Raw genomic sequence first — 144179 nt, forward strand, 5'->3', positions numbered from 1 at the left:
CTGCACTCCAGCCTGGACTCTGTCTCAAGAAAAAACAAACAAACATACATTAGCCAAACATAGTGGTGCACACCTATTATCCCAGGTACTCGAGAGGCTGAGGCGAGAGGATTGCTTGAACCTGGGAGATAGAGATTGCAGTGAGCCAAGATCACGCCACTACACTCCAGCCTGGGCTACAGGACGAGACTCAGTCTCAAAAAAAAATTTTTTTTTTTTCCTAGGCTTTTGGGGGAATGAGTGGTGTTTGGTTACATGAATAAGTTCTTTAGTGGTGATTTCTGAGATTTTGGTGCACCCATCACCCCGGTTCTATAAGTGTTAACAAATACATAGTTACAGAACCACCACCACAATTAAGATATGGGATACGTCTGTCAGCTCCAAAGACTACATACCTTTGTCCCCATCTGAAGTCAACTTCCCCAACCTCTGGTAACCACTGATCTATTTTTTCTCCCTATAGCTTTGCCTTTTCCAAAATGTCATGTAAATGGAATCATACAAAATGTAGCCTTTGAGTGTTTCTTCTTTCAGTCATAATGCACTGAGATTCATTGATGTTGTTGTCTCGCATCCCCCACCTCTTTTTTCTCCCCAGTAATACTCCATTGTATGGATGTACCATAGGGTGTTTATCTACTGACCAGTTGAAGAACATTTGGATTGTTTCCCATTTTTTGTGGTTATGAATAATGTCACTATAAACATTTGGGTACAGGTTTTTGTGTAAACCTATCTTTTCATCCTCTTGGGTAAATACCTAGGAGTAGGATTATTAGGTCTTATTGATATCTGTGGGTTAGGGGAGGTCCCCAAATGCCAGTGGGGCCTCAGTCCCAGACAGTGTACAGGCTCTTGACATCTTCCCAAGAAGGAATTCAAGGATTAGTTAGGGAATAATAAAAGTGAAACCATCACTGCAAGATTATTACTGAGACAGTGAAAGGGATCTGACCCGACCAACTCCATCTTGCCTCAGATCTCCAAGCTACCCTAGTTCATTCCTGGGCGTTGGCCAAACTAGCTTTGGGAGGAACTTAGTTTATAGTTTATAGTTTATAGTTTGAAGCAAATATGGTAACAGCCCTTTCCCAAAACAAATCCCCTTCTTGCCTGGGGAGTAGACTGCCTTTGTAGGCCTAACAAATTAGTCGAAAGATTATAAATTATGGTTTACGAGTCATGCAGCTGGAGGATACAAGATTCTGACCCTCCCTAGATTGCTCCTGGGGATAAAAATCACTATTATAGTCTAGACGTGGTGGCTCACACCTGTAATCCTAGCACTTTGGGAGACCGAGGCAGGCCAATCACTGGAAGTTTGGAGTTGGAGACCAGCCTGACCAACATAGAAAAACCCTGTCTCCACTACAAATACAAAAAAATAGCTGGGTGTGGTGGCGCATGCCTCTAATTCCAGCTACTCAGGAGGCTGAAGCAGGAGAATTGCTTGAATCTGGGAAGCAGAGGTTGCTGTGAGCCAGGATCACAACACTGCATTCCAGCCTGGGCAACAAGAGCAAAACTCCATCATTAATAAATAAATAAATAAATAAAACCTAAGGCCAGCGCTTGAGATATTTTGAAGACCCTGTCCTTGATGGATCAGCTTCAGCTGGCACCACCCAGATGGATAAACTGCCTCATCTGATCTTGTGGCCCCCATCCAGGAACTGACTCAGTGCAAGAAGACAGGTTGGACTCCCTATGATTTCGTCTCTGACCTGACCAATCAGCACTCAAGGCTCACTGGCTTCCCCCACCCACTAATTTGTCCTTAAAAACCCTGATCCCTTATTCCACCTGATTTTGGTAAGGAAAAAAAAACAAAAACAAAAACTCTGATCCCTGAATGCTTAGGGAGACTGATTTGAATAATAAAACTCTGGCCTCCCACACTGCTGGCTCTGCGTTAATTACTCTTTCTCTATTGCAATTCCCCTCTTGATAAATTGGTTCTGTTTAGGCAGCGAGCAAGATGAACCCATTGAGCGGTTACAAAAATGTGGAGGTTTATTGCAAAGAGAAAATTACACATACAAGAAAGGGGAGTGTGAACATACTCGGGAGTCACACAGCCCAATGTGAGGTTTTTATCTTTCTTTAACCAAGGAATGAAATATTCATGAAGAATCCTGGAAAAAACTGGAGATTTCCCAGAACTGTGGTGCCATCCAGTTTTTAACCAAATATGGGACTGTCATGGCACTGGTGGGTGTGTGACTTAGTAAGTTAATAAGCATATAATTAGGTCCTAGGTGAAACCTAGATCAAATCCAGGGCCATGTTGTGTCCTGTTGGTCTTAGCAAGTTTGGCCCACACCCTGGTTTTTAGAGTCTTATTAACCTCTACGTTATGCAGCTATTTTAACAGTTTTTTTCCTTGTTACTTATGTGAAACTGCTGCCTGGAATTTTTTGTAATTTTTCTGCAACCATCCTGTATTATTCTTGTCTCATTTTCCACCCTCAGAGATTATTACTTTTTATTTTTCAGGATTGATGAAGGAGGAAGTCAATCTTATGTATTTGAATGGGACATTGGCCCTGCCTATCAAGGGTATGGAAATCTCTGGCTGCTTGGTCTGAGGGTTCCAAGGGTGGATCATCAGGAGAGTCTGAATATGAGGCAGGCACTGGCTGCAATCTTTATATGACCATTATTTTGGCAACTGCTACAACCTAGAAGACACAGACTTTACAAGGAGGTTAAACAAGCAAAGACCAAAGATTAGTAGTAATAAGATAGTTATTAAAGGTCCTAGGAAAGGTAGGAACTATGTCACACTTGGTAGGTATCCTTTGATGAAGTCCCAGATGGGTTGAGTAGTGGAGCTATTGAAATTATGTAGCCAGGTAGGCTGTTGGTAAATATTTTGAACTTGTAGTTTAATCCTGAGTTGTTAATGTAAGAACAATAGGTGTGGTTTATTATTCTGCAAATCCCCCCTTGTTTTAGCTAGAAGGTAAAACCTCCTCTTTTTTTTTTTTTTTTTTTTGCTTAACCTATTTCTTTAGTGCTAGATTAGCAGATACTGAAATTATCTTCTCAGACTGCACAAAATATGAAACGCTTCACGAATTTGCGTGTCATCCTTGCGCAGGGGCCATGCTAATCTTCTCTGTATCGTTCCAATTTCAGTATATGTGCTGCTGAAGCGAGCACAAAACCTCTTCTTTTTTTGATCATTTAAGGCCATGCTCTGGCCCTCCTTAGGGCCTTATATAACTGCTTAGCAATGAGCCCAAATCCTGGGATCCAAATTCTGTAAAATCCTGCCATACTCAGGAAAGTTCTGAGTTTTTTTGTTTGTTAAAGTTCTGTTTTTTAAGATAGTCTCTTTTTGTCTGATGGACAAGGTTCAGTTTCCTGGGCTTAGGATGTATTCCAGATATTTTACTTTAAGTTTAGAAATCTGGGTCTTGAAGCTGGGTGCAGTGGCCCATGCCTGTAATCCTAGCACTTTGGGAGGCTGAGGCGGGAGAATCACCTGAGGTCAGGAGTTTGAGACTGGCCTGGTCAACATGGTGAAACCCTGTCTGTACTAAAAATACAAAAATTAGCTTGGTGAGGTGGTATATGCCTCTAGTCCCAGCTACTCTGGATGCTAAGGCAGGAGAATCGCTTGAACTAGGGCAAGGGAGGTTTCAGTGGGCTGAGATCACACCACTGCACTCCAGCCTGGGTGACAGAGCCACACTCTGTTTCAAAAAAACAAAACAAAACAAAACAAAAAAACAGAAGAGGCTGGGCGTGGTGGCTAATGCCTGTAATCCCAACACTTTGGGAGGCCAAGGCAGGTGGATCACCTGAGACCAGCCTGCCCAACATGGTGAAACCCTGTCTCTACTAAAAATACAAAATTAGCCAGGCATGGTGGCACATGCCTGTAATCCCAGCTATTCAGGAGGCTGAGGCAGGAGAATTGCTTGAGCCCGGGAGGCGGAGATCTCAGTAAGCTGAGATCACGCCATTGCACTCCAGCCTGGGCAACAAGAGTGAGACTCCATCTCAAAAAAAAGAAAAGAAATCTGGGCCTTGGATGGAAAGACCCTCTTTTTTACAGGAAGTTTAGGACGCGAATGGCATTTTTATTTGAGTCCTCTTCAGTGGGACTCAAATAAAATGTCATCTACACATTGGAGTATAGCTCCCCCACCCCATTTTTTTCCCCCCAAGATGGAGTCTTGCTCTGTTGCCCAGAGCTGGAGTGCAATGAGTAGCTGGGATTATAGGCATGCCACCACACCCAGCTTATTTTTGTATTTTTAGCAAAGACAGAGTTTCAACATGTTGGCCAGGCTGGTCTTAAACTCCTGACCTTTTGATCCACTCGCCTCAGCCTCCCAAAGTACTGGAATTATAGGCGTGAGCCACCACACCAGCCAACAGAAAGCATTTTTAAGATCTAATTTCAGTCTAAGTATGGTGGCCTGAGGTTATCCTAGCACTTTGGGAGGCCAAGGTGTGGTGGGCGGGGATTATCTGAGGTTAGGAGTTCGAGACTAGCCTGGCCAACATGGTGAAACACCATCTCTACTAAAAATACAAAAAATTAGCCTGACTTGATGGCAGGTGCCTGAAATTCAAGCTACTTGGGAGGCTGAGGAAGGAAAATTGCTTGAGCTGGGGAGGCAGAGGTTACAGTGAGCCAAGACTGTGCCACTGCATTACAGCCTGGGCTATAGAGTGAGACTCCATCTAAAAAAAATGAAAAGAAAATGAAAAATTTCCCAGTATGCTTGTGCCTTTAGAGATTCTTTGATTAAGTATATTTTGAATGTTTAACAAACAATATAAAAGCTAGAACGAGTTAGCTTGGTTTGAATCTCAGTTCTGTGGTTTACTACCTATGGGGGCTCAAGCTAGTTAATTTATCTGTTTTCTCAATCATAAAAGGGTGACAAGCTTATAAAATCTAAGCCGGTCATGGTGGTTTACTCCTGTAATTCTAGCACTTTGAGAGGCCGAGGAGGGTGCATTACCTGAGGTCAGGAATTCGAGACTAGCTTGGCCAACATGGTGAAACACCATCTCTACTAAAAATACAAAATTAGCCAGGAGTGGTGGTGCAAGCCTGTAATCCCAGCTATATTACCCGGGAGGCTGAGGCAGAAGAATTGCTCGGACCCGAGAGGCGGAGGTTGCAGTGAGCTGAGATGGTGCCATTGCATTCCAGCCTGGGTCAGAAGAGCAAAACTCCCTCTAAGAAGAAAAAAAACAGTATAATAATATCACCCATTATATAGGACTCTTGTGAGGATTATTTTTTAAAATCATTTATTATTATTATCATTATTATTTATTTTTTTGAGAAAGAATCTCACTCTGTCGCCCAGGCTGGAGTGGGCGGTGGTACCATTTCAGCTCACTGCAACCTCTGGCTCCTGGGTTCAAGTAATTCTTGTACCTCAGCCTCCCAAGTAGCTGGGACAACAGGCGTGTGCCACCACGTCCAGCTAATTTTTATATTTTTAGTAGAGATGGGGTTTCACCACGCTGGCCAGGTTGGTCTCAAACTCCTGACCTCAAGTGATCCACCTGCCTGGTCCTCCCAGATTGCTAAGATTACAGCTGTGAGGCAACACACCTGGCCTACTGTGGCTAATTTTATTTTCCAAGCATTGCACCATGTTTTTAGTTCCACATGTTCTTCCAGAACACTCTCCTTAAATCTGGGTAGGTCTTGTGATACATTAAATTAATAGAATGCAGGGAAGTAAACCTGTGTAATTTCTAAGGCTAGAATAGAAAAGACCACACAGCTTCTACCTAATGCTTGATATCTCACTGCCCACCCCTCACCACCCACCCCCACACTCTCCTTGGGAGTCCTGAGCTGACATATAGGAAATCCAGTTAATCTGAAGTAGCTGCGATAGACCACATAGAGGTAGAGATGCTAGGAAGACTACAACTGTTCTAGCCCTCAGGTGTTTGAGTGTCCTCAGCTGTTTGAGGTATCAGAGATGTGAGTGAGAAAGGCTTCAGATGATTCCAGCTTCCAGCCCTTGAGCTACTCTAGCTAAGGCCTAGTGGGGTTGGGCTTTGGGCTGTGCCAGCTGACACAACAGGGTGATGAAAAGCTGCCCCTGCTGAAGCCTGCCCAAATAGCAGCAAAATAGTGTTGTAGTTTTAAGCCACTAGGTTGGGGGTTGTTATATAACCACAGATGAGTGGGACAATTACAGACTAGCTATTTTATGGATTGTGCCTCCATTTGAGTTTGTCTAATGTTTATACATGATTAAATTCAGGTTATGCATTTTAAGCAAGACACTACTAAAATAATACTGTGCACATCTCACTGTATCCATCAAGTGACACATGATGTTGATTTATTCTTGATGTTAACTTTGATCACTTGGGTAAAGACATGTCTTCATGTTTCCCCATTGTAAAGTGACGCTTTTTCCTTGCATAATTGATAATTATTTTGTGGGGAGATACTTTGAGACAATGTAAATAAAACCTGTTCCCTCATCCATCTTTCCCCCACTAATTTTAGTATCCATTGATGCTTACTGCCTAAATTTATTGTTTTTATGATGGTTCCAAAATGATTTTCTAATTTAACCATTCCTTCTATGTTTATTAGTCAACATTCCATTATAAGGAAGAACTTTCTCTTCTCTCCATTTAATCATTCATTTGTTTATATTGGCAAAGACTGATATATTCCTAATCGATTCAGTGGATATAATGTTTAGTATCATTGTTTATTTTGACATATTGTTTTTGATTTGGACAGTAAAAGCTCTTTCAGGCTGACTTCTTTGTCCTTCTGACATGTCCCCATGATTCCCTGAACACTTCCTTACTTCTGGTGCAAAAAGTTATTCCTAGTCATCTTCTCTCTTCCTTGGTCCCCAAATCAGCCATTTCTCTAAGAAGCCCTGGTTTCTCTTGCTGGAGCATGGTATTTAGAAGCCAGGATTTGAGTGCTGGGTTTGCTCATTGCCATTGGGGTGATACCGTTGTCAGGGTCTTTCTGTGGACAGACACAAGTGAACACACAAAAGCAGTAAAGGTGGCGAGTATTAATGAAGAAGAAAGGGTTATGGGATCACAAGAGGAGGAGACATGTAATGCAAGACTTCAGAGTTGTGGGAAGGGAATCAGAAATATTCCACATTATGTGCAAAAGGCCCACGTCAAGAGAGAACATGTCATGTTTATGGAATTGAATCAGTTTAATATGGCTAGAGGGTAGAGTGATGGGGGCAGTGGTAAGAGGCAGGCTGCAAGGTAAACAGGAGCTAGCCAAACCTCCAAGTGCCTAATAAGAAATGTTAGAAGTTTGGAGTTTATCCTGAGAGCAGTTGTGGGGGCCATAAAATGATCACATTTGTATTTTTTTTAGAGGTGGAGTCTCGCTCTGTTGCCCAATCTCCGCCTCCTGGGTTCAAGTGATTCTGCTGCCTCAGCCTCCTGAGTAGCTGGGACTATGGGTGCCTGCCACCACACCTAGTAAATTTTTGTATTTTTAGTAGAGATGGGATTTCACCATGTTGCCCAGGCTGGTCTCAAACTCCTGAGCTCAAGTGATCCACCCACCTTGGCCTCCCAAAGTGCTGGGAGCACACTGCGCCCAGCAACATTTGTATTTTAAAATGGTTGTCGTCAATTAAAAAAAAAAAAGTTGCTGGGCTCAATGGCTCATGCCTGTAATCCCAACACTTTGGGAGGCTGAGGCGGGTGGATCACCTGAGGTCAGAAGTTTGAGACCAGCCAGGCTGACATGGCAAAACCCTGTCTCCACTAAAAACACAAAAAAATTAGCCAGACATAGTGGTGTGCACCTATAACCCCAGCTACTCAGGAGGCTGAGGCAGGAGAATTGCTTGAACCCAGGAGGTGGAGGTTGCGGTGAGCCGAGATTGCGCAACTGCACTCCAGCCTGGGTAACAGAGTGAGATTCTGTCTCAATTAAAAAAATAAATAAATAAAAAATAAAAACAAAAACAAAATCTCACATACCACCATACAATGATTTTGCAAAACTGCATACCTCCTTCCACATTTTAACAACTAATATTTTTCATAAGTCTAAAAGTTAATTTTTTTGTTAATGAGAGGTTGAAAATATTAAACATTTTGAAAGATGAAATAAGATCACAAAACCCTGTCTCCACTAAGAATACAAAAAAATTAGCCGGACATAGTGGTGCCTGTAATAAATATTTTATGATATGATACATACCAAATCTGAAAAGTTGTATGAAATTTCTATCTGGGGGTTTTATCAAATGTATTGAAAAATATATTGGTCCTAGAAATCATACAATTGCATTTAAAGGACTCAACATCACTGTTCTATGCTGCCTAAGTTTTTCTGAATTCAGGGCAACCTTATCCCTTAACAAAAATATTTATATGACAGGTAAAGAAGGAAGACCTTGTAGGTTTAAGCTGCCTCAATGTATCATTAAAATAGGCTTCCATTTGGTGAACATGGGTCTACAGAAAAAAAAAAAAAAAAAAAAAAGGGGTTTCCAGACCTCTGCTTCTGTCAAAGAGGAGGTAACCGGTACTGGATTTCCCCTCCTGCCTGAAACAAACAAAAAAACTCAGACAAAATATGTGAAACAGGGCCGGGCATGGTGGCTCATGCCTATAATCCCAGCACTTTGGGAGGCTGAGGCGGGCAGATCACTTGAGGTCAGGAGTTCGAGACCAGCCTGGCCAACATGGTGAAACCCCGTCTCTACTAATAATACAAAAAATTAGCTGGGTGTGGTGGCACACGCCTGTAGTCACAGCTGCTCGGGAGGCTGAGGCAGGAGAATTGCTTGAGCCTGGGAGATGGAGGTTGCAGTGAGCCAAGATTGTACCATTGCACTTGAGCCTGGGTGACAAGAGTGAAACTCCGTCTCAAAAAAAAAAAAAAAAAAATCAATGTAATTTAACACATTCAAGACTGAAAAAAGAAAAACTATATAGTCATTTGAATAGCCACAGTAAAAGTATTTGACAGCATCCATACTTGACCAAAACTCTCAGCAAAATAGCAACAGAAAGAAACTTGCTCAATTTGATAAAGGGCGTCTATGAAAACCTACAGGTCATTGGTGAAAGACTGAATGTTTTCTGCCCAATAAGTGCCAATGAGTAGCTGGGTGTGGTTGCAGGTGCCTGTAATCCCAGCTACTCAGGAGGCTGAGGCAGGAGAATTGCTTGTACCTGGGAGGTGGAGGTTGCAGCGAGCTGAGATTGTGTCACTGCGCTCCAGCCTGGGCAACATGAGCGAAACGCTGCCAAAAGAAAAAAAAAAGTAACCGTCAATGAGAAGTTTGGGAGATAAGTTTTGTTTTGAACTTGCTGAGTTTGGGGCCCAACATGACATTGATAATCGGACTGGGGATGAACATAGTTATCTGGGTCTAGAGCTCAGAATAGAGTTGTCAAAACATAGAGCATATTAAGGGTATTTTGAAAACGTCTGTATTTTATTTATTTTGAGATGGAGTTTCACTCTTGTTGCCCAGGCTGGAGTGCAGTAGCACAATCTTGGCTCACTGTAACCTCTACCTCCCAGGTTCAAGCAATTCTGCTGCCTCAGACTCCCGAGAAGCTGGGATTACAGGTGTCTACCACCATGCCTGGCTAATTTTTTGTATTTTTAGTAGACGCGGGGTTTCACCATGTTGGCCAAGCTGGTCTTGAACTTCTGAACTCAGGTGATCCACCCGCCTCTGCCTCCCAAAGTGCTGGGATTATAGGTGTGAGCCACCACCCCTGGCCAACAAATCTATATTTTCAAACAACTGCCCCAGGGAAGAGTAAAATGAGAAAAGGATTAGGAATAGAAATACTGAAGAAATCCAACACTATAACTCCTGAAGGACAGATATAGGACAAGGAGCAAGCAAAGGAAACAAGAGCAAGCAAGAGGAATCACAGAGATGAAAAGACAACTTTGTGGTGCATTTTAAGGAAAATCCAGTTTCAGCAAAGAGGGATGGGTCAATAGAGTCAGAAGTTAAAGAACTTAAGAATATCAGGTTCCTATATTGTGTGCATGCCAACATTCTTAGCCATAAGCACAGGTGACCACTAGAAGTTATTTATTTATTTTGAGATGGTGTGACTCTTGTTACCGAGGCTGGCATGCAATGGCGGGACCTCAGCTCATTGCAACCTCTGCCTCTTGGGTTCAAGTGATTCTCCTGCCTTAGCCTCCCTTGTAGCTGGAATTATGGGTGCAGGCTGCCACACCAGGCTAATTTTTGTATTTTTAGCAGAGATGGAGTTTCATGGTGTTGGCCAGGCTGGCCTGGAACTCTGACCTCAGGTGATCCACCTGCCTCGGCCTCCACAAGTGCTGGGATTACAGGTGTGAGCCACCATGCCTGACCTATATTTAAAAATATGCAATATATTTAACTAAGCATTGTTTAAGATAGATGGGATTTAGCCAATCCTTAATGCCAGTACATCACACCACATTCCATTCCATTGGGATGGATGTTTATGTAAGTTAAGGCTGCTCTCCTATTGGTTACTACACTCTTCGTTAGATTGTGCATACAGACCTACCTAGAGAAGCCAGTATCCATGGCTTTGAAAATTTCAAATATTCCATTTTCAGTTCAAAAAAAGGTAAGAGAAATACTTGAGTCTCAGGTCCACTAGGACCTTGGGTCTTTCGTTTTTGTAAATATTTTACTAATAAACTGTCTACTCCTTCCCAGTTTGGGGAGCCCTTCCCTTCTATACTGAGAGCTCTGCACATTATCTTACTAAGCCTCAATTTCCTCATTTGTAAAAAGCATAAGAATATCAATCCTACCTTACTGCCTTCACGGGATTGGTTAAAGTTAGTTTCTAAAGTGTTTTCTCACTGGCTCCTTAATACCTTAACTAGAGTCTGACACAAGAATGACCAAAGCAAATGTTGGCTGTATTATAATAATATTTGTGGAAAGGCTTTGTTAGCTGGAAGCCATCTCAAGTATTATTCTTTATACCCCAATCCCGATTTAGGCCTCTAGGTAACCAAATTCAAGGTAACACCTCATCTTGATGGTTGCCAAGGGTTAGGTGGAGGGATTGCAGCCCCTTTCCCACAAACAATCCCAATAAAAACATTGCTGTGCCAACAGAGCTTCATGACCAGTTTCCTGGCCCAGCTGCTCACCAGATGACCACTCCCAAACTCCCTTCTCTTTGGAAATACTGCACCTGCTGTAGAACTTTTTGTGGGGAGCTGTATAACTTTTTTTTTCTTGAGACGGAGTTTCGCTTGTTACCCAGGCTGGAGTGCAAAGGCGCGATCTCGGCTCACCGCAACCTCCGCCTCCTGGGTTCAGGCAATTTTCCTGCCTCAGGCTCCTGAGTAGCTGGGATTACAGGCACGCGCCACCATGCCCAGCTAATTTTTTGTATTTTTAGTAGAGACGGGGTTTCACCATGTTGACCAGGATGGTCTCGATCTCTTGACCTCGTGATCCACCCGCCTCGGCCTCCCAAAGTGCTGGGATTACAGGCGTGAGCCACCGCGCCCGGCCGAGCTGTATAACTTTTAAAGTTCCTAAGTGATCAGGTCCTACAATGACGTCCTTGAGATGTGGCCAAGAAACCTTCCAAAGCAGCCTTGGCCTCCCTCACGTCCGACATCCTAAGGCCACGCTACCGGCTAAGAGTTCCGCCAGGGGCCCAGCTCTCAGGAGGTCTCCTCCGTGCCGCCAGCCTCCCGCAGCCGTCCCAGGAAGCAGGCAAATCGGCTAGCGGCTTCGGCTTCGGTTTTTCTCCGAGCCGGCGCCACAGGCCCCTCCTCCCGGGGCGGGCTCCTCGGTGCGAAGGCGGGAGGGGCGGAGCCGATGGGCGCCGCGGTCTCCTCCTCCCGAGGGCCGGCGGGACGGAGGCGGGCGCCGGCCTCCGTGGTTCCTTCTCCACGGGCAGGCCTCCGTGGCGGGGGCTGGGCCTGGTGCCGCGAGCCCCTCCTCCCAAGGGCGGGCCGCGGGAGACCCGGCCGGCTTTGCCGGCGGGGGCGTGCCTGGGGGGGCGGGGCCAGCCACCGCCAGCCCCTCCTCTCGAGGGCCGGCCGGTTTGGCGGCGGCTGCGGAGAGTATCCGAGGCTCGGCTGCCAAGCTCAACGGGCTCTGGCTCCTCCCAGTGGCCGGCTGGGGCGGAAGCAAGAGGCGGGGGCAGCGTGCGCGCTGCTGGTCTCCTCTCCCGCGGCGCTGGGGCTCGCGCTCCGCGGCTCCTGCTCCTTTCGGCGCTTCTGTGGCGACTGGCTCCTCTCCGCGGCCGGTTGTTCCTTCACCAGGCGTCCCTCTCAGCCTCGGCCCGCGGCGCCGACCCTTCCGGGACCCTCCCGCCCCGTCTCGTACTGTCGCCGCCACCGCCGCGGCCCCGGCCCTAGCCCCGATGGCTCTGTGCAACGGAGACTCCAAGGTCAGCGTGGGGGTCCCTGCCGCACCGCTTCCCTGCAGAGGCGAGGCTCCCGGGCCGGGGAGCCACCTAGCGGGGCTCTTCCCCACCCCCTCCCCCCAGCCCGTCCGCGCAGCCCTGCGGCCCGGGCAGCCACGCGTCGGAGAGTCCCTGGTCGGGGCCTGTGGCATTTTTTTCTCCTCGGGAGCGGCGGTGCTTTGTTGATTCTGTCGGCGAGTCGAGGTCCGGGCGTCGGGGAGGGCATCGGCTCCCCGCGGCCACGCCGCTGGCCCCTGCCTCCCCCGCGCAGCTGTGGGGCGCAGAGCCCGCGAGCGCGGCCCGAGGGTGGGGGTAGGGAGGCGAGCGGGTTTGTGTGTCTGCGGGTCGGGTGGGGGCTTCCTCGGCTCCCACCCCGTCCCTTTGGGAGGTTAGGGGCCTGTTGTGGCTATCCCGGGGCCCGCTGAAGGCAGGGCAGGTTCGGGGCCTCCTGTGCGGCGTTCTAGCTGGGCGAGCCTGTGGTCTTCCCGCCACCCCGTTTCCCGCCTGCCCTCGGCGAGGCCCGCTCCATTCCCCCCGCCGGCCTTGGGCTCCGCGGCGGTTAGGCCGGTTTTAGACTAGCCCCGCGGGGCTGCACCGTCTTCCCCCTCCCCCCACGCCCCTGCAGGCCCGCGTGAGGGCTGGTGGCCCTGGGGTCGCGCACTCGGTTCCCCCTCCCCCATCCTCGGAGGTCCAGGTCCCGACCCCGTCCAGCTCGCTCCCTGTCTAGCTTGCTGGTTTGCGGGATAACTCGCTTCCCCGCCTTTGGGGTCCCCCCCCACCCCCGGAACTCGAGCCGTGCCTCTTCGCCCGAGGGCTGGGCAGTTGGGAGTTCCCGGGTGATGGAAAAGTTGCCACCTTGACGTACCCAGCGGGGAGAGCGCGTTTGACCGCTTCTGCTCATTTCCTCGCCTGCAACTCACTTTTTTCTTAGACCCTTCGTCTTTTCTTTCCTCCCGCTTCTGAATTGGGCACCCTCGCTTTCACTTCTGTATTAAAATTTTCATTGGCCTGGAGTTCTTTCCGACCTTCGCTAAGTCAGTTTTGCCAGCGGGAAACTGCGCAGTTTTGAATTGCGGTTTACTTCAGCAAGGTATACCTCCTCCTATACGCTGTTTAGGGCCTAGCTTTAGGAAAAAACTTAAATAAATTTCGTTCAGGTGGGTGGGAATGTATACTTCGAGTGGGATTTGGTGCTCGACGTCAGGGAGTAGTGACTTAGTCAAGCAGAATTTTAACATTCTTTTTAAAAGGAGATGCTCAAGGGTCACATCTTAGAAGTCCTCTTGAATGGCTGCTTAGCACCCAGTAATTATTCAAAAAGTATTTGTTGAACAAATGAGTCAAGATTATAAGGTAGCTGATTTTAACTCTTAAACCAAGGCACCAGTGTTGCTTAGGTCTGGGAGCTCTTTCTGAGGTTTATGAAACTAATGAAGACACACAAACCTGTTTCTGACCTCAGGAGCAAATGTAAACCTCATTGTCCAGCTCTTTCCTATATACTAGTTGACTTGCAGAGCATTTTTCTGTCTGGTTTTGAGCTTTACAACTCATTGGAAAGATTCATCTTTATGCCAATAGAGGAAATAACTGGTGTTAGAAGGACTCAAATCTGATTTATTGGTTTTGAAAAATACGTAGTGCATTTGAGAGGAGTATTTTCACAAAACTAAGTGGCAGAGGAAAGTGTAAGATCTGTTTCCAGAGTATATAAGAGGATTTTTTTTCCCTAACTGATCAATTTTTTGTTTTGCTAGACTTGGAATTACAAAGATAATCTTATTAGTTTGGTGAATTAATTTTATTTCAAGGTTCTTTGTGTTTTATAACATAAACATTTAAAAAACTATGTTAACAATTAGTTGTAGACTGAATTGAAGCATTTTTAAGAGGAACATCTGAGAATTAACATACTTCATCAAGTCTATGATTATTGTTATGTACTTCTGAAGAAAAAGAATCCTGACAAACGATGACATGCCATTGATATAAACATTTTAAGTAAAGAGATATTACATATGTGGAAATACCTTATATCACCTACTTTATTTTGCATATTTCTAAGAGGCCCACCTGGAAATGAGTAGGAGTCTTATTTTCCATAGCTTACAACTGAACCACTTTTCCCTTGGGAGGAAAGTATAAGTGCTATATATAGGATTACTTTGTACATTGATTGGTCCTTTACTGTGTGTATCCTAGTTCATAAATTAAAAGTTGGACAAGAGCTGGTTTTGATTCCTCTTTCTGGTACATTTCAGTTACCAGTATTTTCTAAAATGGCATTTTTGCATGATAGAAACTAGAGAGGGACCTAAAAGCCATAAAAGCATTTGGGTTATTTTAATTACTTTTTATACACAGTATTTTAATTTTTAATTTATATATTTTTTTGAGACAGGGTCTTGCTCTGTCACCCAAACTGGAGTTCAGCTCACTGCTGCCTTGACCTCTTTAGCCTCCTGAGTAGCTGGGACTACAGGCATGGGTCACCCCACCCTGCTAATTTTTATTTTTTGTAGAGACAGGTCTTGCTATGTTGCTCAGGCTGATCTGGACCTCCTGGGCTCAAGCTATCTTCCCTCTTCATTGTCCCAAAGTGCTAGGATTATAGAAGTGAGCCACTGTGCCTATCCAGCATTTTGTTTCTTTATTTAAATTTTTATTTCCTTATGTTATTGGGGAACAGGTGTCATTTGGTTATATGAGTAAGCTCTTTGTGGTGATTTGTGAGATTTTGGTGTACCCACCACCTGAGCAGTATACACAGCACCCAATTTGTAGTCTTTTATTCCTTACCCTCTTCCCACTCTTTCCCCGAGTTCCCAAAGTCGATTGTGTTATTCTTATGCCTTTGTATCCTCAAAGAGTTGGTGATCAGCTTTTCTTTAAAAACTTTTTACTACGGCAAGGGTGTATTTGACATAGTAACTTTTTTTTCTTTGAGATAGAATCTCGATCTGTCACCAGCCTGGAGTGCAGTGGTGAGATCTTGGCTTACTGCAACCTCTGCCTCCCAGGTTCAAGCAGTTCTCCTGCCTCAGCCTCCCAAGTAGCTGGGACGACAGGCATCTACCACCATGCCCAGCTAATTTTTGTATATTTGATAGAGACGGGGTTTCACCATGTTGGTCAGGGTGGTCTCAATTTCTTGACCTTGTGATCTGCCTGCCTCAGCCTCCCAAAGTGTTGGGATTACAGGCATGAGCCACTGTGCCCAGCTGACATAGTAACTTTTTTGAGTTTTATTAAGCCAGCATTATCAGAGTAGTGCTTTGGGTGACTTGTCAAGTTTCCTACTCTTTTCCTCCATCTAAGGGGGAGACTCTTGGTTGAAGTAAAGGTGGTACCTGTCCTATCACCTTCATTGAGAGGTTGTTACTAGGTTATATGATACTTGGATGAAAGATGTTTTATAAACACTCCCTTAGTGATTGCATGTGATACAAAATCTTTAACGACATTTAATAATTTTTTTTTTTTTTTTTTTTTTGAGACAGAGTCTTGTTCTGTTGCCCAGGCCAGAGTGCAATGGCGAGATCTCAGCTCACTGCAACCTCTGTCTCCCAGGTTCAAGTGATTCTCTTACCTCAGCCTCCCGAGTAGCTGGGATTACAGGCGTGTGCCACCATGCCCGGGTAATTTTTTGTATTTTTAGTAGAGGCAGGGTTTCACCATGTTGGCCAGGCTGGTCTCTCTAACTCCTGACCTCAGGTGAGTAGCCCACCTCGGCCTTCCAAACTGTTGGGATTACAGGCATGAGCCATCGCACCCAGCCACTTCATAGTGTTAATTTTGAGTTTGGAATTTCCAAATTTAAGATTTTGAATGGAATGGGAATATAACCTGGGATTTTTATTTGGGATGCATTGAGAATCAAACAACTATATATCACCTTTTGTCACAACTTAGTACTTTTTATTTATTTATTTATTTTTTAATAGAGACAGGGTTTTACCATGTTGGTCAGGCTGGTCTCGAACCCCTGACCTGTTGATCCGTTCGCCTTGGCCTCCCAAAGTGCTGGGATTACAGGTGTGAGCCACTGTGCCCAGCCGGTAAATTTTTTTCCTAGATAAAAGTTAGATTTTTTTTTTTCTTCAGATTTTATTCATTTAGGATACTCATTTAGAGTGGAAAAGCTGCTGCAGACAAAAGGAATTGTTTTTAGTGTAGTATGTTCTCAGACTTGAAAGTTTTGAAATTCCTCCAGGAATCTCAGATGACATTGCCTTTAGCGTGGCCAACTTGTCACTTAAGGAAAATAATTCACTCTTTTAAGAATTTTTACAAAAATTATAGACTTGTCCTATACTTGTACAATGTATTTGATACTTTTTTAAGGTTAATGAATTACATTCCAAAGAATGTTTAAAGAATTATTTGCTGCCCAGAATAATTACTGTTGTGGTACAATCTTAAAGTTTCTTTTTTTCTTTGTTTTTTTGAGACAGAGTCTGGCTCTGTTGCCCAGGCTAGAGTACAGTGGCATGATCTCAGCTCATTGCAACCTCCACCTCCCTGGTTCAAGTGATCCTACTTCCTCAGCCACCTGAGTAGCTGGGATTACAGCTGTGTGCCATGATGCCTGGCTAATTTTGTATTTTTAGTAGAGACAGAGCTTCACCATGTTGACCAGGCTGGTTTCGAATTCCTGACCGCAAGTGAGTAGCCCACCTTGACCTCCCAAAGTGCTGGGATTACAGGCATGAGCCCCTGCACCTGGCCTTAAACTATTTTTTTTTTTTTTAAGACAGAGTCTTGCTCTGTCACCTAGACTGGAGTGCAGTGCATGATCTCCCCTCATTGCAACCTGTGCCTCCCAAGCTCAAGCAATTCTTCTGACTCAGCCTCCCGAGTCGCTGGGGCTAAAGGCGTGTGCAACCATGCCTGGCTAACTTTTGTATTTTTAGTAGAGATGGGGTTTTTGCCATGTTGCTGAGGCTGGTCTTGAACTCCTGAGCTCAGGTGATCCACCTGCCTCAGCCTCCCAAAGTGCTAGGATTACAGGTGTGAGCCACCGTGCCCAGCTCTGGCCTTAAACTTTGCTTTTATGCCTCTTTCTAACCTAAACTATGTTTAGATGCTTAAAATGAATGAAGGTGTCAGGGTTAATGCATAATTCTGAAGCACTTTGTGTATCAACAGAAAAGTAATTGTTTCATAGAATTTTAAATCTTTGAATGGCATATGCAATTCTGGGTTGTGTAGAATATTGTGTTTTTCATGCTAATTGTGGAACAGAGCTGCTTCCGTATTTGCTCAAGAATGATAGCAGTTGAAAAAATCTCTTTGCTGTAGTAAAAACATAACTGTTAATTGGTTTTCTTGTTTGTGGACCCTTGCTATGGCTTCAGGTTCATGGTTTTGGGGACCTAGGAGATTATGTAGTTAAGTCTATACACTCATTAAGATTGTTATAATGTGAAAGGGAATAAGATCTCTAAACTGGGGCACATGAACATAAAAGAAAGTGTGGAAAATTTAAATTTATAATAATTGCTGCAAAATGAAATATTACATACAAAAAGTTGTAGATTTACACAATACAATAAGTAAGTAAGTGGCAAAACTCCTGTAGCAAGAGTGTTCAGATTATTATCTACTGTACATTATACACAGGGACACATAACATCTTTCCTGCATGTGTTACACAAATACCTCATATTTCCCACTGACTCATCTTATAATGGCCTTGAGGCTTCTGTGCATCTTGCAAGGTGAGGAATGGCTGTAACACAATTGGGAGGTACACTGAGTAGTCAACAGGAACAGCAACTTCAGATACTTCTCCTATCATCACCCAAGACTGGATAGAGTTAGCTACCCTTAATTACCTGTGTCCAAGTGTACTTGAGTTTATCAGAGAAGAGTCAGGAAAGAGATGTGATATCACTATTTGGCATTCAGACTGAATGAGAAGTTAAAGGGGGCACCTTTAACTTGCAACCCACACAACACTAGACAAAGCCATATAGCTCACGGTGGTATTAAATATAAGGTGAAAGATTAACAAGCCCATCCTATTTTACTTTAATGCAGTTATTCATAGTATGTTGTTAAAAATAAAAATTTGAGACAAATGTTAAGCTGGATGGGATACTGGGACAACAGATGTACATCAGAAGAGTCCTGGGCAGACTGGACCATATGGTCACTCCAGTTATAGAGCACATATTGTTCTGAGTTTGGTTCTGATTTATCCCAGTGCTGTGTATTAAAATTTGGCTAAAATTCAAGTCTCATGTGTATACATTAACATTATTTTTCTGAGTTAATTATATAATAAGAGTATTTATTATTCTAAACTTTTTGAAAATTGAGTGTCATAAATTACTTGTTTTTTAAAAGTGGTGAACCAACAACGTTGAACCTGATGAAAGGTAAAGAATCTCTAGTCTGTTATAACATTTGCAAGGGATGTTTCTCAAACCTTTAAGTTGCCTGGATGTGTTAAGTTTTCTGTTTAGTTACTTCCCTTTGCACTGGAAAAACAGTAAATTTATCTCAAAACTCACAGCGGTCCATGTAAATTTAATTTACTTCTACTTCATTTGCAATTTGGAAAACGAGTCTCAGTAATTCTCCTGAGTCCTATTATGAATGTAAATTTAGGACTCCAGATTTCTAAAATTCTGCTTTGGACAAATTTTAGATCAACAATCTCTGATTAATTTGGGAAATTTTAGATGACCGAAAGTACCTGTAGATACATCATTATTTTTATGTTATTGGTAGTAGTAGAACTTTATTATACTCTTATTATTTGGCAAACAAGTTGAAAGAAATTTTAGTCAACATTCATGCTTGTCCACAGTCTAGATTCTACCACTTTTCTTAAAAAAATATATTATTTTTATAACAGCTTTATTGAGATATAATTCACATACCATGTACTTTGTTTATTTAAAGTGTCCAACCCCATGATTCTTAGTGTATTCATAGATTTGTACAGCCATCACTCCCCATTTGTATAGTCAGTTTTGAAACATTCTCAGGCAGGGTGCAGTGACTCACGCCTGTAATCCTAGCACTTTGGGAGGCTGAGGAGGATCACCTGAGGTCAGGAGTTCGAGACCAGGCTGATCAACATGGAGAAACCCCGTCTTTACTAAAAATACAAAATTAGCTGGGCACAGTGGCGCATGCCTGTAATCCCAGTTACTCAGGAGGCTGAGGCAGGAGAATCGCTTGAACCTGGGAGGCAGAGGTTTCAGCGAGCTGAGATCCCACCATTGCACTCCAGCCTGGGCAACAAGAGTGAAACTCAGTCTCAAAAACAAAATTCTCATCCCCCCTCCAAAAAAGTCCTGTACCCTTTAGCAAGGGTCCCCATTTTCCTGCAGCCATCCCTCCCTCCCAATCCTAGTCAACCACAAATTTGTTTTCTGTCTGTAGATTTGCCAATTGTCTTAGTCTGTTGGGGCCGCTGAAACAAAATACCAGAAACTGAGTGGCTTATGAACAACAGAAATTTCTCACAATTCTGAAGGCTGAGAAGTTCAAAATCAAGGCACCTGCAGTTTCAGTGCCTGGTGAGGGCCCACTTTCTGGTTCATAGAAGTGCTTGCTGCTGTGTCCTCACTTTGGGGCCTCTTTTTTTTTTTTTTTGAAATGGAGTTGTGCTGTCACCCAGGCTGGAGTACAGTGGCGCCATCTCGGCTCACTGCAACCTCCGCCTCCTGGATTCAAGCGATTCTCCTGCTTCAGCCTCCCAAATAGCTGGGATTACAGGCAAGCGCCTCCATGCTCAGCTAATTTTTGTATTTTTAATAGGGATGGGGTTTCGCCATGTTGACTAAGCTGGTCATGATCTCCCAACCTCAGGTGATCCACCCATCTTGGCCTCCCAAAGTGTTAGAATTACAGGTGTGAGTCACCATGCCCAGCCCTTGGGGTCTCTTTTATAAGCGCACTAATCCCATCCATGTGGGCTCTGCCCTCATGCTCTAACCACCTCCCAAAGACCTCATCTCCTAGTATAATATCACATTGGTGATTAGGTTTCAACATATGAATTTTAGGGGGACACAAACATTCAGACCATAGTACCTATTTTGGACATTTTGTGACTAGAATCTTTAAATATATGGTCTTTTGTGCCATCTTTCACTTAGCATAATGTTTTTGAGGTTCATCTGGTAGCATAAATGAGTACTTTATTCCTTTTTATTACCAGCTAATATTCCATTGTATGTATACCACCTTATATTATCCACTCATTGGTTGATGAACATTGGGTTGTTTTCACTCTGGATATTATGGATAATGCTTCCATGGACATTTCTGTGTAAGTTTTTATCCAGACATAAGTTTTCATTCTCTTGAGTATATTCCTAGGACTGGAATTTCTGGGTCATATAGTGGCTCTGTTTAACCTTTTGGTGAACTGTCAGACTGTTTTCCAAAGCAGCTGCCACATTTTATATTTCTGTCTGCTGTGTAGCAGTATCTGTCAGGTTTTTCCAGAGAAACAGTAGGCTATAGATAGAAGTAGATATAGGTATTTATATATAGAGAGAGATATATGAGAGGAAATTAGGCTGGGCTCGGTGGCTTACGCCTATAATCCCAGCACTTTGGGAGGCTGAGTCGGGTGGATCACCATCGAGACCAGCCTAACCAACATGGCAAAACCCTGTCTTTACTAAAAATGCAAAATTAGCTGGGCATGGTGGCACATGCCTGTAATCCCAGCTGGGTGTGGTGGCACATTCAGGAGATCGAGGAGATGGCACATGCCTGTAATCAGGACATCTCGGTCAGGAGGTTGGGACCAGCCTAACCAACATGGCGAAACCCCGTCTCTACTAAAAATACAAAATTAGCTGGGCATGGTGGCACATGTCTGTAATCTCCCAAGGCAGGAGAATTGCTTGAACCCGGGAGGCAGAGGTTGCGATGAGCACCATTGCACTTTAGTCTGGGTAACAGAGTGAGACTCTGTCTAAAAAAAAAAAAAAAAAAAAATTACTGAAATGGAATACCAGTAAGTAGGGAGAAAAGAAAATTAAAAGAAAATAAAAAAGAGAGGAAATTTGTTAGGGGAATCGGCTCATGAGATTTGGTATCATGGCTTAGTATAAGTTCGAAGGCCTGAGAACCAAGGGAGTTCATGTTGTAACTCTCAGTTTGAGTCTGAAGGCCTGAAAACCTTGGTGGGAGAGGGTTGCGAGGGTTGTGGGGTGATGGGGGAGTGGCTGCTTGCTGGTACAAGTCCTGGAATCTGAAAGCTATAGCCTGAAGTTCTTATATACAAGGTCAGAGGTGTCCTAGCTCCAAAAGGGAGAGAATTCGACTTACCTGTGCCTCGATTTTGTTCTGTCCTGGCCTCAGCCTGTTGGATAGTGCCTGTCCACATTGGATGAGGGTGGATCTTCCTTTCTCAGTCTACTGATTCAAATGCCAATCTCTCCTGGAAACACCTCAGAGACATACCCATAATCCTTTACCAGCTATCTGGTATTATTAATCTAGTCCAGTTTATACCTGAAATTAGCCATCACAAGGAACTTCCAATTTTTCCATATCCTTTTCTCTACTTGTACCTCCCTCCGTCCCCCCGCCCGAAACAGAGTTTCGCTCTGTCACCCAGGTTAGAGTGCAGTGGTGTGATCTCGGCTTACTGCAACCTCCACCTCCCAGGTTCAAGTGATTCTCCCACCTCAGCCTCCCAAGTAGCTGCGATTACAGGCATACGTCACCACACCTGGCTACTTTTTGTACTTTCAGTAGAGTCAGGGTTTTGCCACGTGGTCAGGCTAGTCTTGAACTCCTGACCTCGGGTGATCTGCCTGTGACCTCGGGTGATCTGCCTGTGTTGGCCTGCCAAAGTGCTGGGATTATAGGCATGAGCTACCACGTCTGACCCACTTATCTTTTTGATTATAGCCATCAGACTAGGTGTGAAGTGGGATCTCATTCTGGCTTTGATTTGCATTTCCCTGACTGACGACGTGCATTTTTTCATGTGCTTATTGGCCATTTATGTATCTTCTTAGGAGAAATGTCTGTTCAGGTCTTTTGCCCATTTTTAAATTGAGTTGTCTTTTTTATTGAGTTTTAAGAGTTTTCTTAAGTTAGAGATAAGTGTCTTATCAATATGATTTGTGATTATTTTCTGCCATTCTGTGGATTATCATTTTCTACTTTCTTAATGGTGTTCTTTGAAGCACCACAGCCTTTAGTTTTGAGGCTTATCTATTTCTTCTTTTGTCACTTGTTTTTAGTGTCATCTGAAAAACTGTTGCCTAATTCAATACATACCACAAAGATTTGTGTAATTACCTATGTTTCTTATAAGAGTTTTATAGTTTTTGCTCTTATTTATGTCTTCGTTTCATTTTGAGATAATTTTTGTATCTTTTCTAAGGTGGATTTAATCTGAATTGTGGTTTTTTTAACAGACTGGCTCTTAGATTTGGGTAGTTGTTGGCCTTCTTATTGACATGATGGCAGAGCTTATCCATCAGTGCCCCTGAAGGCTGAGGGTAACAGTTGCTCATTGTGATAGTATCTTTCAGTTTGTGGAGAGAGGTGATTAAAAATAACTCACTAATAGATGTTTTGTTTTTGCTTGTTTTTATTGTGGTAAAATGTACATGCGGTGAAGTGTATAGATCTTTAAGTATGTAGTTTGAGGGTTTTTTCTTTCTTTTTTAAAATAAATTTTCCATTCACCTAATACACTTAAGTTTTTTTTTTTTTTCCTGAGACGGAGTTTCTCTCTCGTTGCCTAGACTAGAGTGCAATGGCATGATCTCGGCTCACCACAACCTCTGCCTCCAAGGTTCAAGCAATTCTCCTCAGCCTCCTGAGTAGCTGGGATTACAGGCATGCACCACCACACCCGGCTATTTTTATATTTTTAGTAGAGATGGGATTTCTCCATGTTGGTCAGGCTGGTCTTGAACTCCCACCTTCAGGTGATCTGCCCGCCTTGGCCTCCCAAAGTGCTGGATTACAGGTGTGAACCACCAGGCTCTGCTGCTTTAAGCAGTCTTTGTGTTTCCACTTGCCTCTTGTGCTTCTGCCACCATGAGAACATCATGAGTGTACTAGTCTCAGGAAAAGGACAAGATCAAGTGGAGCTGAGCAATGTCAGCTGACCTCCTAACTCATGAGCAAAAAATAAATGCTTATGTTTGTATGCCACTTACATTTTGTGATTGTTAATCAGCATTGTGTGGCAACAGCTAACTAAAATGCCACAGTAAAATTTTGAAAATTAGTATCATCATATGCCTTTCCGAAGATGTTGCTACCATCAACTGAGGTAACACTTAAAAAACTATTATCAGGCCAGGGATGATGGCTCATGCCTGTAATCCCAGCACTTTGGGAGGCTGAGAAGAATCACCTGAGGTGAATCACCTGAGGTCGGGAGTTCAAGACCAGCCTGACCAACATGGAGAAACCCCATTTCTGCCAAAAATACAAAATTAGCTGGGCATGTGGTGCGTGCCTGTAATCCCAGCTGTTCGGGAGGCTGAGACAGGAGAATTGCTTGAATCCAATAGGTGAAGATTGTGGTGAGCCGAGATTGTGCCATTGCACTCCAACCTGGGCAATGAGCAAAAAAACTCCATCTAAAAAAAAAACAAAAACAAAAACTAATATCAAAGCATCCATAGCAGATTCTGAATCAATAACATACTTTGTCAAAACATCACATTGTACCCCATAAATATACACAATAAATAAATATTAATAACATATTTTGATTCTGCCTTCCCTGGCGATATATAACAGAAATGCATAAGAATGTAAGTCCAAGTTGTATAAAATGGCTATATTATGGTCATCTCTCTGTGACTTTGTCTTTATGATAAACATTACACTGATTCTTTAGCTTTAGCTCACTTGAGCTCAGGAGTTTAGCCTGGGCAACATGATAAGACCCTGTTTCTACTAAAAATACAGAAAATTAGCCAGGCATGGTAGTGCACACCTGGGTGGTCCCCATCACCTGGGAAACCGAGGTGGGAGGATTGCTTGAGGCTGGGAAGCAGAGATTGCAGTGAGCTGATGGCACATCACTGCACTCTAACCTGGATGACTGAGACCCTGTCTCAAAAAAAAAAAAGACTGCTTAAGACTTGACATACTATGACTTCTGCCCATATTATATTGGCCAAAACAAGTCTTGTGCTTGAGCCCAGTGACAAAGGTGAGGAAGTATATTCTATCTATAATAGGACAAGCTGCAGACTTAAGTGATAAAATCATGGATACAGGGAATGGTGAAGAATTAGGGCCAATGATGCAGTCTGTTAAATATGGAAAATGGAAAACATATGTATGCATAAGTACAGTGAAGAGTATAATGATCCCTCATGTCCCTATCCAGTTCAGCAGTGATAAGTCTTTCATTTATGTTTATGTAGTGCATCACAGTAAGAGAGTTACATACGTCTGGTGGTCTATTTTTGTATGTTAAGCTGCACTGGTTGATTCAGATGTTCCATCATTATCAGGTTTCTCATTAATTTTTCACCTAATGATTTTAATAGCCACCATTCAGTGCTTCTCAAACATCTGCAGTGAAGACCATTTGAAAAAAACAACTTCCAGTTCACTGAGGACTGCTACTTTTGTAAAATACAATTTCTAGACAAATGAAAATTTAAAATGTAATATATTTTAAAAGCCTCAATTTTTATTATAGATGCAACAGAAATAATATTACTTTGTCAACTTGTTATGCACATTTATGGATGCTTATATAAAACTTATGTACTCTTTTTTGTTTTTGTCATGAACTGATAACAGTTTGCTTAAAAAGTTCCTTCACTAACTATGTGGTTACTCTGGTAGAGTTCATACTGGAAAGTCGGAATACATGCTTGATTAATTCTCATTATTAGTATTATTTTACCAAGTTTGTAAATAGTTTTTTCAGGTTTTATTCATTATTTCCAATGGTGTAATTCATCCACACTGTATAAAAGAAAGGGTCGCATGTAGTAAAGAGACTGGGTTTATGAAATATACTACTATGTACTAAATACTTGTGAAATTGTGACACTATATTACTTGAAGTTGAATTTTTTTTCTTTTTCTTTTTTTGAGATGGAGTCTCACTCTGTCACCCAGGCTGGAGTGCAGTGGCACTTTCTCAACTCACTGCAACGTCTGCCTCTTGGGTTCAAGCCATTCTCATGCCTCAGGCTCCTGAGTAGCTGGGGCTATAGGCACATACCACCATGCCTGGCTAATTTTTGTGTTTTTAGTAGAGATGGGATTTCACCATGTTGCCCAGGCTGGTCTCGAACTCCTGAGTTCGAGTAATCCACCCGCCTCAACCTTCCAAAGTGCTGGGATTACAGCCATGACTCACTGCACCTGGCCTAATTTATTTCTTAAGGAAAAAAATGCATAAATGTCTTAAAAATATTTTAGGAATAGTAATCATATGATAATCAAAATCAAGACTGTTTACAAATTCAATATATTTAGAAAAATGTAATCCTTTATCTTTTATCTCTTCATAAAAAGTGTCTTGTATTTTAAGGTCATCTTTAGTACACTGATAGTATGGAAAGATGAACTGAAGGTAACAAGTCAGAGTTTGGGTATACATCTGTATTGTTTTCATTTCTTTGCTTCTTTGCAAAATACTTTGGTTCTTCATGCAAACAGGCTACACATATGCACACTCTTGAAATCACTTTCAAAAGTAATTTTTGTTAAAATAGTAGACATCAGTCACAACAGAAATGCAGAGTGAGTCAGGATAACTAAAGGTGAATGTAAGAAAAAACCTGAGGTGTTGGCTGGGCATAGTGGCTCATGCCTGTAGTCCCAGCATTTTGGAAGGTCAAGGTGGGTAGATCACTTGAGGTTGGGAGTTTGAGACCAGCCTGACCAACATGGAGAAACCCTGTCTACTGAAAATACAGAATTAGCCGGGTGTGGTTGTGCATGCCTGTAATCCCAGCTACTCGGGAGGCTGAGGCGGCAGAATTGCTTGAACCCGGGAGGCAGAGGTTGTGGTGAGCCGAGATCGTACCATTGCACTCCAGCCTGGGCAACAGCAAAACTCCGTCTCAAAAATAAAAAAAAGAAAAAACCCAAGGAGTTTTAATAGAACAGAACTAATCAGACTGAATATAGTTCAGAACTTTTCCTTCCAATATTTTAATAGTTTGACAACAGTTTTTACTGAATGTTTGCCCTTTTTAAAAATTGTGGCAACATAGCAACTTTAGGAAACAAGCAGGTTGATTCGGGCTGGATTGATACTGATTAAAGCCTACCCAAAGATAACCTTGTTCCTCAGTTGGCTGCTGCTTGTTATTCAATAGGAAAACTAGCTATAATAAAAATTTTAGGGATTTAAATATCATGAGGCAGGCTGGATGTGGTAGCTAGCACCTGTAATCTCAGCACTTTAGAAGGCCAAGGTGGGTGGATCAACTGTAGTCAGGAGTTCGAGACCATCCTGGCCAACATGGTGAAACCCTGTCTCTACTAAAAATACAAAAGTTAGCTGGGCATGGTGGTGGACGCCTGTAATCCCAGCTACTCAGGAGGCTGAGGCAGGAGAATCTCTTCAACCTGGGAGGTGGAGGTTGCAGTGAGCTGAGACTGTGCCACGGCACTCCAGCCTGGGAAACAGGGTGAGACTTTGCCTCAGAAAAAAACAAAAAAAAGCCACGAGGGAAAGAACAGTATACTTTCATTTTAGTCAGCAGTGCCAGGTTTTCTTAGTTATTTGAGAACTAACTGGTCACATACACATAGTTTATTGTGTCAACAAAATAATACTGCCTCAACTTTGTGGAAAGACAAGTCTTAGGATAATTGAAACTTAAGGAGAAAATAGGTGTTGATTTCAAAGGTTAAAAAATCAGATTAGAAATTGTGGCCCTGGACCAACTTTCAATTTCTCCTCAAATTAGAGGAAAAAGATAATAGAGAATTGTTCTATTTTCTTACCCCTAGTGTTCACAATGTATAGATTACATACAATAAAACTGTATTCAGTTTATCTGAGACGATGGAATTCATCAGCCCAATTTCATGGCTAGGGTATGTGTATGGGGGTCTGGCTGTCTTTAAGTGGGTGCTAGAACTGGTATCTTAAGTTAAAGTGAAATTGCTTTTTAATTCATTGATTTAGATAGTACTTTCAGCTGTTCATTATATTCTGGGATGGTGCTCACATGAACTTGGAAGGAGTTATTGACCCCTTCTAGATAGGGTAGAAAAGAGTTTGGATTACTTTGAAAAACTAAGAGATGTGTTTGGTTAGCAAAAGAAGAAGTTGCAGTCAGAGGTACAAATTGGTTCAGTTAAGGAGGAAAAGTAAATGAATTGGAAACAACATGGAGATTGCTGGTGGGTCCTCCCAACATAACATGTAGAAACTAAATACTAGTCTTTAATGAATATCTACTACCTTGAAATCTCATTAGGGAAAAGAGTTTTCTCAGTGTATGAAGTTATTAACCAAGAGCAGTAAAAAGCTGAGACAAAATTTTTGTCAGTAGAGACTTGCATTTCCCAAACCTATCAAACATTGAAAACTTAAACATAGTAATTTATTGAAGGCGTTCCCATAGACTCCTATGTGTCGTGTACTCAGATTAAAGGAGATAGTGAAAATGAACTCAGATGAATTAAGTGACTGAAATTTTTGTTTATGTTGTTTAATATCTACAAGTGTGTACACATTTGTGATAAGACAAATAGAACAAAAGTCAGCGATCATAATTTAGGCAAAATGAAATTGTTGGTGATTGGTAAGCATTGCTTATATGACCAAATGTAGATCAAGTATTGTGAATTATTGCACCAGGATATGTCTTGTGACTTTTCTCAGGTATAAACACAGTTTTCTAAAGGCATTTATACATTTTTTTACATAAAATGAACAACTGTGTCACTGTCAGGTTTACCTAGAATTTTCTATCAGAAGTATTTCAGATTTTGGATTTTGGAGTATTTGAATTATACTTACTTTTTGAGTGCCACTAATCCAAAAATCCAAAATGCACCAGTGAGCATTTCCTTTGAGTATCATGTCAGTGCTCAGAATGTTTCAGATTTTTGGATTAAGGATGTTTAACCTGTATATAGAAAGAGACTTATTTAGACAAACTTTAAAGACTCATGTACTACTTACACATAGTTTTTTTTGGTTTTGTTTTTTGTTTTAAGACAGAGTCTCCCTTGCGGCCCAGGCTGGAGTGCAGTGGCACGATCTTGGCTCATTGCAGCCTCTGCCTCTGGGTTCAAGTGATTCTAGTGCCTCATCCTTTGGAATAGCTGGGATTATAGACGTGTGCTACCAAGCCTGGCTAATTTTTCTATTTTTAGTAGAGATGGGGTTTTGCCACATTGCTCAGGCTGGTCTCAAACTCCTGGCCTCAAGTGATCCTCCTGCCTCAGCCTCCCAAAGTGCTGGGATTAACAGGTGTGAGCCATGGTACTCAGCCTTCAGTTGGTTTTTAAATGTTTTGCTGACTAAAATATTAAGAGATTGCACTTGTCCCTTCATAACAGTAGGAATAGTAAGTCACTACAACTTCTCTAGGATTCTTACTCAACTCTTTACAGAATGCATAGAGAAATGACATACTTGGTGAGTTATATAAAAATCTTAGCATGTCTATTTCTGAGGACATTTAGCTGGGCTCACCTCTGTTTCTTCCCTTGAAGCCCTGGGATGTCTTTCTGTTCTATGGAAAGTTCCCTGAGACACTCTGGGAATCCCTTTCCCTTAAGGAAAAGCTTTTCTGAAACTATGTAACTCAATATGAATGACAATTAACAATGACAGTGATAGCTGTGTCATTGGACTAGTGGAATTTTAAAACATACATTGTAATTTCAAAGATGCATGGCTTCCTTCACTTGGCAAGTTTGAGATGATTCTTTCATGTTTGGGGGATTTTTTAGCCAGAGAGGATAGCATACCACTCTGGAAGGATAAAGAATTTTAAAAGAGCAGTTTCAGGCTGCGTGCAGTGGCTCACGCCTATAATCCCAGCACTTTGGGAGGCCAAGGCGGGTGGATCATGAGGTCAAGAGATCGAGACCATCCTGGTCAACAAGGTGAAACCCCGTCTCTACTGAAAAATACAAAAATTAGCTGGGCATGGTGGCATAGTCCCAGCTACTCGGGAGGCTGAGGCAGGAGAATTGCTCGAACCCAGGAGGCGGAGGTTGCAGTGAGCCAAGATCGCGCCATTGCACTCCAGCCTGGGTAACGAGCGAAACTCCGTCTCAAAAAAATAATAATAATAAAAATAAATAAATAAATAAATAAATAAATAAATAAATAAAATAGCAGTTTCGGCTAAACATTAGCCAGGGTCTTATCTTGGAAAATATTTTGAGCTTTATTGAACATTATTCTAAGGGAAGTCACTATAAGGTTTTGAGTAGAGGGAAGATTTGAATCTGATGGTTTTTTTTTTTTTTTTTAAAGCACACTGGCATGTTAACCAAACTCAGTATCACCTGTAATGGAACAAGATGACATTATGTCCTTGCCATTGTATCACATCAAGAGAAGGCATGGTAACATTACCAATGTAAATTTCTTGTCCAGAATCTGATCATGACACAACAAAAAGATCCAGTGTGGGACATTCTTCAGAAAGCTGGTTTGAGCTTTTAAAAAAATCAATGCCATAAAAGACTATAGAAAGGTGAGGAAGTGAATAGTTAAAGGAGACAGTATATGACAGTGTACGTGCTGTGTGTGTGGTCCTTGATAGTTTATGGAATTTTTTTTAAAACCATAAACACATTGTTTGTGACAATTTGGGAAATTTATGCGTAGGTAATTATCAGTGTTAACTTTCTTGGATGTGATAATGATATTGTAGTTATGTAGGAGAATGTCCCGGTTTGTAGGAGATGCATGCTGAAAAGTTTTTGGGGGAGTGAAAGGTACATGGTTTATTTTTCAGTAGTTCAGGCAGAAAAAGTTTGTGTAGATGGAAATAAAACAAATATAGCAAAATGTTACCGATCATTGATATGGAGAGTGGTGTTTATGGTACCAAACTTTCAATTTTTCTTTAGGTTAAAAATTTTAAAAATAAAAGAGGATAGAGTAGAAAAAGTACATAGTAAGACAACAGAACTACAGTCTTACTTTTTAATTTAACGCTTTAGTTTAGGTTCCAACTCTAGTGTTATATGTGAGATGATGGCCTCTTATGAAAAAACTCAGTAAAGTTGATCAACATTCCTTTTTTTTAATTAAAATTTCTTTTTAGAGATAGGGTCTTGCTACACTGCCCAGGCTAGTCTTCAATTCCTGGGCTCAAGTAATCCCCCCAACTTAGCCTAAAAAATTATGTGTGCTTGTAATTTAAAATACCCAAAGTTTTTTTTTTTTTTTTTTTTAAATCCAGTAATTTTGTTGGAGTATGTCTTAGGGTTGGTCATTCTGAGTTCATAGTCTAATTTTGATTCATGTTTTCTCTTGCCTTATGTAATTTTTAAAATATCATTTAGCTCCTATAGAAATAGTACATTCTAGTTTTGATCTGAGGATGTGTTTTTGGCTTACTCTCATAGAGACATCATTCTGTTCTTTATTCCCTCCTTTATTTTTTGTTTTTATTTTTTTGAGACAAGGTCTCACTCTACCCAGGCTGGAGTGCAGTGGCGTGATTATGTCCCCTGTGGCCTCAACCTCCTGGACTGCTCTCACCTCTGCCTCCTGAGTAGCTAGGACCATAGGCAAGTGCCAGCATGCCAGGTTTTTTTTTTTTTTTTTTTTTTTTTCCCCTCCGAGACAAAGTTTTGTTCTTGTTGCCCAGGCTGGAGTGCAATAGTGTGATCTCAGCTCACTGCAACCTTTGCCTCCCAGGTTCAAGCAATTCTTCTGCCTCAGCCTCCCATGTAGCTGGAATCACAGGCGTGCACTACCACACCCAACTGATTTTGTGTTTTTAGTAGAGATGGGGTTTCACCATGATGGCCAGGCTGGTCTCGAACTTCTGACCTCAGGTGATCCACCCACCTTGGCCTCCCAAAGTGCTGAGATCACAGGCGTGAGCCACCGTGCCCAGCTTACTTTTTGTTGTTTTTATAGAGACAGGGTTTCTCTTCTCTGTGTTGCTAAGACTGGTCTGGTCTGGTCTGGAACTCCTCCACCTCCGCCTTGCTCCCAAAGTGCTGGGATTACAGGCTTTGGTTACAGGGGCCTGGCCTCCCTTCTTTGTGCTTTTAGTAACTTTGTATGGTATTTAACTTCTATACTTTGTTTCCTTTTTATGTGAATTTAGTTTTCCTCAACTTTTAGAAGGAAGCTAGTTAAGATAAAGTTTGTAACTTTATACAACTCCCTTTTCTGTTAAAAAATTATGGCAGCTTTTTTCTAAGGATTCCTGACTCTGGCCTTGTGTCCCATGTTAATCTGTTTTTTCTCCCTTTTTTCTGTCCTTTTAATTTTGATTCCTCTCCCAGCAGTGGCTCTTCGTAGCAGGCTTTGTCCTGGAAAGGATCTCTGGCTGGTTAGTGTCAAGGGTTCATGGGGGTTAAACTCCTCTGACCCCTTTATGTCTTACCTTGGTTGGTTCCCGGCCACTTGTGTACTATTGGCGTGGGCAAACCTCCTCCTAGTGTGCTGTGGTTCTGTAATTGGCTGCTGTACCTTCTGGGTAGTACTTCTTCAGTGTTGGAAATTCTCCTGTTTTTAGGTCCTTTAATGAGGCTGGTTTGCTTCTCACATAGGTGCTATAGCAGTAGGGCTTGTGGCTGTGGTATTTTGTCCCCACCAACTTGTATTTTGGGGTTCTTGGAATAGCTTGTCATTTACCACAACTTATGTGGTAAATGTCTTTGCTATCTAGTTGTTAAGTGTTATGTAGGATCCAAGAAAATCCCAAAACATTTCTAGCTCCACTTTTCCAGCATCTGCTAGATATTCTTGCCCTATTTTTTTTTTTTTTTTTTTTAATAGAGACGGGTCTCGCTATGTTGCCCAGGCTGGAGTGCAGTGGCTATTCAGAGGTGTGATCCCACTACTGATTAGCACGGGAGTTTTGACCTGCTCCGTTTCCGACCTGGGCCATTTCACCCCTCCTTAGGCAACTTGGTGGTCCCCTGCTCCCGGGAGGTTACCATATTGATGCCGAACTTAGGCGGACACCCGATCGGCATAGCGCACTACAGCCCAGAACTCCTAGGCTCAAGCGATCCTCCCACCTCAGCCTTGCGAGTAGCTGGGACTACAGGCACGCGCCACCGTGCCAGGCTTCTTGCCCTGTTCTTAAAGAGTTTGCTATACATGGTTTAGTTTTTTCCTTAATATTTTTTTCTTGATATTTAAAATATATCTTTATGAATATTACTTACTTTATTATGATGCAGTCAGAGCAGTTGAGGGATATTTACCTTAAGTCTTTAGGCATTTGTCTTTTTAAGAACTTTATGTAAATAGATATGGTAGATTTTTCTGTCTTGTGATGCTGGATTTTGTCTCTGCATTGATGTCACTAAGTTTCTTATTTCTCATTAGGGTGGTTTTTCTAATGTCTTGAAGTCTAATTATCAAACTTTACAACTGTGTGTGAAGTGGGAGTAAATAAATTGCAGGTTTTGAGGGAGAGGAACTTTGCTTTTACTAGTGGGAGCCTTTTTACTTTCTCGTCAAAGCTGTGACAATTGCTGCATAGGCAAGTTCATAGCCAACGTAGAGGGAAATATGGGGCAAGAATTCAGTTTCTTCAGTAACCTCTTGTGTCACAGAATTGAACATTTATTGCTAAGAAAATAGGAAACTTCTTTTAAAATATATTTTTTGAGTATAGATTAGTTTATTTGTAGAAATACAGGCAGTCCTTGCTATGCAGGATAAGTAAAACAACAAAATAATCATGCAAGCTGAAACTGCACAAAGCAGTTTTAATAGTGGAAAAATTACAATTGTTTTGTGATCTTTAAAATTTTTTTGTTAAAACACTGAAAACTCCTGTCAATTAGAAAAGTATAGGGAAATAAAATAGTAAATTTTACTATTTTAGTAAATTTTACTATAGCTGTTTACTATAGTATAACTTACAACACTAGGAACATTGAGAATTAAAGTATTTCATTTCTTTGTAAAAAGCTTATCAATAGTAGTTTAAACAGTACCTCTCTGTGTCTTTTCTATGACTTGGTGACTTTCAACATTTTATCCTTTGCACTTTTAATGTCATGAAATATCTCCTAGAGTTTCTTTAATGTGAAGTATTTTCCTGGAGTCACTTCCTCTGGGACATTGCCATTCTTTCTATCATAACCAGTTTCTTCACTGGTGTTGATAAGTTCCTCTGGCTGTGTATCCAGAGGCTCACAAACCCTGTCAGCCTTGCCACAGTCAGCATTTTCTTCTATAACTTCGTATATGTTGGATTCAAATTTCACTTCTAACATTATCACTTTTCATTTCTTTGCTGCACTTCACCAGCCCCCTGTTTGGATTATTCATATTTGTGAAAAGTTTTTTGAGGTTTATCACTGTAAGAGAGGCAACACATTGCAGTCTTGGCTGTTTGCTGTCCAGTGACCAGTCACCAACAGACAATGAAATTTTTCCTTTATGTAATTACTCCCAGTAATGTATGATAACTGAAATTTGAACCAGGTTATGGGGGACTGGTAATTAACTAAACCTTGGTATAAACCATGGTAATTGAAATTTGTGCATATTAGAACCATGCAAGGCAAGAACTCTGCCTGTAATGTAAAAAAAAGTACTTAGATTTGGTAAAAATGGTAAAGATAATAATGAGAGTCTGAGAAATTTATGCAGTAATGTGATGTTCAAAAAATATTTTTTAAGAAGTTAAGATTAAGGAATTATAAAGAAAATCCATAAAGGGGTGTGTATTTATACGTTAATCCTAGGCATAAAGGTCTGAAAGGACAAGGTTTTAGTTCTGTGATCTTACTTTTCTACATTATTGAATATTCATATGACTAAAAGGACCTGAGTAATTTCTTTTGATACCTGATTGGATCCCTCTCACAAATCCTACCCTGTAGATGACTGACTTGCTTGTTCCTTTTTTGCAGCAGAGGGAGTAGTGGTGTAGGTGAGGCCTGCATTTATTCTTTGCAGATAAATGGAGAAAGGAGGAAGGGTGGAAAAGGTTACACAAGTGACTAAAGGGCTGACTTAAGGTTTTTATGTGCAAATTTTATAACTAGAGGGAGCAAACCTCTCCAAATATGTTTATTGTAAACTTTTAGGACATACTGAAGCGTATAAAGAAATAAAAATATAAAATCACTTATAGTTCCATTACTTAGATGAAACTGTTTCATCACTCTTAATATTTTGGTGTATATCCAGCCATACTCTTCCTTTTTTATACATGCACATAGACTTTTGCACTTTTATACAAACCATATTGAAGTGGCATCATACTGTATATGCTTCCTGTGAGTGGATTTCCAGGGTACACACAAATTTCTAAAGTGTTTCCTTGTGTAAAATTTAAAATATACATAAAACAAAAAGCAAACAAAAAAACCCAGGATAGAGGCCAGACTAGTACAATAAACTTAATGTGCCTATCACCCAACTTCAGTGATTTCAGTACATGGGCAATCTTATTTCATCCATACCCACCTACTTTTGCATTATTTTGAAGCCTCTTCCAGGTAGGTATTTCCGTTAACAACTTGACATTTTGCCGAGTTAACCTTCCATTTATACCTGACAGAGATCAGATTTAAAAAGCCATTTATTTATTTATTTATTTTTGAGGTGGAGTTTTGCTCTTGTTGCCCAGGCTGCAGTGCAATGGTGTGATCTTGGCTCACTGCAACCTCTGCCTCCCGGATTCAATCGATATCTCTTGCCTCAGCCTCCTGAGTAGCTGGAATTACAGGCAACCACCACCATGCCCAGCTAATTTTTTGTATTTTTAGTAGAGAAGGGGTTTCACCATGTTGACCAAGCTGGTCTTGAACTCCTGACCTCAGGTGATCCACCTGCCTCAGCCTCCCAAAGTGCTGGGATTACAGGTGTGAGCCACTATGCCCGGCCTAAAAAGCCTTTTAAAAATCTTAGTATTACAAGTTAGGTGCATAATATCATTTTCCTCTGGTAATACGAAAAATCCTAACACAGTGAATTTAGCCATGCTTATTCTCTAGCATCAAACTTTTAGTTTCCTCATCAGTATATATTCCTCAGAAAAAATGTTGTGATTATTGATAGGGGACCAAATAACTTATTTTCCAAACTGGGACACTTTGATATTGAAAGGCTGTACTGTTACTATAATGCCAGTATAATGGACATAAACCAGGACTGTGTTTTGGCACAGCTGTATTGTATGCTCATCCTATTATTAAATTATGTATATAAGGTATATATACACATGATCACTATGTCACATGGTCAATAAGTGGTAGCATTTTTTTAAGTGTTTAATATATGCCCATTCATGGATATGTATTAAAATCTTTCCTTTAAAGGGGGTATTTTGAATTGGTAACTCAGAATGTCCTAAGTTATCATTCCTATGTTTTTTTTTTTTTTTTGGAGCTGACAGTAATCATTTTTTTTTAATACTATAGCTTTAATTTTTATAATTAAGACTTTGTATTGATACTTGCAGCTCGAGAATGCTGGAGGAGACCTTAAGGATGGCCACCACCACTATGAAGGAGCTGTTGTCATTCTGGATGCTGGTGCTCAGTACGGGAAAGTCATTGACCGAAGAGTGAGGGAACTATTCGTACAGTCTGAAATTTTCCCCTTGGAAACACCAGCATTTGCCATAAAAGAACAAGGATTCCGGTAGACTTTTCACTAATCTTTTTATGAGGAGATTGAGCTTAGATTGTGGAATATATATTATTAATTTGCTTGAGCACTGAATTTTTCTACGAAAATGAGATCTGGAATGGTTTTATGAGAAATTTCCTATGGCTCTGATTAGGGGAGAAAAAGGAAAAATTTAAGCCTTCAGTTTAAAAAGATTAATTTTAATTGCAGTTTAAAGAGCTTATTATCATTTGCCTATTTTATGTTTTATAGGATTTGTGGGTCAGAGTTAGATGTAGCTATTGTGGCTATTCATTTACCCAAAAGCATTTAATCAAAGTAGGAAGATGGCTAGAATACTCCAAAGAGAAGAAATCTGTGTACAATAAGTGTTTTTGCTTCTTATTCCAACAGACTAGTTTCTAAAGTATGGAAAAAATTTCTTTAATATAAGGGCTAATTTTGATAGCTTGTACCCTTAGAGCTATTCAAAATAACAGCCAACTTACAGTTTCTCTCTTTAACAATTATTTTTGGTTAATGTCATGTTTTCTTTCTTTTTTTTTTTTTTTGAGACAGAGTTTCACTCTTGTTACCCAGGCTGGAGTGCAATGGCACGATCTCGGCTCACTGCAACCTCCGCCTCCTGGGTTCAGGCAATTCTCCTGCCTCAGCCTCCTGAGTAGCTGGGATTACAGGCACGCGCCACCATGCCCAGCTGATTTTTTGTATTTTTAGTAGAGACAGGGTTTCACCATGTTGACCAGGATGGTCTCGATCTCTTGACCTCGTGATCCACCCGCCTCAGCCTCCCAAAGTGCTGGGATTACAGGCGTGAGCCACCGCGCCCGGCCCTCATGTTTTCTTTTCTCTTTTTTTATTTGAGACAGAGTCTCACCTTGTTACCCAGGCTGGAGTGTAGTGGCATGATTTCAACCACTGCAACCTCCACCTCCCAGGTTTAGGCGATTCTCCTGGCTCAGCCTCCTGAGTAGCTGGGACTACAGGCATACACCACCAATCTTGGCTAATTTTTATGTTTTTAGTAGACACAGGGTTTCACCATGTTGGCCAGGCTGGTCTCAAATTCCTGACCTCAGGTGAACTGCCTGCCTGGGTCTCCCAAAGTGATAGGATTACTGGTGTGAGCTACCGCGCCCAGCCAATTTCATGCTTTTTAATGTTTGTTGCTTTTTAAGTTAAGACTTATGTAGAAGCAAGCAACTGCAGTTTATGTCCTTAGTTGTCTCTTAAACTTTAATATTAGATGTACTATGATTCTCCCAAAATTTAAATTTTTTTCTTAAAAAATTGTCTTTCCAGTGTCAAATTGGTTAAAAGAACTTTTAAATACTTCACAGACATGTGTGCATTTTTCCTGTGATGTCTTGGTTCTGAAGTAGAGTGAATTAGAAATCAGAAAAGGCAGGTTTAAATTTAACTCTGTTCTAAGGCTACAGATAAAAAATAAGTCTCTCTTTTAAACTGTGGAATTTTAGAGCAATAAGGGGACCCTTGAGTTTATCTAATTCAGCTGACTTTATTTACCAGCAAGAACTAATTTTGTTTTTATTTTTTGAGACGGAGTGTCGCTCTGTTGCTAGGCTGGAGTGCAGTGACGTGATCTGGGCTCACTGCAACCTCTGCCTCCTGGATTCAAGTAATTCTGCTTCAGCCTCCAGAGTAGCTGGGATTACAGGTGTCCACTACCACGCCCAGCTAATTTTTAGTAGAGATGAAGTTTCACTGTGTTGGCCAGGATGGTTTCGATTTTCTGACCTCCTGATCTCCACCCCCTCAGCTTCTCAAAGTGCTGGGATTACAGGTGTGAGCTATCGCACCTGGCTGAGAACTAATTTTTTAGAGGGATCAAAAAAACTGAGAAATCTGAATGACTTTCTGTCATACCAAAGCTCCATCATTCCTCTCACCCAAAACAAACAAAAAATCCCCAGCAATCTGACACCAACTAAATAGATACTAGAATAGGTTAGCTGAATACTTGGCAAGATAAATCTAATGGTGTTTCATGTCACTTGATCTTAAACAGTGTCTAGGTTCAGCTTGCACCTAGAACTTCTCTTATGTAGCAGGGGAATAGGAACTATACCACTGTGACTTTTATTACTATAATCCTTACTGTAGAATTATCTGTTTGACTGCCCCTTTTATATTACATTTTGCGACATGAGAGACATCTTAACGCACCTACTTTTATTTTCATTTTTATTATTTTTTTTCTTGAGATGGAGTCTCACTCTGTCACCCAGGCTGGATTGCAGTGGCGTGATCTCAGCTCACTGCAACCTCTGCCTCCCAGGTTCGAGTGATTTTCCTGCCTCAGCCTCCTGAGTAGCTGGAATTAACAGGCGCGCCCCACTATGCCTGGCTAAGTTTTGTATTTTTAATAGAGACGGGGTTTCACCATGTTAGCCAGGCTGGTCTCAAACTCCTGACCTCAGGTAATCTGCCTGCCTCAGCCTCCCAAAGTGCTGGGATTACAGGAGTTAGCCACCCCATGCAGCCCACGCATTTTTAGAAGCTTGGTCTGTCTGATACATAAAATTGATATTTGTAAGGAATTCTGGCTTATTCGGCCTTGTAATTGCAAGTTAGTTTCAAAATAGCAGAGTAGAAATGGAAGGCTTAATGAGTGATTAGCTCTTAAAGATTTGTTGAGATAAGACTTTTCATATTTTCATAATTGGTTTAAGTACCGCTTGAATTTTATACTTAACTAAGTCCATGACTTTTTTTTTTTTTTTAAATAGCACTAAGAGTCTTATGTCCTTGAGTTCTGGGTACTGGGCAGACCCATTGTGGTTATTCTTTATAAAACTAAGTATAATAGATTCTAGAGATCTTGATTATTAAGTATGTTCTATAGAATTTTAGCTTCTGTATTTTTAAGGAGTTAGGTTATTGATCTACCTTTAGGGGTAACCCTACTCCTCTTTAGAATTGTTATGTTAAAAATCTGGTATTTATCATCTGAGTAGGTTGTCTTCCATCTCTCTTTTATAGGACATATGCTAGCAAATGTTTACCACATCTCAGGTTGTCCATACAAAGTTCAAAAAGTGCTTTTGAGCTCACTGAAATTGCTATTTTTTTTAACAAAAATACCTAGCTTGCTGAGTATTTTTTTTCTTCTCAACTTTTTTTTTTTCTTTTTTCTTTACACTCTAAAGGGAAGTACTTTGTTGTTTTTTATTTTTAACAATTTTTTGTAGACATGGGGTTTTGCCATATTGCCCAGGCTGGTCTCAAGCTCCTGGGCTCAAGCTATCCACCTGCTTCTGTCTCCCAAAGTGCTATAATTGCAGATGTGAGCCTCCATGCCCAGCCTTGCGGAGGTTTTTTTTTTTTTTTTTTTTTATACATTTGACTTTAGTTGTATTATTATTCTGGATATAAGTCTAATATACTGTATATATTTTTATATGACAGGCAACCACTAATTAAAAAGTGTGTTGTAATCCAAAGTTGTAAGTAAATTTTGATTAGATATTACAATGCCTTTTTCTTTGAAATACAGATAAATCAGATTTATCTGCAAACTCAAAATGAGTTAGAAAGTACCTTAAATTGAATAAAGGGCCAAAGTATACCTTTATTGTATGCATAGGCATGTGTGGCAAACTGGAAAGCATGTGCAGCTTCAAGGTGCAAGCCTATTTATGATTCCAGTTGGTTGCAGTTATGCAGGAGTGAAGGCCCAATGTTTCCAGTTTTCTTTTTCCTAAAGAAAATCCAGAAAACCAAATTTTTGTGAAATTCCTGATATTAAAATGTTTTAAATTTTTTGAGTGAATACTGGTGACCAGTTTAGGCGTATTAGTAGCCAGGAGAGGAACATAGCCGTCAGTTTGCAGTTTTCCCTTATAATGCTAGTTTGACTCCCAAGTTAACCCACACTCTGCAAATTGTAAGGTAGCTAAATTATACTACTGGCCTAATTTCTGAGAGCAGGGCATATTATTATGCAGAATTGTTATTAGCTCCCTTCCCTGGGCTTGGGGAAAATTGTTGGGGATGCTGGATGCTATCAACAGGTAAAGTTAGGTAATTTATACTTTTTATTTTGCCATCTTTTGTTGTATTTTTCTCTGAGCCACCCAGAGCCTTCATAATACCTTCAGTTGTTCTTCTGTGATCTGCTTTACTCCTAGGCTCTGAGAAGACCTGTATTTTCAACATCCCTATAATTCTTATGTACTTGTTTATTGATGAGAAAACAAGTAAAACAAATTCATACTAACTTTCACATATAGAAACATTGGTATTATCTATTTGTAAGTTTGTGTTTATTAACAAGTAAATGCTGAATTGCTAGACTTCTAAACATTGCAGTAAAGTACAGTAAAAATAATTAAACCACATAGGATGATAATTAGCTATGATAGAATTGGAATTTGCTGCATTCTACGAAAAAAACAATATTTCTGGATCTGTGTTGTTTCCCTCAGTGGTACAAAGGAGAGAGGGCATAGACCTTGGATAAAAATTAACAGAGATTCTTTACTGATTGTTCCTTAAATCACAGTGCTATTATCATTTCCGGAGGACCTAATTCTGTATATGCTGAAGATGCTCCCTGGTTTGATCCAGCAATATTCACTATTGGCAAACCCGTTCTTGGAATTTGCTATGGCATGCAGGTATGTCAGCAAATTTGATTTGAAAGCTTACTTATATTTTATTCTGTTTGTGACTCATACTGTATTAGTATTTTTTCTTTTTAGGATGTTTAGGATACTTAGTTGGATGAGATAACTTGTGTATATTACAACTGTGTGAATTGCCACACTAGCATGGCAGAACTGGCTTGATAGGGAATCTATTTTCAGAATAGTAAGTACACTACTTCCTGTAACAGAACACTATCCATTAAAAAAATCCTTGAATGTGCAAATATACATAATTTTTTCAGAGATCGTACACATAGCTCTTGTGTGTCTTTATCTAACTCTCCAATTGTTGACATTTTTGGACCATTTGAAAGTTGCAGACGTGATGCCCTATTGCTTGTTATTTCCTAAGTATTAGGACACTCTTTCTGCATAACCACAGTTATCCAGAACAGAAAAGTTAACATTGACTCATTGTTAGAATCAAATCTACAGACTCCTTCACATTTCAGTTTGTCTGATTAACATCCCTTATAGGCCACAGATCAATCAGAACTGTGTGTTGTATTTAGTTGTTGTTTCTTTAGACTCTTTCAGTCTGGAACAGTTCCTCAGTGTTTCCTTCTCTTTCATGACCTTGAGAGTATTTATAAAAAGTATGTTAGTTATTTTGTAGAATATTTCCCAACTTTGGTTTCTGTGATGTTTCCTCATTGTTGGATTCAGGTTATGAACTTTTGGCAGGAGTGTCACAGAAGTGGTGCTGTGCTTCTCAGAACATCTTATCAGGAGGCACATGGTGTGGATGTGTGGCATGACAGGTGATGTTAACTTGGATTATTTGGTTAAGATGATGTCTGTCAGTTGACTCCACTGTAACAGAAACGAGGTGGGCAGATCATGAGGTCTGGAGTTCAAGACCAGCCTGGCCAACATAGTGAAACCCCGTCTCTACTAAAAATACAAAAAATAAGCTGGGCGTGGTGGTGCTTGTAATCTCAGCTACTTGGGAGGCTGAGGCAGAATTGTTGCTTGAACCCGAGATGGGGAGGTTGCAGTGAGTGGAGATCTTGCCACTGCACTCCAGCCTGGGTGACAGTGCGAGACTCCGTCTCAAAAAAAAAAGTATATGTACCTCTGTTTCATATCAAAAGTAAGAATAGGCCAGGTACGGGGGCTCATGCCTGTATTCCTAGCACTTTGGGAGGCCAAGGCATGCGGATCACCTGAGGTCAGGAGTTTGAAATCAGCCTGGCCAACATGGTGAAACCCCATCTGTATTAAAAATACAAAAATTAGTGGGATGTGGTGGCAGATGCCTGTAATCTCAGCTACTTGAGAGGTTGAGGCAGGAGAATTGCTTGAACCTGGGAGGTGGAGGTTGCAGTGAGCTGAGATCGTGTCATTGTAGTCCAGCCTGAGCAACAAGAGTGAAATTTTGTCTCAAAAAAAAAAGTAAGAATAAGTAGGGACTTACTGAGATCTTGAGATAAGATACTCTTCTATGACTCAATGTTTAGAAATCGATTTTGGCTACTTTGATACCTTTTTTGCTTTTTTCTGTTTTTTACTTTTTGTTTATTTTTTTAATTAAGTTTTTAGAGCGGTTTTAGCTTCACAGCAAAATTAAGAAGAAGGTACAGAGATATCTCAGATACCTCCAACTCCTACACGTGCATAGCTTCTCTTATTACCAACATCTCACACCACAGTGATGCATCATGTAATCTACAACAACACATCATTATTCCCAAAGTCCCTAGTTTACAGTAGGGTTCATTCTTGATTTTTGTGCATTCTATTGTTTTGTACAAATGTATAATGACATATATCTACCATCATAGTATTATACATAATGTTTTCATTGCCCAATCCTTTGTGCTTTACCTATTCATCCCCTAAATCCTGGCAATCACTGATATCTCTTTATGGTCTTTATAGTTTTGCCTTTTTCCGAATGTTGTATAGTTGGAATCCCACAGTATGTAGCCTTTCCAGATTGGCTTCTTTCACTTAATAATGTGTATTAAAGTTCTTCCATGTCTTTTCAGGCTGGGTAGCTCATTTCTTTTTAGCACTGAATAATATTCCATTGTATGGGTGTATCACAGTTCCTTCACTCAATAACAGTTTACTCATCTACTAACTTCTTGGTTACTTCCAAGTTTTGGCAATTATGAATAAAGCTGCTGTGAACATCCATGCACAAGTTTTTGTGTGGACTTAAGTTTTCAACATTTTCAGTAAATTCTGAAGAGAGCAATTACTGAATCATATGTTAGGAGTATGTTTAGTTTTTTTATTTTCCCCCACCCCCTCCCCTTTTTTTTTGTAAGAAACTGCCAGACTCTGTTCCAAAGTGGGTGTACAATTTTGCATTTTATAGTAAAAGCCTCTTTTTTCCCTTTCAGTGTTCTTTGAAAAGTGTTTAATTATGAATATGACTTGGAAAAAAGAAAGATTTTTCCATCTAGTCTTAGAGGAACCTGCATCCTGATTGAGTTGAATATTGGAAGTTGGCTGGCTTTTTTTTTTGTCCCAGGATGTAATATAGTTATATAATTTATTGGATTTTCTTTGTCAGAGTAGTCAATCATATAGCACAACTTATAATTAAATTAAAGGGTTGTTAGTGTATTGAGAGGCATTGTAACATTTTCTAAGGAAGAGTCTCACAAGGTATATTTTTAAGGCCTACTTAAAGTGAAATAAGCCTGAAAAATGCTTCCTTAATTTAAGAGATAGTGGCTTAGTATTTCCCCATTATGTCAGTTTCTCATATAATTATAAGGCCAAGTTGTTCTGTCATTCACTAGGGTATCTTATAACCAAAGTCAGGCCTGCTGATGTTAAATGCATAAAAATTTTTGCCTTTATTATCATCTGAACTTTTGTAGTAAGATAATGGAATATGACGATCTTGGTTATTTGGGCAGAAATTATCCTTTCATAAAATAATGATCTAAGTGATGCCATCTAGCTAATACGTTGTTTGTAAAGGACTGCCACTTAGTGACTATGTTGGGTAATTTTAGGACCTAAGTGTGTACCTTTGCCCCCCATGACATTCTGAAATTTGAGCTATTCAAGTGTCTTATATACCATCTTTTCCTATTAACTGGACTCTCCTGACAGAGTCTTTCTAATTGCTTCCTGGTGATTCTTTGCTTTAGAAGAAACATGTCTATACTGCTCCCTTTGTATATCTCTTACTGATTTACTCCTCGCCCCCAGCATATAAAATAGAATATTGTGGAGCTTTTGAAAGTTTCTTTATATGTTCCATTCACATTCTTCTCTTCCTATTGCACGTGACCAACTTTACTGAATTTTGTTATTCATTCCCTTTTTAAAAATAGCTTTATACATATGTTTATATTCCTAAATAATATATTAATTTTGTCTATTGAACTATATATAAGTAAAGTCATACTACTTGTATTATTTTCAACTTTGTTATTTATTTTACTATTGAATTTGTTTGAATATAGCATGTTACTTTTGCATTCCGGTGTTTATAATGTTGGTTTTCTAGCTTTTTTCTATTATAGACAATATTGCCATTAATATTTTTGTTACTTGTTTTCTGTTGTTATACATACACAAAATTTTCTATATCCCTGCCAACGCTTGACTTAATCAGATTTTCTTTTTTTTTTTATATTTTCATATCTAGAAAGGTATTAAATGAGGGTCACATTGTAGTGTTAAAGTTAATTTTCCTTGTTATTGTAAGATTCAGCTGTTTATTTGCCATTTGTGTCTGCTTTACTGTAGACACTTGTTCATTTTTATATTGAATTGTCTTTGTTACTGTGTTGTGGGAGCCTTTATATATCCTGGATTCTAAACTTTTACCAACTGTATATATTGCAGATACCTTCTGGATTATGGCTCGTCTCTTCACTCTTTATGGTTTCACTTGGCTTCTTTATATACTCCCGCAAGATTTTTTCAAATTATTTTTAATGGGCAGAATTTCCTACCCTTTCTCCCTTCCCAGTCTAAAATTTATAAAACCTTGACATATAAGAAAGATAAGTGGAGCTAATCTGATTGGGTAGTAGACCTGGAGTACTATATGGGTTTCTTTGAGGCAGTTAGAACCTTGGGGTTTATCTGGAATCCGTACTGGCCCCATTGCTAGGGCCCTTGGGCTGTGAAGAGACCTGAAGACATGGAGGAGAGAACATAGTCTGTTTTGATAATCACGCTAGTTTAAATGGACTGGAGTAGAAACTGAAGGTGAAAAAATTAGACAAGGGCCAGGTAATGATGTCTTGTATTTAATATAAGGAACTTGGACTTTATCCTGTAGACTAGGCCTCAGTAAACTATGGCCTATAGTCTAAATCTGGCCCACTCTCTGTTTTTTCATGACCTGCAAGCAAAGAATGATTTTTACATTGTTAAATGATTGGGAAATTGAAAAATATGTATATTTTATGATGTGTGAAAATTCAAATCTGTGTCCATAAATAAGGTTTTATTGGAACAATCACACTCATTTCTTTATAAGTATTGTCTATGGATGCTTTTGAGCTACAGTGGCAAGAACTGAATAGTTGCTACAGACACAGTATGGCCTGGAAAGGCTAATATTTATTCTCTGGCCCTTTACAGAGAGTTTATCAACCCTTGCTGTAAATGCTAGAGGGCTAATGAAGAATTTAATCATAGACTAACACAATCATCTTTATATTGTAGTAGCTAACATTGGTAGATCTCTAGAATATTGCTGGAAGATGGGCAAGACTAGAGTTAAGGGAGCTGATTAGACTGTAGCAGTGTTCTTAAATTGCATGTTCATGTGCTACCGAAAAAAAGTTTTCTTCTGAGTCTTTGCTTTGATAAATACTGTATTAAACAAATACTAGCAGATGTCTTTACTGCTGGACTGAACTCAAACCTTTATTGTAGGACAGTTTATTGTGAATGCCTAAAAGGAGAATGTAGAGGGCACCATTTGCTAATGGTTTTGAAGAATATGCTACTCTTGAATTATGAGAATCAGCATTTATTTAAGTCATCTGTCTTATTACCTGTCAGGGGCTGGCTCAACCTGCATCATGCATTGTTAAGGCAGATATCTTCTGATACCTGTTGTGGAACAGATGCACTAAGATGAGTAGGAGTGTTTATATCACTGCAGATTTAATGTTTGCAGAAATCTTGTTTATATTTATCTGATGTGGGAAGTTTGGGACATGTAAATGATAAATAAGAAAAGACGATTGATTAACAGAGGAGGTGCCGAATTGAAGAGACCTTTTGAAATCAGAGTGTATCTGACTTGAACAGATGAGCTTAATTGAAAGGCCAGATTTTCTTGCTTATCCCATCTCTACAGCGTAGTCTTCGGCAGGCTTTCAGACTATTCCTTTGGAGCCAAAGATTAAATAGCTTGCAGGAATTTATATCTATCTAACTCTTGTTCTGGTACAAGGTTCTTGTCTGCTGTAACTTTTTCTAAACTCAAAATATCTTTTGAAATGCTTTTAAATCAAACTCAGATGTAAGTAATTAAGAAATCTCTATTTTTAAGCAGATGAATTAAAGTACACTTAGTGGAAACTCTACCAGTGTTTAACAGAAATTAACCCTAGGTCAAATTTCGAATCCAATTTTGTTTTATAACAATGCCTGTTAATAACTGTATAATTAATTATATAAAACAATACCAAATAATCTACATTTATTAAACTCCTTTTATTTTGGGGATGCAGATATATCAGGTATCCTGAAAACAAAGAATATAAATTATTAAATCAGTATAACAAAATGGGTATTTATCTTTTGATTTCTATTAACATTAATTTTTTTCTTTGAACAGATGATGAATAAGGTATTTGGAGGTACTGTCCACAAAAAAAGTGTTAGAGAAGATGGAGTCTTCAACATTAGTGTGGATAATACATGTTCATTATTCAGGTATTATATTTTTAGATGAATAAGAACAATAGTAATTAATTTGGAGTTGATAGTGTTATTTTTCACAATTGGAGATTCCATAGTTCATAAACAAAATTAAGGCTGTAGTAGTGACCACAAGTGTAATTGTCATATTTGCCTTCCCGTTGAGTGTCAAGACAACATGGGATGGTGATGATGTTAATAGAGAATAAGGAAGACATTTAAGAAATTTGAAAATGCCTGTGCAGTCATGGAACCCTATTTGGAATTGTATATATTGTGATACCAACATTTGTGCTTTCCCTTTTAACTTTTTGATCTGTTTTTAAAGATTTTTTTTTTTTTTGAGACTGAGTCTTTCTCTGTTGCCCAGGCTGGAGTGCAGTGGCACGATCTTGGCTCACTGCAACCTCTGCCTCCTGAGTTCAAGTGATTCTCCTGTCTCAGCCTCCCAAGTAGCTAGGGTTACAAGCACTGTCACCACGCTCTTTGTATTTTTAGTAGAGATGGGGTTTCACTATGTTGGCCAGGATGGTCTCGATCTCTTGACCTTGTGATCCGCCCGCCTCGGCCTCCCTAATTGCTGGGATTACAGGTGTGAGCCACCATTCCCGGCCTTCAAAATAATTTTTTAAACTGAAGTACTCATTGTCAAAATGAGTTTGAAATCCAGTGCTTGTTCAGCTTAATGGAGAGGTGTTGACACTTAAATTCATCCTTATTTCATGTGACTAATCTTGACAACAATTTCAGGAATCTTAATTGTGATATACTAGAAGCTTTAAACATGAGGTTAAGATTTGATATTTTTTTTTTCTGTCTTTCTAGTTTTCTAAAATTCTGGGACTCTATCACAACCTATGCTATTCCTAAACAACAATGATGACAACAACAAACCCCAAAATATCTTTTTGGCATTAATGTACTTCATCTTCTTGCTTTATTTTTGATTTACATTTTTATTCCTTAGTATTATTTATTTTTAAATTTTATTTTATTTTTGAGACAGAGTCTCACTCTGTTATGCTCAGGCTGGAGTGCAGTGGCACAATCTCGGCTCACTGTAACCTCTGCCTCTTGGGTTCAATTAATTTTTCCCTCCTCAGTCTTCTGAGTAGCTGGGATTACAGGCAAAATTTTTTGTAGTTTTAGTGGAGGTGAGGTTTCACCATATTGGCCAGGCTGGTCTCGAACTCCCAACCTCAGGGGATCTGCCTGCCTTGGTCTCCCAAAGTGCTGGGATTATAGGTGTGAGCCACTGCTCCTGGCCATTCCTTAATATTATTTAATATTGTAAACAGTATCTTTTTATGTTGATTTGTTTGAATCAGGGTCCAGAGAAAGTCTAAACATTACATTTGATTAATGTTACTTAACTCTCTTAAGTACACTTTCTTAGCTAAGTATCGTTAATTTGTTTGGCACTAGAAGTCCACATTGGTACTGGATTGTAATTGTTTCTGGCACTTTCCAGATAACAGAATTGGGCAGTACCTATTTTGTTAGAATTAGAAAACAAAATTATTAGTGTATACTTATTTCCAGTTAAAATGAAAGATAATAGGATTTTTACCTAACTTCTTTGGTTTTGTATTTCCTAACTCTTAAGCTGAAAATGTTGATTGCTAATTATATGTTTTAACCTACAATATGCCTATATCTATACTGTACTTACAGTTGCAGGATAACAGTTTCAGTACTAGTCCTATTACTACTTACATAAGACTACCAAATGAAGTATAGTCTTTGAAATATCTCTGTTCTTAACATAAATCTCAACAGATATATAATTTGGAATTATTGTTTTATAATCTCTGGAAGTTATTTCTTATGTGTCTGTTTATAATACCAACTTCATATATTTATTTGTTCTAGTTTCTTTCCAGTTTTTATGGATTGCCTTTTTAAAGGTTTAATGTTTTTTTATTGTCTTTATTTGTAATGGACGTAATATTTGAATTCTAGCAGTGTTCCATTGTCACATTCTTTCTTCTATTTTTTTAAAATCATGTGTGGCAAGCTTGTATTTCTAAAACAAAAGAACCCATGAATCATGTTTTTAATTAAGATATTTGTGTGTTTTATTTTTTGTGCATTTAGGGGCCTTCAGAAGGAAGAAATTGTTTTGCTCACACATGGAGATAGTGTAGACAAAGTAGCTGATGGATTCAAGGTTGTGGCACGTTCTGGAAACATAGTAGCAGGTGAAAATTCTAAAAATCTTGGAGAGTTCATTTAAAAAACTTTATCTGAAGAGTAAGCATATGTTGCTGTATGAGAATTCTTTGATTTTCCTTTTTTTCTGATTTTTCTTCTCTTTTTTTAAAAGATAATATGAATGTAGGATTAACTGTTATGAAGGGAATTCAATAATAGGATTATCCAGAAGTCTCTCACTTACTGGTTTATTCATTTGGTTTGAAATACTTTAAAAAATGTTCGTTCAATATAAGCTTTTCAAACATAAAACACTATACTTTTTATTAAACACATGCTCTGAATGAAGAGACCCCCCTAAACAGGCTTTGTGTGAGCAGCATGGCTGTTTATTCACCTGGGTATGGGCGGGCTGAGTCCGAAAAGAGAGTCAGTGGAGGGCAGTGGAATAGGAGTTGGTTTTGTAGGTTTGGGGTAGGCAGTGGAAAGATACAGAAGTTACAGTTCAGGGCAGTTTTTGCAAGCTGGGAGAAGGGTCAGAGGATCTGGAATCATGAGGTTGACCAAGGTCGATTACAAAGTCCAGTATCAGTTGAGGTGGGAATATGGAATAATAGAAGAATGTCTCAAAGTTAATTAGGCACTGCAGGGGTTGGTCATTTCTTCTCCTTTTGTAGTTTTCTAGTTACTTCACACTTTCTAGTTCCAGGAACTCATCTGAAGTGCATGTGCAGGTCACAGAGGTTATCATGCGGTCCATGGCACTGTCAGTCAGCCTAAAAGACCTTACACTTTATAACTCAGGAAACATTTGGGGACTCTGTCTTCCTACTATGCTATATTCAGAGTTGCTTGTCTTTTATTCCTTTCTTAGAAATACATAGCCATAGCACCCCAATAAGTACACAGCGCAAATTTCCCTGAACCAGGGCTGGCATACGGTCACCTGTGGGTCAGATCTAGTCTCTTGCCTTTTTTTTTAATGTCCAGGAGCTAAGAATGATTTTTACATTATTAAAGGGTTATAACAAAATACAAGGACTGTGTATGTTCTACAGAGCCTAAACTATTTACTCTCTAGTCCTTTGCAGAAAGTTTGCTGACCCATGCTGTTAACCATTTTGTTGTCTACTTTTTTGAGGAAAGGGAATTGACTTTCTGATGGTTTGGGGTTTTGACTTACTTACCTGAATAATGTAAATAATCACTAATAGTCCTGGAAGTCAGTAAAAGAAAAAGGTGGGTTTATCAGTAAAGTTCTCTTTGAGATGCCACACCTAAATAATAAGTTGAAAAAAAAGATTTGTCATGGATAAGCTGAATTTAGTAATCTGCCTGTAGTTTCTTAACAGACATTAGAACATAATGTATGCTATTACATTAGCATAGGGATGCTCAAGAATGGTTTTTATACTAAAATGTTTTTACTTCATAAAAAAAGATCAACAGTGGTAGATGGGCTTGTGTATTTTATTTATCCAACAAACATTTGAGTACCCGTTATGTGTCATGCACAGTTCTAGGTGCCAAGAATGTAGTAATGAACAAAATAGGCCAGGTGCGGTAGCTCTTACCTATAATTCCAGCACTTTGGGAGGCTGAAGAAGGTGGATAGCTTTAGTCCAGGAGTTTGAAACTAGCCTGGGCAACATAGTGAGACCTCATCTTTTCATTAAAAAAAAAAAAAAAAAAAGCCAGGTGTGGTGGTGCACAGTTGCAGTCCTAGCTACTCAGGAGGCTGAGATGGGAGAATCATTTGAGCCCAAGAGATCATGGCTGCAGTGAGCTGTGGTTGTACCACTACATTCCATCCTGGGCAACAAAGCAAGACCCTCTCTTCTTTTAGAACAAAACACAAAACCAGTATAGCAAAAAATCCTGTTTAACATTGGGGAAAGGGGAAAGTAAATAATAAAGAAATATAGACTATGTCAGAGTCAGATGGTTTACATTGAAAAAAGAAGAGGATGATTGGCTTGTTACAATTTTATAGGCTATTCAGGGAAGGCACTCCTATAAGATGACATTGGACCTGAAGAAAATAAGTGCTAACCTTTCTGGATATTTGGGGAAAGAGGAAATAGCAGTATAGAGATCCTGGGCAGTGACCGTATTTGAGGAGCAGCCCGGAATCCACATGATTGGAGCTGAATAAGCATGGTGGGGAGAGTGATAGAAGGTGAAGTTAGAGAGGTAGTTGGATGCCAGAACACAGGACTTTTGGGCCACTGCAATACTTTGGCTTTACTCATAGTGAGATGGGGTTTTAAATGAAGGAGAGATGTGATCTAATTTCAGGACTAGGCTGTGATGAGGAGAAAAGATGCAAGGTGAAAGAGAAGCAAGAAGATGAGCTAGGAGTTATCAGGAGAGAGACGGTGTTGTCAGAATCAGAATAGTAGTGATAGACGCAGGAGGAAGATAAAGGGGAAGGTCCCTAGAGAATTTCCTACCAGCCTGCCTACTGGGAGAACAGGGTAGAACCACAGGAAGTTCTTACCCTTTGCAGGAGAGCCTGGCATTTGCTGTTCCTGTGTGGTGACTTGGGATTCAATCTGTGAGATGGGGGCCTATTAACTGGAAGCCTTCTCGCTATGCTGAGAGTTTTTTTCCCTTTTGCCCAATAAATTCCATTTCCCCTCACCCTTCAAAGTGTCTGCGTGCCTAACTTTTCTTGGTCATGTGACAATAACCCGGTTTTTTTCTACAATAGTAGAAGAGGAAGTTGTTAGGACCAGGGTGGCAGAGGTGGAAGTTGTCAGGACTAGGGTGGTAGAGGTTGATGTTGTTAGGAGTGATTGTATTCCACTGTGTTTTGAAGGGAGGGACAAAGGATTTGCTGTTAGATTGAATATGGGGTGGGGGAAAAAAGTGGAATCAGGTTTTAACTCCCAAGTTAAAATTCAAGATGCTTTATTAAACATCAAAACAAAGGTGCTGAGTAGGCAGTTGTATATATGAGCCTGGACTTTAGAGAAGAAAACTGGGCTGAGATATAAATTTGAGGGTTTATTAGCATACAGACAGAATTTTAAGGTCATGAACGTATGAGATCACTCAGAATGTATAGAAAAGAGATTTAAGGGCTGAGTATTGAGCAACTTCCATGTGCAGAGATAGGCAAGATGAAGAGGAACCAGCAAAGGAGATTCAGAAGGAACAGACAGTAAAATAAGTGAACCAAGAGAATGGTATCCTGAGAGCCAAATAAAGAAAGTGTGAAGTACTGTGGTACAGTAAAATGAGTATGAGTTTGGGATCCTGTCAGGCCTGATTTAGTTACTTAATTAGCTGAGAGTTCATGCAAGTTTCTTGATATCTCAGAGCCATAAAATAGGGGTAACACATGTACTTGTAAACCATCTAGCCTAACATCTATTGCCTCATAGGTAATAGTTGCCAGAAACACATGAGTCAAGTAGGTGAAGTTATATTTGTGCTTAATAGTAGTCAAGAAAGAAACCGTATATTCTCACAAGTCTGATATATGAGATTCTTTTAATATAAGAACTTGGTAGCCGTACAGTGCATTTGAAAGCCATGCACAACTGAGAACCAAAGTTGAATTATCATTGCGCTAGATAGACAAGACAATGGAAGTAACTTGGGTGGAGAAGTGAGAATACTGTGAAATAATCTCTGTGTGGGACTTAATGTACTGTCTTATAGCTCATTAATTGCTGTATCAAGAAAGACCCTTATAAAGAAAGGTTATAGCAATGAAGTTTTTGTTTTTATTATGTATTTCCTTTTCCTTTGGCTAAAAATCCACAGAGACATATCAATTTTAACATTTATAGAGGAAGAAGGCTGGGTGCATTGGCTCATGCCCATAATCCCAGCACTTTGGGAGGCCAAGGCAGGAGGATTACTTGAGCCCAGTAGTTTAGTAGACAGCAGGATAAAACCCCATTTCTGCAAAATATTTAAAAATTGACTGAGTGTGGTGGCATGCACCTGTTGTTCCAGCTACTCAGGAGGCTGAGGTGGAAGGATCACTTGAGCCCAGGACAATGAGACTACAGTGTGCTATGATTACATTACTGCACTCCAGCCTGGGCAACAGAGCAATGAATACCCTGTCTCAAAAATAATAATAATAATAAATAAAATTGGCTATGAGCAGTGGGCTCATGCCTGTAATCCCAGCAATTTGGGAGACTGAGGCAGATGGATCACTTGAAGCCAGGAGTTCAAGACCACCTGGCCAACATAGTGCAACCCCATCTCTACTAAAAAATATAAAAAATTAGCTGGGCGTGGTGGCACACGCCTGTAATACCAGCCACATGGGAGCCTGAGGCATGAGAATTGCTTGAACCCGGGAGGCAGAGGTTGCAGTGAACCGAAATCATGCTACTATATTCCAGCCTGGGTGACAGAGCGAGACTCTGTCTCAAAAATAAAGAAATAAAATAAAAAATAAGAATTAGACCTTAGAGGAAGAGATTATGAGAAATTAATTGTGGGTATTGCTTGAGTCTTTTCAGCATGAAAAAAGTTTTAATTTGTGACTGTTTTCTCTATAAAGGCATAGCAAATGAATCTAAAAAATTATATGGAGCACAGTTCCACCCTGAAGTTGGCCTTACAGAAAATGGAAAAGTAATACTGAAGAATTTCCTTTACGATATAGCTGGGTGCAGTGGAACCTACACTGTGCAGAACAGAGAACTTGAGTGCATTCGAGAGATCAAAGAGAGAGTAGGCACGTCAAAAGTTTTGGTAAGCAATTTATCATCTAAAAGTCTATAAATTTATATCAGTAATGTTGGAATCCAGGAACTAGAGTCCTCAACACAGCCCTTAAAAGTTCTACAGTTTTAGAGTGCTTTTTCAGTTACTATGCATACCTTTGATATAAACAATGCTTCTAGGTAATGATTTACACTGATAATGTTTATCTTATTTTTGCTTGTTCTGCTCAGTTTGATTTTTCATTTTACCCCCTAGGTTTTACTCAGTGGTGGAGTAGACTCAACAGTTTGTACAGCTTTGCTAAATCGTGCTTTGAACCAAGATCAAGTCATTGCTGTACACATTGATAATGGCTTTATGAGAAAACGAGAAAGCCAATCTGTTGAAGAGGCCCTCAAAAAGCTTGGAATTCAGGTCAAAGGTATTGAAGAACTCCAGAAAAGTTAAACATGTCAGGACTTGTTTAATCAAAACTAGTCTCATTGTTTAAATGAGCACAATTACAGTTTTCTCAGTATGCTCAAGGTTGAAAATGTTTATTTTTTACAATTACCTCTGGTTTAAGAGGGGTTTCAGTATAAATTTTTAAACTATTGATTCTGCTAATTTTATACATAGATAAATTAACATTTTCCAGCTACTATTCAGTTCTTCTAGTTATATACTTTAAAAATTATCTTTTCCTGGCCGTGCATGGTGGCTTATGCCAGTAATCCCAGCACTTTGGGAGATTGAAGCAGGTGGATCACCTGAGGTCAGGAGTTTGAGACCAGCCTGGCCAACATGATGAAACCCTATCTCTGCTAAAAATACAAAAAATTAGCTGGGTATGGTGGCGCATGCCTGTGATTCCCAGCTACTCGGGAGGCTGAGGCAGAAGAATTGCTTGAACCTGGGAGGTAGAGGTTGCAGTGAGGCGAGATCACACCACTGCACTCCAGCCTGGGCAACAAGAGCGAAACCCCGTCCCCCAAAAAAAAAAAAAACAACTTTTCCCACCCTCTTTCATGATATTTAGGCATGAGCCTATCCAAGCCCTCCTCAGATATGGGTATATAGATTATTTCGCAAATAGAAAAGATTATAGTAGGGGAGGTGAAGATTCTATAGTTACTTTTTTTGGAAAATTTCTTTTTTTTTTTAAATTAAGTTTTTTTTTTTTTTTTATAGAAGCAGGGTTTCACCATTTTGGTCAGGCTGGTCTCAAACTCCTGACCTCATGATCCACCCACCTCAGCTGCCCAAAGTGCTGGGATTACAGGCGTAAGCCACCACGTCTGACCTAGTAAATTTCTTAGTCCTTAATAACATTTACATTTGTAGATAACTTTTATACTTTTTTAAAAGAAGATGCAGTTGTTAGTTTTAATGAAATGAGGTCAGTAGTTTAATTTTATAAACCATTGTACATATTGAATTAATTGGAACGGATACCAAAAGGCTGAATATAATGAAGACTTGTAGGTAAGCATGATGTGAACATGAGTCTATTTCTTTGAAACTTTTCTAAAATAACAGTAAAAGCATAAAACAGTGTAATGCCATAAGGATGAGGGATAGAGGAGATAATAACAGACAGATGATTTCAACACAATGTTGGAAGGTGGATAGCAGATGGGTAGAGGTGGATTTTCTTGGTTTAAGCTTCATGGGTTACTAGAGAGGTCTCTCCCAACATCCTGGGATAGTCCCCAATGGTATCTTCACATGGTCATATGTTTTTGTGAAATTTGCAAGTAAGATATTTTGATGATTTGTAGTTTATTTTCTTTCAACTCTAACTTGTTCTCTGTTAGTTGGTGCTGGAATGGCTGTGGGCATTTTGAGATCAGGCTAAGACAAAGATGAGCCGGGGATGTGCTTAGTATGGGTTTAGTGGTATATATGTGATTTGCAATCATTTCTGCATATAGTTAAGTACTTTTTAGCCATCCCAGTATAACTTATAATTTTTAGTATATGTTATTCTGTTTCTTGAAGAAGTCCTTCAAATTGTAAAACTTGAATATGTTCCCTGGTAACTGATGTAGCAGAACGGAGGAATTCACAACCTTGGGGTAGGATGGGAAGGAAGCCAACAAAAAGCAAGCTGATTTGTGCTGCAGACTTCGGGGGAGGCTTAGGAATTTGAAGCATTGGTTTTTTGGAGGGGCATTGGTCTCTGGGTTAACCTAAAACAGGGATTGGTTAAAAATCTGAGAAGCAGATCATTTTCCTTAGCACAGGAGCAAACTGCTGCTGTTCTTCCCAATCAGAACACTGTGGGTGTACTCTCTCTCTAGAGGGGCTACACAAGAGAGGTTCTGGATTTGAGCATACTAATACCAGGCATAGTTGAGGGCGGAGGTAAGATTCTATGTTAAGAACAGGATCAAGTAAAATTCTGTTTGCTGAATAGTGATTCCCTCTTCCTACCACGTCCTCTGTTCAACTGCCAGAATGCTAATAGGCAGGAGAAAGAATATGTCTTCTCTGGGTAGTTGACCAGGTTCAGGAAAGACCTACAAATTCACTGGCCTTTCTACAATGAAATAGCCAGTTGCCTGTTCATCTTACGGTGAAGGCCATCAGTAGCTTAGATTTATTAGCAAATAGAGATCTTAGTCAGTTTTTAGTTTCCTGTCCTTAAATTTAAAAAAACAGCCAAGGATTTTTAAACATATGTTCATAAATACCAGTTTTACAAGACACTAGTTAGTGTGTGATTCTAACGACTTTGATTTTCTGTTTAGGAACCAGTGCTTTTGACTCCCTTGGGGCTAGGCTTCTTGCTGTGGTTTCTGCTTGTTGCTCTGGTGAAGCACTGAACAGAGAGAAAACAACCAGCATTATTTATTTATTTATTTATTTATTTATTGAGACAGAGTTGTGCTCTGTTGCCCAGGCTGGAATGCAGTGGTGCCTTCTCGGCTCATTGCAACTTCTGCCTCCTAGGTTCAAGCAATTCTCCTGCTTCAACCTCCTGAGTAGCTGGAATTACAGACATGTGCCACCAGTCCCAGCTAATTTTTGTGTTTTTAGTAGAAATGGGGTTTTGCCATTTTGGCCAGCCTAGTCTCGAACTCCTGACCTCAAGTGATCCACGCACCTTGGCCTTCCAAAGTGCTGGGATTAAAGGAGTGAGCCGCCATGCTTGGCTCCAGTCAGCATAATTTATGATGTCGTGGCCCTAAATCTAAATGCCAGGAGATTCTCGTAGAAACAAAATTTAATGAGTATCTGTATCTGAACTCTGTTACTCAGGATTTATTGATCTTGAATATTGATAGTTTATTAAAATTTGTAGGCAAATTTAGGGGAGATCAAAGGAATCGTATAGCTTTTCTTTCTGTAGTTTGACTTGTTATTTTTGATTTCAAAAAGTTCTATCAATTTAAAACGCAATCTCCCCTTTCCTCCAGTGATAAATGCTGCTCATTCTTTCTACAATGGAACAACAACCCTACCAATATCAGATGAAGATAGAACCCCACGAAAAAGAATTAGCAAAACGTTAAATATGACCACAAGTCCTGAAGAGAAAAGAAAAATCATTGGGGATACTTTTGTTAAGGTACCTTTGTTTTTAATATCCTCAACATGTGTTGTTTTTGATGTGAGTCTTACTATTTGTTTTTCTTTGTCATTAGATCAAATAACCAAATTTGCTAGTTTTGGTTTTTTTCATATGTGGCTGAGAGTTTTACTGTATATTGTCATTATATTGACCAGTAGAAACTGTTTTATGTTTTAATACACATGTATGCTTACCTTGCCAGGCTGTTATTCTAACTCTTTAAGAATAGATGTCTTCATCTGATCATAGACTTCAATTCATGGGTTCTTTCAGTGGCTAATTTCAAGCTCTTGAATAGAATGTTCATATACTTTTTTTTTTTGGAGGCGGAGTTTCACTTCTGTCACCCAGCTGGAGTACAATGGAGCGATCTTGGCTTACTGCAGCTTTCATCTCCCAGGTTCAAGCAATTCTGCCTCAGCCTTCCGAGTAGCTGGGATTACAGGCACGCACCGACATTGCCCAGCTGATTTTTGTATTTTTTGAGACGGAGTCTCGCTCTGTTGCCCAGGCTGCAGTACAGTGGCACGATCTTGGCCCACTGCAACCTTTGGCTCCCAGGTTCAAGCGATTCTCCATCCTCAGCCTCCTGAGTAGCTGAAATTACAGGTGTGTGCCCCCATGCCTGGCTAATTTTTGTATTTTTAGAAGAGACTGGGTTTTACCATGTTGTTCAGGCTGATCTCTAACTACTGACCTTGTGATCTGCCTGCCTCAGCCTCCCAAAGTGCTGGGATTAGCACCGTGCCAGCTGCTAATTTTATATTTTTAGTAGATGGGTTTCACCATGTTGGTCAGGCTGTTCTCAAATTCCTGGCCTCAAGTGATCTCAAATTCCTGGCCTCAAGTGATCTCAAAATCTCACCCGCCTTGGCCTCCCAAAGTGCTGGGATTACAGGTGTGAGCCACTACACCCAGCCTCACATACCTTTTTGAATCATGTTAAACGATATATTCATAAAGGAGTTTATTTTGGGAGTTGGTGGATTTTATTTTCTGGTCAGTATTTCTAAAGTGCTCTAAGAAATTTAGCTGAAAGTATAAAATTTTGCTTTAAAAAATTTAATCTCTTACAAGGCTGTTTTATTCCTGTTGATTATAGATTGCCAATGAAGTAATAGGAGAAATGAACTTGAAACCAGAGGAGATTTTTCTTGCCCAAGGTACTTTACGGCCTGATCTAATTGAAAGTGCATCCCTTGTTGCAAGTGGCAAAGCTGAACTTATCAAAACCCATCACAATGACACAGAGCTCATCAGAAAGTTGAGAGAAGAGGTAAAAGTTTCTAACTTTTTTTATAAAGTAGATACATTTCTTCCCTCCTCCTTCTTCCTAATAGTCACAGAGTTGTGCAACTATCACCGCACCTAATTTTAGAACATTTTTATTACCCTAAAAAAAAACCTCATACCCATTAGCGGTCACTCCTTATTCTACTTGTTGTCATTGTCATCCTGCTTCCACTCCCCAGCTCCTCCTTTCCTCCTCTCTTGCCAGCCCTAGGCAATCACCAACCATGAATTTATTTTCTGTCTCTATAGATTTGCTTATTTTGGACATTTTATATAAATGAAATCATATAATATGTGATCTGTAATGACTGACTTCTTTTACTTACCTTAATCTTTTCAAAGTTCATCCATGTTGCTGCATGTATCAGAACTTTATTCCTTTTTATTGCCAGATAATATTCCATTGTATGGGTATACTACGTTTTATTTATCCTTTGATCAGTTGATGGGAATTTGGGTTATTTCCACTCTGGCTGTTATAAGTAGTGCTGCTATGAATATTGGTTATAAGTTTTTGTGGATGTGTGTTTTTATTTTTTTGGTATATACCTGGGAGTAGAATTGCTAGATCTTTAGGTTTAACATTTTGATAAATTGCCAAACTGTTATTTAAAATGATGATACGATTTTACATTCTCGCTAGCAATGTATGAGATTCCAGTTTTTCCACAACCTCACCAAGACTTGTTATCTCTTTTCTTATTGTAAAAAACACATAATGTAGAATTTACCATCTTAAACCTTTTTTTTTTTTTTTGAAACAAAGTCTTACTCTGTTGCCCAGGCTGGAATGTAGTCATATGATCTCAGCTCACTGCAACCTCTGCCTCCTGGGTTCAAGCAATTCTCCTGCCTCAGCCTCCCAAGGAGCTGGGATTACAGGCATGTGCCACCAGGCTTGATCAATTTTGTATTTTTAGTAGAGTTGATATTTCATCATGTTTACCAGGCTGATCTCAAACTCCTGACCTCAGGTGATCTGCCTGCCTTGGCCTCCCAGAGTGCTGGGATTACAGGTGTGAGCCACTGCACCTGGCCTTAACTGTTTTTAAGTGTACAGTTCAGTAGTGTTAGGTGTATTCACATTATTGTAAAACAGATCTTTAGAACTTTTCATCTTGCAAAACAAACTCTATTAAAAAACGTTAAAAAATAACTCTCCCTTTTAAGCATCTGGAGGTGTAAAGAAAAAAAACAACTCTCCCTTTTCCCCAACCCTCACCCTCTGATAACCACCATTCTGCTTTCTGTTTCTATGTTTCACTACTTTAAATACCTCATATAGGTGGAATCATACAGTATTGCCTTTTTGTGGCTTGCTTATTTAATTTTGCAAGGGGAGATGGCTCATGCCTATAATCCCAGCACTTTGGGAGGCTGAGGTGGGTGGATCACTTGAGGTCAGGAGTTTGAGACCAGCCTGGTCAACATGGTGAAACCTTGTCTCTACTAAGAATACAAAAATTAGCTGGGTGTGGTGGCAGGCATCTGTAATCCTTGCTACTTGGGAAGCTGAAGCAGGAGAATTGCTTGAACCCTCGGGGCGGAGGTTGCAATGAGCCGAGACTGCGCCATTGCACTCCAGCCTGGGCAACAAGAGTGAAACTACAACTCAAAAAAAAAAAAAAAGACTGAATAATGTACTACTATATGTATATACCACATTTCGCTTATCCATTTTTGTTTATCTTTTGGATATATGCCCAGAAGTGGAATTGCTGGATCATATGGTAGTTCTCTTTTTAATTTTTTGAGGAACCTGTTGTCCATAGCAATTGCACCATTTTACAGTCCAACCAAAAGTACATAAGGACTCCAATTTTTCCAGTGCTTACAATTTGTTATTTTCTATTTTTTGATGGGTGTGTTATCTGACTTTTAAAAATTTTAGTCACTGGGCACAGTGGCTCATGCCTATAATCCCAGCACTTTGGGAGGCTGAGGCAGGTGGATCACTTGAGGTCAGGAGTTCGAGACAAGCCTGACCAACATGGAGAAACCCCGTCTACTAAAAATGCAAATTAGCCGGGCATGGTAGTGCATGCCTGTAATCTCAGCCACTCGGGAAGCTGAGGCAGGAGAATTGCTTGAACCCAAGTGATTGCGGAGAGGCAGAGATTGCAGTGAGCTGAGATTACACCTGGACAACAAGAGCGAAACTCCATCTCAAAACAAATTTTTTTTTAGTCATTCTGCCAAGCATGGTGGCTCATGCCTGTAATCCCAGCACTTTGAGAGGCCAAGGCAGGTGGCTTTCTTGAAGCCAGGAGTTCAAGACCAGTCTGATCAACATGTTGAAACCCTGTCTCTACTAAAAAACAAAAAAATTAGTCAGGTGTGGTTGTGCATGCTAGTAGCCCCAGCTACTCTGGAGGCTGGGGCAGGAGAATTCCTTGAACCTGGGAAGTAGAGTTGCAGTAGCTGAGATTGCAACACTGCACGCCCACCTGAGCAACAGAGCAAGACTCTGTCTGGAAAAAAAAAAGTGAATAAAAATTTGAGTCATCCTAGTGGATATGAAGTAATGTGTCTCGTTGTTGTGATTTGCATTTCCCTAATAGCTGACGATGTTGTACATCTTTTCATGTGCTTGATTATTGGCCATATGTGTATCGTGGAGAAATGTCTATTTATATCCTTTGCTCATTTTTTAAAAAACCTTTTATTTATTATTATTAATTAATTATTTATTTTGAGACAGTTTCGCTCTTGTTGCCCAGGCTGTAGTGCAATGGTGTGGTCTTGGCTCACTGCAACCTCCACCTCCCAGGTTGAAGTGATTCTCCTGCCTCAGCCTCCTCAATAGCTGGGAATACAGGCATGCACCACCACACCCAGCTAATTTTGTATTTTTAGTAGAGACGAGGTTTCTCTGTGTTGGTCAGACTGGTCTCAAACTCCTGACCTCTGGTGATCTGCCCGCCACAGCCTCCCAAAGTGCTGGGATTACAGGCGTGAGCCACCGTGCCTGGCCTAAAAATTTTTATTTTAAATTCAAGGGTATATGTGTAGGTTTGTTAGATAGGTAAACTTGTATCATGAGGATTTGTTACACAGATTATTTCATCACCCAAGTATTAAGCCTAGTACCCATTAGCTTTGCTTATTTTTCAATTGAGTTATTTATCTTTTTATTGAGTTGTAAATGTTCTTTATATATTCTGGTTACAAGTCTTTTATCAGATATATGATTTACAAATGCTTTCTCTAGTTCTGTTAGTTGTCTTTTCATTTTCTCAATGATAACATTTGGAGGATTTTAATTTTGAAACACTAATATATTTTCTAATTGTATTCTAATGAAAACTGGATCAGAGATGATAGGTTGGTTTACCCTGATTTATTTATATTTAAAAAATATATGTTTAAAATGTGCTTTGAAGAGAAATAAGGATACCACTAAAATATTCATCTAATTCCTTATAGGCACATAGGAGCAAATACTTTAAAAGATACATTTTTTAATAAGAATCTGTTAGTCTAAGAAAAATGGTAACAGGAAAACCCAATAATTGATTGCCCTTTGTTTTCCGTATCATCTTGGTTACTAATGTTGGCTTCTTTCTTCTCGGTAGGGAAGAGTAATAGAACCTCTGAAAGATTTTCATAAAGATGAAGTGAGAATTTTGGGCAGAGAACTTGGACTTCCAGAAGAGTTAGTTTCCAGGCATCCATTTCCAGGTAAAAATTAGAATTGAATTTTGTTTGATTTATCTTTAGACCTTCATGTTGAAGAAAAATTAGTTCATACAATTCTGAAATAATCTGTCATCTCAGGGAATATGTAACATGAGAGAAAGGAAGGGATGGTTAGGGAACAAACAAAACCTTTTGCGTATCAACTGTATTTACTTCATTTTATTAAATACTCATTTTCCATTCTATTTGTATTTAAGTATTACATGATCCCTGAATCTAGAATACGATGTTGCCATAAGATGAGAAAACCAAGACATAAGATATTTTAATAACAGTGTCACACAATCCTAGTAGTAGAGCTAGGATTTGTTATATTCTTTGTACCATACCATGGTGCATTCCATGGAAGATGTGAGGATTTAACCTTGTTTCTTTAAAATCCTTGTCCTATGTTTGACTTATTTGAATGGATAAACCACTTTCTGTGCAGAGAATTCTTGGCACAGTGCTCTATGTAACTAATTCCTGAACAAATAGTACTCCATTTGCTGTCATATAGAAAAAAATTAGAGGTGATAGTTGTAAAGTTAGGATGGCAAGTCTTAACCTGTTTTTGTTACTGGTTCTTGAGAGCTTGGGCAAGTCTGCACCTCATCAGGTTCTAGCTCATTGTAATAATGATGAGGTGATGATTCGGGAGAATGACGTAATTGAATTGAAAAACATAGTAATAGCCAACATTTCTTAAGTACTTTCTATGTGCTAGGCACTTTGCTAAATACTTTTATTATCTTATTTGATCCTCACAATGGAAACTAGTATCCTGTTTTTACAGCTGAAGAAACCTAGGGACAGAGACTAATTTGCTAAAACTTAGGAAGATTCAGAGTAATGGAGCCACTGTTATATCCCCAATAATTTTTACCTCAGAGTTTATACTCTTGGTTTTTTTTGTTTTTTTTTTTTTAAGACAGAGTCTTGCTCTGTCACCAGGCTGGAGCGCAGTGGTGCATTCTTGGCTCACTATAACCTCCGCCTCCAGGGTTCAAGCAGTTTTCTTGCCTCAGCCTCCCGAGTAGCTGGGACTACAGGTGTGTACCACCACACCCAGCTAATTTTTTGTATTTTTAGTCGAGATGGGGTTTCACCATGTTGGCCAGGATGGTCTCAATCTCTTGACCTTGTGATCTGCCCACCTCAGCCTCCCAAAGTGCTGAGATTAGAGGTGTGAGCCACCACATTCGGCTAGAGTTTATACTCTTAATGATCATATTGGCTCCATAAACAGTTTTACAAATGTATAATCTATGTGGTGATTAGTACTTGTTATCAAATCTAGTAGTCAGATTGATTAATTTGAGATCTTTAGTCCCTAACCTGCGTGCTGGCAAAGAATAGTCTGTGGGCCAGTGTGGTGGCTCATGCCTGTAATCCCATCACTTTGGGAGGCCAAGGTGGGTGGATTACTTGAGGCCAGGAGTTCGAGACCAGCCTGGCCAACATGGTGAAACCCCGAGTCTACTAAAAATACAAAAATTAGCCAGGTGTCGTGGCAGATGCCTGTAATTCCGGCTACTCGGGAGGCTGAGGCAGGAGAATGGCTTGAGGTGGGGTTGCAGTGAGCCAAGATTGTGCCATTGCCCTCCAACCTGGACAACAAAGCATGACTTTGTCTGGAAAAAAAAGAAAAAAGGAAGAGTGGTCTGTGAATGTAATAGAGGGAAGCCAAGTGTTCTGTGCCCTTGGTCGTTATTTCATCTAGACTCAGTTGTTGTTTTAAAAACCTATTTTATATGTTGAGTTTTCTATTATATAAGATTTCATTGGCAAAAATGGTTTTGCTGTTTTAAAAATTATCTTAAATATGCTGTTCATTCTAAAGGTAAAGAATGAGGCAAGGGAATTAATGGACATAGCTGAGTTTTTGCCTGTAACTAGACATCTCAAGTGATGCCTTTTCTGTTGTAGTAAAGTAGCAGAATCCAGTTTTTCATAGATCTATGCATACCTTATGTTTTTGCCAACTTCCGTGTATTTGGTAAAAAAGAGTTTGGGTGTGATGGCTCACGCCTGTAATCCCAACATTTTGGGAGGCTGATGCAGGTGGATCACTTGAGGTCAGGAGTTCTAGACCAGCCTGTCCAACGTGGTGAAACCCTATCTCTACTAAAAATACAAAAAAATAGCTGGGCATGGTGGTGCATGCCTGTACTAGCTACTACTGGTGGCTGCTAAGGGTGGCTAAGGCAGGAGAATCTTTTGAATCTGGGAGCTGGAGGTTGCAGTGAGCTGAGATGGCACCACTGCCCTCCAGCCTGGGTGACAGAATGAGACTCTTATCAAAATAAAATAAATTAGAAATAACAGTTTACATTTTTTGGTATTTGATTATGTATATATTTGATTTTATATATCTATATATAAACAGTATAATACCGTTCCTAAAATTGGATTGATAGTTGAAGCTGGGTGATGAGAAAGATGGTTAATTATACTGTCCTCTAATGTATATGTTAGAAAATTCCCTTAAAAATTTTTGAACAGATTGGCACATGTTATGAACTAAAAGTATTTACTGGATAATTCTGTGATACCTAATACATGAATTGTAAAAATAGGATAGGCCAAGTGCAGTGGCTCATGCCTGTAATTCCAGCATTTCCAGAAGCTGAGGTAGGGGATCTCTCAAATCCAGGAGTTCAAGACCAGCCTGAGCGCATAGTGAGACCCACATCTTGATTGAAAAAATTAGCTAGGCACGATGGCGTGTGCTTGTAATCCCAGCTACTTAGGTGGCTGAGGTAGGAGGACTGCTTGAGCCTAGGAGTTTGAGGCTGCACTGAGAAATAATTGCACCACTGCACTCCAGCTTTGGTGACAGAGCAAGACTCCATCTCTTTTAAAAAAGGGAGATACGAATGATTGATATGGAGAGAATTAAATGTATTGTCTTATTTCAGCCTTACAATGGAAACTATGATAGTATACTATTTTATAGATGAAGAAACTTAGGAAAAGAGACTAATATGCCAAAAAGTTATGCAGACTAAAAAGTGTGCATAACTCAAATGTTGCAGCATTCTAAATGTTACAACATTTTTAGAATGTTGAAGCATTCTAAAAAATGCTGAGTTGAATGGGAAACTAATAGCTACATTTGGAATTAAATACTTATGGCAGATAGATTTTAATTTTGGAAAGTTTTTATATTTTGAAAATAGTGACAGTTTTATGTTAGATTTTTATATTAGAAACATAACATTAAATACTATTGTTACTCTTATCTTTAGGTCCTGGCCTGGCAATCAGAGTAATATGTGCTGAAGAACCTTATATTTGTAAAGACTTTCCTGAAACCAACAATATTTTGAAAATAGTAGCTGATTTTTCTGCAAGTGTTAAAAAGGTAATAATTTGACACAGCTAAACATTACAAGAAATTGAATGGATTCATAATTATACACCAGCATTTATAATGAATTTTTTTAGGGTTTTATAATTTGAAAATTCAGAGTAATATAATCTTTGAAATGACTGTGGAGAAATTGTTCCACAGATATTCTTATATGCACGTTTTTCTTTTTTTTTTTTAATTTTACTTTAGGTTCTGGGGTACATGTGCGGGTCATGCAGGGTTGTTGCATAGGTGCATATTATAGCCGGCATTTCTCTCCATGTTATCCCTCTCCACCCTCCCAACCCCTGCTGTCCCTCCTCTAGCCACCCCCTCAACTGCCCCCAGTGTGTGATGCTCCTCTCCCTGAGTCCACGTGTTCTCATTGTTCAACACCCGCCTACGAGTGAGAACATGCAATGTTTGGTTTTCTGTTCTTCAGTTTGCTGAGAATGATGGTTTCCAGATTCATCCAAGTCCCTACAAAGGACACAAACTCATCGTTTTTTATGGCTGTATGCACATTTTTCCTTCCAGCCGTATAAGACTAGATATCCTGAGTCTCTAAAAATGCCAGATAAAGTATTTTAAACCACTCTTTTATGTGTATTGCAAGAAAGTAAGGGAAATGGTTTGAGTCAGGAATTTATTGGGAGTATCATTTCAAGAAGCCAACACTGTCTGCTTCTCTGAGGACAGCTGCTCATCCTGTGTGGTCTAGGATTTGGGTTTCAACAGTTTCATTCATGTACAGATAGATGTCTGAGTGTGAGACTGAGTCCAAGAAGGGCCAGAGATTGGATCAGATATTGTCACACTGTGCAGCACTTTGGCTCCAAATTGAAGATGAATGGAAAAGTTCTCCAGTCTGCTTAATTCTGCAGATTTGGGGTTTTAATTTATGTAATGTGTATGGTCTGAAAACTGGCAATGTAAGAATTTTCAAGTGGACCTGGGTTGGTAGTGCTTACAGGAGTTGGGCAAGGAGCAGTACAGATTCTCTTTAGAATATCTTCACCTAGGTCCCAAAGGCTTCTCATAGATAGGTTTTCAATAAATATGAGATTATAATAAAAAATATAAATCACATATAGAAGTAAGGCACCATGAAAGAGAAGGTAAAAAACTGTCAGAACAAGACGCTCAAAGACTTTACTGGAATTAACAAGCAATATGTAAAGTAAATAGAAATAGGCTATCAATAATAAGAATAATGTATAAGTGACTACTGAAAATAACTGGGCAGATTTGAAAAGAATCTAAGTTCAAGAATGAAAATAATATCTGAAAAACAGCTTAAAGAGAGAATTAGCAAAGTCAAAGAAAGTTGTTTAGAGATTATACAGAAATTAGGACAAATCATTATAAAGAAAATATGGGTAGAGGATGTTTAGATAGAAGGATAAGGTAAGTGCTAACATATATCCAGAAGCAAATAATAGACAAAAATATATTAATTCCTCTACACTGGTAAAAGACATGATGGCTCAGATTCAGGAAACATAACACATCCCAAGTAGAATAAAGGGAAAGAATTTGACACCTAGTAGGCATGTCTTAGAGAAATTAAGGACTGCCAAAGACAGAGCAGCTGCAGAGAACAGATCTGTAATTTCCTACCCAGGAAATTATACTGAAAGCAATAGTAAAGGCAAGATTTTGAACAACTAAACTGTCTTTTAAAAATAAGGGCAAAATAAACTTGTTTTGAGATTAAACAATTTACTGCCAACAATTCCTTACTTAAGAAACTAAAGGCAATGATTTTCAACTCTGGCTGTATATTAGAATCATCTGGGGAAGCTTTTGAAGTATGCTATTCTTTATGTGTAGCCCTAGAATTTAATTGGTCTGAGCTGGGACCTGAAGAGCCCAAGTAATTTGTGCAGTTAGGGTTGAGAACCATTGTTGTAACGAACTGACTTCAGGAGAAGCAGCAGGATACCAGGAGAAAGGTGTGAGAGATACAAGAAGGAATGCCAAACAAAGAAGATGGTAAATGAGTAAAACTGCAACAAACATGGACTGTATAAAATGATAAAAATAATTATAAAATTGAGAGATGAGGTAAAAATGATCTCAAGTTGTTCTTGTTAATTAGAAAATATGTGACAATGTTTAGCTGAAGTTACATGTAAGCCACAAAGGGATTGATTTGAGCTAAAGAATTCAAAGATGCTTGTATTATTTGCCAGAAGGACAGAAGATTATCTATTAAGTATCCTTGTTAACACTAAAGGGGAACTACTGTAAGAATAGAAATAGAGGATTTAACTTCAAAAACGATAAAGAGGAAATAAATGAGATGAGAGAAATCACCAGTTCAAAAGACAGCAAGAAAGGAGTAAGAGTAAAATATGGGATAGATAATTACAGAATAAAATTGTAGAATGCAATTCAACTATGTTATTAACCCATAATTAATTAAAAGGACTAACATAGACTGTCAAACTAGATTGAAAACTAAAATCTGTTTAGTATAGTAGATATGAAAAATATAGTTTATTCACACTGGAATAGGAGGAGTCAAAGTTAAAGAATGGAGAAACATATTCCAGGTAAATAAAGAAATGACTAGAGCTATATTAATTTCAGACAAAACTGACTTTATGGCAAAAAGCATTAGAGATAATATTTGACTCAGATGAGGTGTATCACTTGCTGGTGACGGTACTAAAGCCTTGATGTATGTAAATATAGTGTGTATTTCTTATCCTAAGACTTCATAGTCCTAGCCCTCAGGAGTGAATTTCTAGCATACAAATACAATCTACCACTAAAAACCAGTAATTGTAGATACATAAAATAGTAGTAATAATAAAAGAGTGAATACCTTATTTCTTAAAACTGAAAAAATGCCTTTTTGGTTTTTTTCTCAGCCACATACCCTATTACAGAGAGTCAAAGCCTGCACAACAGAAGAGGATCAGGAGAAGCTGATGCAAATTACAAGTCTGCATTCACTGAATGCCTTCTTGCTGCCAATTAAAACTGTAGGTGTGCAGGTGAGTTGTGTGAATTCATTCACCAGTGATACATTCTTTCTACTAATACTGAAATAAGGATTACTTAGGAAAATGACATATGTAAATATATATACCAAGTTTAGAGAAAGAAGAGGTAATATTTTATAGAATGTTTAGGGAGTGAATATTTACAGGAACTAAATAGGCTGAGATTTTATAATTTTGGAACCTATGAACTCTAACCAAAGTCAAATATTGAAAGCAACCATTTCCTGTAGGGTTGGCATGCTTACTTCTGCCTTGTAGGACAGGGATTGTGAGGTCATTTATCCTTCTAGATGTGAAATATACTGTGGTTTTAGAAATCTTTAACTGCAGGAAGGCCTCCAGATGAATATGTTACACCATTTAGGTGTTGTTCTCAGCTTATGTATTCCCTACACTAGGGAACATGTTCTACTGAGTTTTTTGTATTTATTCTGCCTTTCTAGATGTAAAAGAATGTGAGAATAATATAGTTGTCAGTTATAAAATGCTACTTGAAAAATGATTATGTTAATTTCTCCTCTTTTTCTGGAGACAGGGTTTTGCCCTGTCGCCCAGGCTAGAGTGCAGTGATGTGATCATGGCTTACTGTAGCCTTGAATTGCTGGGCTGAAGCAACCCTCCCACCTCAGCCTCCCAAGTAGCTGGGACTACAAGCATGCACCACCATGCCTGTCTAATTTTTAAATTTTTTGTAGAGATAGGGTCTCCTTGTGTTGCTCAGGCTGGCTTCAAAATTCTGGCCTCAAGTAATCCTTACTTTGGCCTCTCAAAGTGTTAGGATTGGAAGTGTGAGCCACTGTGCCCAGCGTTCTCCTTTATATGATCCTCAAATGAATTTTTGGTGAATAAAAGTGTGGGAGGGTAGGGAAGAGGAAGGTTTATTTTCTTTTATTTCAAGTTTGTGGTTAAATGGAAACTAGAAGTGTCAGTAGTTCAACTCAAAAATGGTATAAGTGCCAGTTACAGGGTTAACGTGTTAATAATGTCCTGTAGTAAAATTATGTGTAGAAAAAAAATTCTACTCTTTTAGAGATTATTCATTGAAAACCTAATATTTTTTTCTAAATATATGAATCTGTCAGTTTAAATTCTGCCTTGCTTTGAATTCATGCCGTTCTGCCTGTAAATAAAACAAGGTAAAAATTGATTGTTATTTTTAAAGCAAACTAAAGTATTTTAGTTCATGAAAGTGATAGAGCCAGCTATTTGGGTTAAGAAATTCTTGCCTTCATTTTAAAGGCCAAATCTTGTAAGCCGCTTAATGTTGTTTTAGAGTCACTATTGAAATAACCTTACTTGGAGTTATTGATATTTTTTCAGTGGTTTATGGATTATCTCATTTATACACAAATTTATTTTGAAATCTGCAATGATGCTTATAGGCACTATTACCCTACTATATAAAAATACAGTTGTGGACAGGTTATTTAATTATTAAAAGTGTTCTCAGTTTTAAGTAGATTTGTTACAGAGAACTTCCACCTCTGTATGCTAACTCTTACTACACAGGGAGTTGAGTTGAAATGGTTCCCCACTCTTTTTTTAGAGAAGTGTTATAAAAAATAGATATTTGAGATAATATGATTTGTTGAATGAGTGAACATTCAACAAGTTTCTTGAAATTGAAACTTATTCAGGCTCTACTACTTTTCCCACCAAAATAAAATTTTCTTTTGTTATTAGATAACTAACTTTAGTCTCTTACCCTTTGAAGCTTAGACTCTTGCAAGCTCAGATAAAAAAGATGGTTCATGGTTAGCATAACAATGCATTTTATTTTCTAAATACCAAAGTAAACCTCATTTGTAAAAAATCAAAATACATTAAAAAAATTCTTTGTATTTTTACTCTCCAGTTAAGTTTCATACGTGTCTTTCTGGAAACATTTTTAAAAGAAAATAAAAGAGGATTTTGGGTACACATTGTCAACTTTTTTTCTTTTAACCGAACATCATGAACTTATCTTTCTATGCCTTTCCAAGTAGATTGTTCTTAACTGTTCCCTCATATTCTCTGCATACCATAATTTATTCTTCTAACCAATGGGCATTTAAACTGTTCTCAGTTTTTATTATTACAGGCATTCTGTCTGTTATCCATCTGTTTATGTAGGATCATTTTCCATGTTAAAGAGCATGTGCATTTACACTTTTATAGATGCTATCACATTAGCATTCACATATGTAGAATTTTCACATTCTCAGTACCTGCCATTCTGGGCATTAGGTACTTCTCTAATCTGTTGCTTTTTAAAATTGCTTTTCATAAAAAAACAAATTACTTGGATTAGACAGGACACAGGAAAAGAGAATACATTATAATCAGCTTTATTTACTTATTTTAAAATTAACTTTTAAGCTGATACTGAAACACATTTTGGTAAGTAAGTGTGAATTGTTTTTGTCTCCCACTTAAGAATTCTTTATCTACTCAAAAATCATGGGCAGATCTTGTCTGCCAAATTACAGTTTTAAAAATAATTTTATAATTTTTTTTTTGAGATGGGGTCTTACTCAGTTGCCCAGGCTAGAGTGCAGTGACATAGTGGCATGATCACTGCTCAGTGTAGCCGCAACCTCCTTGGCCTCAGGTCATCCTCCCACTTCAGCTTCCTGAGTATCGGGGACTACAGGTGCATGCCACCATACTGCTCAGCTAATTTTTTTTTTTTTTTTAAAGAGATAGGTTATTGCCATGTTGTCCAGGCTGGTCTCGAATTCCTGGGCTCAACTATAACCCGCCCACCCTTGCCTCCCAAAGTGTTAGGATTATAGGTGTGGGCCTCTGTTCCTTGCCTTCTCTGCCAAATTAAATATGCTGGTTATCCACAGGTGTGCAGGTAATGGGAATGTTGAATAAATTCTTTTTTTTTTTTGAGACAGAGTCTCACTCTGTCACCCAGGTTGGAGTGCAGTAACTCAGTCTCTGCTCACTGCAACCTCTGTCTCCTGGGATCAAGCAATTCTCCTTCCTCAGCCTCCCGAGTAGCTGGGACTAAGGTGCATGCCACCATGCCTAGCTAATTTTTTTTTTTTGTATTTTTAGTAGAGATGGCGTTTCATCATGTTGGCCAGGCTGGTCTCAAACTCTTGACCTCAGGTGATCCGCCCAACTTAGCCTCCCAAAGTGCTGGGATTATGCCACCTTGCTCAGCAAAAATTCTTGATAGTACCTGATACTTTATTTATGTCTTAACTGATTCAGGTAGGATTTAATACGGGATTTTAATTTGGAATTTATTTATACCATTAGAGAAGCATCTAGTATATACTTTCATTCAAATAATACCATTCAAATAATATGTTCTTATTCAAAAAACAAACAAAAATTACTATTAATAGTGTCACCGGCTGGGCATGGAGGCTCACGCCTGTAATCCCAGCACTTTGGGAGGCCAAGGCAGGCAGATCACCTAAGGTCAGGAGTTTGAGACCAGCCTGGCCAAAATGGAGAAACCCTGTCTCTACTAAAAATACAAAATTAGCTGAGCGTGGTGGCGCATGCCTGTAATCTCAGCTACTTGGGAATCTGAGGCAGGAGAATCACTGAAACCTGGGAGGCAGAGGTTGCGGTGAGCCGAGATTGTGCCATTGCACCCCAGCCTGGGCAACAAGAGCAAACTCTGTCTCAAAAAAAAAAAATTAGTGTCACCGTGTATAAGATATTTTTCAATGCTTCCTTTCCTTTCCTTTCCTTTTCCTTTTCTTTTCCCTTGCCCCTTTCCCTTTCCTTTGCTTCTTTTTTTTTTTTTTAAAAAAAACAGCTTTCTCAAATTGAACCAATGCATCTTTTTATTATGAAAAATTATTGATTATATTTTTGTTTCCAGGGTGACTGTCGTTCCTACAGTTACGTGTGTGGAATCTCCAGTAAAGATGAACCTGACTGGGAATCTCTTATTTTTCTGGCTAGGCTTATACCTCGCATGTGTCACAACGTTAACAGGTGTGTTCCACAGGAGCCAGTGCAGGGGCATGTGTAATGGAAGGATGCATTTCTTAAGGGCTTTCCATTAATGAAAGACCAAAAGGCTCAAGTGTAGATATAGGCAGGTGATGTAGATAAGAGTAAATGGCTGTGTTTGTAATTCAAATATGCGCATAGGTCACAGTTAAGTAGATATTTAATATTATCTTGTGTTCTGATGCTTCATCACCATGTAATCATCTGTGAAAAAATTACTATTTTTTTTGAGATGGAGTCTCACTCTGTTGCCAGGCTGGAGGGCAGTGGACATCTTGGCTCACCGCAACCTGTGCCTCCTGGATTCAGGTGATTCTCCTGCCTCAGCCTCCCAAGAAGCTGGGACTACAGGTGCATGCCACCACATCCAACTAAGTTTTGTATTTTTAGTAGAGATGGAGTTTCATCATGTTGGCCAGGATGGTCTCATCTCTTGACCTCGTGATCTGCCCACCTTGGCCTCCCAAAGTGCTGGGATTACAGGCATGAGACACCATGCCCAGCCTAAAAAAATTTAAAGGAGAAAGATTTTTATTTTTAGTGTAAAATACTAAAGGCAGCTGTAAAACATATCTTCTAAATTAGTGGCTTATATTAGCTATTGGTTTTGTGATAATATGTTTTATTCCAGAAGGATTGAAAAAAGTATGTCCAGGTTACAGAATTACAAATAGAGTGCATAACACACACACACACACACACACACACACACACACACACACACACACACACACCCACCCCTACAAAACAAACAACCCCCCAAAACAAAAATGAAGACTTGGTTAATTTAGTAGTAACCCTAAGGAAAAATCAAAGAAAAGAAATAGGCATGTGCCAAATAGCATTAAAATAGTTACATTTAAATATATAATTTACATTTTAGATTAATTTTTCTTTAATTTACATGTCAGTGTCCTACACTGGCTATATCAACAGCTGATTTATAATCTATTTCTAATAATTGCTTCATACCTATATAGTTCAAAAATTCACTTACTTTGTACTAGATTGCTAATTAAATGTTCTTATTTCACAGTTATTCACACTCTTCACTTTTCTTCATGGGTGTTAGGCAGTTAACCATCAAAAAGAATTACTTGAGGTTTCATTTTACTCAAATTGCTGCAGAAATTAGAAGTTTACCTTTTAATGTTAACCTAGCAGAGTCTATATAGTTAGAGAATAAGGAGTTATAGGAAAGCCACATTTTTACTGATGGAAACATGCTCATTCAAAGGCTTACTCAAATGAACTGAAGACCCCCACTTATAGAAGCATATTTAATATGCTGAAAAATAGAGTTATTAATATCTTCAATAATGGGGGCCAGGCATGGTGGCTCATGTTGTATTCCTACCACTTTGGGAGGCCAAGGCAAATGGATCACTTGAGCCCAGGAGTTTGAGACCAGCCTGGGCAACATGGTGAAACTCCATCTCTGCAAAAAATGCAAAAATTAGCTGGGCATGGTGATATGTGCCCGTAGTCCCAGTTACTTGGGAGGGTGAGGTGGGAGGATCGAGTGAGTCTGGGAGGTGGAGGTTGCAGTGAGCCAATATCGTGCTACTGCATTCCAGCCTGGGCAACAGAGTGAGACCCTTTCTCAAAAAAAAAAAAAAAAATTCAATAATGATAAATTTGTAATTGCCTGTTTTGAGTGGAGATAATTGTCTTGGTTAGAACAGTGGCTCATAATTTGTCTTCTGAAGAATGCTATATAAATTTCGCATATCACACAGAAAATTTCCCTAAATTTAACTCCACTGCTTTTACTATATAATTAGTATATTTCTTCATTCACAGCATTCTTACAGTTTTATCTCCTTTTTCTTTTGCCAAAGGGCACACATCCTTGTTTAAACTTTATTTGTATATTCTAGTTTCTCTCTGTTTTCCCTATTTGTCTCTTCTGCCATCCTCCTTCCTCCCTTCCCAAAAAAGAAAAAAATAAAAAGCCTTATGACCAGCCAACAAAAAACTAGATTTGAAAATAGGAACCCAGCAAGCTCTTAAAAGAATTTTGGTGAACTTTATATTTCTTTGCCAGTTCCAAAAATGGAAGAAAAATATTGCCGGTTTTTTCCGCTAATTTGGATGAGGCAATCTTTGTACAGGGAGGGACTGTTCCAGTTTTACTGTCATATGCAGTGTGGGTGAATACCTGTCCCAGTAAATTCTAGTGATTACTCTTGTTTGTAAGAAATGAGAAGGTGAAAAGAGCAAGTTCATGGCATTCTCTTAACTTTGTCCTCTAAGTATCTTTTATGAGCTGTAGGAACTATATTGTTTAGAAAAAGTATAGCTTACTGTCTGTGCATGGGAAAAAAACTTTGCTTCTGTTGTAGTGTTTGGAAGGAGACAATAAAGTAATTGGTGGTATTGGTGGTTTTGTGCTAATACGGTTTTCTTTTGTGTGTTTTACCTAAGTATACATTAAGAAAAAAGGGAAAAAAAATCGAAACTTTATCATGATAGTTGCCAGGGAGATTTATTTTCTTTGCTAAAAACAGGACTAATGAAAAGCAATAACCATCTACTGACTGGAGTTAGAGTAGGGAGAATTAGCTAAGTGGCACTCATATCTCTACCCTGATTCCCTTTTGTTTTCTGGGTGAAGATTGTGAAACAGATCCCTTCAAACCAAAACATAACACTTCAAGTTGTTAAAATTGTCTGATTCTAATTTTCTTAAGTTATGTTCTAAACTGTACTCTCGTTAACATGACGATATTTGCATTGTATCTTAATGTCTTTCAGACATTTATATAAAACAGTAATGAATCATTTTTTTTTTTGGAAGAAAGTAGGATACGAAATCCTATTTCAATGGCCTTTTTAATGAAGTGCAAATGCGAATCTCTCTAGGATAATTGTTTCTCAAGTAGAGAAAAGAAGATGGATAATCAACTAATTTTGGGAAATTCACTGTAGTTTCCTCTTGGAGATTTCCAGTGTATCTTAGTATAGTATATTACTAGTTTCTGAAGTCTTGGCATAATGACACTCATTTTTAAATTTTAACTGTGTATTTGTTTCCTAGGACTACCCATAACAAATTACCACAAACTGGAAGGCTTACAACAACAGACATTTATTCTCTAACAGTTTAGGAGGCCAGAAGTCTGAATTCAGTGTTGGCAGGGTCATATTCTCTCTGAAGACTCAAGGGAAGGATCCTTCCTTGCTTCTTTCTACTATCTGGTGGCTGCTGACAATCCTTGGCTTGTGGCAGCATAATCCAGTCTGTCTTTGTGTTCACATGACCCTCATTCCTCTGTGTGTGTCTATGTATCCAAGTTTCTTGGTACTTGGAAGGTTACCAGTCATTGGATTAGAGCCCATCTAATCCAGTGTTATTTTATCTTACTTGATTACATCTGCAAAGGCCCTTTTTCTCCCCAGAGATTCTGGGTGGACATGAAATTTTGGGAACACTCTTCAACCCAGTACATTAAGTGAAAAGAGAGTCATAATAATCACTTATATCTTTGCATATTCTGAGAATATTCCAGAGAACACACTTTGAGGAAAGCACATAGAACACAGACATTCCTATAATCTTACGTCCTGTACTATCCATTTGGGGATTTGAAGTGGGCAGGAGAAGGACCTCAAACTAAGTGGGAAATGGAAAGAATGTTACTGTTCTATGTGTCTTGCTTCTCACACTAAAATGTAATTTCTACATTTAAAATGTAATTGCACTATAATTTTACCTCTTCCTTTCTAGAGTTGTTTATATATTTGGCCCACCAGTTAAAGAACCTCCTACAGATGTTACTCCCACTTTCTTGACAACAGGTGTGCTCAGTACTTTACGCCAAGCTGATTTTGAGGCCCATAACATTCTCAGGGAGTCTGGTAAGTTGCTCATGTTTTCGATCACTACCTTCTGAAACTAGTTTTTGGAAGCTTGACATTAAGAGTAGGAGGATGTGGCTTTTGCTTTTTAGATGCTTGCTTATTTATCTATCTATTTATTTATTTATTTATTTAGAGACAGAGTTTTGCTCTTGTTGCCCTGGCTAGAGTGCAATGGCACAATCTTGGCTCACCACAACCTCCGCCTCTGGGTTTCAAGCGATTCTCCTACCTCAGCCTCCTGAGTAGCTGGGATTATAGGCATGCACCACCATGCCTGGCTAATTTTTGTATTTTTAGTAAAGATGGGGTTTCTCCATGTTGGTTAGGCTGGTCTGGAACTCCCGATCTCCTCTGCCTTGGCCTCTTAAAGTGCTGGGATTACAGGAGTGAGACATCTTGTCCAGCCTTTGTTTTTATTATTTAAATCTCTGAATATTCTATGATGTTGTTTCTTTTTTATTTGAGATGGAGTCTGTCTCGCTCTATCACCCAGGCTGGAGTGCAGTGGCACTATCTTGGCTCACTGCAACCTCCACCTCCCAGTTCAAGTGATTCTCTTGCTTCAGCTTCCTGAGTAGCTGGAATTAGAGGCACCTGCCACCACACCTGGCTAATTTTTGTATTTTTAGTAGAGACGGGGTTTTGCCAGGCTGGTCTTGAACTCCTGACCTCAGGTGATCCACCCTCCTGGGTCTCCCAAAGTACTGGCATTACAGGCATGAGCCACCATGCCTTGCCGATAATGCTACTTCTAAATAAAATATATTCACCTTTGTGACCATTTGTGGACGTGCACAGAGCAGCAGAAAATTTGAATATCCAGACTTAGATGTTCCCAGCTGAGTTTGAACAAACAAGGTGAAGCTCTGCCTTTTTGTTTCAGCTTTCATAATGTGAACAAGTGTCTTTTTCTTGGTCTCCTTGATGCTTTATCTTTTCCATTTTTATGCCTTTTGTTTCTGTTTAAAATGGATTTCAAGTACAGTGTTGAAATGCTGTCTGGGTTCCTAAGCACAGGAATGCTGTGATGTACTTTACAGAGAAAATCTATGTTAGATAAGCTTCATTCAGGCATGAGTTAAAGAGCTGTTGATTGTAAATTCAGTGTTAATGAATATATTAAATATTAAATAGAGTGTCTTAAGTCAGAAAAACACATAAAACAAGGTTACATATTAATCAGTTGATAAAAATATTGCAGCCAGAAGCTTGCAGGAATCTAACCCTCCATTTCCCCTGGGAGAAATGATTCAGTATTTGCTAGTTCGTTGTTTGCAACTGCAAATTATAACCAAGAATGATGAGAATTGACTCTTTCTCTTTATAGTACATCAGTGAAACATCACTGATGTGATCAAATTGTTTTTTTTTTTTTTTTTTTTTGCATTTGTGGTTGAGTCCACTTAAAATGCCGTGGGAGTAGCCAAAATCAATGCATGATGACAGTCTTAACTGTGCTGTGTGTGTATATGTGATTTCAGATACTGTCTGAGAGGATTTAATTAAACTGAGTTAGAGTGCTTTTCTATGGTGTGGTGATTGGTTCTGTACCTTTCTCTAGGGTATGCTGGGAAAATCAGCCAGATGCCGGTGATTTTGACACCATTACATTTTGATCGGGACCCACTTCAAAAGCAGCCTTCATGCCAGAGATCTGTAGTTATTCGAACCTTTATTACTAGTGACTTCATGACTGGTATACCTGCAACACCTGGCAATGAGATCCCTGTAGAGGTAATTCATATATTTTTTTCTAATGCACATTCTCAGTACCTCTTAATTTTATAATATGGTGAATGGAATAGGCTATGCAGGTGTTGTATTTCTTTTTTTTTTTTTTTTTTTTTTTTTTTGGGAGGGGACAGAGTTTCGCTCGTTACCCAGGCTGGAGTGCAATGGCGCGATCCCGGCTCACCGCAACCTCTGCCTCCTGGGTTCAGGCAATTCTCATGCCTCAGCCTCCTGAGTAGCTGGGATTACAGGCACGCATCACCATGCCCAGCTAATTTTGTGTATTTTTAGTAGAGACGGTGCTTCACCATGTTGACCAGGATGGTCTTGATCTCTTGACCTCGTGATCCACCCGCCTCGGCCTCCCAAAGTGCTGGGATTACAGGCGTGAGCCACTGCGCCCGGCCGCCAGTGTTGTATTTCTGATGTTGGTTTTCTGTTCATAAGATAGGCCCTTTTTCTTTTTTTTTCTTTAAATTTTCACATATTTGATTAATACACTAGTACAGATAAATTTCATATGCTCTCCAAATGTTTGATTACTATATAGAAAGTAATCAGTTTAATCTATAATTTTATCTGATTCTGTCAATTTCTACTTTACAAATAGTATTCCCCAAATAAAGAAGAAAACTCTAGGAGTGAAGAAGAGTTTGTTAGAAATAAGGATGCAATTTCATAGCTTTATGGCCAGACACCCAAGAATTGCCTAAATATTCTGCCTACTACTAATTCCAACTCAATTTTTGATCCTTCTTTGTCTCTACCAGAACATTCCAAAGGAGCTACTTGCATAATAGCTAGTGAAAATCAAAGTGAGACTGTATTAGTTGGGCCACTGCCTCCAGTGCACTGATTTGAGGCTGTGGTTATAGTCAGGTAGCTGGGTTGGGGAATGTGGCTTAGAGTCAGTTTTCTCATAGGCTCAAATTTGCCAAATTTGACAAGTGAGCAGGCTATCTTCTCCTCTTAGGTACTTGATAATTATTATTAAAGTGTACTCTGTGCCACCTTCATGGCCATTAGAGTTTTATGTTTAAGCCACAGATAATTTGCAGAGCATTGGGTTAAACACATAAAATCACATGCTTGGATTCCACAGCAATGTCAAATTGCTATATGTTCTTAAGCACTTGTGGGTCAGTCACAAACACAACTTGCAGACTAGCACCTGTTTGTGGATCACACTTTGAGTAGTACTGAGTTTAAGTTACTAATATTTTAAACCTTATTAGCTTTAACTTAAACCTATCCCTGCAGAGTGGAGTAGATTCATTATGTAAGATTAATCAGAAACCATCCCATACACATGGAGGACTATAGTGAAAATAGTCAAATTTTAATTTTAAATTATAAATGTAAGCCCTCTAGGACTGTTGGACATGCAGTGGATGCTGGCTCTTCTATATAATCTTTTTTTTTTAAATAACAGGTGGTGTTAAAGATGGTCACTGAGATTAAGAAGATTCCTGGTATTTCTCGAATTATGTATGACTTAACGTCAAAGCCCCCAGGAACTACTGAGTGGGAGTAATAAACTTCTTGTTCTATTAAAGTACCGTGTGCAGTTTAAATTGATTAGAAATCATTCCCATTATTGACATGCAGTACTGTGAAAAGAGTTACTGGAGCCAGCTACATCACATCTGAGTTCTCTACAGCAAAAATCTACGGCTTAAGAGCTGAGTTGGGGATAACCAAAAGGGACTGAAGAGTTTGTACGGGTAAATAATCAAAGCACCATTGGCTACACTCAGACAGATTGATACTGCTTTTGCCTTTGCCTCACTTATTCTTTATGTATAAAGTCACTGTTGCTATTGATGTCTCTGTGAAGATGTATGAAGGTGAGTGAGTTTGGGGGTAGTAATAGGCATCTGTCTCCTTGCCAGTTTCTAAGAACTGTTAGAAACACCCATTATTTACCAGTGTTACTTACTGTGTTTATATTCCTTTTGGAGAATCAATTTTTTCTGTTAGTAATCTTATTTCTCCAATGGGTGAGAGATGAACATATCAGATAAAGGTATAGGTGGGCTATTCCAGCCACTTTTGAAGGACACTGAGGCTGTAAAATGTAAGCTACTGTAAGATGGAAAGCACCAGGAATTTGTTGATTTACTTTTGAATTTTATTTCACAGCTCTGGGAGGAAGAAACTGAGTGGTCTCAGATGTCTATGAATGGTCTTAAAATGTTTGCAAACCATGTTCCACATAGATGCCATGTTGTTCAATGTCAGCTTGTTTATTAGTAAGGAGCTTTATCCTCCTAGCTCTATATTACCAGCCTCCTGCAGCCTTGCATAGAAGGTTTCTGTTCTCTCCCCAGAAGAAACTGGCTCAGTGACGTTTCTGGTGTAATGCAGATAGAGGTCAAGAGGAGCATTTTAATCTCCTCTTTTGCTGGTCAGAGAAACAGCTCTGAGATCGCAGAAGCCATGATGCATACCTACAGCTTACAAATGGGAGAGGAAAAATGCTTATATCGTCTAGTAAACAGTTGTAAAATGAACTCTTAGATCTAATCTATAGACATATTATTCATTGCTCAGATGTCTGTGAACAGTCTTGATCCATGCAAGATGTTTGCTAAACCTTGTAATCCTTTCTACTAGCTATAAGAGATGATTCAAGAACTGGTGCAGGACTCGTTTCCATTGACACCAGTTTCTAACAGATCTTTTATAACACTCACATAAGTACTGTAAAAATAGATAGTAGTTGACTTAAACTCTCCGTTTCTCTCAGTATTCTAGCTAGGAATGTTACCATGTTTTTCTCTTACCAATTCCATCTCAGGTTGCTGCCTCTTTTCTAGTTTAAAAGGTCAGGTATGAAATTTCATTTGGGATTCAGTGTTAGATAAACAACAAAATGATGCATGGCAGAAGTCATCTTTTTATTCTGGCTGGTCCAGAGAACAAGAAAACTGCTGCTGGACCAGCAAGGGAAGAGTTTCTGTCTGTCTTAACAGAAATCTGTCCCCAAGACATAGGGGTATTTGACTCCTACAAAACTTAAAGGGTACATTCTCTATCCTGATGAGGAGGTACTCATTATGGCCTTCTGGAAAGAGGATATGTTAATGATCTGGTCTTAACAGATTTAGAGTCATGTTATTTGAGAGCTAGAATAGACAATCTATCAAATGCTTACCAACATCAACACGTGTCAGTACACATTTATGTTTATATGAAAAAAAAATTTCTAGCCACAGTGTCTTAGGATTTTGTATTGAAGCAAACAGTAGGAATTTTGGAAAAATAGATAGTAAGAATGTGTGTTCCCTAAGTATGTACTAAGGAACACTGCTCCACTGAGAAGGTCCATGTAAAAAGGATTAGGTGGTCGTGTAAGTTTGGGGAAAGTAAGCTCACTTGTCCTTTGTTGGAGATTCTTGGCATACTTATATTCAAAACTGAGAAATTCTGAAGTTAAAAGCAGTTGTTAAATTCTGCTTAGTGTTTTCTTGACGCTTGTTTTTTGAACACCTTTTATATAATCCCTCCTAATATATAGTTAGTATATACTTCTTAATGTAACACTGGGAAAATTGTTTCTCCAAAACACATCTTGACATGGCATAGTTTCTTAAAAATCTCAATTTTCTGAAACTCAGAACTTTCCTAATACTTAGCACCCTGTCTTCTTTTGCACAGCACTTTTTGCTTTGTGCCATATAGCATTACTCTGTACCTTCACAGTATTTCATCTGAGCCACTGAGAAAAGTTAAAGGTTGCACTTCCATTTTACAGTTAAGAAAATAAGCTCAGCTTAGGCACAGTTACTCAATGAATTTCAGAATTAAATGTCAGGTTTCCTTAGTGTTGATTATCCTTTCATTGAATGTATTCTGACACCTAATATTATGTAAACTTATGGGATGCTTATTTTTGATTAAGAATAGAATGGTGGCTACCTGGCTAATAGCATTCATCATTGGTTATTCTGGGCATACCATGACTTTATTCCCAGTGCTTATCATCTACCTGAGATACATCTCTAATTAAATATATTCTTTTTCTTTGTACCTTTTAGGTAGACAGAGGCAGATTATTGAAAGCATCATTTATTCCTAAGATTGGCAGGCACAGAATCATTTTTAAGAACCAAATACCCAGTCCTACCTTAAAGGCCCCATCTATGATCTTCAGCTCTGTTAGAAATAACAGCCTGGCATAATTTCTAAAGACATGTCTTTAGGTATATTTAGGAGATAGGGTTACACTGTTTTCTAGTCTTTTTTTATCCCTTAATCTTGAGGTAAGCTGCATGCATGTAGTCAAAGAAGCATCATAAACGTTTGTTTCCTCACTGTTTGGGCTTAACCTCCTGATAGCCTGTTTTACTGAGTAACTTGACCCTAACCTGTAGAGAGTAAGGAGATTCATATTAGGAAGGTAGGACTATCCATCTTTAGTGCTTTGCCCTGCCATTGAACAACAATATGAACTTGGTCAAGTCATTTCTGTTCTTTATCTGTAACATGAGATAACTGTATTAAATTTTCAACATCAAATCCAGCCATAAATTCCTATTTTGTAAACAAGAAAAAGCATAGCAGGAAACAGAATGGAGAAGCTGGATAGTGGGTTTTTAAAGTTCTTTTATCATCAGATATGACACAAAGGGAAACATCAAAATGCACTGTAAAGTCAAATCCTAGTTACTTTTTTTTGAAACTGTTGGCAAGGTCTGACCACTTGAGGACTCTTCTGCTGTGAGATGACCCTTGAAAAACACCCATCAAAGTTCTCCTGATAGGAATCTCTCTTTACTGCATGGTTTTTGAAAAGCTGACAGAGAATATGCTTTGGCTTTGACAATAGTGAAGTCACCCACCCATCATCACTTATATATAGCTAATTGTTGGGAGCTACAGCTAGAATCCAGGCTATCTTAAAAAGGAAGTTCTCAGTGTGTAATTGACCATCAGGGATAAATGGGCTTTGAAAGTTTAATCGTCTCCTTACTTAGAGTAGGTGAGTTTCTAGAGATAGCCCTGTCTTTCAGAAGTTCTCTGATGTCCTCTTGCCCAATGTTATAACCACCATTCCATGCTACTCCCCTCCAGAAGTCTCACTGATATGTGGTGAGGACACGCCTTAGCTATCACCCCAATGGATGCTCCTTTCATTGGCCCAAATCCAAAATGTAATGGGGAACTGAATACAGGTTGGATGTCTCCACACTTGGAAAGCACATCTTTTGTTCTTATTGAAGTGGTTTAACCACACCAGATGATTGAGGGAACCTGGGTATCTTTTTAATCACTGAAGGATTTGACAGCAGTAATGGTGGCATTGTTAACTCGTAAATTTCTGAACATTTCACTTAATGGCAAGTGAAGAGATATGGAATCCCCCAACGAGTGTCAAGATGGTAACTTCCAACCTTATTTCTATGTATTGAAGAGGCCTCGGTGTCTCACTGAACTTCAACCTTTTTGTCAGTGTTTCCCAACCTTGGATGCCCATTATTACATAACCTGAGGAGTTAAAAAATACAATAAACAGATGTCAAATTAAATAAAATTAGAATCGGAAGGTAGAATTCAAGCGTTTACAGTTTTAAATCTGCAAGCCAGAATAAATTCTTATTGAGGGCCATACCTAGCCTATCTTCATCGAACTTACAGGTGAATCTTTGTTAAACCTATAGGAAAGAAATGCAGGCCATAGAGACTGTCTTGCTGAGGTTCTTACAGCTAAATTCAGATCCAGGAACCAGATTCTGGAACTGATTCTACTACCTATATTATGTTGTATGTCAGACACTCCCAGGACCTGTTAGGTAATATTTAGGACACCTGACATACTTGTTGCTAATTTTGAGATCTGGGCAACAACTGCATAGGCTATTGTTTCAACCTCTTTCTTCCTACTCCTTTTACTTTTCCTTCAGAGAAGAGAAAGCCACCCCTATGCTGTAGCCACTGCTCCAGTTCTGACTTTAGCTAGGTCATGAAACTGAGACTGAGCGATTACTGCATCACCACATAAATCCTCCTGTCATTTGGGTATTATTCTTTAGAGAACTAGAGATTACTTACCTGCAACCTAAGTTTCTTGAATTAGAATCATTTGAGCAGCGCCATCTTAATTTACTCATTAACATATTTTTGTCCAGGCCCCCTGGTTACCACCTGTAATCCCAGCACTTTGAGAGGCCGAGGCAAGCAGATCTCTTGAGATCAGGAGTTTGAGGCCAGCCTGGCCAACATGGTGAAACCTCATCTCTACTAAAAATATAAAAATTAGCTGGGCATGGCGGTGCATGCTTGTAATCTCAGCTACTTGGGAGACTGAGGCATAAGAATCACTTAAGCCTGTGAGATAGAGGTTGCAGTCGGCAGAGACTGCACCACTGTAGTCCACCCTGGGCGAGAAGAGTGAGAGTTCGTCTCAAAAAAGACCAAAAACAACATATTTGTTCACTTTTGAACCCTGTGGTGTCTTTTAACTTTGTTAAGGGCCCTTGGTTAGAAAAATTATGAGAGCTTAGGAGATTTGCCTATTTCTTGGGTATATTAAGTACAACTCCAGAATCCTCTGAGTTGTCCAGGAAGCCTGAACCTTGAGCAATATCCAAGTGGAGTATATATCTTTCAAGAATACAGATTTTTAAGGTGAGTAGTTTTCTGTCTTTGCATCTCCTAAGACCATTGTTACAACCTTAATATTAAATGAAGATGTGAATGTAAACTTCCTTTTGAACATATTTTTTATAAAGAAATATTTTGTTAATTGGAGTAAGTAGTATTAATTGTTATGAAATCACTATGTAATTGTTAATTGTAAACTGCAATGTCTATTTTGTGTTGTAACAATTTTGCCATAAAATAGCTTTGCTAAATGTGAAACGGCTTTAATCCCTTTTGTCTTCAGTATACTTCATAAAGGAGGAAATGATGATTTTCACAATTTGTCATAAAGCCTCCATGTTTTTGAGAAAGTCCAAGAAGTAAGAGCCAAGAGGACAGACATTATCAGAATAAGGGACATAAGAAATTGCATACAGTGTCAAGGGTTTCTATATAACAACTTACTCTATTTCCCTTACATAGATAGGAGGGGTTAATATTTTGCTCAGTGTTAATGGGGGGCATATGGACATAAAACAGTGGAAAGCTTTTTATTTAAATGATGAGCTAAAGGTGTGTGTATACACATGCACTTATAAAGTTAAAGTCATATGTATGTATGTACACACAGACTTATGTGACTTCTTGCATATTCATTTTCATTTGACCAAATCTTTTGTCATTTCTGAAGAACAAATTAACCTTTGTTTGATACATAAATCAGGTCCTTTTAATTGTTTGGAACTATGTTATCAGAGTTGATTAAACCTATCAAAAGTAAATGTACTAGTGAGTCATCAATATGAAAATTAGAAGAAATAATCATGTTGAGAAACTGAATTCCATAGTTACTTTCAGGCAGCCATATTACTGTGGTCTGTTTCCTTTCAAGTCCATGTCCTTGCCTTGCCTTCTGCTATCTGAGAAGACTGTATTTAACACAGCTATATTTTGAAAACTTTTTCCTGTTTTAGCATAACTCATAACAAAAGTATTAGGTTTTTATCTTGAACTCCTATATTTCAAAACTGACATTCTGCCTCTTAAAATAATACTTTTTTAAATCAAAAGCTATACTAAACACCACAGAGCTGTTTTTGTTTTTGCTTTTTGTTTTTTCAGTAGATTATTGGTGAATTATTCTAACGAATTTATATAGATTGTATTCTAAGCAAAGCAGCTAGGAATCTTACGTTAACCTCACTGTTTTCAAATAGTGTGTCAAATTCTGATCAATAAATGCATTTTTTTATATTTCAGAATGTCATTCCATATGTATATATTACTATTCTTTAGACAATATGAAACCTGCCAAAACATTCTTTTTTAAAAAATAACATTATTAAAGAAAACTTTTTTAAATTCCCACTTAATATGGCTACATAAATGGTGTGGAAAATGCAAGAGCCTTTTGTCAAGATGCCTTTATCTAATTGCATTAGGATGATTGATACTCTAAATAAGAATGTTTCAGTGGACTAAAAATGTATCAAGTGTAAGAAAATCTCATCTTTTGATTCTTTTGGAAAACAACTTCAATTTTATTGTATTCAGTAGTGAGGATATAGTAGATTGAACTGCTTATTTATTTATAGTGCTTATTTTGCTTTTGGGAGAGTACCAAGAATAATCTATATCATGACTGTTAGATGTTCAACAGTGTCTTAAAATTATTGTGAAAATGTTCAAGCATACACAAAAGTAGGAAGTAGAATAATGCCATTAGCACACCCCATTATTCCTATTCAGATTCAATAATTAGAATAACATGATTATTTAGTGACTGAATTAGCCATATATCACACAGTTGAGATTTCCCAAAAGTTTGTGATAAATACCCAGGGATTTTTTTTTTTTTTTCCGGACAGTCTTGCTCTATGCCCAGGCTGGAGTGCAGTGGTACAATCTTGGCTCACTGCATCCTCCACCTCCTGGGTTCAAGTGATTCTCCTGCGTCAGTCTCCTGAGTAGCTGGAACTACAGGCATGTGCCACCACTCCTGGCTAAGTTTTGTATTTTTGGTAGAGATGGGGTTTTGCTGCACTGTTGGTCAAGCTAGTCTCGAACTGCATGTTTCAAGTGATTCACCTGCCTCGGCCTTCCAAAGTGCTGGGATTACAGGCATGAGCCACTGCGCCTAGCTAGTACCCAGAGATTTTTTAAAGAAATAAGATGGCAGGCCGGGAGCGGTGGCTCACGCCTATAATCCCAGCACTTTGGGAGGCTGAGGCGGGTGGATCACGAGGTCAAGAGATCGAGACCATCCTGGTCAACAAGATGAAACCCCGTCTCTACTAAAAATACAAAAATTAGCTGAGCATGGTGGCGCGCGCCTGTAGTCCCAGCTACTCGGGAGGCTGAGGCAGGAGAATTGCTTGAACCCAGGAGGCGGAGGTTGCAGTGAGCCAGGATCGCGCCATTGCACTCCAGTCTGGGTAACAAGAGCGAAACTCCATCTCAAAAATAAATAAATAAATAAATAAATAAATAAATAAGAAATGAGATGGCTTGTAGTATTTATTTACTTAATTTAATGGTTATGCTGCTGTCCTGGCCTATTTTGTTAGATTTTTGCTTAAAGAGAAACTTAAGGTTACATCATTGAATAAGATACATTTTGAATGGCATTTTTTACTTGTTTTTTCTTTTTTTGATCAGGGTGCTAGAGTACCTGATGTGAATTTAATATAGAGTTCCCAAATTTTCTCCTTCACAGTTCCTTAGTAATTTTAATAGTGTCTCTAGGTCATAGTAACCGTTCCATTTATTAATAGTTATGAAACAAAATGTTATGTCCTAACAACATAGCCATTTGGAAAAAATGTTGTATGTAAATGAAAGAATTCATTATTTTCATTCTTAGAGTTAACTATGATTGGGATATGTGCATCTGTTGAGCACTGTATAGCTTATCAAATCACTGCCATCTTCATTTTCTGTTTCATGCTGATTTTTGCACCATACATGTTTTTAATCACCACAGCCACTGAAAATCCAGCCAGCTTTGCAAACATGATGCCATTAAATGGAACGTAGCATGATGCTGTGTTGAAAACTGACCACAAGCTAATAGTTCACCTTGTGTCTATGTGAGTTTGTTTCAGTGGCTTGGAGTGCCTTGGTGCATAGTTTGAGAACCATACTGTCTTGAGTATTGTGATTTTTTTTTTCTTTTCTCGGATTTTTCTTAATTTTAAAGATAAATCTTAAAATATGTATGTGTCCTTGGCTGGGTTGCAGTGGCTCATGCGTGTAGTCCCAGTGCTTTGGGAGGTTGAGGCAAGTAGATCATTTGAGCACAGGAATTCAAGACCAGCCTGGGCAACATGACAAAATCCTGTCTTTACAAAAAAACACAAATATTAGCCAGGTGTGCACCTATAGTCCCAGCTACTTGGGAGACTGAGGCGGGAGAATTGCTTGAGCCCAGAATGTTAAGGCTGCAGTGAGCTGTGATCATGCCACTGCACTCCAGCCAGGGTGACAGAACAAGACCTTGTCTAAAAATAATAATAATAATATATATATTATATATATATATATATTATTTATATGTGTATTATATATAGAGAGAAAGTGATATCTTTTCTAGTTTTGACATTTAAGGGACTATTTTACAAAAATACAGATACTTAAGAATCTTTCTGCATCTTCCTAGGGGTAGAGGAACAGACATCCCATATATTTACTAAAGTAGACATGTATAAAATGTCCCTTGATCCACATTTAAAGCATACTTAAATTCAATTTGGAGCTAGCTTTGTCAGGTAACTGCTATTACTGCAGAGATTTAAAACTATCTCATACTTTTTAGACCTTTATGATAGAAGTGAATATTTAATATACTGGATTTAGAAAATGCCAAACGTGCTATTCACAGATTTGTTACTATATTGATTTCCCTTTGTAAAGCAAGGGGAAATAGTCACCATATATTTTAAAATTTTGTTTGTTAAGTAAACAATAATGGCCATCTTTTGAATACGTTTTAGAGTTTAGAGATGTTGGCTAGTATGTTAGTCCTACAAAGGCAACCTAGTCCCCAGACAAGAAGAGATCTGCTTTGGGAAAGTGTTGTTATCATCTTTGTTTTAAACTCTAAACTCCAAGTTATTCTCAGAGTTAGTTTGTCCTATGCCCAGAAATGAACAAGGACAGCTTGGAGGTTAGAAGCAAGATGGAGTTGATTAGGTCAGATCTCTTTCACTGTCTCAGGAACAATTTTGCAATGGCAGTTTCACTATGACATTGTATAAGCTTGCGTGGATATATGCATTCATTTATCCTGGGCACATTTTTAGGAATAAAATTGCTGTGATATATGTTTAACTTTTAAAATCTTATCCAGTGTAATTCTTATTTATTTTTCCTTTCCAACTTTTAGGTTTGGGGGTATATGTGCAGGTTTGTTACATGGGAAAATTATGTGTAATGGGGGTTTAGTGTACAGATTATTTTGTCACCCAGGTAATAAGCATAGTGCCCAATAGGTAGTTTTTAATCCTCTCTCTTCCCACCCTCAACCCTCAAGTAGGCCCTGGTGTCTGTTGTTTCCTTCTTAGTGTCCATGTGTACTCAATGTTTAGCTCCCACTTATAAGTGAGAACCTGCAGTATTTGATTTTCTGTTCCTGCATTAATTCACTTAGGATAAGGGCCTCCAGTTCCATCATGTTACTTCTGGGGACATGATATCACTATTATTTATGGCTGTGTAGTATTCCATGGTGTCCATGTAACACATTTTCATTATCCATTCCACTGTTGATGGGTATTTAGTTGATTTTGTGTCTTTACTATTGTGAATAGTGCTGTGATGAACATATATGTGCATGTGTCTTTATGTTAGAACGATTTATATTTCTTTGGGTATATACCCAGTAATGGAATTACTGGGTCAAATGGTAGTTCTGTTTTAAGTTCTTTGAGAAATCTCCAAACTGCTTTCCATAGACACTGAACTAATTAACACTCCCACCGGTATAAGTGTTCTCTTTACTCCATAACCTCGCTACCATCTGTTATTTTTTTGACTTTTTAATAATAGCCATTCTGATAGTGTAAGATGGTATCTCATTGTGGTTTTGATATGCATTTTACTAATGATTAGAAGGCTGTTGAGCATTTTTTTCATGTGCTTGTTGGCCATGTGTATATCTTCTTTTGAAGTGTCTGCTCATGTCCTTTGCCCACTTTTTAATGGGGTTATTTAAGTTCCTTATAGATTTTGGATATTAGATCTTTGTTGGATGCATAGTTTGCAAATATTTTCTCTGATTCTGTAGGTTGTCTGTTTACTCTGTTGATAATTTCTTATCAACAGATAAGATTCAAATAATTTAATATAACAGATAATTTAATTTAACAGATAATTTCAGGAGGAACATGCTATTTCTATGACTTGGCACTGGTGATGTTAACCTTGACTACCAGGCCAAGGTAGTGTTGGCCAGGTTACTTCACTATCAAGTTACTTATTTTTTTCCTTTCTACACCTTACTCTTTGGAAGAAATTGGGAGAAGAGAGTGGAAGGTGGGAGTACCTACATAAGTTAGAGTTCTGTACAGGAGATTTGGCTCTTTTCTCCATTCAGTCATTTGTTTAGACCAGTATGTACTCATGGATATTTATTTTATTATACTTTGGGACTATGTCATTTATTTTGCTGTTGAAAGTGTTCCAGCTTTGACCATTGGGAGCCCTTTTAGTTTGGCACCTTTGTCACTTTGACATGTCTGATCTTGTTTTCTTTTTGTAAAGCCTTTCTTTCTGTCACTACAGGATATTTCAGGTTCATCTTATATATTCTCTGCCTCAGCCCTAAAATCAGCCACTTCTTCAAAGAGCTCTGGTTTCTTTTGGAGAATGGTATAGAAACCAAGATCTAGGTGCTTGCTGCTTCTGGGGTGTGTGTTATTGCCTCCAGGCCCTCTGAGTGGACAAGCTAAGAAATCTGAGTGTATATTAGCCCATGTGTATACACATGGTTATAATTGTTTTGGTAGCTATCTAACAGTGTCTGTCTTAAGGTAAACATGGCTTTGAAGTAACATCACTTTTTTTTTCTTTGAAATGGAGTTTTGCTCTTGTCACCCAGGCTGGAGTGCAATGATGCAGTCTTGGCTCACTGCAACCTCTGTCTCCCAGGTTCTATCAATTCTCCTGCCTCAGCCTCCTGAGTAGCTGGGATTACAGGCACCTGCCACCATGCCTGGCTAATTTTTGTATTTTCATTAGAGATGAGGTTCCACTATGTTGGCCAGACTAGTCTTGAACTCCTGACCTCAGGTGAACCGCCCCTCGGCCTCCCAAAGTGCTGGGATTACAGGCGTGAGCCACCGTGCCTGGCCTGAAGTAACATCACTTTTAAATAAATACATTGTGAGATGGGCAGACACCTCAAGAGAGGTTTGGTGTTTAAACCCTGTAGCCTCTTAGCATAGGATAGGACTGTTCATTTCATAAATGTCCAAATAATCCTCCACCTGATATAATCTGTGTATTTCACACTCAGCTGTAAATGCACTCTGGTTCTCCTCATTGGGAAAGAACTCCCATCACACCATGGGCTCCTGTTCTGAAGGTCTCCAGTGGGTGTCTCTTCCAGGCGCAAGTCCTCAGAGTCTGATAACCTGAGACAGCAGCATATTCGTTAAATAAATTAAAGTACATCCATGTAATAGATTATTAAAATAGATGTGATAGAAAATTAGAATCACAGAAGATACTTTTGGTATATGAAATATGTACTAAATAAGCTTATTTTTGCAAAAGTAGGCATATGAAAAAAATTTTAAGGATGTTCATTAAGATGTTATTGGTGAGTTAGGATGATGAAATTAGAGGGTATTCCAATTTTTCCCCCTTTTTGGTTTGAATTTTCTGAATTCACCACAACACTTGCTACTTTCATAGGAGAAAAAAGTTATTCCCCAAAGTAGATACTCCTCTGAGAGGAAGACCTAACAGTATGTCATTTTTATTTTTATTTTTGAGATGGAGTCTTGCTCTGTCACCCAGGCTGGAGTGCAGTGGTGCGATCTTGATTCACTGTAACCGCTACCTTTCAGTTCAAGCAATTCTCCTGCCTCTGCCTCCCAAGTAGGGATTACAGGCACACACCATCACACCCGGCTAATTTTTTGTATTTTTAGTAGAGGCGGGGTTTCACCATGTTGACCAGGCTGGTCTCATAACTTCAAGTCATCTACCTGCCTCAGCCTCTCAAAGTATTGGGATAACAGGCATGAGCCACTGTGCTCGGCCAACTAACAGCACTTTAAACCCCAATTTTGTTTAACTAGTAGCTGAAGAAACTAGAAATGGGACTTTTAGATAAAATTAATGGTTTAAAAGTGGTTTGCAGAGACTTGGGGACATGTGAAAGGGAAATCTTGATAAAATCAAAACTTTTTGGTGCTTGGCAAAGGAACATTAAGTTCCTTGAAAGCCCAAGAAAAAGTGAAAACATTACAGAAAAGCAGTTGCTTACCAGGACACCCCAATCTTGTGGTTGACTTAATGACCTTGTGAGACTGGGTGTTTTGAACTAAATAGGCCTCGAGAAGCTGGGCATCTTGTAAGGTGAAATGAGCGACTCCATGTTACTGAACTTGTATAATATAAATCTACAACTAGAAGTCACACAACTAGGGGCCTGCATTAGAGGGGGAAACCATGAGTTACCTGCTTGCGGGAGAGATCAGCTCAGGCCTCCAGGAGACTTGAACATGCATTCCGTAGTACGTAAACAGTGAGTCTTGAAAGGTGCACATAATTGGAAATAGATGTGTGTGTGAGGGTGGGGGTGGTGGTGTACACCTAACGGTATACTACAACACTCATTGTTTTATCTTTTGTTAGTTTCTTGACTTTTAATACTGGGTCACTGTCACTAATTAACATGTGATTAATAGTTACCCTAACCAGAGAAATGTCTTGAGAAAAACACAAACTGATTTACATTGATCTAAATCCATTATAAGCTTCAGCAGACTCTCTCTTTCCCAGATATCAAATTTTGTTCTCACATGAGAGTTAAAGGGAAAAAGCTTTCATAATTTCTCAAAACTGTTTTTAAAATTCCATAGTTTCTGCTTCTGGCTCTCCTAAGTCTTAGGTTTTGTATTAATGACAATATTTTAATTTAAGATTTAAATATTAGTTGGGTGTGGTGGCATGCGCCAGTAATCTCAGCTACATGGGAGGCTGAGGCAGGAGAATCTCTTGAACCCGGGGTGGGGGAGGTTGCAGTTAGCCAAGATCATGCTGCTGCGCTCCATCCTGAGTGACAAGAGTGAAACTCCGTCTCAAAAAAAAAAAAGACTTAAATGTTAAATTTCTTAAATCATAAATTTCAACTGAACACTCAAGAACAAGTGATAGAAAACTTGGAGACTAGTAAAGATGGAATTGGATAGAACTTCTAGGTTCCATCTAATCTTCATCATAGTGAACTGGGGACTGAATGAACCAATGATTGAGGGAATCAGAAAAGGTTGAACCCGGGCTGGGTGCAGTGGCTCAAGCCTCTAATCCCAGCACTTTGGGAGGCCGAGGCGGGTGGATCACGAGCTCAAGAGATCGAGACCATCCTGGTCAACATGGTGAAACCCCATCTCTACTAAAAACACAAAAAATTAGCTGGGCATAGTGGCGCGTGCCTGTAATCCCAGCTACTCAGGAGGCTGAGGCAGGAGAATTGCCTGAACCCAGGAGGTGGAGGTTGCGGTGAGCCGAGATTGCGCCACTGCACTCCAGCCTGGGTAACAAGAGGGAAACTCCATCTCAGAAAAAAAAAAAAGAAAAGAAAAGAAAAGAAAAGGTTGAACCCAAAGAAGATGAAGTAGATATGGCCTCAGACAAACTTACTTAACCTCATATAACCTCACAACTCTCTGAAGTAAGTGTTATTATTTTTATTCCCAGTTTGCAGATGACAAACCAGCAGTGAGGGCAAAGCCTTTAGAATACAGCCTGGGCTATAAAAGTTCCATATAAGTGTTTAAATAAATGCACATAAAAAGGTAACTGGCAGAAAAATTTAATGAGCCAATTGAGACCATACTGTCTGTGACCTTGTCTGTGCCTCAAAACTTTGCTTCTGAATCTTTCAGCCTCTGAGGAGCAAAGACGGTTGATGTCAAGTTATTTTTCAGACTGATAAATTTAGATTCTCAGCTGCTTCTTGATGACTGGATACTGCACATTTTTATAAATGCAGCCTTAAAGGAATTCCAAGTTTGGTGACCAGTGCTGCAGGAAATGGAAAGAGATGACAAACTATCACTCATATGTGATATCTACCTTGGCTTCATATAAGCTGGCTCACCTATATAGACAAAAATGTAATGTACTTTCCAAAGTATTTTGTAACAACATTAGTCTGGGCATGGTGGCTCATGCCTGTAATCTCAGCACTTTGGTAGGCCAAGGTGGGTGGATCACTTGAAGTGAGAAGTTTGAGACCGGCCTGGCCAAGATGGGGAAACCCTGTCTCTACTAAAGATATAAAAATTAACTGGGTGTGGTGGTGCGTGCCTGTAATCTCAGCTACTCTGAGGCTGAGGCAGGAGAATTGTTTGAACTTGGGAGGAGAGATTGCGCCACTGCATTCCAGCTTGGGCGACATGGGGATACTCCGTTGCAAACACACAAACAAAAAGTATTTTGTAACAATATTGAAGAAGTTAGGGGACTGCAGGACAATGATACTGTTTTATGAAATGTAGCTCCTGGTTTCTAAAATCTAAAAAGCCATTTTCTGTAGTCCACAGTATATATATATATATATATATATATATGTGTGTGTGTGTGTGTGTGTGTGTGTGTGTGTGTATAAATGGAAAACAGGAAATTTGAGGAAAGTTTCTGCTGCTATATTTTAAGTAATTTTAAAACTTGGCAAATTTACTCATATTTTTGGACTTTTGAAAGCTGAGATGCTTTATTTCAGAAAATGTATTTCAAAGTGAATTAATACTACGTCTATTCATTCCACTCGGAAGCTCAATACTGAGCTTCTGAAAGTGTAAACATTTTATTTCTCTTCCTTTCTCCCTATTTCTCCCTATTTTTCTCTCTTTCAACTGTCTTCCCTATGCATTCTAGAGAAATGATGTCTTTTTGGACAATAATTTTCATATATTTTTGAAAATGTGTTTCTTGGTCTTAATTCTGTTGGTACATTTCACAATTCTCTTTATAAAGGAAAATGTTAGATTGACCTTAATTCCACATTTCTGTAAGTTTTCATGATTCATAGACATGCAGATCCTTCATTTAGATAATGATGATCATGAAGGAATGTTCTTAAATAAAACAGGGTAGGAAAAAAACTTCATTGTCCATCCACAGGAGAATGGTCGAATACAGTAGGGTTCATTTATAATCGAGTATACATGTAGTTGTTTAAAAGAATACAAAGCTCCATGGGCTGATGTAAAAACAGATAGCAATCACATTCATATTTGAAAACATATGTAAATGTCTAGAAAAAAACTAAACTTTATAAAGTAGTTATCTTTGGGGTAGATGAGTAGACAAGATAAGGGAATTGGTGCTTTAACATTTTACTTGGTATTCTGTATGATAGAACCTTTAAGAGAATAAATTAATATGTTATTTCTATTTCTGCATTATTTTTAAGGTCCACAGTAGCAATACAATGTTTCTTGGGTTTTGTGTAGATGGATAGAATATGGCACAACTGAAGAAAACTTTGTCTTCCACTTGAAATTTCTTTTTCTCACCCCTTTTTCTGAGCACATGTGTCACTCTTCTCCACTGGCCTGTAGCTTCTGCAGATCTTCTTTTGTGATGTGAATACTTCAGATTTATTGCTGTGTTTTCTCCCATCAAAATTTTACCTGCCTGTGTCACTTTCTCCTTAAGCTTTCCTCCCATTAAATGAAAATGGAAACCTAGCATCGACAAAAAGCTATCTCAAAAGCCTTTTGGAAACAGAGTGTCAATCAATAATATATGAAAGAATATCTTTATATGTTTTCTGGTAATGCTAAAACATATGAACTTTCCTCAACTTATTTAAAAAGTCCATGTAACATGAATGCCTGCTTTAGGCTGCACCGGGTTGGCATTTGGTGATGCACCAGCTGGCTCAGCTAAATCTACAACTTTTTTTTTTTTTTTTTTTTTTGAGACGGAATTTCGCTCTTGTTACCCAGGCTGGAGTGCAATGGCGCGATCTCGGTTCACCGCGACCTCCGCCTCCTGGGTTCAGGCAATTCTCCTGCCTTAGCCTCCTGAGTAGCTGGGATTACAGGCACGCACCACCATGCCCAGCTAATTTTTTGTATTTTTAGCAGAGACGCAGTTTCACCATGTTGACCAGGATGGTCTCGATTTCTTGACCTCGTGATCCACCCGCCTCGGCCTCCCAAAGTGCTGGGATTACAAGCGTGAGCCACCGCGCCCAGCCTAAATCTACAACTTAAGTACAGCTAGAGAATCTCCTTTCTGACCCCACACCCTGCAGTGTTTTAAAAATGTATATACAGGGAGAGAAAAGATAAATATGATAACTATTAGTGGTATTAAAAATAGAATAAGAAAGGGCAAGAAGCCAAGAGAAAAACACTGTGTCAGACATGGAAGACAGCCAAAGAAACAAAAATAAATTTCCAGATCCTTACCCAGTATGGGCACTAACACACTGATTCTCTTGAACTTCCCTGTGTTCAAGCTTCCCCGTGTGTAAAGGCTTCCTGGCACGCCACCACTAGATGTGGGATGGTGTAAGTCATTTGCACCTATAATGCCTGGAAGCTGGGTGGCCAGGTCTCTTGAGCACAGGCAATTCAACATTTTTACTCCAGCAATGGCAACCTCTGGTAAGTCGACCTGGAAATGTAGGGTGGGTATCGAATCTGTGGCCCTTCAGAGACTCTAGGCTGTGGGAAGTGGCTCTCACAGCTGCCCACTTACCCTGCTCTCCTTGGCCCTTCTCCATAGCAGACTCACTTTTCCATCTTCAGGGATCAGATCATTGGTAGTTAAATCTTTGGTTATATGATCCTTCCTCACTCTGCCATTCCTCCTTAATTCCCCTGTAAAACTCGATGTCCAGCTTACTAGCAGTTTACTATTGTACTCTCCCGAGTGTTAGTCCCAAGCAATGACCCACAGAACAGAGAATGAGTCTTATTTACATTTTTTGTATCCATTACTTAACTTGACACATGTGGCCACTCCACGATTGTTAAAAGAAGCAAAAAAAAAAAAAAAAAAAGGCAGGAGTGGAGAAGAGAGAGAAATTTATTTTTGCTTTGGCTGTCTTCCGTGTCTGACACTGTTTTCCTCTTGCCTCCTTGCCCTCACTCATTCCATTTTCAAATACCATTAATCGTTATCATATTTTTCTTTTCTCTCCCTGTATCTCTATTATTTTTTTATTAGTGACCATATAAGTCCTCTCTGAGTTACAGGTGATGTCATATTGGTAGCTTGAAATTGGCTACCAATGGTAAACATGTAAGGGGGAAGTGCAATATCGAGTATGGCCCCAGAACCAGGTTACCTCCTTTTGAATCCATTGTTAGTGGTTTTGCCACTGCTAACTTTGGCATGTCAGAGAAGTTACTTAATCCCTCTGTGCCTCAACTTCTTCAGCAGTTTAACAGGGTTAATAATAATGTCTGTTTTGGGGGAAGTTCGGTGAGTAAATGACTTAATGTATGTAAAGTGCTTGGAATAGGGCATAGCACATAGAAAGCACAGATGCTTTTCTAGGTGCTGTGGGAGCCAGTGTTTGTTACTGGTCATTTCATATTTTCACCTTATAATGAATACATCTCAGAATCTCAGCTGCTGGAAACCTACTCCCTACAATGGCTGGAGATGACGAGCTCTGCTTGCACATGTGAATTCCTGGTCCCTGCACACAGCATTATGTGTCTCTGGTCCCTTCTTGACACATTTCTTTACCCAACACTGAGGAGAGTGCATGGCATGGATATTTTTGAGCCCTGCCACTGGTCTGTATGTCCTGTAATTGCCCTGGCTCCCCTGGGGCACTCCTTGGCCTTCAGAGCTCTTAGAATGGGGCAGACAGCTGCCAACATTTATTAGAACATCTGCTGAACATTTGCTTCCTGCTTTTCATACAACAGGCTAACATATACTTAGAACGACCTTCTTTTAAAAGAAGGGAGCCTGTACTTTGTTTAGAAGGGTAAGTCCAATATCCAGGTCAACCTTGTTTTATTGTGGAATCCAAATTATTTTATTATGAAATTACAGGGAGTAAATGATATACAGGAAAAAGCACTGAGCTAAAAGCTTAATCCTGAAAGTTTAATTCTTGAATCCTGGTTCTGTCATTCCTTGTGTATTTGACCAAAATTTGACCAGAATATAAGTATTTGGTGGTTGAATTAACCCAGGTTATCTTAAAGGGCTTTTTCCCTTAGGAAAATTTTAGGAAAATCACATAAGTGGAATATTCTTGTTTCTTCAGTCAGACTCATTTAAATTCAAGATACAGAACAATTTACAACAAAAATAAGAAACATTTCTTGTGAGGAAGCCTAGATGATAGCCCATTATTTATTCAGCCAGTGAGTTATGAAGATTTGAAACTATGGTGGAGTGATGAAGGTTAGTCTCTGAGTCTCTAGGGAAGGGAGACACTTGCTGGGAGTATTGGGTTTGATCGTTTTGGGCAAAGCCTCATGACAGTGGTTAGAAGATCATTTGATAAAAGAGATATTGAACTGAAATCTCTCTCCCTTGAAGAAATTCTGGCACAGAATAGATGCAAAAATCTAATCTTTAAATGTTCAAATCATACAGTCAGTGGGTCCCAATTGGGGGACAATTCTTATGAAAACATTGTGACCCATGGTCTAGAGCCCTTGGAAGCTTAAAAGGGGCAGTGGGCAATACTCTGTGTGCTTTTTCTTTCGCTGATGCAAACGATTTTCTTCTCAGCTTTTTCTTCTTTCTCCTCTGGAGTGCAAGTCATTATTTCTGTATTCTTTCTCCTTTCCCTCTACTTTTTTCTTTTCTCCCCTCCCTATCCCCTCTCTGCCTGCAGTTACTCATTATTGTTAATATGGTGCTAGTTTCTTTGAGTTATTTGGTGATCTGAGTTAGTAACAGTTGGCCTTTATACAATTAGCATCTTTATTAGTTTGCTAGAGCTGCTGTACCAAAATGCCTCAGGCTGGGTTGCTTAAACAACAGAAATTTATTTTCTCACAGCTCTGGAGACCAGAAGTCCAGGGTAAAATGTCGGCAGATTTGGTTCCTTCTGAGGGCTGTGAGGAAGTATCTGCTCTACCCCTCTCCTCTAATTTCTGGTGCTTTGCTGGTACTCTGGCATTCCTGGGCTTGTGGATGCATCACCTCAATCTCTGCCTTCATCTGCACATGGTATTCTCTCTGTGTGCATGTTTATCTCTGTGTCCAAATTTCCCCTTTTTATGAGGACACAGTGACATTGGATAAGGGCCAACCCCAATGATCTAATTTTAACTTAATTACCTCTGTAAAGAATCACATTTTCAAATAAAGTCACATTTTGTGGTACTGGGGAGGGATTAAGACTTCAGCATGTCTTTCTCGGGGGAGACACAATTTGACCCATAACAGCATCTAAGGAAATATCTGTGCAGCAAATAGATATGCAAATGGTTCAATAAAGTAATCACAAATGTTATTGAGCATTTTCTATGGTCTGTGTAAATATATGAGAGAGATATGTTATCTCATTTACTTCTTAAAAAAATGAGATCGATACTACTGTGAACTTTGTTTTATACATGAAAGGTGTGAAGCCTTGAATAAGTGATCTGCCCAAAGCCACATGTATGTTACCTACCAATACCACGTTTCAAACTTAGAACTGCCTAATGCCAGCATCTAAACTTGCAGGCACCTGCATAATGCTTCCAGAATAGATCACTGAACCTGTGAAGGAAAAATGTCACGTCCTTATTTAATTTTTAAAAAGTAAAATGTATTTTTCCCTTTCTCCATTTCTGCTAGTAAAATTGAGACCTGCTTCCACCCTCCATTTTTTTTTGTTTATTAAGGTATTCTTCTTTTTTTTTTTTTTTTGAGCCAGAGTCTCTTGTCACCCAGGCTGGAGTGGAGTGATGTGATCTCAGCTCACTGCAACCTCCGCCTCCTGAGTTCAAGCCATTCTCGTGCCGCAGCCTCCTGAGTAGCTGAGATTACAGGCATGCAGCACCACACCTGGCTAATTTTGTATTTTTAGTAGAGACAGGGTTTCACCATGTTGGCCAGGCTGGTCTCAAACTCCTGACCTCAGGTGATCTTCTTCTTGGCTTCTCAAAGTGCTGGGATTATAGGCATGAGCCATTGTGCCCACCCTAAGGTATTCTTTTGATGGATTTTGGTAACTGTACAAAATCATGTAACCACCAGCATATATCCTAGATACAGAAGAGGTTCCTTATCCTAAAAAGTTTCCTCCTGACCCTTTTCAACTGAAGCTTGCTCACCACCCCCAGGCCCAGACCACCAATCAGTGTTTTGTCATTATAGTTTCCTACAAGCTGGGTTTTGGTTTATAATGATAAAGTCCTAAAAACAGCAAGTCTTTGTTAGTAACCAAAGAGTCAGAGAAAGAGATGAAGAGGAAGTCTTCTCTTACAGTTATAATGGGAGGAATAACTTTTGTGCATTAAAACTTGTTAAAATAATCTGATATGATAAGAGTTAATTTGATAACATTCATGACATTATTTTCTTTTCTAATGTAAAATGGAGACTTGTAAGAACAGTAATTATTGCTCATTTTTCTAACCTTAGTGCTTAAACACAATGTCAGCACAGGACAGAAGCTCAATAATTATTAATTCAATTAATGAATGGGAATTAATGTTGAAGATATTTATAACTTTAAAGGAGTCAGATGAGAATCTGTCACTAGGTTCTCTAAGGCTTTCTTTTTCTCTTTTTTCCCCCGAAGAACTGAGAGTTTATAAGAAGTAAGAAAGTTCAGTTTATTATGCAAGCCATTTGCCTGGAAACTGAAATTACATACTTTCTTTTATATCAGAGGCTCTTAAACTTTTTTGGTCTCAGGACCAATTTACACTCTTTAAAAAAAATTATTTTATTTTAAGTTCTAGGATACATTTGCAGGACATGCAGGTTTGTTACATAGGTAATCATGTGTCATGGTGGTTTGCTGCACCTGTCAACCCATCACCTAAGTATTAAGCCCCGCACACATTAGCTATTTATCCTGATGCCCCACCTCCCCTTACCCTCCAACAGGCCCCATTTTTTGTTGTTCCCCTCCCTGTGTTCATATGTTCTCATTGTTCAGCTCTCATTTATAAGTGAGAGCATGTGTTATTTGGTATTCGGTTCTTTTGTTAGTTTGCTGAGGATAATGGCTTCCAGCTCTATGCATGTCCCTGTGAAGGACATGATATCATTCCTTTTAATGGGTGCATAGTATTCCATGGTGTATATGTACCACATTTTTTTTATCCAGTGTGTATCATTGATGGGCATTTGGGTTGATTCCATGTCTTTGCCATTGTTAATACTGCTGCAATGAACATACATGTGCATGTATCTTTACACTCTTAAAAGGAATTGAGAGCTCCAAAGACATTTTGTTTATGTGGGTTACACCCAGCAATATTTACTCTTTTAGAAATTGAATGAGAAATTATAAAACTGTTTAGCTGGCTGAGTGTGGTGGCTCATACCTGTAATCCCAGCACTTTGGGAGGCCAAGGCAGGCAGATCTTGAGGTCAAGAGATTGAGACCATCCTGGCCAACATAGTGAAACTACTAAAAATACAAAAATTAGCTGGGTGTGGTGGCACACACCTGTAGTCCCAGCTACTTGGGAGGCTGAGGCAGGAGAATCACTTGTGCCCAGAAGGCAGAGGTTGCAGTGAGCTGAGATTGTGCCACTGCACTCCAGCCTGATGACAGAGCAAGATTCCATCTCAAAAAAAAAAAAAAAACTAAAACAAAAAACTATTTAGCTGTTAATTCCCTTTTTTAAAAAAACCGTTACGTGTTAATATATATTTTTTTGTTAAAAATAATGATTTTCCCACAACAAAAATAAATTTATTAACAAGAGTGGTACTGTTTTACATTTTTACAAATTACTAGGGTGTTAGAACACAGATTCTCACCTCTTCTGAATTCAGTTTGTTGTGATGTGTTGTTTTGGTTCAAATATATGAAGAAAATGCAACCTAACAGAAATATGGAGGTGGAGGAGGCTGAGGCAGGAGAATCGTTTGAACCCGGGAGGTGAAGGTTGCAGTGAGCTGAGATGCGCCACTGCACTCTAGCCTAGGTAACAGAGCAAGACTTCATCTCAAAAAAAGAAAAGAAATACAGATGTGGAAAATGGCGGTTATTTTAGTGGCCTTTTCAGTTACTTGTGGGTATTCTTTTTTGATATTATACCAAAGCTTGATAAAGCTTGGTAGTTTCTTAAATGTTGGTTGTGATGTAGAATTTGAAATCATATCATTGGCCTTTTCCTACTCTGTTACTTTAAAATTAATTGGTCTGTTTTGCAGTTTGAATTGATGTTTTAACATCATGCATTGGTCATTTGAAAAATACTGGTTTGCTGAGTTACACAGATCATCCAAATGTGGCACAGTTCATTTTACAACATAAGAAAATTGTGTTTGTTAATATCATCACTGATCTCATCAGAGAAGGCTTTGAGTATTGAGAAACTTTTCAAGTTTTTGGTAGCAGTTACAAGTGCTAAAAAAATTCTAATTTCAACTTTAAATTTTCAATTGTGAGAGAGATCCAAGATGGCTGACCACTAGCAGCTCGGGCACGTAGCTCCCAGTGAAAGCGCAGAGAACGAGAAGACGCCACACTTTCAGACGAATATTTGTAGCTCACGGACCAGGAGATTCCCAGCGGAGGAGCTCCACAGGTCGCCAGAGCGACTCTTGTGGCCGGCGCGGCGGTTTTGCTGGAGCCTTAAAGCGGCAGTTCTTGGTGCAGAGTCCAGAGATTCCTGAGCAGAAAGGCACCATCAATCTTAACACCGCTGTCTTAGCCGGCGCAGTGGATTGCTCAGATTTCGGCGCTGGGAATCAAAAGTTGGACGTCCGCTCAGAGACCTAGTTAGAAAGTCGGTAATTACAAAGACAACAGACGGATACATATATAATGAAGGGAAGAAACCAGCCTAAAAAGGCAGAGAGTACTCAAAATCAGAATGCCTCTCCCTCTACAGGGGATCGCAATTCCTCATCAGTAACGGAACAAGGCTTAATGGAGAACGAGTGTGTTCCAATAACAGAAGCAGGTTTCAAAATGTGGGTGATGAGAAACTTCTGTGAATTAAAAGAACTTGTTCTAACCCAATGCAAAGAAACTAAGAACCTTAAAAAAAGGTTTGACGAAATGCTAACGAGAATGGACAATTTAGAGAGGAATATAAGTGAATTGATGGAGCTGAAAAGCACAACACGAGAACTTCGTGAAGCATGCACAAGCTTAAACAGTCGAATTGATCAAGCAGAAGAAAGGATATCAGAAGTCGAGGACCAGCTCAGTGAAATGAAACGAGAAGACAAGATTGGAGAAAAAAGGATAAAAAGGAATGAGCAAAGTCTCCAGGAAATATGGGACTATGTGAAAAGACCTAATCTACGTTTGATAGGTGTACCTGAATGTGATGAAGAGAATGAATCCAAGTTGGAAAATACTCTTCAGGATATCATTCAGGAAAACTTTCCCCACTTAGCAAGCCAGGGTAATATTCAACTCCAGGTAATACAGAGAACACCACAAAGATATTCTTCAAGAAGACCAACCCCAAGGCACATAATTGCCAGATTTATTAGGGTTGAAATGAAGGAGAAAATACTAAGGGCAGCCAGAGAGAAAGGTCAGGTTACCCACAAAGGGAAATCTATCAGACTCACAGCAGATCTCTCAGCAGAAACCCTACAAGCCAGAAAAGAGTGGGGACCAATATTTAACATCCTTAAAGAAAAGAACTTTCAACCTAGAATTTCCTATCCAGCCAAACTAAGCTTTATGAGTGAAGGACAAATTAAATCTTTTGCGAACAAACAAGTACTTAGAGAGTTCACCACCACCAGGCCTGCTTTACAAGAGCTTCTGAAAGAAGCACTATACATATAAAGGAACCACCAATATCAGCCTTTCCAAAAATATATTAAAAAGCAAAGAACATTAATACAATGAAAAATTTACATCAACTAATGGGTAAAACAGCCAGCTAGCATCAAACGCCACTATTAAACTTAAATATATTTCAATTGGATAAAAAGCCAAAACCCATCGGTATGCTGCATCCAGACCCATCTTACATGCAACAATACACAAAGACTCAAAGAGAAGGAGGAAGATTTACCAACCAGAGAGTAAAAATAAACAAATAAACAAAAAGCAGGAGATGCCATTCTCGCCTCTGATAAAGTAGACTTTAAAGCAACAAAGATCAAAAGAGGCAAAGAAGGACATTACATAATGGCAAAAGGATCAATGTAACAAGAACAGCTAATGATTCTATAGATCAACGAGATAGAAAATTAACAAGGATATTCAGGACTTGAACTCAGACCCGGAACAAGTAAACTTAATAAACATTTATAGAACTCTCCACTTCAAATACACAAAACATACATTACCACCTCACACCTATTCCAAAAGTGACTATATAATTGGAAGTAAATCACTCCTCAGTAATCGCATAGCATTTCATAGGTTTAAATGAAATATTGGTTGGCTGTTTGTTTGCTATCTTCTTCCCTTATTCCTTCCTGACTACATCATTAAGTATAATTATCAGTATACAAAAGGTTTTCAATACCCATTACTAAACTGCATTCTAGCCTGGGCAAGAAAGCAATACTCCCATTCTCTCTCCCTCTTTCTTTTCCTTTTTCCTCCTCCCCATTCTCTCTCTCTCTTTCTCTTCCTTTTTCCTCCTCCCCATTCTCTCTCTCTCTTTCTCTTTAATAAAAAAAAAAAAAAAAAAAAGATCATGGGTCAAGAAACTTCACTTCCACCCATTTTCTCACATTGGGCAAGAAAAAAAAAAAAAAAAAAAAAAAAAAAAAATAAATTTTCAATTGTATTGTATTATTAGGAACAAACACTGTCAATTGTTTTTTTTTTTTTTTTTTTGAAGTGACAGGCTCACTTTGTTGGTTTTTGAGAGAATGTCTACCAAATACCCAAATCTGAATGGCCTAGTTTATCTGTCGGATATTCTTTCGAGTAAAAATAGTATTCCATGGGAAAAGCAGTTCAGCTTGTGAATCAAACAACCGTACAAGTACTTTTCCTCAATATAACTATCAAACTTGGATATGAAGCCTAGGCCTCAATGTGTAGTTCTCATTTCATCCCACAGAATATTGGAAAGACATGTACTAGACAGGTGAGATACAATAAAATGTAATCGCTTTACTGTTCTTTACTGCTTTATCAAGCAGTAAAGGACATTTGTAAGTGAAACGGGCTCCTAGGCCTCATGCCTGACTCCCTGCTCCAGTGCGTGCTGGTGAAGAATGCAACAACTACTGGCATCGTTTGCTGCTACACTGATTTATGCCATGCCACCAACAGTTTTACCCACCATTACTGTTACACCACCAGTGCAAATGTCAACACAATTAAAAATGCAAATAATATTTTAGTGTTATTATGGACATAGTTTTGACCTCACAAAAATTTCTGAAAGGATCTTGGGCCTCCCGGGAATCTGCAAACCACATTTTAAGAACTACTCATCCAATAGAAACAGCAAAAACCAGAGTGAGCCTCTAATGAAACAATATGTTCTCAAGCCAGTAACACACAAGACATATGCACATGCTTACTTGTACAAGATAATGTCCTAAGTGATGGGCTACAGGGTTATATAAAGAAGATATATTAAAATTCTCAGAAAACAGAGAAGAGTTACCTTATAACCATAAAAAATGTGATCAATTGAAGAAGAATTTTCGAAGTAAAAATAAGAACTACTTACTTTGCCAGTGGATCTTAAAGCCTTCAGCGATCAAAATTCAGGTTACAAGTAACAATGATATGTTTAAAGAGTCAGGCTGGGCACGGAGGCTCATGCCTGTAATCCCAGTACTTCTGGAGGCCGAGGCAGGTGAATCAGCTGAGGTCAGGAGATCAAGATCAGCCTGGCCAACATGGTGAAACCCCATCTCTACTAAAATACAAAAAAATTGCCAGGCATGGTGACAGGCGCCTGTAATCCCAGCTACTCAGGAGGCTGAGGCAGGAGAATTGCTTGAAGCCAGGTGGCAGAGGTTGCAGTGAGCCGAGATTGCGCCACTACACACTCCAGCCTGGTCAACAAGAGTGAAACTCAGTCTCAAAATAAATAAATAAATAAACAATAAAGAGTCTTATATAGTGAAAGATTGAGGAGCTGCCATTCTTCATGAGGATCTTTCAGAACTCAATTCAACCTGAATTTTCCCAGGTCCAGGCTATTGTCAATCGGAAGTCAATCTGATATTTGATTATATACAACCATAGAGAGCATAGATATAAGTTACATGGCATAATAATAAAATAAGCACTGATGAACTCACAACCTGGTTTAGAGCTAGAACTTTGCCAGTGCCCCTTAACCCATCCATGTTCTTCTCTCCCATTCTGTCCCTCTGCCTCCCCACCAGGGGGAGACTTTATCTTAAATTTTGTATTCTCTTGCTTTAAAAAAAAATTAGTTATATCACATATATATGTGTCACTAAATCATATTTCATTGGCTTTTGTGCTTTATAAAATGGTTTTTGTACTGTATGTAATTTTGTAAAACATGTTTTTTCAATTCACTGTTTTTATGATTTATCCATATTGTTGCATGCAGCTGTGATCCACTCATTTGCATCGCTGTACAGTATTTCATTGTATGAATATACCACAATGTACTTATCTGTTCTCTTGTCATTGGTCATTTGAGCGTTTATAGTTTCTTGCTATCATAAACAATGCTGATGTAAAAACAATTGTATACATCTTTTGGTACACATGTGTAAGAGATTCTCTTGGGTATATAGAAGGGATAGAATTGCTAGGTTGTAAGATACACACATACCTGTAGAAGATAATCTCAAATTATCTTCTAAAGTTTTCATACTAATTTTAGCTCCATGTAGGAATGTATAGGAGTACAGAGGTTTCCACTGGTCTACTTCCTTCCCAATATTTGCTACTGTCATTTAATCTAGTTGGTGTAGAATGGTGTCTTGATGTGATTTCACTTTTTATTTTCTCGGGAAGATTAAATGTCTTTCTATATGTGTATTCACCATTCTTACTTCCCCTTCCTTGAAATACCTGTTCGTATCTTTTGCACGTTTTCCTGTTGAATATTTTTCTTATTGATTTGTAGTTCTTTATGCATTCTTGGTATTGATTATTTGTCAGATATAGTCATGTGTTACTTAACAATGAGGACATGTTCTGTGAGATGCATTGTTAGGCAATGTTGTATTTATGTGAAGATCATAGAGTGTATTTACACAAACCTAGATGGCATAGTCTGACAATATTTATACCCAGGCCATATGGTAAACTTGCTTCCTGGCTATAAACCTATACAGCATTTTACTGTACTGAATACTGCAAGCCATTGTAACACAACGGTAAGTACTTGTGTATCTAAGCATATCTAAATATAGAAAAAATACCATAAAGATTATAGGTAACAAATGGTACACCTGTATAGGGCACTTAGCATGAAAGGAGCTTGCTGGACTAGAATTTGCTCTGGGTGAGTGAGTGAGTAAATGAGTGGTGAATGAATGAGAAGGTCTAGGAGATTACTGTACACTACTGTAGACTTTAGCAACACTGTACATTTAAACATTTCTGTTAAAAGCTAAGACACAAACACACACATTAGCATAGGCCTACACAAGGTCAGGATCATCAATGTCACTGTTTTCCACCTCCACATCTTGTCCCACTGGAAGGTCTTCAGGGGCAACAATATGCATGGAGCTGTCATCTCTTATGATAACAATGCCTTCTGCTGCAATACCTCTGGAAGGCCCTGCTGGAGGCTTTTCTTGAGGAGGTGTTACTCTTCAGAAATATGTCTGTGGTGGTTTCCTTGGTTTGTTTCTTTTATTCATCATAGATTGGCTTGTAAGCAGATAATGCACCGTGAACATTCCTCTCTATTAATGAACACCTTTTGGTTTGATATCCGTGTTTTCAGACTTTAAGGATCTCGTTGAGGTCTGCAAAAGCTTCTCTTAAGCTCTGTATGGTGAGTTTTTTTTTCTTCTCCTACAGTTCCCTTTTCTCTTGGCTCTTCTTCAGTTATGTATTCCTAGGTGACAGGAATTTTTCAGCTCCACTATAGTCATCTGGCACTACTGTCATATATGCGGTTCATCGTTGACTGAAAAGCCATTATGTGTGCATTACTGTATACGCGTTGCTAGTATATTTTCCCAGATTGTGGCTTATTGGTTCACTTTTAAAGTTATCAATGTTTGGTATTATGGACGGGACTATTTGTGTTATTGTTTACAATCTTTATCCTGAGGTCATATAGTGTTCTCCTTTTAATCATCTGGCTGAGGTCTGCCGTACAGAGTTGAACTGAAGCAATGATTGAGGATATAGTAGCTGCTGTGTTATGATAGCTTGGGCTGCCATAACAAAACACCACAGACTGTGTAGCTTAAGGCAACAGAAAGGTTTTTTTTTTTTTTTTTTTTTTTTTTTGAGACGGAGTTTCTCTCTTGTTGCCCAGGCTGGAGTGTAGTGGCACGATCCTGACTCACTGCAACCTCCAGCTTCCAGATTCAAGCGATTCTTCTGCCTCAGCCTCCTGAGTAGCTGGGACTAAAGGTGCACACCACTATAACTGGCTGATTTTTGTATTTTTAGCAGAGATGGGATTTCATCCTGTTGGCCAGGCTGGTCTCAAACTCCCAACCTCAAGTGATCCGCCTGTCTTGGCCTCCCAAAGTGTTGGGATTACAGGCGTGAGCTACCGTGCCTGGCCCAGAAATTTATTTTCTAACAGATCTGTAGGCTACAAGTCTCAATTTGAGGTGTGAGCAAATACAGTTTCTGATAAGGATTGACAGCCACCTTCTTACTGTGTCCTTATCTGGCCTCTTCTTAGTGTGCACAGAGGGAGAGTGAATTCTGGGGTTTCTTCCTATTCTTAGAAGGATGTCAGTTTTATTGGATTAAGGCCCCACTCTGTGACCTCGCTTAATCTTTATTACCTTCTTATAGGTCCTGTCTCTGAATACAATCACATTTGGAGTTAGGGTTTCAAAATGTGAGTTTGTGGCAGGGGTTGGGGTGAAAGGGGTGTATACAATTCAGTCCATAACAGATTCTATCTTTATTTGTTCTTTAAAGAGAATCCTTTTATCACTAAGAATTAAGTATGAGCTTGATATCTTTTCTCAATGCAAGCAAGTTCTCTTTCATTCTTAGTTTATTTGGGGAGTAAGTCATGTTTGCATGTTTAATTTTGTCAAATGCTTTTTATGCATCTATTTAAATGAGTGTATGTAAGTTTTCTCTCCTTTAATCTGTGAACATGATTAATACATTTGTAGATTTTCTAGGGTTAAACTACCCCTGAATTCCTAAACCCAACTTGGTCAAGATGTGTCATCGTTTTTATACCCTACTGGATTTGTTGTGTCAATATTTTGTTTAGGATTTTTGCATTTAAGTAAGATTGACTTGTATTACCTCCTTCTCATATTGTACCTGTCTGTTTTTGATGTTGAGTTTATACTCACCTCATCGAATACATTAGGGGAGTGTTTGCTCTTTTTTTCTTTTCTGCAAGAGGCATTGTGGTACAGTGATAAGGAGCCTGAGTTCCTAAGGTGCCAGAATGTGTGCTGATAGGTCACATAGCTGTAATTCCCAGGTACAGTGAGAATAACTTAGGATGAGGCCACTGGGCCTATGTTACCCAAACTCAAATTCTTTTACAGAAATACCTGTATGATGATATCATTAAGTTAAAAGCTAGAAAAAATATTTGTTTTTAAGCCTTTAAATAGTCAAGTTCTATTCACTGTTGACTGATATTACTGGCTATGATCCCAATGGCCTAAATTTTCTCAATATTTCCATTTTTATCATGAATGTAGATGATTATAAGCCTTCGAAATGTCACTGTAAAAATGTAAACATGATCTAGTATCCATATAAAATGGCTATAGAATGTAAAAATACTTACTCTAATAGCTGGATGCCCACCGGATACCCTCACTCCTCAGGAGGCCAGATGGAAAATAAAGGATAGTTTTCAGAGATGCAAATTCAAGAAAAAAACCCTATAGATATTTAACTTCACTGGCATGAGATTTCCCTGTGTTGCCCTATGTTTCTCTGGCTGTCTAAGAGAAACCAAAATTGTATTTGTTGGTGAAATTGTCCTGAGCTTTACGACTAAATAGATGTTGGGGGTAGTATTGTAAGTTGCTTTCCTGGTGTTTCTGCACTTCACTTTCACTGTGTCTCTTGCTCCTTCACTTAAGAGGGTGACAAATGCCACAGGGGAAACTTTACTTCTCTGTTGTCAGGAACAGATGTTGGAGTGTTTAGAGCTGTAATTGGCTATTTTTTTTCCCCCCAGATTTCTTCTATTTTATAATTTTGAATGAAGCTCAAAGGGAAGCTGCACCTATAAAGCTAAAACTTTGAAACTCAGAGATTCCAGAGGGAGGTGTTTCAGACTTGTGTATATTTTTACACTTAAAAGCCCCAAATAACAAGACTCTTGCCATGTTCTCCAACTCAGAGATTCTTTCCTTAGTGTGTCTGATCTACTAATGAACCCATAAAAGGCATTCTTCCTTTCTGTTACAGTGTTTTTCATCTCTAGCAATTTTAAAATTTTTTCTTAAAATTTCTATCTCTCTGCTTTCGTTACCTATCTGTTCTTAAATGTTGCCTTCTTTTCCATTAGAACTCTTATTAAACATGGTTGTTTTATTTTTATTTATTTATTATTTTTTTAAGATGGAGTTTCACTCTTGTTGCCCGGGCTGGAGTGCAGTGGCATAGTCTCAGCTCACTGCAACCTTCACCTCCCAGGTTCAAGTGATTCTCCTGCCTCAGCCTCCTAAGTAGCTGGGATTACAGGTGCCCACCACCACGCCTATTTTTTTTTTTTTTTTGTATTTTTAGTAGAGATGGGATTTCACCATGTTGGCCGGGCTGGTCTCAAACTCCTGGCCTCAGGTGATCTGCCCACCTCGGCCTCCCAAAGTGCTGGAATTACAGGTGTGAGCCACCACACCTGGCCAATCACAGTTGCTTTAAATTTGCAGTCAATAAGTCCAATATCCCTGCCATATGTGAGTCTGGTTCAGATGCTTGCTCTGTCTCTTCAAACTGTGTTTTTTGCCTTTTAGTTGGCCTTGTAATTTTTTTTTGAAAGCCAGACATGATGGACTTGGTGAAAATAACTCTGGTAAATAGGCCTTTAGTGATGTGGCAATAAGGTGTGGAGAAAAGGGAGGCATTCTGTAGTTCTATGATCAGGTTTCAGTCTTTTAGTGAGCCTTTAAACTGTGGACTTCGCACATGTTTCTCATTTCCCCCACACTCACCATCTTAGGTGGGATAGGATGGCTAGAGGGGGCTGGAGTTGGATATATTCCTTTCCCCAGGTGGGTTAGGCTCATAAAATTCCAGTAGGTTAGTTTCTGATAAAATAGTTTCTCCTGAGGGTAGTTCCTGTTAAGAAGAACAGAGCCTGTGGCATATTTAAAGGTTATCTTTCCCCTTCCCATGTTGGAAATACAAGGGGATTTTTCCTTGCTTTTCACTGTAAGAACCTGGTAGCACTCCAGGAGCTAACACCAACAAAAGTGTGAGGCCTTCCTAAAGTTTTAACTCAGTCTTATCTATTCGGAGCCTCCAGCATTTCCTCAATTATAGTTCCTGTTTCCCTACCGTGGCACTGGTTCCTGAAGAGGTGTCTGCCCCGGTAAGTTGCAACTCTCTGTACCTGCTACTATCTCCAATTTCTGAGGCAGTGGTTTGCTCTGGAACTTCTTTTCTCTGATGGATCTAAGAAGAGTTGTTGATTTTTCTATTTGTTCAGTTTTTTACTTGTTGTTAGGATGGAATGGTGACTTCCAAACTTCTTACATGCTGAACTGAAAACCAGAAGTTAGTTCTTCACAGAGCTCTTTAAAGTTAAGAACCTTAAAGTTAACTCACTCCTAAGTTCTCAAAATACTTTTCAGATTTTTCAAATAGTGTTCTTAGTAGTCTGGGGGAGAGAATCCTTGGTGTTTGGAGGCAGAGAGGCAATACGATAGTAATTGTATTTATTAAAAGAGATAACGTCAAAACCAAACCAAATCAAACCAGAAGCTGCATTTGGGAGGATTAGCCAGAGAACATAAAGCAGTATGAATAGTTTGGAAGAAAGTAAATGTGTCCAAAATAAAAAGTATTATGGATTTGTTGCAGTAAATTTTATCTGTCAGTTTAGGCTAAGTTATGTTGTGGTGACAAACAGCCCTAAGATCTGAATTGCTTGTGACAACCAAGGTGTATTTTTCACTCATGCTCTATATTGATTGCAAGTCAGTGGAGGCCTTGCTCCCTGTCGTCTTTATTCTGCAACTCAGCTTGAAGGAGTAAGCTCCCCCTGGGTCATGACAGTCAAAGGAAAGGAGAGGTTGTTCCAAAGAGGGACACAGCACCTCTACTCACATTTCTTGTCCCAAAGCATGCCATCTGCATTCAATGGAGTGGGGATGGATATACGACAGGAAAGGAAACTACAAGTCACATGGCCAAGCACGACATCAGTGTGGTGGAAAGTATAGTCTTCCCAGTGAAAGGCGTATCAGATATTTTGAATATTAATACAATTTGCCATGTAATGTCTACCAAGTTCCTCCCTAGTTTATGGTGAGTTGGCTATTTAGAATTCTCTTATCCAAGACTTTCCAAGACTGTGATCATTACTGTGTGAAATTTGGCCACGTCCATACCTACTTGACAATGAGTTCCTTTACCTTCATTTTTCTAGAAGATAAGGGGACAAAGAAATTTCTCAGATAAATGTTTTTGTGAGTGTCTCTTGGGAATTTGATGAGATTGAAAACATAGCAGTTTCTCTCAAGCTATTCACAGCCTCTTTTTCTAAACATTGCCTCTCCAGGAAGTCCTTGGTGTAAGCATATGTTCTTGGAATTTGCGTTGTGAGACAGATGGCAGAAAAATGACTCCTCTTTTATTCCCATTGATTTTGATTCTTGAGAAACATGTGGTTACCCCTGTTGCCATGAGGTAGTATCGTTGTAATAATAAATATGCTGATATAATTATGGTTAATTGTTTAAACTGTGTGAAGATGGGGATAAAACTGCTAAATGGGCAGGATTAGAAACAAGTATAGGTAAGCCGTATTAAATACATGTAGAAACAATATAAAGCAGTGAAAGCAAACACTGCTTGTTTAATAACTGGCATACAAGGCATCAAAAGTCGGGTCAAAATGTAAAAGAAAAATCTTGCAACTCAAAGGTCAAAAGCTGGCAGCTCACAGGATAAGTCTGGGTCACATATACGTTTCATTTGAGCAGCACCATGTTTTAAATATCAGGAGATGTTACATACAAAAGAATTTAACTTCTGGCTTCTCTTGAAAAATGGAAAGATTTGTCAATGTTCACTAATATTCCTGGATGACAAAGTTGGCTGGTACTGATTTACTCTTGTTTCTTTTCTTTTATTATTATTATTATTTTTTGAGATGAAGTCTTGCTCTGTCACCTAGGCTGTAGTGCAATGGTATGATCCCAGCCTACTGCAACCTCTGCCTCCTGGGTTCAAGTGATTCTCCTGCCTCAGCCTCCCAAGTAGCTGGGATTACAGGTGCCTGTCACCACACCTAGATAATTTTTGTATTTTTAGTAGCAATGGGATTTCACCATGTTGGTCAGGCTGGTCTTGGACTCCTGACCTCAAGTGATCCATACGCCTCAGCCTCCCAAAGTGCTGGGATTACAGGCATGAACCACTGTGCTCAACCTACTCTTGTTTCTTTGAGAGGTAGCATGAATCTCCAATTTGTCACATACCATGTAGGTGGATTAAAAATCTTAATATGAAAAGTAAAACTTTATAGTTTATGAAAGAAAATACAGGATGCTGTCTGAGGACAGACTAATTACATAAGACTCCAAGTAGTAGATACTATATATTAAAAATTTATTTTCATCAAAATTAAGGATTCTTATTTAACAAAGTTCGTCATAGACAAACAATCTACAGGGAAACAGATTGGAAATGCTATTTTCAATGTATAAAACGAACAAGCTATTTAGAATATTCAGGGAATTCTAGCATATAATTCTAACTTATAGCAAGAAAAAGTCAGAAAGCACAGAATTAAGTAGTTAATGGAAAGGGAAACTTGTATAATCATTAAATCTCTTAAGTGAATGTAATAAGAAAAATGCAAATTAGAATAAATTAACTCAATTTTGTCACAATCCAGTTAACAATGAGGTCAGGTAATGTCAAATATTGGCCAAAGATGTGAGAACGTGAGAATCCTTGTCTATGGCTGGTGGAAGTATAAACAGTCATTCCAGTAAGCCATTTTAGCAGTTCAAAGTGAAATTAAGAATACATAAATACATGCCTAGAAATTCTATGCCTGGAGAAATTTCAGCATCTGGAGAATCACTCCCATAGAGTTTTGCAAAAAGATATCCTCAAACAGATACATGAGAATGTTTATAGCAGTATTACTTGAACTAACAAAGATTTGAAATAACATAGGTATCCATCTTTAGGGGAATGCACAAATAAAATGTGGTACATACATTTAATAAATATTATGAAGCAGACAGATGCTCCATATAAATAAAATGTATATATCACAATATAAATATATATGCATCAAAATAAATATGCACGAAAGATGGTTTGAAGATCAGACTTTAAATATAGTAGAGTAGGTGCCTATACCTGGAAAGAAATTGGGATTGGAAGGAGGAATAAAGAAAATTAACATAAAACAAATTGAAATAGAATAGAATAGTCTTGCAGGGGCCACCAATGATAGCATACTGTGAATTCAGGAATATTATCCATTCAGTTCTGTAAACCTAAAGTTATAATATACTTCAATTTGAAAAAAGGAGCTACTACAGTAGTCCCCCCTTACCTGCAGGAGATATGTTCCAAGTCTCCCAGTAAGACGCCTGAAACCTTGGATAGTACTAAACTCTATATATACAATCATACCTTGCTTTACAATGGGGATACTTTCAGAGAAATGCATCATTAGGCAATTACATAATTGGGTAAAGATCATAGAGTGTATTTACGCAATCCTAGATGTCACAGCCCACTACACCCCTAGGCTATATGATATAACCCATAGCTCCTAGATTGCAAAACTGGATAGCATGTTACTGTACTGAATACTATAGGCAATTTTTAACACAATGGTAAGTATTTGTGTACCTAAACATTTCTAAACATAGAAAAGATCCAGTAAAAAATATGGTATATGATCTTACAGGACCAGACCAGCATAGTATATCTGGTCTGTCATTGCCTGAAATATCTTTATGGAGTGTATAACTGTACTGTGTTTTTTTCTATACATACATACTTATGATAAAGTTTAATTTATAAATTAGGCACAGAAGGAGATTGACATCAGTAACAAATAATAAAATGGAATAATTATAACAATATATTGTAATAAAAGTTATGTGTATGTGGTCTCCCTCTCAAAATACCTTGTAATGTACTTACCCTTCTTTACCCTTCTTTTTTTTTTTTTTTTTTTTCTTTGAGACAAAGTCTTGCTCTGTCACCAGTGCAGTGGCATGACCTGGGCTCACTACAACCTCTGCCTCCTAGATTCAAGCAATTCTTCTCCCTCAGCTTCCCCAGTAGCTGGGATTACAGGCACAAGCCACCATGTCTGGCTAATTTTTGTATTTTTAGTAGAGATGTGGTTTTGCCAGCTTGGCCAGGCTGGTCTCAAACTCCTGGCCTCAAGTGATCCACCTGCCTCAGCCTGCCAAAGTGCTAGGAGTACAGGCGTGAGCCACCATGCCTGGCCTTACCCTTCTTATTGTGATGAAGAGGGAACAGAGTGGAATGGCATGAGATTTCATCATGGTACTCAGAATGGTATGCAATTTAAAGCTTGTGAATTGTTTATTTCTTGAGTTTTTCATTTAATATTTTCAGACTGTGGCTGACCACAGGTAACTAAAACTGAAGAAAGCAAAATCATGGGTAAGTCAGGGGTTACTATATTTCTTCACATTTTGACCAAAGACAACCCTTCTAGTTCTTTTTTTCAAATTTGTGAAGATGGATCCCATTGTTAGGCCTGACCTGAGCTCTCCAATGCCAAACATTAGTCTAGTTGTTGCAGTTGCCTGTTACTCAGAGACGCATTTGTGCTCATCCTATTTTGTTGTTTTCAGTGCATTAATCGTCTCCACTCAAAATCCTCCTGCACGAAACTGCTGGATAATCTACACCACCTTTGCCTAGAAAGTGTCTTTCTAGAAAGCCTGAGTTAAAAATCCTGCAAATGAGCTACCCTGGTGCTGCTGGATTTGGGGAGGCAGATGGTGGTTGGATTTGACAAGGCCCCTTTGTTCTCTTTCTTCATTTTCTGCCTGTTCTTACACGCATCCTCTCTGTGCAGATCATGAATCCTCTCTGTGCAGATCCAAGTGTGTGAAGCGCCTTCAAGGAGGTACATTAATGATAAGCTGAAATCTGGGTCAGTAAAGAGTTTTACTCCCTTTCATTTGCAGAGTCTGAGAAGCCCCTTCTGGCCTTTACCATATGAAAATTTTACGGCAACTGTGATATTTAGAGAAAACACACGTGAAGGGTGGGATGGAATCCTTGCCAGTCTTCTCAGCAGAGGGCCTCCCAGCAGACTGGATTTATTGGACTTTTCATTTTCCCTTACCATTTGGATTTTCAAAGACTTTTTACTAGTTCAGTCTTTAAAGCAGAAAAATTCAGCCAATTTGTTACAAACCACTGCAGCTTCAGTCCCCTGAAGCCAAGAATAACTGCTGAACTCTTCCAACTTGGCTGCAAAGCAACAGCTGTTAAGTCTCCTGTGCTCACCCCTCCAGCCAAAGAGATATCACACCTGCAGTGCTGGGATTTTGTGGAAAAAAATGGAAATAGTGTATCGTATACATCTTTTTTTCCAATGTCTTTTGCTTTATGTTAATGCTTCTAGTTTAGGAGTGTCTAAAGTATTTCACAATGCTTAACAGAGCAAGGTTTGTCCCTTAGTTTTGGGTCATTTGTTAATTCAGTAAGCACTTGCTGAGCGTATGTGTAAGACACGTGGCTCTCATTCCCACCAGGTAGTTGTTAGGTTGGCCTCTTCCTTTTGTGATGAGATCTTGTGTTCTCAAAAGCACATCTTGTGATCTCAAAGCTTATTATTATTTTTTTTGGCCTCTCTTATCGTGGTTCTATGAGATAAATAAATGCTGGAAATCAAGTTGCCAGTCTGGTCAATTTGTTACCTGGTTTTTCAAATTGTTACATAGGGAGTTGATGTTCTTATAAACAGAAGGAAGATATGGGTGCCTTTTAACTCTGACTTAATTCTCACTTGGCAGTAAGATGAACTGTTAGATTTCAGTAAATATCACTGGCTTTTCATACTGTGCTCGGGTGAGGCATAGAATGAGGCATAGCATAGATATACTATGGTGTAGCATACCTGGTGGTGTAGGTCATCCAGTAGTGGTGTGCAGGAGGATTTTGAGTGGAGATGATCAGCACACTGAAAATAACAAAACAGGAAGACCATAGATGTGTCTCTGGGTAATAATATACTATAGTATAGTGGGTGGATTTTAGATGCACCTAAAATCTTAAGCATCAACTGCACTTTCTAGCCTTGGGATCTTGGGTGTCTTAAATATCTGAGCTTCAGTTTACTTAAAGTAATAGGAATGTTTGTGCTTGGAGTTGCTGGAAAAAAATTAAATGGGCTACTATAGGTGCTCATTAAATGTTGGCCTTTGCTTATGGCCACCTAAGAGGAAAATAAAGGAAGTAGAAAGCTCAGTTTAGTTCTCGGAAGCTTGCAGTCCAGTTAGGGAGATGAGACACAGACTATACATAAAACCACCAGAGTAAATGGCTCTGAGACAAAACTGAAATGGCTTGAGTTAACGTATTCTGTCCACTCATCACCACCAATTCTGGAAATGAAAGACTGATTTTTCTTTAAAAAATGTGTTTCTACCTTTTTTTTTTTTTCTTTTTGAGATAGAGTCTTGCTTTCTCACCCAGACTGGAATGCTGTGGTGTGATCATGGCTCACTGCAGCCTCAGACTCCGGGGCTCAAGCAATTCTCCCACCTCAGCCTCTGAAGTAGCTGGGACTACAGGTGCACGCCACCATGCCTGGCCAATTTTTAAAAAGTGTTTTTAGAGACAGGGTCTCCCTATGTTTGTTTTCCAGGCTGATCTCGAATTCCTGGGCTCAACTAATCCTCCCACTTCAGCCTCCCAAAGAGATGGGATTAGAGACATGAACCACTGGGCCTGGCTGCGTATTTACACTTGATGTCCAAAAAGCTTTTTACAAAGCAACAACCCTTCTCTTTAGAGGAAATCAAATACTTGGGTTTTAAATTAGGCTCAAACACACATCCTCACAAACATACACACAAATGTTACAGTGACTTTAAGGGTCCATTAGGATGTTCAGCTGAGAGTTGTGCAAATGTTTGATCCATCTGGTGACAACTCATAGAATGTGTTATTTCCAATGTTTGCAAATAACAATCTAAATAGAAATATGCTGGAAGAGATTCTATTAACGTGTATGTACTGAAAAGCAATTTCCTTTCCATATTATATATTAAAAGGATTGAAACCTCTCTTGTATTTGCAATTGTATAAATGTCTTTATGCTATTTAAGGTGCTGGTCATGGCAGGAGAGCTTGAATGTGTCATTTGTTAGTTCTTGGTCAACGCAGGTATAGTCCGTAGCAGGTGCCTCTTTTTAAAGTATTTCAAATTTTCATTGGTTTTGTGGCAGCAAGTGGAAAAAGTAAGGGCTCTGCAGCTAGTGAGACTTAGGTTCTAATACAGATGCTTTGGAAAAGGTGTTCAAAATTTGCTGGGATAGTGATGGTGACATTTGCATAGGGGACATGGAATCTTCTGATATCAAGAATTGAGACCTTTTTCTTCTTATGTTAACTGTTCCTAAAGCATCTCTGATGATTGAAATTGTTATTAAATGGAAAGCAGTGTAAAAAAGGCCACTTGAGACCTCCTCAGGGGGCATTTACTAGAAAAGCAAACCCCTGTGCCATGCCAGTGCCTCAGGTATCTTGGGGGAAGGAGGTAGTTCTGGATGTAGCTTGTGTCTGAAGCTGGAACCTCAAAGCTTATTCTTAGGTAGTGAGCTTAGCAATGTTGTGGAGGCAGTCTTAATGACCAACTGGGGTGTCTGTTGACTTTACATCTCACAAAGTTTCTGGTCTTATACATGGAGTAGTGTAGCTGCAGGTTGTTAGGTTAATTAGTTTATGGGGGCAGTTATGCTATTCTGAAGCCTCAAGGTGGTGCTGGCGAGCTTTAACTCCATTAGTGAAACTGGGGGAGGGATGTGGAGGTGGGAGGGCGAAGGGCTGGGAATAAGGTGAATCCTGGTGTGCTGCTAGCCAGAGAAGGAGACTGATGGAGGGTTTAAAGGACTCAGGGATGGGAGATGCCTGATCACCCCTCTTCTTGGAGAAGCAATTTAATTAATTAATAGCATTGTTGGAACTTGTTCTGCCTTGAGTTCTGATTTTCTCTACAGTCTGATCATGTTTAATGAGATGATGTATGTGTTAATCTAGGAGAAGGAAGTGGGAGTAAGTTATTTGACTAGCTTTCCATTTAATGAGGGACTGCCCATTGCTCAGGTGTCAGTGGCCACTATTCCTGAACCTATGTATATTCCAATTGAGCTGGCCCTCTGGGAGCTCCTGCATCACGCAGTGTATTTTTTGAGGACAGAAATATAAACATTTGGCCCTTTCATCGATCATTTCCCTGCGTTAGATTGTTCTCAGGGTAGAGAATTCAGAACTCTACATGGCATTGCTCACAACTTTTTAAACGAACTGAGGCAAGTCTCAAACTTGGAGAGTGTTGAGGACAAAAACATGAATTTTACCTGCTTTACATGTTTGATGCTAAATTAAACTGAGAAAATGCATATGGAAGTGCGTTGCAATATGACTCTTTATTAGAAATGGAAGAACACAAAGCATGCAGGGGGAAGAATTTTTAAGAGTTACTAGAAGACAATAATCAAATTTAATATTCCCTTAAAGTAAATAAATATTTCTGCATTAAAGCCTACCAATGAAAGACCATCAGGAACACATTTATTGCAGTACAAAGAGATTAGATGTATTTTTCTTTCTGTTGCAAAACTGAAAGCACCTTAAATGATGAGGAGTTGGAAGAAGCTTGTCGTAGTATGTGAGTGTGTGCTGGATGATTCAAGGGAGGATTGAGGAGGTGGAGACCAATTCTGAATTGGATGTTTCAGGAAGCAAGAGCAATTTTGTGATTGAATATTGTAATCATTTTTATCTGTTAGATAGAAGGACCACAGTGGTTTTCCTTGGTGAGGTGAAGGAGAAGCAGTCACTCATGTTGGACAGAAGAGGGGGCTGTTTTACTATTTTTGTGGTTTCAGCATTGCCTTATCTGTGTCTCATTCCAAATACAGGCTTGGAATGGCCTTGTTTAGATGTTGTTTCTATTCTGTGATTGTGGTTTATATTCCATTGGAAACACCATGGCCTAGCTGCCAGCAGGTCTGCTTTTCATTTTCTTACCTGGTTTTAGGTATGAATATTTACTATATTCCCCTTTCTGGAAGGCAAAGAAAGAAGTCATATTCCAGAAGGGGGCCAAGGCTGAGCACTAAGATAGAGGGTCTCCAAATGGGTTTTGGAGATTGGTAAAGGACAATAGTTAAGTTACAAGACCAAAAAGGTAAACAAGTAATGGTAAATGCTCAAGGAGTGGAGCCTACCAGAGAAGGTGAATGGGAGATGGCCCTGAAGAGGCTGAGTGTAGCTCCTCCTGCAGGTGTGTTTTACACAGGTATGCATAGGGAGCACATAGGTTTTTATGAGAACCACACAGATACCTCTAAGGAGCACATGAGCACGTATAGGGAGCACACAGGTATGTATAAGGAGGCCAGAGGCAGTTCTAAGGAGCACATGGGTACATGTAAGGAGGCCACAAAGGGCGAATAGAATTTTTGTTTTCTAACTTCAAATGTAACAACTAGACTCCCAGCCCAATGCCAAGGCAAAGTTTTTCATTATACCTCCATATTGCCTTCCTGTAATTCCTTACTTGTAGTTCACACCTGTTTATGTAATTTTCATTTTAATCCTTAACACTGGTTACTTTTGGGAAGTGATACCTAAGTTTAGGGAGGCATCATCCCTCTTTGTTTTATATACTTATATATTGTTCAAATTCTATGAGCTAATTTATTTTTAATTAAGTTAGTACATTAAAAACGAAAAAAAAAACAATTTAATAGTGGTGGTGGTGGAGGATCATGTGACTTTAGTGATGTTCTCTGAAGGACGATTTTAGAATTACTATTTTTTTTTTTATTTGAAGGAAAAATTCAAAATTCCCTCTTATGATGGGGATGGTGCAGGTGTCTTGGATCTGTTGAAAACACAGTTTTGATGAGAAGCTAAAATTATGATTCTAATACAAGTGTAAAATGAAAAATGTAATGTAAACGATTTTCATTTAACCCATTAACTAATGGAAACCAGTAAGATGTACAACCATTCCAGGAGAAATCAAAGAGCAGATACATATATTGGCAATGAGGAATGCTGAAATGATTTTGCTTAATAAATGCAAAACTGACTTCTTGGAAAGAAATGGATGCCATTTTGCACTTCGTCCTGGCAAAATTCATTTGCAGCCTGTGAACGGGATTCATTCATGTTGCTTGCAGTGACTATGTTTACAGAGTTGTCCAGTTATAAGATGCACTACTGGACAGGACACCCTGTAAACTTATTCACCCATTTCAAAGTTTTCAACAGTTTTTCTGCCAGCTCAGAATAACATTTGTTAAAATTCAGTCATTCCTTACCGGGTGCAGTGGCTCAGGCCTGTAATCCCAGCACTTTGGGAGTTCTGAGGCGGATGGATTACTTTAGGTCAGGAGTTGAGACCAGCCTGACCAAAATGGCAAAACCCTGTATCTACTAAAAGTACAAAAATTAGCCAGGCATAGTGGTGGGCACTTGTAGTCCCAGCTACTTGGGAGGCTGAGGCGGAAGAATCGCTTGAACCCAGGAGGCTATAGGCTGCAGTAAGCCAAGATCACGCCACTGAAATCCAGCCTGGGTGGGTGTGAGAACTCCATCTCAGAAGGAAAAAAAAAAAAAGGAAAAAATTCAGTCATTCCTGTCTGGTACCTGTACTTAAGATTACATACATAAAAATCTGGTCATGGTGGTTTATGCCTGTAATCCGAGCACTTTGGAGGCTGAGGCAGGTAAATCACAAGGTAAGGAGTTCGAGACCAGCCTGGCCAACACGGTGAAACCCTGTTTTTACTAAAGATACAAAAAAAAAAAAAAAAAAAAAAAATTTAGCCAGGAGTGGCGGTGCATGCCTGTAGTCCTAGCTACTCAGGAGGCTGATGCAGGAGAATTGCTTGAACCCGGTAGGTGGAGGCTGCAGTGAGCCAAGATTGCACCACTACACTCCAGCCTGGGCAACAGAGTGAGACTCCATCTCAAAAAAAAAAAAAAAAAAAAAAAAATTACATACATAAAAAGGGAAAATGGGCTGAGCACGGTGGTTCACGCCTGTAATCTCAGCACTTTGGGAGGCTGAGGCAGGTGAATCATGAGGTCAGAAGATTGATACCATCCTGGCCAACATTGTGAAACCCCTGTCTCTACTAAAAATACAAAAAATTAGCTAGGCATGGTGGGACGTGCCTGTAGTCCCAGCTACTCAGGAGGCTGAGGCAGGAGAATCGCTTAAACTCAAAAGGCGGAGGTTGCAGTGAGCCAAGATCTTGCCACTGTACTTCAACCTGGGTGACATTGTAAGACTCCATCTTAAAGAAAAAAAAAAAAAGAAAGAAAACGGAGAATACTAAATGAAGTAATAAATTGGTTATTTCTTATAATTTTATTCTGATTTTATTTCTGGTGATAAATGACCAATTAAAAATGATTGTAAAAGAAAAATTTCACTGACTTCAAGGATGTTAAGAGTTTTAAATTTGCTTGTATTTTCTTTTATACTTTAGGTTCAGGGATGCATGTGCAGAACGTGCAGGTTTGTTACATAGGTATACACGTGTCATGGTGGTTTGCTGCACCCATCAACACATCATCTACATTAGGTATTTCTCCTAATGCTATCTTTCTCTAGCCTGCCACCCTGCAACGGCCTGGTGTGTGATATTCCCCTCCCTGTGTCCATGTGTTCTCATTGTTCAACTCCTACTTATGAGTGAGAACATGCAGTGTTTGGTTTTCTATTCCTGTGTTTGCTGAGAGTGATGGTTTCCAGCTTCATCCATGTTCCTGCAAAGGATATGAACTCATCCTTTTTTATGGTTGCATAGTATTCCATGGTGTATATGTGCCACATTTTCTTTATCCAGTCTATCATTGATGGGCATTTGGGTTGGTTCCAAGTCTTTGCTATTGTGAATAGTGCTGCCATAACCATATGCATGCATGTGTTTTCATAGTAGAATGATTTATAATTCTTTGGGTTAATCCCAGTAATGGGATTGCTGGGCCAGATGGTATTTCTGGTTCTAGATCCTTGGGGAGTCGCCACACTGTCTTCCACAATGACTGAACTAATTTACACTCTCACCAACAGTGTAAAAGCATTCCTATTTCTCATCTTCTCTAGCATTTGTTGTTTCCTGATTTTTTTTTTTTTTTTTTTTTTTTTTTTTTTGAGACGGAGTTTCGCTCGTTACCCAGGCTGGAGTGCAATGGCGCGATCTCGGCTCACCGCAACCTCCGCCTCCTGGGTTCAGGCAATTCTCCTGCCTCAGCCTCCTGAGTAGCTGGGATTACAGGCACGCGCCACCATGCCCAGCTAATTTTTTGTATTAGTAGAGACGGGGTTTCACCATGTTGACCAGGATGGTCTCGATCTCTTGACCTCGTGATCCACCCGCCTCGGCCTCCCAAAGTGCTGGGATTACAGGCTTGAGCCACCGCGCCCGGCCTGTTTCCTGATTTTTTAATCATTGCCATTCTAACTGGCATGAGATGGTATCTCATGGTGGTTTTGATATACATTTCTCTAATGACCAGTGATGATGAGCTTTTTTTCATATGTTTGTTGCCTGCATAAATGTCTTCATTTGAGAAGTGTCTATTCATATCCTTTGCCCACTTTTTGGTGGGGTTGTTTTTTTCTTGTAAATTTGTTTAAGTTCCTTGTAGATTCTGAATATTAGCCCTTCGTCATATGGATAGATTGCAAAAATTTTCTCCCATTCTGTAGGCTGCCTATTCACTCTGATGATAGTATCTTTTGTTCTGCAGAAGCTCTTTAGTTTAATTAGATCCCATTTGTCAATTTTGGCTTTTGTTGCCATTGCCTTGGTGTTTTAGTCATGAAGTCTTTGCCCATGCCTATATTCTGAATGGTACTACCTCAGTTTTCTTCTAGGGTTTTTATGATTTTAGGCCTTATGTTTAAATCTTTAGTCCATCTTGAGTTAATTTTTGTATAAGATGTAAGGACGGGGTCCAGTTTCAGTTTTCTGCATATGGCTAGCCAGTTTTACCAACACCATTTATTAAATAGGGAATTATTTCCCCAGTGCTTGTTTTTGTCAAGTTTGTCAAAGATCAGATGGTTGTATATGTGTGACATTATTTCTGAGGCCTCTGTTCTGTGCCATTGGTCAATATATCTGTTTTGGTACCAGTACCATACTGATTTTGTTACTGTTGCCTTGTGGTATAGTTTGAAGTCAGGTAGCATGACGCTTCCAGTTTTGTTCTTTTTGCTTAGGATTGTCTTGGCTATATGGGCTCTTTTTTGGTTCCATATAAAATTTAAAGTAGCTTTTTTGTTTGTTTCTACACTGGTTTGCCATAAAGTAGTTTTTTTCTAATTCTGTGAAGAAAGTCAATGATGGCTTGATGGGGATAGCATTGAATCTATAAATTAATTTGGGCAGTGTGGCCATTTTCATGATATTGATTCTTCATATCCATGAGCATGGAATGTTTTTCCATTTGTATGTGTCCTCTCTTATTTCCTTGAGAAGTGGTTTGTAGTTCTCCTTGAAGAGGTCCTTCATATCCCTTGTAAGTTGTATTCCTAAGTATTTTATTCTCTTTGTAGCAATTGTGAATGGGAGTTCGCTCATTATTTGGTTCTCTATTTGTCTGTTATTGGTGTATAGAAATGCTTGTGATTTTTGCACATTAATTTTGTATCCTGAGACTTTGCTGAAGTTGCTTATCAGTTTCAGGAGATTTTGGGCTGAGACGATGGGGTCTTCTAAATATACAATCATGTCGTCTGCAAATAAGAGACAATTTGACTTCCTCCTTTCCTAATTGAATACCCTTTATTTCTTTTCCTTGCCTGATTGCTCTGGCTAGAACTTCCAATACTATATTGAATAGGAGGGATGAGAGAGGGCATCCTTGTCTGGTGCCAGACTTCAAAGGGAATGCTTCCAGATTTTGCCCATTCAGTGTGATATTGGCCGTAGATTTGTTGTAAATAGCTTTTATTATTTTGAGATACGTTCCATCGATACCTAGTTTACTGAGAGTTTTTAGCATGAAGGGGTGTTGAATTTTATGGAAGGCCTTTTTCTGCATCTATTGAGATAATCATGTGATTTTTGTCATTAGTTCTGTTTATGTGATGGATTCTGCTTATTGATTGTATGTTGAACCAGCCTTGCATACCAGGGATTAAGCTGACTTGATTGTGGTAGATAAGCTTTTTGATGTGCTGCTGGATTCGTTTTGCCAGTATTTTATTGAGGATTTTTGCATCGATGTTCATTGGTGATATTAGCCTGAAATTTTTTTTTTTAATTGTGCCTCTGCCAGGTTTTGGTATCAGGATGATGCTGGCCTCACAAAATGAGTTAGGGGGGATTCTCTCTTTTTCTATTGTTTGGAATAGTTTCAGAAGGAATGGTACCAGCTCCTCTTTGTACCTCTGGTAGAATATGGCTGTAAATACATCTGGTCCTGGACTTTTTTTGATTGGTAGGCTATTAATTACTGCCTCAATTTCAGAACTTGCTATTGGTCTATTCAGGGATTCAACTTCTTCCTTATTTAGTCTTTGGAGCATGGATGTGTCCAGGAATTTATCCATTTCTTCTAGATTTTCCGGTTTATTTGTGTAGAAATGCTTATAGTATTCGCTGATGGTAGTTTGTATTTCTGTGGGACCAGTGGTGATCTCCCCTTTATCATTTTTTATTGTGTCTATTTGACTCTTCTCTTTTTCTTTATTGGTTTGGCTAGTGGTCTATCTATTTTGCTAATCTCTTCAAAAAACCAGATCCTGGATTCATTGACTTTTTATAAGGGTTTTTCATGTCTCTCTGTCCTTCATTTCTGCTCTGATCTTAGTTATTTCTTGTCTTCTGCTAGCTTTTGAATTAGTTTGTTCTTGCTTTTCTAGTTCTTTTAATTGTGATGTTAGGGTGTCAATTTTAGAGCTTTCCTGCTTTCTCCTGTGGGCATTTAGTGATATAAATTTCCCTCTAAATACTGCTTTAGCTGTGTCCCAGAGATTCTGGTATGTTGTGTCTTTGTTCTCATTGGTTTCAAAGAGCTTTGTTATTTCTTCCTTAATTTCATTATTTACCCAGTAGTCATTCAGGAGCAGTTGTTCAGTTTCCATGTAGTTGTGTGATTTTGAGTGAGTTTCTTAATCCTGATTTCTAATTTGATTGCGCTGTAGTCTGAGAGACTGTTATGATTTCCGTTCTTGTGCATTTGCTGAGGAGTGCTTTACTTCCACTTATGTGGTCAATTTTATAATAAATGTGATGTGGTGTTGAGAATAATATATATTCTGTTGATTTGGGGTGGAGAGTTCTGTAGATGTTTATTAGGTTTGGTTGGTCCAGAGCTGAGTTCAAGTTCTGACTATACTTGTTAATTTTCTGTCTCATTGGTCAGTCTAATATTAACAGTGGAGTGTTAAAGTCTCTTACTATTATTGTGTGGGAGTCTAAGTCTCTTTGTAGTCTCTAAAATCTTGCTTTATGTATCTGGATGTTCCTGTATTGGGTACATATATATTTGGGATAGCTAGCTCTTTTTGTTGCATGCCCTTTTTTTTTTTTTTTTTTTTTTTTTGCTTTCTATTGCTTGGTAAGTCTGGAGAGGCAGTCTGACTACAGCAGCTTTATGGTGCTGTGGTGGGCTACACCCAGTCCAAACTTTTGGGAGGCTTTGTTTACACTGTGAGGGAAAAACGGCCTACTGAAGCCTCAGTGATGGTGGATGTCCCTCCCCAACCAAGCTTGAGCCTCCCAGGTTGACTTTAGATTACTGTGTTGGCAGCGAGAATTTCTTTCTTTTTTTTTTTAATTGCATTTTAGGTTTTGGGGTACATGTGAAGAACATGCAAGATTGTTGCATAGGTACACACATGGCAGCGAGAATTTCAAGCCAGTGGATCTTAGCTTGCTGGGTTCCGTGGGGGTGGGAACCACTGAACTAGACCACTTGGTTCCTTGTCTTCAGCCTCCTTTCGGGGAGTGAACAGGTCTGTCTCACTGGCGTTCCAGATGCCACTGGGGCATAAAAAAGAACTCCTACAGCTAGCTTGGTGTCTGCTCAAATGGCTGCCCAGTTTTGTGCTTGAAACCCAGGGCCCTGGTGGTGTAGGCACCCAGGGGGATCTCCTGTTCCGTGGGTTGCTAAGACCATGGGAAAAGCATGGTATCTGGGCTGGATAGCACTGTCCCTCACAGCACAGTCCCTCATAGCTTCCCTTGGCTAGGGGAGGGAGTTCCCTGACCCCTTACGCTTCCCGGGTGAGGCGATACCCCATCCTGCTTCAGCTCACCCCCTGTGGGCTGCACCCACTGTCTAACCAGTCCCAGTGAAATGAGCTGGGTACCTCCGTTGGAAATGCAGAAATCACCCACCTTCTAAGTTGATCTCGCTGGGCACTGCAGACTGGAGCTGTTCCTATTCAGCCATCTTGCGAGCCCACCCTAAATTTGCTTGTGTTTTCTATTTTATTCTTTTGGATAGGCAGAGACAATATTTATTATGATAAACAGGGTAATATACTAATAACTGCTCAACTTCTTTTTAATGATGACTTCCTCCTTTATTGAATTGGTCATGTCTTTTAGGGAAAAGTTGGTATATCATCCATTAAAATAAATTAACATTCTGATCTTACTTTATCCACTTAACCAGAAGAATTTCATTTCTTCCCTAGGTATAAAGATTATCCACATATATTTGCTTGGTTTTTTTAAGTTAGTGCATGTACATACATACACAAATCATTTCCCTAATGGAAGAAACTTTAGAATGTTTGATCTAGTTGCAACCAGGAGGGTTAAGTTGTGGGGTGGGAAATGGGACTGTTGAGGAGATGTGAGTAGGAAGGGAGTCATAAAATAACACTTATGTCTAGCTGATCACTTTGAAAACAATATCAAGAGATCTGATTTCTCACACTTGCTTTTCCTGTTCTTTCCTTGTCATTTATTTGCTATTTTTTGTCACTGTAAGGCATGCGTATTGGGTGCTCTAATGTTTGTGTCTATAGTAAAAAATAAATATAATCTTATTTGGAAAATAAAAATTAGAAATTTGGGAAAGGGATGAGAAGAAAAAATGGGTAGAAGAGAGTTTTCACAGTTTCTTAAGAGAGGAGCGCTAGCCACAATTCCCCTACACCAAACCGAAGCAAACCAGACCAAACCAGACCAGACCAGACCAGATGAGACCAAACCAAATAAATGTATTAGCAAAGCACATTGCAGAAAGGAACCTTTGCATTCCTCCTGATTATGGAAAGTTAAAATAAAGTAGAAAGAACATATATGAGTTAGTATCAGTGAGATTCTTCCCTTTGTTTATTTGCCGCACCAAGATAGAACCCTTATGTCCCAATAGTGGGGTGGCGGGAGGGAGGAGGGAGCAGTAAAGTTTTTTTTCAAGACTTGTCTTTGAAAGAGTCACCCCCAAAATTTCAGAAAACTTTCATTTATTAGATAGGATTTTGTTCACACTTCTTCAAATGTAGACTTTGCAAAACCAAAGCAGGCAGTGTTAATTCTGAAGACAGAGAATCCAGGGGAATAGCTCTGCCTCTGGTTCTAGATGCTATAAAGTCTCATTAATTTGAGGTGCACACATTCTTAATTGCATAGAGACTAGTCTTAGGTTTGCTTTGCAAACTCTTTTTTCATAGAGGGTGAAAATTAACACTATAAATAAGACTGGTAATATCTGGGGTGGTAGTGCCTTATGTTTATAAAAGCAACTATCTTCCAAGCATCTTAGAAATACCATTTAGATATTTAGTTAAATTAAACACATATGTATTATTTAGACTTTCAGGCTCTGAGAGGAAAAAGGAAAATTTTTGCATTCTGGTGTGGGTCATGGGAGTTGGAAATCTGGCTTATTTTGAATATCTCTCTCAATGGTAGTTTAAATGAATGAATCATTGAACAAAGGAATATTGCAGCACAATTTGAATTACAATATGTATCTCACTAAATTAAATACAATTTCTTTTATGACCAAAATCTCTCCATAATGGTAGTTTCTAAAGAGTTAGAGTAGGTTCAAGGTATAGTTGTGTGATAGCATTTTGTTATTCAGCAAATGTTTATTGAGAGAGTATGACTATAAGTCAGTAATTTTTAGCTTGTTTCATTGAACTGTGTTTGAACAACCAGATAAATTACCTTAACCAGATTTCAGAGTGCTTCTGATTCATTCAGAAGTGATTGACTATTAAGCTACATAATCAGCTGTTGCTAAACACTTGACAGTTGTAAACAGAGAACTATGTACTGACAACGGCACTTACTGAAGTATACAAAGAGATATTTTAAATGTTATTAAGACATATAGTATTAAATAGATCATTTAAAATATGAAAATAGCTTTTTAGATATATCTTCTGGTTGATTTGGAGAGATTGTGGGCCAGGCATGGTGGCTCGCGCCTGTAATCCCAGCAATTTTGGAGGCCGAGGTGGGTGAATCACCTGAGGTCAGGAGTTCAAGATCAGCCTGGCCAACCTAGCAAAACCCCACCTCTACTAAAATTACAAAAATTAGCTGTTTATGGTGGCTGGCACCTGTAATTCCAGCTACTTGGGAGGCTGAGGCAGGAGAATCGCTTGAACCAGGGAGGTGGAGGTTATAGTGAGCCAAGATTGCGCTATTGCACTCCAGTCTGGGCAACAGAGTGAGATTCTGTCTAAAAAAAAAAAAAAAAAAGAGAGAGAGACAGAGATTGTGTATATGTATGTATGTGACAGACCCTAAATAATTTTCACCTAACATTTTATTAAGTTGATTTAACTAGGCCCTTTTTCAGAAAGGAAGAACCCGCTCTCCAGGGTCTTAATAAAGTCTGTCCAGTGCAATATTGCCATCCAGTGTTAGGCTTCTCAGCAATGATCTTCTGCAAGGGGATCTAAAAAGCTGGAGGCAGAATTTTGTGGTTTTATAAGAAAATAAAATAATGGGTATCCTTTTTTTGTTTAGTGTTCTTTTTTTGCCCATGAAATTCAACAACCTGAATGAATGACTACCTTAGTAGCTAAGGGACAAAGAAACACCACTAATTTCTAATAGCTAGGCACTTTGTTGTATACTAGCAACTATGTTGAGTGCCACACCTGCTCTTATTTAAACATCATAACAAGCTGACTGTTATCTCTATTTTTTTTACATAAGAGGAAACTGAAGTGTAGAATAGTTAAGTGACATATCCAAGGTTGCACAGTGAGTGAGTGGTAGAGCCATGCTTCAAACTCTGGAGACAGAGCCTAATACTTAATTACTACTATTATTAGAAACTGATATTCTTGAAATAATTACTAATGAATTTTTAAAAACAAACAAGAAAACAAACTTCTGTAGTCCTTCTAGCATAAGGGCCAGATTATGAAGGTTTTAGTGCTAAGGAAGGGAAAAGATATCTACCTGGAGCAAAGACACTCATGGAGTTGGTAAGAAAGAGACTATTACATAGGAAAGTTGCTTACAGAGGGAAAGGGAAAGTAAACAGAAAGTCCTGGTGCTGGGGAAAGGGGGAAAGTTGAGAAAGAGAAGGGGCCTAGTAAGAGTTTCCTAGTTCTCCATGTCCTTAGGGTTGAGCATGAGACAAGTGTGGTTAAACATCCAAACAGTTTTGGGGCTGTCAGAGACTCTCCATGATGGAGAGATTACAAGAAGTCGAGGGAAGCCATAGGTTTTTTTGTGGCACCTTATTGAACATGGTGCCATCCTATGGGCTCAGTTCAGAAGTGATGTTGGAGAGAGGCGTTTCAATAGATGGGCCTAAACTAGTCCCCCTGTTCCCCATGGGCTGAACCATGGTGCACAGGAGAATCACAAGTACTTGTAGGCTGTGTGTGAGTGGAGAGGAACATGGTAGCTGAGAGGGCTGGTAGGCTAGAAGAAGCTTGGAGTCACGGGAAAAGGAGGTCACAGAGTGAAGGGGCCTTGTGCATGAAGTCATGACTAGAGCTCTACAATCTTGTCAATGTCTATCAACATGATAACAATCCCAATTTTTTTTTTTTTTTGAGATGGAGTCTCGCTTTGTTGCCCATGCTGGAGTGCAGTGGTGTGATCTCAGCTCATGCAACCTCTGCCTCCTGGGTTCAAGCGATTTTTGTGCCTCAGACTCCTGAGTAGCTGGGATTACAGCTACTGTGACAATGACCAAATGAAGTGAGACCAGCAAGGACCCAGAATGTGGCACACGGACCAGAGGCTCTTCCCCACATTGTCATAAACGTTCCCTGGAACTCAGAGGAAGGGAGAGAATTGGACAGCGAGTTTCCTTAAAAGGAGAGAAACCATTGTTATGAAGAGTCTAAATCTGAATTACATTGAGTCTTCATCTGAAGACAATATTTAGAAAGAGATGCTGCGACCCTTCTGTTGCAGAATCAGGTTCCTCCTTGATATGCTTTGGCTCTGTGTCCCCACCCAAATCTCACCTCCAGTTGTAATCCCCATGTGTCAAGGGAGGGAGGTGATTTGATCCTGGGGTGGTTTCCCACATGCTATTCTCATGATAGTGAGGGAGCTCTCACAAGATCTGATGGTTTTATAAGTGGCAGTTTCCTCTGTTCTCTCTTCTGCCGCCTTGTGAAGAAGGTGTTGCTTCCTCTTCGTGTTCCCCCACGGTTGTGTTAATAAGTTTACTGAGGCTACCACAGCCACGTGAAACTGTGAGTCAATTAAGCCTCCTTTATAAATTACCCAGTCTCAGCTATTACTTTATAGCAGTGTGAAAACAAATACACTCCTCAACACCATTTCAACTCTACCTCAATGACCATCAGCAGAACTGTAGACAGAGCAAAATGGAGCAAGATGGAACAACTGTAGAAAATAAACTTGCATTTAGTGTACTTTGGAATTATTACACATTCTCATTCTGCTACATCATATTAGTGTGTAACACAAATACTGTTAAGTCACTTCTGGCAAGTTGAGCAGTAACCTACTTTTTTTTTTTGAGATAGAGTCTTGCTCTGTCGCCCGTGCTGGAGTGCAGTGGTGTGATCTCAGCTCATGCAACCTCCATCTTTTGGGTTCAAGCGATTCTTGTGCCTCAGCCTCCTGAGTAGCTGAGATTACAGGCACGTACCACCATGCCTGGCTAATTTTTGTATTTTTAGTAGAGACGAGGTTTCATGTTGACCAGGTTGGTCTCAAACTCTTGACCTCAAGCTATCCCCCAACCTTGGCCTCCCAAAGTGCTGGGATTACAGGCATGAGTCATCACACCCAGCCAACAGTAACCTACTTCTAAAATCAAATGGACTAATATATATATATACACACACACACACACACGCATATGTGTGTGTGTATATGTGTGTGTGTATATATATGAATATATGTGTGTGTGTGTATATATATATATAAATATAAACATATTGTGGACCTTAAATATACACAATTAAAAACAAAACAAAAACCAGACAGACCTGTGTGACTCTTAGGCACCTGATGAATTCTGCCCAGGGCAACGTTGCCATCAGTTTTAGGCACGATAGCGATGAGCTCAGCTGGAAATTCCCTGGAGCTCTGAGCAGGTATCAGTCAGAAATTTCTTGCCACATTTTCCTCTTCACTGGAAATCCTCAATGGAGTAGGGGAGCTACTGGTGATTCCCTTTATCTTTGATTCTTAGAGACAGATGGGGATCTGGGATATCTGTTACTCCCATGAGCAGGTCACAAAATAGAAAAGTCATCTAAGTCACTAAGGAGTTTGTGACCTTAAGAATATTGCTTAACTTTTCTGAGTTCCAGCTTCTTCATGTATAAAGTATAAATAATAGTAAAGTATTTTTACTGCACATGGTTTTTGTAAGGGTTGCTGAACAATGAGACACTACACATATATTGTGGAATATAAGACACTTTTATTCTAATAGTACTGTTATTGCTATTAATGTTATTGTTAACAGGTATATTTTGAACTCACAGTTGGGGATGCTAATGTGCATAAATAATCTAAGCACATGGAGAGCTATATATATGGTTTTATGAACCGCCACATATCATTCCCTTAAAATTCAATATGTGTAACTCAATATTTTATTGCACATTGCCTCATTTTCCAATTATTTTGCTTAGTTTTACTGATTCTCACCATCTAAATGATCATTTCTAGGCAGGAACTTTGTCTTATGACACATAATACAGGTTATTATATAGTTTGTATAGCACATACAAAAGTTATAAAAATGGGAACCAGAGATTAGAAATACTAATTTTCAACCAATTTACAAGATGGAAATATTCTTGAAAACATTGCTGAACAAATAGTGCAGGAGAAGCTGCATGCATATAAATTAGAAATTAAGAAATCATACAATCTACTCACGGTCTTAAAAACTCCAGATCCTTTCTTTGTATTTCTTATTGTTCCTTTCATTGCTTAAGTTTCTTTTATTGTCCTTTCTTCTTTATTATTACAAAAACAATGAAGCCTTTGGCTCACTGAAGATGAGATAAACAAATTAGAAGAATAGCATAAAGAATACTCATTGTCCTATCCACCTTAATAACTTGTAGATAGCTTCCCAGATCATTTTTTATGCATTAAGAAAACCAGGCTGGGCGAGATAGGTGGCTGATGCCTGTAATCCCAGCACTTTGGGAGACCAAGGGGGGCAGATCTCTTGAGGTCAGGAGTTCGAGATCAGCCTGGCCAACATGGTGAAACTGCAACTCTACTAAAAATGCAAAAATTAGCTGGGCAAGGTGGCACACGCCTGTAATTCCAGCTACTCAGGAGGCTGAGGCATGAGAATCACTTGAACCCAAGAGGTGGAGGTTGCAGTGAGCCTAGATTGCACCACTGCACTCCAGACTGGGTGATGAAGAAAACCAAACCACACCTATTTTTCTGAAACTTATCATAATCTATATAATCAGTTTCATCCTGTGGGCATATAGGTTGCTTCCTACTGGCATGTTATAGGGTATCCAAGTTGATTCCAACTAACCCCTTTTGTTGGATTTTGGTTATTTACAACTCATTGCTATTGTATTATCTTTAGCTGCTATAACAGATTACCACAAATTTAGTGGCTTAAAGCAAAACAAATTTATTCTTTTATAGTTCTGGAGATTAGTTTCTGACATCAGTTTCATTGAACTAAAGTCAGGAGGTCAGTAGGACTAGTTCCCTATGGAGGCTATGAGGGGAGAATCCAACTACTTGCCTTCTCCAGTTTGGAGAGGCTGCCAGCATCCCAGTCTCTGCTTTCCCCACATTTTCTTCTCTTCTGTGTAGTATCTCTCTCTATTTCCCTTCTATAAGAACATTTGTGATTTCATCTTTGAGCCCACTTGGATAATCCAGGTTAATCTCCTCATCTTAAAGTCTTTAACTTAATTACATCTGTAGATTTTCTTTTGCCATACAATATAACATATTCCCAGGTTTCAGAGATGAAGACATGGACACTTTGTGGGACCATTATTCAACCTGCAACAACCATTATAAACAGGTCCAATAGATATGAGCAGGTGCAACAGATTGGAGGAAAATTCTAGAAAAAAAGGAAGGAAACTATTCTCTCCAAATCCTGTACATTTTATAAAGAGTTATAAAAATGTTTAAAGACACAAGAATAGTTGTAAAACTGCCCAAATTTCTAATACTGCCTAAAACAGGGACTAGTGATACTCATTTCAATCAAGACATTTCAAGCAATTTGAAGTCTCGAACAACGTTTTCCATCAAATAAACTAAAGTCCACCATGAAAGAACAAAGAAAGGCAAGTCAGGTAGACTGTGAGGAGCTGCATATCTCAGGATGTGAGTCTCAGAGAAAGTGAAAAGTAACCTGAGCTGTGAAGGAAAAGAAGTGAATCAGGGATGGAGCACAAGGGAGAAAGCCCCTGACACAGGATGTGCAGTGCATGTGAGTGAGGAAAGACCTGGAGAAGAAAGACAGCATCACTTGTTTAAAGAACCAAAGGCAGATTTATGTGGCTTGTAGAGTATTTTGAGGTGGCAATGGGAGGGGGTGCTGCCAAAGAGGCAACTGGTTACTTAACTAGGGGCTGGATCAAGATGGACCTTGTAAGACCTGTTGTGGGTGGATTTGATCTAATGCAGATGAAAAGCCCTTGAAAATGACTTGAGTCTTCTGATACATGGATTTAATATTTAGATGGCAACACTTCCAAAACTGATCTACAGATTCAACACAACCTCTATCAGAATCCTAAGCTGGCTGAGGATTTCCAGAAATTGACAAGTTGATCCGGAAATTCACATGGAAATGGAAAAGACCTGGAGTCGTTTAAACACTTTTGAAAAAGAGTAAAATTGGAGGACTTACATTTCCTGATTTCACAACTCACAATAAAACTATAGTAATGAAGGCAGCACAACACTGGCAAAAGGACAGACATACAGACTGGTGGAATAGAATAGAGATAATAAATTCTTACATTTGCAGTCAATTGATTTTTGTCAGGGAGGCCACAATAATTCAATTAAATACCGGAAAGAATGGTCTTTCCAACCAATAGTGCAGAAACAGTTGGTTATTTACAAGAAAAGGAGGCTGGGTGCGGTGGCTTACACCCGTAATCCCAGCACTTTGGGAGGCCGAGGTGGTTGGATCACCTGAAGGAGTTCAAGACCAGCCTGGCCGACATGGCAAAACCCTGTCTCTACCAAAAAGATACAAAAATTAGCTGGGCATGGTGATGTGTGCCTGTAATCCTAGCTACTGGGAGGCTGAGTCAGGAGGATTGCTTGAACCTGGGAGGCGGAGGTTGCAGTGAGCCGAGATTGTACAACTGCACTGCAGCCTGGGCAACAGAGTGAGACCCTGTCTCAAAAAAAAAAAAAAAAAAAAAAAAAAAACCTAAAAAAACAAAAAAGGGGAAAAAGAACATAGGCTTTACCTTATATCACACACAAAAATTAACTCAAAATAGTAATCCTGAATGTAAGAATTAAAATTTGAAAACATCTAGAAGAAAGCATATAGCTTTCTCTGAGTCATTAGCTGTAAGGGAGGTGCCAATCAAGACCACAATGAGATACCACTTTATAGGCACTAGAAAGGCTGTGATAAAACAGGAGAATAACCGAGGGGTGGCAAGAAGGTGGAGAAATCGGAACCCTCATACATTACTAATTGGAATGTAAAATAGTGGAGTAACTTCAGGAAACAGTTTGGCAGTTTCTCAAAATGTTAAACATAAAGTTACCATGTGACTTACCAATTTTACTGCTGGATATGGGAGAACATGTGTTTATATGAAAATCAAAATGTTGAAAACATATGTTTACACAAATACTTGTATACGAATGTTCAAAGCAGCGTTGCTCATAACAGCCAAAGAGTGGAAACAATCCAAATCTTCATTAACTGATAAATGGTTAAATAAAATCTGGTGTATCCATACAATGAAATATTATTTGGCAATAAAAAGCAATCAGTAAAGAGGAAGACGGTACCGGTACATACTGAAACATAAACAGACTTTGAAGATGTTATGTTAAATGAAATGGGCCAGTAATAATGACCACATATTGTACAGAACGGAAAATATTTACCAACATAAAAGTAGATTAGTGGTTATCTAGGGCTGAGGTTGTCTAGTGGTAGTGGATAGAAAGCGGAATAATTCTATATTCTAAAATTAGTCCGTGGTGATAGTTGCAACTCTTTAAATATACTAAAACCCATTAAATTGTACTTTTTAATTGGGTAAATTTTATGGTGTATAACTTATATCTCAATAAAGATATTTTAAAAATGAAGTACTAAAATATGCTATAACATGGATAAACTTCAAACTATTATGCTGTGTGATTACACCAGACACAAAACCCCCATATATTGTGTAATTCCATTTAAATAAAATGTCCAGAATGGACAAATCTACCAAGACAGAAAGTAGATTAAGTGGTTTCCTAAGGCTTGGAGTGAGGGGCGAATGGGAAATAAGTTTTCCTTTTCGTGATGATGAAAGTGTCCTAAAATTAGATTGCAGTGATGGTTGCATAACACTGTAAATATACTAAAACAGCATTGAATTGTACATTCTAAATGGGTCTGGTTTATAGTATGTAAATTATATCTCAATAAACTTTAAACAATGTAAAAAGTGGTCTGGAGATTGATATGGTCACTTTTTTCCAGTGTTGCGATAGATTAAAAGAGAAGTTGGAGGCAAGCAGGCATACTTAATTTTTTAGGTGAGAATTAAAGGTGGTCAGTTTTCTTTATTTCAAATTTTATTAAAAATAGATGTTTATTGTCTACAAGGCTGTGATTATAGTAGTTTTCTAGCTTTAGTCAATTGCTTACCATCCTCACAATTTTTGTTGGAGCTGTAGCACACTATAGCTCTGTAACACGTGACGCTTCCAAGGAGAAAGGGGAGGCTGTAGGTTCTGTACAGTAAGAGTTGCTGTTTATTGAGTCAGCTGATTTTGAGGCAGGAGATTAATCAGGCTGTCAAATTGTTTTCCTGAAAATAGATGCAGCAGAAGAGGTAGTAACCTGTGGCTTTCTCAATTCAGCAAGGCAGCTGTTTAAAGATTTTTCTGGCTACAGTGTCTGAGCGTCTTTGTCCTTTGCTATAATTGAGGGCTTTCTCTGCTTAGACACACAGGAGCTTTTCTGTAACCAGTGATTAGTATTGACATGTTAAAAAATCAGAAAGCCTACTTCTTACACACCCTGAGGCCTCTCATTAATAACTTGAATATCATAATAACAATGCACTTATGAAAGCTGATTTATTTTTGGTCTTTTTAAAATTCTCATAATAAAAATACAGGCAAGCCGCAACTGTCATAATGTCACAAAATTCATATCATAGGTAAACAGTTTTTAACGTCGGAAACATACATCTAAAAAACTACAGTTAACAGTTGAACAACATAGGGGTTGGGGTGTTGACCCCCTCCCCTGTGCTGTTGGGAATTTGTGTGTAACTTCTGACTCCCCCAAAACTTAACTACTCATAGCCTACTGTTGATTGGAAGCCTGATAACATGAACAGTCGATTAGCACATATTTAGTATACATATTAGATAAAGTGTATTCTTACAATAAAGTAAGCGAGAGAAAAGAAAATGTTATTAAGAAAATCATAAGGAAGAGAAAATATATTTACTCTGTATTAAGTGGAAGTGAATCATTATAAAGATCTTCATCCTTGTCATCATCGCATTGGGTTGGCTGAGGAGGAGGAGGAAGAGGAGGGATTGGTCTTGCTGCCTTGGAGGTGACAGAGGCAGAAGAAAATCCACAAGAAAGTGGATCCATGCAGTTCAAACCCATGTCGTTTAAGGGTCAGCTGTAATAAACATTTTGTTAAGTACAAACAGCAATTTAAATACATGTAACTAGGTGTTATGTTTGTTTCCTGACTGGGTAGGCTGGCTCTGCATAGGAAATAAAGTAGATTAGTGTGTTCATTCATCTGCTGGTATTGCATGAGTATTATCTAGGATTCCAAATAACATAGAGAAATATAAAAGCCAAATGACATCTGACAAACTGTGCCTGACCAAATGACTGTGACGCAGATGTGAGTGCACTGGGACGGCTGTGATGCCTCCAGCTTCTCAGAAGCACTCAGCAGTGTTTGTCTACTGTAGATTTGAGGTTCAAGCTTTTCCTGGAAACCATATAACAGTTTTTAAAGATTCTTAGCCTTTGCTAATAACTTGAGTCCAGAGCCTTTAGGAGCTCAGGTGTTTTCTTTTGCTTGAAGGCGAAGACAAGTCTGGATGGAATGTATTATACTTCCTGGAAGGAAGCCTAACTTTCACCAGGGCCCTCAGAGAACCGCAAGGATCAAATATATCTAGGAGAGTGAGGTAAAAACATATAGCTCGTAATCTCAGGCCTAGGAGTCTTGGTGTGGACACATGGGATTAAACACCCATGGCCTTTTGCACCAATGTTTTATCTGGTGTCTTTTGCCTCAATCAGGGGTCCTTGAAGTGAGAGTCATGTGAAAATGGTAATTAGGTTCAAAGTATTTTTGAGTAAACAATTTCCCCTTGATAGTCAATGAAGCAATTTGCTACTGTTTGCTCTGGCAGCACCTTATTAAGCTATCACTGAATCTGAACCTTGGCTCACTCAGAACCAGAACATTGCTGACTCTGTTAGGACCCTTAAGAAAAAAGGCTGTTTAGTCTGAAGCCCCCTGTTTGGTGATGAGGGGCCTGAGGTCCAAGAGATGGAGAGAGGATCACACAGTGAAAAAGCCACACTGCCAATTCCTGCTCCTGGACTTGGGCCATGTCCTTTCTCTCTACCCCTAGGCCTCTGAAAGGATGTGGGCTTTGCAGTCTGCTTTTTAGCATACGCTGGATCTGTGAGCTCATGGTTCTTCATTTGAAAAGTGAACAAAACAAAACCAGTCATGTAGAGTGTTATGAGGTGTGAAGCATCCATCACTGTGCATGTAATAAAGACCTTCTGCCTAAGAGAATGGATGTTAGTTTTCCTATGCTTTGTCTCATCTCTGATGAGTTCTACTACATTTGGAAGATGTATTCACTGTGGCCCTGGTGGAATCTATTATCATCCCGGGAATTACAAAAGCACTGGACACCAGATGCTGCTGCCCAAATCAGAAACTTCATCAACACTGAATTTAGTTCCCGACCTACAGGAATAATAAGGTTTGTGAAAACAACTTGTAAAACGTAAAATGCAGTTAAAATGCTAGCTTTTTGTTCTTATTAATATAACATAAAATAATCTATTTAAATGATTTTTTTATAGGCCCAAGCACAGCTTTTTACTAGAAGATTAAGACAAATCAGCTTTGGTGGTAAACATATCGTTGTGCAAGGGTAGCCCTTGGCAACAAGAGGGAATTACTCAGAAACAGCTGCCTTCTGGAAAGATCACAAATGAGGGACGAATAGTTCCAAATAGGTCTGAGAAAACCCATGGACTAAACCCTTCCAGCTCAAGGGAAGAATTCTCAGGCTGTTACTGAGGTGTAGTCTATCACCCAGAGTGTCATTTTATTTGGATGAAACCAAACTCTGAAGAGATTTCCCCTGGGAATCAGTCTTTTCTTTAAGACTTGTCAGCATCATTTTGAAAGCATGAGGGTGGAACCTGTGGACCATCCACACCTTGGAAAACTGAGACTCGTGAGACATTTGACAGACTGTGATGTCACTCAGTTGGGGCCCAGGGCTATGTCATCTGCCAGCTCACTTGTGAAGACAGATGGCTATGGGAAGACTGAGGCATGGGCTTAGAATTTCACCAGAAGAAGTAATGGGAGACCCTCTTTTGGGATTTCCCAGGTCAGGTGGAGATTACACTTGGACGACAAATGAGAAATCCTTCAGTGGGGATAAGGTGAAGGAGATGATCTTCATGTGGAAGGGGAGGTGGGTCCCAGATGATTAATAATATTAATTATTAATTAGTTTAATATTAGTAATATTAATAATATCAGGGTGGTAAATATGTGGGCAGTATGATTGTGTTATAGAACACATGGGGAATATAGAAAAGTATCAAGATAAAAAATTAAAATCACACGTAATATACCACTAAAAAGTACTGCATGACCGTCATTTTGAACTGGAAGTGGACATAGAAACACAAAAATGATTGGTTAAGGTAGTGGGAAAGGTAATTTTTCCCCCTCTCTTTGCCTTCTGCTTTGCGGTGGTTTCTTTTAGTGGAAACATATAGGTGAAAGACAGCTATAAAATATTGGTAAATTTTAGAAATGTAGAATGCCATTTTGTATGCTGCTTTTAAAATTGGTTATCCTCATTTAAAACATATTGTGCACTGTTCCCTAAGGCATAAACATTTGTCCAAAACATGGTTTAAATGGCGCCTTTGCATTATATCATGTAAGTAAATCATAATTGATTTTAAAATTCCCCATTGTGTACATTTACATTACTGCCCTTTTACTATTATAAATAAAACTGTAGTCGATATCCTTATACACGTTTGCGTGGATCTCTATTGCTTTTTTGAGATACATACTTTGAAGTAAAATCACATGATCAAAGGGCATACAGATTTTTCATGCCTTTAAAATATATTGGTGGACTGTGTTCTGAAAATACTCTGTGAATTTATACTCCGAGGGGAAATGTTTGAGAGGGGCAAAAAGCAAGTCAGGGGACCGGGAATCCATGGTGAGTGGACCTGGAGAAAGATTGGGGGCCACTTCTAGGAGAGGCCTAGCAAGAAAGGGAGGAGAAGGAGCTCTCAGAAGAAACCCAGGGACATGAGTCTAACCAGTGACAAAGGCAGCAATGTGAACTGAGGGCAACCCTTCGCCTTAAAGTGCAGGTTAAAGAAAATGATGCATATAAAAAATGTTCATGACCTCTTATGGGCTTTACAAAAGTTCCTAAGGTAGCTTATTATCCCCTAGACACAGCAGGAAGGGAGTCTTGGAAATTAAGTAAGTTTCCCACCACTATGCTAATAAAAGTGGCAGAACACAGACTAAAAATGCCTTCTATTCCAATTCTCATGGTTTTCCACTCAACTGTATTTATACTCTGAAGGAGAGAGGTTGGCCTGATGTCACCTTTTTTATACTTTGTGATGAAGCAGGATGTCCTTCCTCACCTTTGGGGCAAGAGAAGCTCCCACAAGAGAGGCCAAAGTGAGAAAGATTGAGGCTGACATATGTTAAACAAGAAAGGAACAATTCCTGGAAAATGAAATGACTCTTTTAAATGCAAAACTCACTATTATATTATATATCATTGCTAAGTATAAAAGAGACTTTTATGAGTCTCTTTTCAAAATGATTGCTTAGCTCCTAGTCCAGATCTATAAACTGCAAGTGAGTGTGAGGCTCTCTGATTGATTGAGACATGACAATTATGTAGCAAGTAGCAGCAAGTGGAGTCCCCTGGGATGAGGCACACAGTCACTGTTAATCTCCATCAACGTACCTTGTTAAAACTTGTATAATTACAACGCTGGCCATTTCCCCCAAACTCATCTTATTAAAATGGCCAGCCAAAGGAAATGCTTGGTTCTAGCATTTCTTGCATTTTTATGGGCTGAATTGGGCACTGAAGCCAAAGAAGAGAAAGAAGAAGAGCAGACCTGCCGGTTGCTGGGCAATTTTGATTTGAATGGGTATGTAGATGCCGAAAACCATTCCCTTGTTATTGGAGGACCGTTTCCTATTCACTCCAGGACCATCCCAGCAAATGAGTCTATTTTGGAGCCAGTATCAGCAAAATGTGAAGGGTAAGCCATTCTTTTAGCCGTCTTTTTGCATCAGTTGCAGGCGGTGGGTGTGGGGGTCAGAGTCTGGAACTGGTGCCCATGATACTAGCCTGGACTCTGACACTATTTCTTTGATAGGTACTACAACTTTAACTGACTAAGTATGGCCAAAGAGGAAGACTTGCTATTATTTTGAAAATGTTGCTCAGAAAAGAGAACAGTGAAATGGAAGGAGGAAGGGAGTATTTTAATTTTGTTTTCATTAATCTAAACAAAGGTAGGACATAGAGAAATTTCCTGAGGAAAAGATGTATGCATTGTATAGTAATATTGTGAGTATCATAATAAAAATTAATGAATAAAAGAAAAACCGTCCCAAATTCCTCCTTTCCAGTAATTATCTGTGCTCATTAAAAAAATTTCCCTGTTAATCCTTATTCAAATGTTAGTATACTTTACACATGTAGTTTTAATTATAGTTTGGAAATAAGTTTGCATACTGCATGTTTCCCAATATTATACACATACTGCTATGTAATTTCTCTAATAGTTTAAAAATAATAAAAGATGTTTCCATCATATAAGTTCTTTCCAGGTTTTCAATATTATAAATAATTCTGTAGTGAACAGTTGGGGCATACTACTTTTTCCTTTGGGAAAAACAGTTCCTTCAAATCAATTTTCATGGATGGAGGAATTACAGCCAGTGCATATTTTTCTAGTTCTTGAAATGTATTGCTATTCTGCTTTAAAAATGATAGTGCTATATTTATTTCAAAAATGTATATTGCCATTAGTGTAAATTTGGAAACTAAGTTTCTTAGGATGATAAAGCCCTTCATGTTCTGGCACCTTCTGGTTTTCCAGTTTCCCCTTTCATTGTGCCACACCCACTCCCACCCTGTCTCTTCAAACTTGCTGGGCTTCCCATTCCTTCAAGATTACACGTTCTCTTGTTGTAAAGCCTTCGGGCATGCTGTTTGCAGCATTCTCCTCCTGTTCTTCTGTCATCCTTTAAGCCTCAGCTTGGCTGTTAATTCCTCCAGAGCTGGGTGCACCTTTTTGTATTTATAGATCCCAGGTTTCACCCGTCATTGTTTTTTATCATTTTGTTCTGAAATTGCTTGGCTACTTTTCTATTTCCTTGCTTAGGCAGTGCTGTGTTTATCTTGCTCCTGACTGTATTTATAGTGTCTAGCACCAGAGGAACTCAATAATTACAGATTAAATGAAAAATGAAACTAAACTAAAAACCCAATTAAAGAAACATGGAGAAAAATTCCACCCTGCCAACAGGGCTATTTACTATCACATATTTAATTAAAAAATACTTATTGAATAGAAGTCATAGAGTTAGATAGTATAGCCACAGACGATATTAAGGAAAGAGGGTCTTGGGGAAATTGCATTCAAATAGGTTAAAGTTTGGCTAAGACTGGGAATAAAGAGTTTGGAATTAATTTTTTTTTTGGAGACAGCGTCTCGAACTGTTGCCTGGGCTGGAGTGCAGTGGTGTGATCTCGG

The 144179-nt window shown here is 39.1% G+C and overlaps 1 protein-coding gene, 1 non-coding gene and 1 pseudogene across 2 annotated transcripts; 2 read left to right on the top strand and 1 right to left on the bottom strand.

The window, feature by feature from the left end:
• Positions 1–3061: 3061 nt before the first annotated feature.
• On the bottom strand, positions 3062–3168 carry LOC135276017 (U6 spliceosomal RNA). Its single transcript, XR_010343583.1, has one exon. It is a non-coding gene; the product is annotated as a U6 spliceosomal RNA (small nuclear RNA).
• A 9192-nt stretch (positions 3169–12360) lies between these two features.
• Positions 12361–79559, top strand: GMPS (guanine monophosphate synthase). The gene is made up of 16 exons (XM_012447351.2): positions 12361–12402; positions 36003–36184; positions 40698–40812; positions 46616–46713; positions 48796–48899; positions 53384–53577; positions 53806–53971; positions 56952–57103; positions 58209–58382; positions 61975–62080; positions 65329–65444; positions 68312–68437; positions 72276–72391; positions 76140–76270; positions 77835–78007; positions 79437–79559. Exons 1-16 carry the CDS (start codon positions 12376–12378, stop codon positions 79536–79538), a joined length of 2082 nt encoding a protein of 693 aa, XP_012302774.1. The 5' UTR covers positions 12361–12375; the 3' UTR covers positions 79539–79559.
• Positions 79560–142431: 62872 nt separating this feature from the next.
• Positions 142432–144179, top strand: part of LOC105713560 (vomeronasal type-2 receptor 1-like) — a 9740-nt pseudogene continuing 7992 nt past the window's right edge.

This window comes from Aotus nancymaae, unplaced genomic scaffold (assembly GCF_030222135.1).
Source record: "Aotus nancymaae isolate 86718 unplaced genomic scaffold, 86718_ANA_hifiasm-v0.15.2.pri h1tg000019l, whole genome shotgun sequence".
NCBI lineage: Eukaryota > Metazoa > Chordata > Mammalia > Primates > Aotidae > Aotus > Aotus nancymaae.

Bases quoted from the DNA above. Each gene is read 5' to 3' on its own strand.
- GMPS (XM_012447351.2), top strand. From the start codon at position 12,376: ATGGCTCTGTGCAACGGAGACTCCAAG. The intron at 58,383-61,974 runs GTAAAAGTTTCT...TCTTCTCGGTAG, and splicing joins TCAGAAAGTTGAGAGAAGAG to GGAAGAGTAATAGAACCTCT. The intron at 68,438-72,275 runs GTGAGTTGTGTG...TTTTGTTTCCAG, and splicing joins TTAAAACTGTAGGTGTGCAG to GGTGACTGTCGTTCCTACAG.